This window comes from Balaenoptera borealis (genome assembly GCF_965194805.1).
Source record: "Balaenoptera borealis genome assembly, chromosome: 15".
In the NCBI taxonomy this organism is placed as follows: domain Eukaryota; kingdom Metazoa; phylum Chordata; class Mammalia; order Artiodactyla; family Balaenopteridae; genus Balaenoptera; species Balaenoptera borealis.
The window spans coordinates 70,419,288-70,530,842 of NC_138871.1; the positions used below are offsets into that span (position 1 = coordinate 70,419,288).

Genomic DNA, 111,555 nt, shown 5'->3' on the forward strand with positions numbered 1-111,555 from the left:
CTAAGAACTTTACAAAACTGAGAAAGCCTGAGATTCAAGCCATAAATGCAAGAAGTGTTAGGAAGCAATGTAAAGACAAAGAAAAGCCAAACTGAAGTACATTATACGGTGCTGAAAACCAAAGACACAGAATTTTTAAAAGAGCAAAAAATAAAGGACACATAACATTCAAAGGAGCAATAAGATCAACACTTCATATCTTTTTAGAAATAATGGAATCCAGAAAACAATGGAATGACATCCTTAAAGTGTTAAAAGAAAATAACTACCTGGACCTCTATACTCAGTGAAACTATCCTTCAAAATTTAAGGTGAAATAGAGGCATTTTCAGTCAAACAAAAACTGAAACTAGGGACTTCCCTGGTGGTCCAGTGGTTAAGAATCTGCCTTCCAATGCAGAGGACATAAGTTCGATCCCTGGTCAGGGAACTAAGATACCACATGCCATGGGGCAACTAAGCCCGCGCACCACAACTACTGAGCCCATGTGCCACAACTAGAGAGCCTATGTGCTGCAACTACAGAGCCCACGCGCTCTGGAGCCTGTGCACCACAACTAGAGAGAGAAGCCTGCATGCCTCAACTAAGACCCGATGCAGCCAAAAATAATAAGTAAATAAATAAATAAATATTTAAAAAAGAAAAACAAACTATTCATAGAATTCCCAATTGCTCTAGCTAAACAATGTTGGATAGAAGTGCTGAGAGCAAGATATATCCTGAGAATCCTAAGGTAGTTCAACGTAAGAAAATAAATCAATGTAATATACCACATTAATAATAAGAAAGGGTAAAAACTGACATGAATATCTCAATTGATACAGAAAAAGCATTTGACAAAATCCAACACCCATTCATGATAAAAACACCAACAACAATTTAAACTAGGAATAGAAGGGAACTTCCTCAACATGATAAAAGGCATTTATTTAAAAAAACAAAACAAAAACCCACAACTAATGCTGTACTCAATAGTGAAAGACTGAAAGCTTTCCCTCTAAGATGAGGAACAAGATAAGGATGCCCACTTTCCATATATCTGGACAAAACTATAATTCGAAAAGATACATGCACTCTTACGTTCATAGCAGCAGTATTTACAATAGCCAAGACATGGAAACCACCGAAACGTCCATCAACAGATAAATGGATAAAGAAGATGTGGTATATATATACACAACTGAATATTACTCAGACATAAAAAAGAAATAATGCCATTTGCGGCTACATGGATGGACCTAGAAATTATCATACTAAGCGAAGTAAGTCAGAAAGAGAAAGACAAATACCATATGATATCACTTATATGTGGAATCTAAAATATGATGCAAATGAACTTATCTACAAAACAGAAACAGACTCACAGACATAGAGAATAGACTTGTGGTTGCCAAGGCTGGGGGTGGGGGAGGGATGGATTGGGAGTTTGGGACTAGCAGATGCAAACTATTATATATAGAATAGATAAACAACAAGTTCCTATCGTATAGCATGGGGAACTATATTCAATATCCTGTAATAAAACATAATGAAAAATAATATGAAAAGAATATATATATACATATATATGTATATAACTGAATCACTTTGCTGCACACCAGAAACCAACACACCATTGTAAATCAACTATACTTCAATTAAAAAAAAAAAAAAAAAAGGATGCCCAATTTCACTACTTCTCCATAACATTGTACTGGAAGTTCTAACCAGAGCAATCAGGTAAGAAAAAGAAATAAAAGACATCCAAATTGGAAAGGAAAAAGTAAAATTATCTCTATCCACAGACGACATAATCTTACTTACAGAAAATCCTAAAGAATATATACACACAAAAAATTATTAGAGCTAATAAATAAAATTAACTCTAACAGTTACAGGATACAACATCAACACACAAAAATAAGTTGTATTTCTACACACAGTGAACAATCTGAAAAGAAAATTAAGAAAATAATTCCATTTTTTAGCATCATAAAGAATAAAATAACTGATTCACTTTGTTATAAAGCAGAAATTAACACACCATTGTAAAGCAATTATACTCCAATAAAGATGTTAAAAAAAAAAAGAAGAAAATACTTAGGAATAATTTTTTTACTGGAGTATAGTTGACTTGCAATATTAGTTTCTGGTGTACAGCATATAGTGATTCAGTATTTTTACAGATTATACTCCATTAAAAGTTATTACAAGATAATGACTATAATTCTCTATGCTATACAATATGTCCTTGTTGCTTATCTGTTTTATACATAGTAATTTGTATCTCTTAATCCCATACTCCTAATTTGCTCCTCCCCCCTTCCCTTTCCCCTTTGGTAACCACTAGTTTGTTTTATACATCTGTGAGTCTGTTTCTGTTTTATATATACATTTGTTTGTATTATTTTTTAGATTCCACATATAAGTGATATCATACAGTATTTGTCTACTTAGGAATAAATTTAATCAAGGAGAGGTAAGACTTGTACACTGAAAATTACAAAGCATTGTTGAAGAGATTAAAGAAGACTGAAATAAATGGAAGGACAATCTTAATAATGGATGGGAATATTTAATTTTGTTAAGATGGCAATACTCCTAAAGCAATTTACAGATTCAGTGTAATCCTATCAAAATCCCAATGTCTTCTTTTGCAGAAATGGAAAAAATTATCATAAAATTCATATGGAATTACGAGGGACCCTAAGTAGGCAAAACAAACATGAAAAAGAAAAACAAATTGAAGGACTAACACTTTCTGATTTTAAAACTTTCTACAAAGCTACAATAATCAAAACAGTGTGGTACTGATATAAGGATAGACATAGAGATCAACAGGATAGAACTGAGAGTTTAGAAATAAACTCTCATATTTACAATCAATTGATTTTCTATAAGGGTACCAAGACCATTCAATGGGGAAAAAATAATCTTTCAACAAATGGTGCTGGGACATCTGAATAAACATATGCAAAAGAATGAAGTTGGACCCTTCATATTATTTACAAAAATTAATTCAAAATGTATCAAAGACCCAGATCTAAGAGCTAACACTGTAACATTCTTAGAAAAAAAATATGGTTGTGATGATTAGTTTTATGTTAATTTTATGTCATGATGGTTAATTTTATATGCTAGGCAGTGGTGCCCAGTTGTGACCAAACACTACTCTAGATGTTGCTGTGAAAGTATTTTTAAGATGTGATTAACATCTAAAATCAGTAGACTTTAAGTAGATTGCCTTCCATAATGTAGGTGGGCCTCATCCAATTAGTTGATGACCCTAGAGCAGAGAGTGAGGTATGTTTCCTGAAGAGGAAGTAATTCTGCCTCAACATTGAAACAGAGAAACACCCTGAGTTTTCAGCCTGCCATAAGAATTTCTGATTTGTCTCTCTCATATATATGTGTGTATGTGTGAGTGACTGTGTGTGTTTGTGTGTGTGTGTGTGTGTGTTGTGTGTTATAATAAAGAACATATCTGGTGTTTGTCTCGGGTTCCTGGCACAGAGCTTCAAAAACCCTTGGAATTTCCTGAGTGATATGAATGCTTTTGCCATGTTAATGGAAAGAAAGAGGGATTACTTCTCCCTTTACTTTAGGTGCCTGGAATAACCTCGATTCTAAAATCTGATAAAGTGCTTCCCTGGTGGCGCAGTGGTTAAGAATCCACCTGCCAATGCAGGAGACACAAAGAGTAATTTGAGATGGATCATAGATCCAAACCCAGCTTCTAGAAGAAACATAAAAGAATATCATCATAACCTGGGGGTAGGCAAAGATTTCTCACACTGGAAACAAACCAGAAAAATCACTAACTATAAAAGCAAAAATTGATAAATTAGATTTCATTAAAATTATGAACTTTTGTTCGTTAACACACCATTGTGAGTGAAAAGGTAAGCCACGGTGTGGGAGAATTTATTTTTAATACCTATAACTGACAAAAGACTCATATCCATAATATTCAAAGAATTTCTACAAATAAGTAAAAGGCTGACAAACCAATCCTTATAAATGGGCAAAAGAATTGAGCAGATGTTTCGCAAAAGAGAATTTCCAAATGGCCCATAAACACGAGGAATTTTTCAATATCATTAGTCATCAGGGAAATGTTCATTAAACCACAATGCAATATCAAACACACTCGTTAGAGTGACTAAACTTAAAAGGATACAATGCCAAGTGTTGGCAAGAATGTGGAGAAACTGGAACTCTCATACTCTACTCATGAGAGTGTAAACTGATATAATCACTTTAGAAAACTGTTCAGCATCATCTACTAAAATTAAACATATATACCACATTCCCAAGCAATTCCTCCCCTACTGGAAATAGGGTTCCACATCAACAATGTGTCATTTGCAGTTAACATCCTGAAACCTTATCTTGTCATATAAGTATAAAATTTTTAAGTATAAAAAATAAACTACTGGCTTTTTGAAATGCAGTATGCAAGAATTACAGTCACTGGGTCATGAAAGCAAATTTTTGGTCTATTTTTCATGCCACAACAGGTAGTTAAATTTCATTCTACGTTTCAATATACATTAGGTCCCCAAACTAACAAGCATGACATAATGTCACTTAGAAATTCATTGTCGACCACATACATGAATCTCAAAAACATGCTTGGCAAAAGAAGCCAGATACGAAAGAACATACACTATATGATTCTAGTTTTACAAGTTTCAAGAATAGGCAAAACTAATCCGTGACAACAGAAACCAGACAGGATGTTGCCTTTGAGTGGAAAAAAAACAAACTAGAAAGGTACACTAGGGAACTTTCCAGGATTATAGCAATGCTCTACCTTGATTGAGGTGTTAGTTAATGGGTGTATAAATTTATCAAAACTCAACAAACTGTACACTTGATTTCTGTGCATTTTACTGCATATAATTACAGGTATCCTCTACTTTTTGAAAATTTGCTTTATGCCACTTCCATTTTAAGAAAGACCTACATGAGTACCTGTTTTTGTTAACTGAAAGAAATCCGAGAGGATTTTTGTTTTTATGAAAAAAAAAGGCAAAAAGCATTCAGCATTCATTTGTTTTACAGCAAGCTGTTAAAGAGGCAGCACACACCCCAGCAGTGAGAATGGCACCGCCAAGCTTCTTCCCTGGGAACTACATTCAGCATCGCAGCACCTAGCCGTCACAGCTTTGAGCTGTGTCTGGGAGCATCTGTGCTTTATCTCAATTTACTTTGTGCATCCATTAGCAAGATGTGTCCTAAGGTAATTGCTCCTTCTCTTTGTGTCATTTTGGCTTACAAAAGGTTTCACAGGCTCACTCTACTTTTGGATAGCCGGGGGAACCTGTATACCTGAATAAAAAGTAGAATTGTTGACAAAAAACTTCTTCTTACACAAATATGTAGTGAGAAATATTTTTATTTTATGTAGAAAGTGACATTGTGTAATTTACACTCTACTTTGTTTTTATCGCTGCATCCTTTTGGGAAAGAGACTAACGTTTCCCCTCACCAAAGAAGGTAGCCAGGACTTTGTTCTTATAGTCTTGGTTCTCCTAATCCACAGTAGGGAGTTAGTTTTTTGGTGCCGAAATGATTGCCTGGAACCTCCAATATATGATATGTCTCAATATATGAGACAACCCTCATATAAGACTAGGCCTGTGGAGGATTTTAAGCTGAATTGTGCCAGAGGTTTAGTGTTTGGTGCTTCTAGAATTAAGAAGAGGTCAGCTGACTCCCTGAAACTGGGAAACAGCACTGACACTGCAGGTTTGCTGTGTAGTGGGCCCTGAGCCTGATGAAATTTATTCCTCCTGGTCTTAAGAGCTCAGATATAGTGGACTGGGGGCCTTGGCAAAGGTCTCTGTGACCAAACTTGACACACAGCCACAATTTTTGCCTTCAGATGGCAAAGAGGAAAAGCAACAGCTATTCCGATGGCTAAGGACCTGCCCCCTGCTATTTCGGATAAATTGCCCCCACTCCAGAGTTCTTATACAGTGCAAAGATTGGGGAAGAAAAACAGATACTAGACTTTTTGCCAACCTAGGTGATAGGAAGTTTAAGCTGGATTATACTTGATGTAGACAAAGAAATATATTTGCCATTTCTCATACCTAAGTGTTGGGGAAAATTCATATTTGTTACAAAGTCAATTAAATATCATGCATCACTTGTTACATGGGGAAAAGTGAACATTTGTCTTTTACAGATGATGTTAAAATGAACTTTGAAATTTTAAGAAAACACTGTTGTAAAATGAAATATTATTTACCTAAAATCACTTATCATATATTATGAAAAAGGGACAAAATGATTTTTAAATTCTTAAGGTGGTTGACAAATTTTGGCAATGAAAGTTTGAGAGTCAAAAAGGATTAGAAGGGCTGGCTTCCCTGGTGGCGCAGTGATTAAGAATCCGCCTGCCAATGCAGGGGACACAGGTTCGAGCCCTGGTCTGGAAAGATCCCACGAGCCACAGAGCAGCTAAGCCGGTGTGCACAAAACTACTGAGCCCGTGCTCTGGAGCCCGTGAGCCACAACTGCTGAGCCCACGTGCCACAACTACTGAAGCCCACATGCCTAGAGCCCGAGCTCCATGGCAGGAGAAGCCACCGCAACGAGAAGCCCGTGCAACTGCAACAAAAAGTAGCCCCCGCTCGCCGCAACTAGAGAAAAGCCTGCACGCAGCAACAAAGACCCAAAGCAGCCAAAAATAAAATAAATTTAAAAATAAATAAAAATTAAAAAAAAAAAAAGATGAGAAATGCTGCTGCTGCAGGCAGTGGGATGCTGAGAGATTTTCGTTAGTTTCTTTAGTTACTTTTAGCAGAGTGTCACAATCAGCTTTGGGAGGTTTTGTGTGTACTGTAATTTTTTGTTTGTTTGTTTGTTAAACGTTATTTATTTATTAATTATATTTTTGGCTGCGTTGGGTCTTCATTGCTGCACGTGGGCTTTCTCTAGTTGCGGCAAGCGGGGTCTACTCTTTGTTGCGGTGCGCGGGCTTCCCATTGCGGTGGCTTCTCTTGTTGCGGAGCACAGGCTGTAGGCGTGCAGGCTTCAGTAGTTGTGGCACGTGGGCTCAGTAGTTGTGGCTCCTGGGCTCTAGAGCGCAGGCTCAGTAGTGGTGGCACACGGGCTTACTTGCTCCACGGCATGTGGGATCTTCCCGGACCAGGGCTCGAACCCTTGTCCCCTGCATTGGCAGGCGGATTCTTAACCACTGCACCACCACAGAAGCCCTGTAGTTTTGTTTTGTAGAGCCAGGGTCTATGCTCTAGGCTGGAAAACGTTTGTAGGAGACCACTTAGCGACTGAAAATAGTTCAAGAGGAGTCTTAGTTAAGATAATGACACTGAATCTGGATGGCTACATTTGAGAGATGTTTCTGAGGAAAATTTTTAAAGGATTTTGTTGCCAAATGTATGGATAACCACTATCTATTTCCAAGATCTAGAGTCTAAGTTAGTGCTACCCAATAGAATTTTCTATGATAATGGAAATCATCATATCTGAACACTTGAAATGTAGATAGTGCAATTAAGGAATTTTAAATTTTATTTAGTTCTGATTAATTTAGATGTAAATGGCCACATGTGGCCAGTGGATACTAGATTGGACAGCACATGTCCAGACTATTAATTTGAGCTGCTTGACGAATATGTCCACATACATTTTCCACCTCCTGCTACACTTACAACTTCTGTCAGGTGTTTCTTATGTTGCTTAAAATGCCATCTCTTCAATCATTCAGGGTTAAAACTGAGAAGTCATCCTTTCATTTCACAAACACCTGTGGAGCACTTACTATATGCCAGGCAGTATACCAGACATAGGGGATACAAAGATGAATATAGTCCTCATAGGAAAATGATGATAATGTTTGTAATTAACTCTTTATATTTGAGGCCCAATCAGGAAAAAAAAGACTCAATCCCTTTACTCTCTTTCTGCCTCACTTCCTATAGCCAAACTTTCACCTCAGGACCCTCCTCCTCTCTCACAGCCCCGAGGGCAGAGATTTTTGTCCCTTCCATTTACTGCTGCATCCATAGTGCCCAGAGGAGTGCCTTGTACATGGTGGTGGCAGTGGGTGATAAACACCGGGGGAATGAATCAATGTCCTCTTTTCCATCTTACTGCTCTGATTCTTTCACTTCCTTCCCCCTCCTTCCCACTAAGTCTTTAAAGTAGCCTCCTACGGGATTAGCTACACCAGAGAACCACCATATGCACTCACTGGAGTTATTTAAAGCCTCACATTCAAAGCATGGTGCTTGGGACTTCCCTGGCGGTACAATGGTTAGGACTTGGTGCTTTCACTGCCATGGCCCTAGGTTCAATCCCTGGTTGGGGAACCAAGATCCTGCAACCCACATGATGCAGCCAAAAAAAAAAAAGAAAGTCAAAATAAAGTATGGTGCTCAGTTCAATAGCAATAGGATCACCTGGGAGCTCATTAGAATTGCAGAATCTCAATCCCTTCCTGAATTAGAATCAGAATTCTACTGATTCAGAATCTGCTACTGAATCAGAATCTGCTTTTTAATTAGCCTCCCAAGTGGGATGTTTGAGAAAAAAAAGTTTAGAGTTTAAACTTTTGAAAGTTTAAATTCTGTGCTCTAAAACACAGATCTAAGCACATTTTCCCCTGGCTTTAAAATCTTTGATGCCTTTCAATTGCAGACAGAATAATATTTATACAAAGTATTCAGTCTGGTGTTTGAAGCCCTCTACAATGGGACCCCTAACCACTTTGCGACATTTTCTCTCACTTTACCCCAACCGGTTCCCTACACTTGTACACTCCATTCCTGATAGGTGTCTTCACCTCTCCTTGAACACATCCAGCGCTCTTCTGCTTCCCATGCTTTCCCCCGATCAATTCCTTCTGTCCAGAAAGTCTTCCACTACTCTCCTCCGCCCATCCTATCCAACTTCAAAATCCTACCCTTCCTCTGAAGCACAGCTCAAACCTAAGCTCCCCGCAAAGGCATTTTATAGATCCTAGAATACTCTTTACTTCCCATCTCTTCAGCAATATTTACACCTCTATTAACTCATCCCTTTCTCTTTCCTTGGGATATATATATATATATATATATATATACACACACATATATATATATGTCTTGGGTTTTATATATATATGTATGTATGTGTATATATATATATATATATATATATATATATCTGACTTTCTCCCCCACTATACCTCGAAAAGGTGGAGGTGGTGTTTTATTCTTCTTCAATGTCTAGTATGCTGCCATATATAATAGGTGCTCAAGGTTTGTTGAAATGTATTGAAGGGAAAAGGACCGAGAGTGACTTGCAGGACGACATCCATAGGCACTACCTCAACTCCCCTCTTCCCACCATCAATTCCTCCCACTGCCCAAGATTAGGAGTTTCTATGTCTCCAGGGACAGGGGCAGGGGCAGGGAGCAGTGAGTTTCAAGAGAGTGTTGCATCACTTACCTCTGAGTGCGTCTTGGCTGCCACCTGCTCCCTACTCTGCTTCCCAGAAAACGTCACCCAAAGCCCCCAGACAAGGAAACCAAATAATAGTAGAAGGCTGACATATGGTGGCAGTGGGATGGTTAGCTTCCAAACCAGAGCCATTATTCAACCCCACGCCCCTCTCAGCCAAACAGTTTTATCCCTCATGACTCAATATGACATCACAGTGGGCATTCCAAGGGTCCAGCCAATGTGCTTGCTGCTTAAGTCTCTTCTCTGAGCCATACGCCTGCTGCCCTTTCCTGCAGCTGCCCTTGTGTCCTGCTCTGACAGCCAATGCTCAAGGAAGCTCCTTTACGATTCTTCTAGGATTGAAGAAGAATCACGTGTTATAAACCAGAGAGTATGGAGGCAAGGTTTCAAAGGAGCAGGCTTTCCAAATGGCCTGTTTTGCCCTATAAGCATCCTCTCTGGAGCCAGTCACTCCCTAGAGGTCCAGGCATGGTGTCATATGTTCCAAATCACACATTAGAATGCAGGGTCAAGAACATTTAAGAAAGCTTTAAGTAGGTACTTTAAGTAGGTACTCTCAGAAAATGTATGATATATGGTTTCCTAACTCCAATGCTTGACACATTTCCTAGTTGCTGTTGCATTGAGACAGAGAAGAGATATCACATAGGGAAATTAAATGACCTTAGAGGATCACACTACTCCAAGTCTAGAATATTTTCCAAGTGCAGACGATTTATTTTGTCATCACGCCCAGAATTGACTGGATTTTCTAGAGTTAATTCACTGAAAACTAAATTTATAAGGAATTGATTTATGCTGTAACAAAGATAAATAAAACTGGTCAGGCCATTTTTTTCTTATAGGAAAATTAATTCGGAAAATCCATTCAATTAAATAATTATTGAATAGCAGGCACTGTCTTAGAAGAAGGCAGACATGATCTCTCACCTCATAGAATTTTCAGTTTATTTGGGCAGCCAAAGTAATATACTTGAAAAGTCCATCAACAAGGCCCTGGTTAAATAAATATGATATGTCCATATTATAAAATACTCTGCAGTCACTATAAAGATTATAAAGAATGAGGCCTGTCATTCTGAGCACACATTATGTGGCAGGTACTAGTTATATGCCAGCCTGGAGTTCTAAAAAGAAGATTAGGGCTGGAGGTACAGTTTTGGGCTCTTGAAACACGTATATGCTTCGACAAGAACCTTTTTCTATATGTATATAAAAATGTATTTTTGGGGGGTCTCAAATATTTACTCACCATTTTGTTTGAGAGTCATCATGCTATTTTGTACAGCTGAGATTCATTCACTTTTATTAGTTCATTGCATTATATAACTATTTCATAATAAATTTGTCCATTATGATGTTGGACATTTGTCTTGTTTTCATCTCTGGCTATTATCAACAATGCTATTAAAAACATGCTTGTCCATGTGTCTTGGTGAACATATATTCCTATTTCTCTATGGCAGTGGTTTTCAAGCTTTAACATGTATCAGAATCATCTGGAGGGCTTGTTAAAACACAGATTGCTGGGCACTGATTGCTGATTAAGTTGGACTGGAGGCCAGGAATTTGGCATTTCTAGGGAGTTTCCAGATGATGCTGAGACTGTGGGTCAGGAATCACAATTGGAGAATGTCTGATCGAAGTATCTATCTAAGAGTGGAATTGCTAGGTTGTAGAGTAGGTGTAACTCAAACTTTAGTAGACAGTGCCAAACTGTCTTTCCTAAGTGGTTATGTCAATTAATAGTTCCACCAGTGGTGAATAGCAGTTCTTCTTGCTCTTTTTTCATGCCAACATGGTATTGTCAAGCTGTTTAATTTTAGCCAACCTGGTATATGTGGTAATGATATTTCATTGTGGTTTTAACTTAAATTTCTCTGATTACTAGTAATTACTAACGTGTGAACACATCTTCATAAGTTAATTGGGCATTTTGTCTTTAAATGTATTGCTGTATTCCAGTTGCTAATTTTTTTTAGGATTTTTGTGACCTATTTTTATGGGTGAAGCCAACCTGTAATTTTCCTCTCTTCCTGTCCTTTTCAGGCTTTTGGTATCAAGGTTATACTAGACTTATGAGTTGGGGAATGTTTCCTCTTTTTTTTTTATGCTCCGAAAGAGTTTATAGAAGATGGAACTATTTGATCCTTCAGCATTTGGTACAACTCGTCAGCAAAGCCATGCAAGCCTGGAGATTTCTTTGAGTGAAGATTTTTGACTACAGATTGAATTTATTTGAAGGTTATAATACTATTGACAATTTGTTTTTGTTTCAGGTTTTTTTTTTTTTTTTGAGTCAGCTTAGGAGAGCTATATTTTCTAGCAAGTTTTCTATTTAATCTACATTTTCAAATGTATTGACATAAAGCTATTCAAAGGTAGTACTGTCTCCTTTGTGTTTCTGATATTGGTTATTTGTGCCTTTCCTCCCTCTCTCTCTCTCTCTTCCTTTTCCTTTATCTATCTTGCTAGAGATTTATCAATTGTAATTAATCCCTTCAAAGAACGAACTTTTCTGTATATTTGTACTCTATTTCAATAAGTTATGCTTTTGTCTTTATTATTTCCTTACTTCTACTTGCTTCCCCCTCCCCCAGGCTTATTGAGATATAATTGACATATAACTACTTCTACTTTCTTTGGATTTATTGTGCTGGGTTTTTTTTCTAACTTCTTAAGATGAATGCCTTGATCATTCACTTTTAGTCCTTTTCCCCTAATTGTGCATTTGAAGATATAAATTTCCTCCTAATTACTACTTTAGCTTCATTCCACAAGTTATGATATATAGAATGTTTATCATTCTGTTCCAACTATTTTCTAATTTCCATAATGATTTCTTCTTTGATCCATAGATTATTTAGTAGAAATTTAAAAATTTCTAGACATAAGGAGATTTTCTAGTTGTCTACCAAAGTTGCATTGTGGTCAGAATATATACTTTAATTTCAATCCTTTGAAATAGTTTTAAGACTTTATTCGCAGTTTATGGTCAATTTAAAAAATTCTATCTGTGCTTAAAGATAAGACATATTCTGCAAGTGTTAAAAATAGTGTCTCTTCAGAGCTTCCCCTGCTGCCTGTGGCGGGGTGGAAGGTGGTGACGGTAGTCTAAGTCCATTTGGTCAATTCTGCTAATCTTTTTTTTGGTCATGCAGGATCTTAGTTCCCCAGCCAGGGATGGAACCTGTGCCCCATGCAGTGGAAGTGCACAGTCTTAACCACTGGACCGCCAGCAAAGTCCAATTCTGTTAATCTTGATGTTCAAGTCTATATTATTCCTAAGCTTTTGTCTGCTCTTTTCCACCAACTACTAAGACAAGTGTGTAAAATCTCCCACTATGACTGTGCATTTGTTTATTTCTCCTTTGAGTACTGTAGATTTTTGCTATATATATATATATATATATATATATATATATATATATATATATTTGTGTGTGTGTGTGGCTGTGTTGGGTCTTCGTTGCTGCGTGTGGGCTTTCTCTAGTTGCGGCGAGCGGGAGCTACTCTTCGTTGTGGTGCGTGGGCTTCTCATTGCAGTGGCTTCTCTTGTTGCGGAGCATGGGCTCTAGGCACGTGGGTTTCAGTAGTTGTGGCATGCAGGCTCAGTAGTTGTGGCGCACGGGCTTAGTTGCTCCGTGGCATGTGGGATCTTCCCGGACCAGGGCTCGAACCCGTGTCCTCTGCATTGTCAGGCGGATTCTTACCCACTGCGCCACCAGGGAAGCCCCCCTTGCTTTATATATTTTTAATTGTTATTTAAAATCATAATTTATTACTGGTGAATTAAATCTTTTATCACTATGCCGACCCTCTATCTCTAGTAATGTTTTTTGCCTTAACTTATTGTGTCTGATATTAGTATTGCTATAGCAGTTTTCTTTTGGTTGGTATTCGCATGGTATACCTTTTTCCACTCTTTTACTTTCAACCGTTTTATATCCCTTTGTTGTAATATTGGATACAAAATAAACCAAAATCTAAAATATGTTATTTGTTATATCACTTATATGTGGAATCTAAAATATGACACAAATGAAGTAATCTACAAAACAGAAACAGACTCACAGATATAGAGAACAGACTTGTGGTTGCCAAGGGGATGGGGTGTGGGAGGGATGGATTGGGAGTTTGGGAATAGCAGATACAAACTCTTACATATAGAAGGGATAAATAGCAAAGTCCTACTGTATAGCACAGGGAACTATATTTAATATCCTATAATAAACCATAATGGAAAGGAATATGAAAAAGAATATTTATATAACTGAATCACTTTGCTGTACGGCAGAAATTAACACAACATTGTAAAACAACTATACTTCAATAAAATAAATATATGTTATTTGTAAGTGACACATCCAAAATAAATAGATTTTAACTGGAGCATGTATTCCACTTACATTTAATGTAATTGCTAAAATAATTAGACCAAAATCTACCCTTTTACTTTGTACTTTCTATTTTTTCCTGTTTTATGTTTTTCTCTTTTTTCTTGTCTTTATTTAGACAACTAAGTATTTTAAATTAATCTCTCTATCTTCCCCTTTACTAACTGGAAGTTATACTCTCTGTTTCTGTTCTTTTAGTGCCAGGGTTGGCAAACGGTGGCAGGTGGGTCAAATCTAGCTTGCTGCTTATTTTTGTAAATGAAGAATTTTTGGAACACGGCCACACCCATTTTATACATAGTCTGTCTGCTTTCATGCTACCACAGTAGAGTTGAGTAGTTACAACAAAGACTACAGGGGGCCTGCAAAGACGAAAATATTTCCTGTCCATCCCTTTATAGAAAGAGTTCACCAACCCCATTTTTAGTGGATTCTTTTTAAAATGCAATATGCACATTTAACCTATCAAATTCTTAAATTAATCAAAACTTTTATCTTTTTTATGGATAAATCAAGGGCCTCAGGATATTATAACTCTACTTACCTCTTCCCATATACTTGTTACTGTAGTAATTTTAATTTTATTTTTTTAAAAACTTTATTTGAAAGCTACCATATGATCCAGCAATCCCACTCCCAGGCATATATCCAGAGAAAAACATGGTTTGAAAGGATACATGCACCCCAATGTTCATTGCAGCACTGTTTACAATAGCCAAGACATGGAAGCAACCTAAATATCCATCAACAAAGGAATGGATAAAGAAGTGGGGTACATATATACAATGGAATATTACTCAGCCATTAAAAAGAATGAAATAATGCCATTTGCAGCAACATGGATGGACCTGGAGACTATCATACTAAGTGAAGTAAGTCAGACAGAGAAAGAAAAATGTCATATGATATTACTTATATGTGGAATCTTTAAAAAATGGTTACAAATGTACTTATTTACAAAACAGAAACAGACTCACAGACTTAGAGAATAAACTTATGGTTACCAAGGGGGAAGGGTTGGGGGGAGGGATAGACTGGGAGTTCGGGATTGAAATGCACACACTGCTATATTTAAAATGGATAACCAACAAGGAAAAAAATAATAATGTATTATGAATAATTTTATGACAATAAATTTGACCTTAAAAGAAAAGAACACTTTATCTTGGAAAGTTTTGATTTACAGAAAAGTTGCAAAGATAGCACAGTGAGTGACTGTATGTCCTTCACCCAGTTTCACCTAATGTTTTAACTTTGTTATACTTGAAAAATCTATGTGAACAACATTGGTACATTCACTATTAACTAAACTCCATACTTCATTCGAATTTCACCAGTTTTTCCACTAACGTCCTTTTTTTGTCCAGGACCTGTATTTAGTTGTCATGCCTCCTTCATCTCCTCTGGTCTTGTGATGGTTTCTCAGTCTTTCTTTTTTTTTTTTTTTTTTCCCTGATAGTTTTCTTTCTTGTCTCTTTTTTTAAAAAATTTATTTTATTGAAGTATAGTTGATTTACGATGTTGTATTAATTTCTGCTGTATTGCAAAGTGATTCAATTACACATATATATTCTTTTCATATTCTTTTCCATTATGGTTTATTACAGGATACTGAATATAGTTCCACCAATTACTAAGACAAGTGTATAAAATTTTCACTGTGATTGTGGATTTGTTTATTTCTCCTTTGAGTACTGTAGGTCCTATACAGTAACAACTGTTGCTTGGTTTCTCAATCTTTGTTTTCTATGACCTTTATTGTTTTGAGGAGCACTAGGCAGTTCTTTCGTAAAATGTTCTTAAATTTGGGTTTCTCTAATGTTTTCCTTATGCTTAGACTGAGGTTTGGGGATGAATACTGAGGTGACGTGTCCTTCTCGTTACATCATATCAGGTGGTACATGATATCAATTGGTGACGCTAATTTCCAGTACTTGGTTAAGGTAGTGCTTGCCAGACTTTTCCAATGTGAAGCCTCTATTTTTCTCTTTCAATACTCTGTTCTTTGGAAACAAGCCTCTTACTTTTGCCCATACAGGGGTTGTAGAGAGTGAGGGGTTATTAAGCTCCATTTCCTGGAGTGGGGTATATCTACATGTATTATTTGGAATTCTTGTGTTAGGGAGATTTTGCTCCTCATTTATTTATTCAATTATTTTATTATATCAGTATGAACTCATGTACACCTAATTTCTACTTTGTGTTATAGTCCAATATGACATTATTTATATTGTTGCTCAAATTGTTCCGGCTTTGGCCACTGGGAGCTCTTTCAGGTGGGCTCCTGGGTCCCTTTGACATGACCCCATCCTTTTGTTTTTATGAGGACTTCGTTACTTTCTGGCACTACAAGGTGCTCCAGGCTCTTCTTCCTATCTCTCTCATACCACAGCACCCCAGCCACTAGTTTACAGTTAAGCCCAATTCTTCTCTTTTCCAGGATGAAAGCATTTTGCGACCTAGATGCAGTGCCTGTCCCATCAGCCCTAGGATTTAACCCACCTCTCTAAACCATACCTGAGTTTAGATTGGATCTTAGATATTTTGCTGTGCTTGTAGGGCCCATCCGTAGAGCCATGTTGGGGCCCCTCTACCTCTTACCTGGTCCCCAAATCCTCCTTCAACCTTACTGTCCCATGGGAACTTGCTCCACCCTAATATTCCAGACCACCTGAGTTATAAAAAGAATAGCTGACTTGGGGGAGACCTCATGAGTTCCATCTTTAAATACATTAAATATGAAGTATATGTAATATCCAAATATCTTCTGCCTCTGCACCTCTTACTTTTGATCTAGTAAATAGATATAGCAGGAAATTGTTTCCTTCATCCTCCACAATCCAACCCAGTCTTTTGGGTTAGACCCTTTTAGTCATTTCAGGAGAAATTACTGTCTTGTGTTGATACAGATTACCCTCTAGCTGTTCTTGCCCTCAGATATTTGCTTTCTCTAAATAGTGGTAAAAGTTGTCACCCTACCTTTTGCATCTGGATAGGTCTTTAAAAATCTTTGAATCTCTTTAGCTCTTCCTAGAGCTCAGGTTCCACTGACAATGACCTGACTGTCTGATATTGGATCCACACACCCATGCAAGCCTCCAAACATTCCCAGGTTTTCTTTGAATGTTCCCTCACTCCACCCCAACCTCCTTCTTCCAAAGCTGTCCTTGATTCTTGGCCTACCCTGTAATATCCTCAGAACAATTCTGGCAGTTCTCTGTACCTAGCTTGCTGGTGGAATCCACTTCAATGATCTCTGTCCTGTATTGCAATTGCTCATATCTGCTTGTGAGTTCCCAGGGGGTGGGGATCAGATCTTAGTCATCTTTTTCTCCTCTACAATGCCAGAGTGTAGCCCAGCCTCTAAAGTTTCCCAAGGTGAGCAGTATACCACCTTGTTTATAACACCTGAGTATCACATGCAACTGTATACGAATTGAATTCACTTGATATCTTTGCACCATCCAAGTACTTGGCGAGTAAAAAAAAAAAAAGAAAGAACCTCTGGACTTCTAGTGTCCTTCTGCATCCAGCCTTGGGGAAATCTGACCCTGCAACCTATCCATTCCACATGTAGGAGTAGGGCTACTGCACATGTTGGCTCTGCCTCCTCCAGCCCTGGAAAGCTGGGTATCTTCTCTGACTTGACCCTGCTCATGATGCCAGGATGAGAGACGAATTAATTTTCTTAATGGAAGTGCATGGGGGAGAGTTGTGGGTAAAGAGAAGCTGAGAGCCTTTGCAGGATCTTTTCCTAACTTTACCCCTCTTGAGTTGTAGAGTTAGGAAGAGGTGTCTGTGGAGGATAAAAACCAAATCGATGGCAGTCAGAAGGCACTATGGGAATGGTGTTGAGGAAAGGGGCATTGGTTAAAGACCTAAGGTAGCAAAGTAAATGTAGATGTATCAATAGAACAGGAAAAGAGAGTTCAGACAGAGGCTGGAGGCCCACAGATATAGAGAGGTAACTTGTGGCTGTCTTTAAAAGATTGAATACTCTATCTTCATAAAACTGAAATCTATTTGGCTCCTTAGCAATCACCCTCCTGCAGAAAGGTTCAAGTGAGCTTCAGGGAGGTTTTGTCCCCAGAGAGTTCCTGAATGTCTATTACCTAGGTACTTCTTGACCACAAGGGGGAGCCAGCTCTCTACTACCATGGTCACAGTCATAGGCACTGAAGAGCTGGCATGGGTCTGGGATGAGCGAGGGTGCCTTTGATTTGTCAAAACAGGTGACAGCTGAGGTCTAAAATGTTCAGAGTGGGGTCTCTAGTGTGTGTTGGGTCCCACTCTGGCACCCTCAGAGTTCCTTATGTTCCCTTTACAAACACTGGGTAGGGATGCAACACTCACTTTATGGTCCAGTGTGTGGATGTAGCATTCATTCTAGTGATGAGGATCCTGTCATGCCTAATTGGGATTGTTATTTTCTGGGTGTCCTATGTTGGGGACACAACTTCTTCCCTCTTTCCTTGGAATTATCTAAGTTCCCACCTCTCCTTGCTTGTGTGATTCTTTGTAGGAGTGAAGTATGTGTGTGTGCGTGCACGTGTGCACCTACGTGTTGGAGATGGGGGGATATAAAGAAGCTGGAATAAGGTTTGGGTCAGTGACCACTGAAATGGAGTTGGGAAGCAGGTGGAGACATAAAGAAACAAAACTGCTGTTGGGACCGACCCATGCCACTCATCTTGTTCCACCTCTGATCTATTGACTCTGATCTCAGTAGATTTCGAAACAAGACATTCAGTTTTATTTCTGAAATCAGAATATGCCAGGGAAAGTGGATACCACTGGGTGAACAGCAAGATCTCCCCAGAGGAGAGAGACGCTGTCTCCCCAGCCTGGGCGGCTGGTGCTCCTGGAGACTGGGCCTCTCCTCCCACCTCACGTGCTGCTGACCCAACAAGTCCCCGTGGGGTGGGCTGGCCCCCTCCACGCGCCCAGAAACACCAGTTCACGGCACAGCCCGATCTAGGGTCTCCAAGAGGTCCGCGTTGCGCTTCCGACCTGGCCGGGTGAGGGCGCTCCTGACAGCCTCACGGACAGAGGGAGCTGCAGCCAGGTATGCCTGGGCCTCAGGGATGGAGCACCGGAATAGGAGGCTCAGCAAGGCTATGGGGATCACCTGTGGGGAAGAGGCAGTGAGAACTGAAGCCTGAGAAAGTGAGGCCGTCTGAGGAAGAACCCTGGAGGAGCTAGAGCATTCAGTGTGGGAGTCAGAAGATACCAGGTTGGATGCAAGAATAGAAGGGAGGGGCTTCCCTGGTGGGGCAGTGGTTAAGAATCTGCCTGCCAATGCAGGGGACACCGGCTCAAGCCCTGGTCCCGGAAGCCCACACGCCGCGGAGCAACTAAGCCCGTGCGCCACAACTACCGAGCCTGCGCTCTGGAGCCCGTGAGCCACAACTACTGAAGCCTGCGCGCCTAGAGCCCGTGCTTCACAACAGGAGAAGCCACCACGATGAGAAGCTCGCGCACCGCAACGAAGAGTAGCCCCCGCTCGCCGCAACTAGAGAAAACCTGCGTTCAGCAACGAAAACCCAATGCAGCCAAAAATAAATAAATAAAATTAAAAAAAAAAAAAAAAGAATAGAAGAGAGTTTTCAAAGACCAGAAATTGGAATGAGGTGAGTCAAGAGCAGAGAGAAGCCTTCATCCTGACCCAGAAAACTCCTATTCATCAAGACTGGTTCGTGACCCAGGTCTCCCACTCTTTCCTGACTCCTCTCCTAGGTAAAACTGAAGACTCCTTTTCGACACCCCTGTAGTACCTTTTTCACACTTCTCTGACTACTTGTCACAATCATGTCTCCTCCATGAACAGGGGGAGCTCCTTGCAGAGTGTCACTGAGCTTTGTAAACTCAGTGCTGAGACAAGTTCCTGACACATCGTAAGTACTCAGTCAGTGTTTGCTAGATGACTAGCAGCTCGCGAGTTACCTGTTCCTTCTCATGTGCAACCTGGACGTGGAAGGTGATGGGAGCTGCTCGAATATCATCCAACAGTGGCTGAGGGAAGTGGATCACCTGGAGGAGTCTCTCGATGCATCGAACCTTGGGCTGTCCCTAGAACCGCTGTGGAAGAAATGGTAATGTCCATGCTGGGCTAGAAAGCCATGGGAACTGAGAATGGGGTCAAGAGAGAGTTGGGAGTATGGGATCTCGAAGACCAGCTGTAGAGAATTCGTCCCTGTAGGCAATCCCAAACTCACAATCCCCAGCTGTAAAGGAAAACTGGGGTAAAAGGATTGGTGTTGGGCCTTGATTGGCTGGGTTACACTGGAGAATTAATGGCAAATTGGTCGTATTTTTGGCCATGTCCCTGCAATCCCAAAGGTTAGTCATCTTAAACTGAACTCATTCCCTCTGGTTTCCTCCCTAACCACATCCATCCTTTATACTGCTGTAAGACAGTTCATCTGCAAACACTGCTTCTATTTTTTTCACCACCCTTTTCCTCTCTATCTAGCTCAGCACTGTCCAATAGAAATATAATGAGTCACATATGTAATTTAAAATTTTCTAGCACAGCATTAAAAAAGAAACAGGTGAAATAAATTTTGGTCATGTTTTATTTCATCCAATATATCCAAAACATCATTTCAACATGTCAACAGTATTAAAAATTTGTATTAAAAATACAGTATTAAAAATTATTAGTGACATATTTTACAATATTTTTGTACCATGTCTTTGAAATCCAGATTGTATTTTACAATTACAGCACATTTCAATTCAAGTGCTGAATTTCAATGCAAAATTGAAATGTAGTCCTACCAAAAGAATAAAGTTGCATTTAATGAAAATTTACATGCTTCACTTTTTAAATAAAATTTGGAGCTCAGTTCAGTTCAAGTGCTCAATAGCCACATGTGACTGGTGGCTACCATCTTGGACAGCACAGATCTAGCTATGTTTGGCAAGTCCAAATTCCTGTCTGCCTTTTATTCTTCCACAGTTTCTCCCCTTCCTACTCCCTCACCACTCTGTAAAATGACTCCAGACCTGTGTCCCTCACATATCATGCCTAGCCCCCCTCTGGGCCTTGGCTAATATTCCTTCTAACAAAAGTGCCTTTCTGTCCTTCACCTCTCCAAGCCATAACCAGTAGGCCTAGCTCAAACATCACCTCTTCCATGAAGTCTTCTGCTTTGCTATAGTGCATAGATCCTACCTTCTTTCATGTTCTATTGGACTTCAGTAAGGATCATGCAATTTGACACTTAATTGTTCTCTGTTTCAAGTGTTGGTTTTGTCTCTCCTCCATTAGATGGGCCACTCTGGGATGGCAAGGACTGGATCATAGGTAGCTCTGGCTTCCCCTACCTGCCCCAACTCCAGGAACTAGAAAAGCATAAAGGATTTTTTTTCCCAGTTGGTTGGTTGTTTTTACTCATTCGAGAAGGTTGTTTTTGGGCCCTGGTGGCTGCTCACTAAATGCCCATTCATTGGCTCCTTTCACGTAGAGTTGCCAGATTTAGCAAATAAAAATATTGGATACCCAGTTAAATGGAATTTCAGATGGATAATTTTTAAAAATTAGTATAAGTATGTCTCAAATATTGCATGGGATATACTTATACTAAAAAATTATTCTTTATTTCTCTGAAATTCAAATTTAACCAGTGTCCTATATTTTTCTTTGCTACACCTATAGCAACCCTACTTTCAGGACCATCTCTTGTGCTATGTGCTCAGCATCCATGCCTCCCCCTCCTGGTATCAGCACCTTGATTTTCCTCTGGGGAATTATTGCTTCCCCATTCTCAGGCCACACTGTTTGATTGAGGCTCACTTCATGCCCCTTCCTCCATTGCCATCTTAAAGGGAGAGCATGGGTGACCCAGGCCTGGGCAGAGAGCTGCTTTCCCCTGGAGAACAGTGATTGGCTCAGGGATGGGCATGTGACCCAAGACAAACCAATGAGGACCCTCCCCCAGGTATTTGCAGGAATCGCAGGGACAGATAAACTCTCCTTCCGCCAGAGTTGCTAAATTGGTAGGATGTTAGGCTGCCACTGCTGGTGGCCAGTTTGCCACCTAGTGGAGAAAATCTTCCTGAGAATGAGAGCAACACAGAGGAAAGCAGAGCTAAGGGCTGAAAGTTCTGGAGCATGTCATTTTGCGTTTCTGGATCTAGCTACCCTGGGACTGTTCAGTTACATGAACCAATCATTTGCCTTGCTTAGTTAAAACAGTACAAATTGGACTTCTGTCACACATATGTGTAACTGAAAGAATCTTGCCTAATAGTTATAATTGCACAAACACGCACCCACGTGTGCACATATACTTCTTAGAGGAGAGGCTGGGCCTGACAGAAGGAGGAGGAGAGGCACAAGAGAAAAGTCAGCCCTTACCCCTACACATCTACATACCTCTGAAATACGCCCTCCTATGGCAGCCTGGGCATTGAAGCCAGGCCCCACCCAGCCCCATCCCGTCATGTCCTAGGTGCAGAGTGGCCAGAGCCCGCCAGAAGAGCTTGGAGTTGCAAATGTGGAGGTCCAACATGTGGTTTTGGAGGATCTTCCCAAGAAGCACATGGGCCCCTGTACTCACTGTATTCAGCACCCACTTGGCGCTTAGCTCATGCTGGAACTTCTAAATAGGGCAGACACATGGGGATATTGAAAATTAGGGGACATTAGAGCAGCAGGGTGAACAGGGCCTTATTATCTGACAGGAATCCAGGGATCAAAAAATGCAGACATAAGGACTTCCCCGGCAGTCCAGTGGTTAAGGGTGCATGCTTCCAATGGAGGGGGCATGGGTCTGAGCCCACATGCTGCTCAGCATGGCCCCCCCAAAAAAAAAGTAGACATAATTTGCTCCATCAGCCAGGGCCATTCCAGGCAAACCTGGCAGCTTCACATATTTGTGGGTTTTTCTTTCTTTCTTTCTTTTCTTTTTTTTTTTTTTTTTTTTTCGGTCGTTCTGCACAGCTTGCAGGATCTTAGTTCCCCAACCAAGGCTTGAACCCGGGCTGAGTCCTAACCACTGGACCACCAGGGAATTCCCCACATATTTGTGTTTTTGACCCTTGGTAGACAGATATCTTCCCTGAGTCCTTCCACAGTAGGATTTTGCTCTTTTTTTTTTTTTTTTAAGATTTTTTTGATGTGGACCATTTTTAAATTTATTTATGGCTGTGTTGGGTCTTCATTTCTGTGCGAGGGCTTTCTCTAGTTGCGGCGAGCGGGGGCCACTCTTCATCGCGGTGCGCGGGCCTCTCACTATCGCGGCCTCCCTTGTTGCGGAGCACAGGCTCCAGAAGCGCAGGCTCAGTAATTGTGGCTCACGGGCCCAGCTGCTCTGCGGCATGTGGGATCTTCCCAGACCAGGGCTCGAACCCGTGTCCCCTGCATTGGCAGGCAGATTCTCAACCACTGCGCCACCAGGGAAGCCCAGGATTTTGCTCTTACCAGCACTTTCCTCTTGTTACTCAGGTACCAGACAGGGGAGAAGTGGAAATCCTGGGATTCATTCCACTAAACTAAAGACTCCTTGAGAGCAGAGATGGTGTCTTATTTTGCTCCAGAGCCCCAGTCTTTTTGATAATGGCTGACACATGATTACTGATCAATACATGTTTGTTGAAAAATTAATTCAATTTAATCCTTATAACAACCCTATGAAATAGGTTTTTTCTATCCCTGTTTCTACGTATGTGGAAACTAGAGGTCAGAAGTAAACTTGATAGTGAGACGTAGAATCAGGACCTAAATCCAGGTCTCCTGATTTAGTGATGAGGGCATTTCCTACTTTGCCACGATCATTTCCTGGATGAATGAGATAATGGATGTGAAAGCACCATGAAAACTGAAATGTTGTACAAACACGTGGTACTCTGGAAATAACTACCACCTGTTCTTGACCCTCATATCTTGCACTTATAATATCTATTACCAAACTTTGAGGGCAACAGGAGTCCAGTAAAGGAATTGAGGGGGTTAAGTATTTGGTCCTAGCCAGGCTGAGGAAACAGGCTACTACTTCTGCCTCCTTATTCTGCAACTCTATAAATAGCTGGTCACACAAACCCCTAGCAGGGTGTATACTGAAAATACTTAACAAGTGATCGACAAAGACACTGAGTATAAGAATAGAAATCTGACCGATCAGAATGAAGCTGGCCAGTATGCAGTACTGATGCTATAGGCTGCATGTCAGACTGCCCTGTGGGGGAGAGATCAATCAAATCTGGGTTATATCATTAACCATTTATATCACCAACCATTTATACCATTAACTACCACTAACAAAAAAATACTTTAATTTTTACGTAATTTGAAGCTAGACACGTTCATTTTAAAGTTCATGTGGAAAAAGGGCAGCAATTCTATAGAAGAGTGTTGAAGGGAGGACTAACTCTATCAGACATTAAATTTACCATAAAGCTTCTATAATTAAACAGTATGGTACCAGCACATCAATAGACAGAAAGAAAGTCCAGAAATAAACCAGTACACGTGGGAACTGAGTATCTGATACAGGTAGCATCTCAAATCACTCAGGAAAAGATGAACTTTAAATATATATTGGGATAATTGGATAGTCATTTAGAAAAATATAAAATTGGGTCCATACCTCACCCTATACACAAGAATAAACTCTTAATGATAGTTTGGAATTAACACTTACACATTACTATATATAAAATAAACAACAGGGACCTACTGTATAGCACAGGGAACTATATTCAATATCTTATAATAACCTATAATGGAAAAGAATCTGAAAAGGAATATATATATATAACTTAATCACTTTGCTGTACACCTGAAACTAACAGAACATTGTAAATTAACTATTTAAAAAATGGTTTAAAAAAAAAGAGAGCAAGAGAAAGACCACTTTCACTAGAAGAAAACATGTACTAAAAGAAAACACATATGGAGTTCCTTTACAATCTGGGGGTGGGTGTGGCATGAGGGGAGCTTTCTATTCATCAAGATCCAAATTCAATTAAAGATTGATAAGTTCTACCGCAGAAAAATTAAAGCAAAGACTTTAGCATGGTTAAAACCCAAAGAAAATGTAATATATAGTTGACCCTTGAACAACACGGGTTTGAACTACAAGGGTCCACTTATATGCAGATTTTTTTCAATAGGAAATAGTACAGTACTACAATGATCCTATCCCAGGAATGTGGATAGGGAGGAACCACGGATACAGAGGGTCAACCATAAGTTACACCATTTTCCACTGTGCAGAGGATCAGTGCCCCTAACCCCCCACCTTGTTCAATTGTCAACTGTATAGCAGAAATAAAGGACTAATTTATAAAGAACTCAAAATCAAGGGATCATCAAGACCACAATACCATTAGAAAATGAGTATATTTCATGTATTTACATGAACACACAGTTCAAATGCCCTACGTAAGAGACTGCCCGAATAACCCTCGCAAATGTGTGAGCACACCCGAATGTGAAAAATAATGAGGAAGAGTTCTATAGGCCTGCGCTCTAGAGGCTGCGAGCCGCAACTACTGAAGCCCACATGCCTAGAGCCCATGCTCCGCAACAAGAGAAGCCACTGCAATGAGAAGCCCGCGCACCGCAACAAAGAGTAGCCCCCGCTCACTGCAACTAGAGAAAGCCTGCACAGCAACACAGACACAGTGCAGCCAAAAATAAATAAATAAAATAAATTTATTAAAAAAAAGGATGGGTGAATATGCCCAAAAGATATGAAGAAGCAGTATAATAAAGAAAAAAATTCAGGGCTTCCCTGGTGGCGCAGTGGTTGAGAGTCTGCCTGCTAATGCAGGGAACACGGGTTCGAGCCCTGGTCTGGGAAGATCCCACATGCCGCGGAGCAACTGGGCCCGTGCGCCACAACTACTGAGCCTGCGCGTCTGGAGCCTGTGCTCCGCAACAAGGGAGGCCGCGATAGTGAGCGGCCCGCGCACTGCGATGAAGAGTGGCCCCCACTTGCCGCAACTAGAGAAAGCCCTCGCACAGAAACGAAGACCCAACACAGCCATAAGTAAATAAATAAATAAATAAATAAATAAACCCAAAATTAAAAAAAAAAAAAAAATAGATGTAACACTCAAGATTTCAGCTTTAAAAAAATAAAAATTCAATGGCGAATATATATCTTTAAGGAGCCAATCTCCATAGTAATTAAATATAAATTACCACGGAAATGCCTTTCGTTTTGTTTCACTTTTTTTCCTTTGCTGATTAGCGAAGATTAAAAAGAACAATGTTACCCAGTATTTTAAGGTTGTGGGGAACAACCAATTTTACACTTTGTTTACAAACCTCTTCGGAGGTAACCACATGCATCAAAAACCTTAAAATTTTAAACACCCTTTGACCCAGTGATCCCACTTTTGGATGTTTATCCTAATGAAAGAGTCAAATGTGTGTATAAGAATATTCTGTGCAGCATTTTAATAAAAGCCATAATATTGAAACTACAGTGTTTGACAACTGGGGCTAGAGTAAACAAATTACAGTCCACATACCGTGGAACACATGACATTAAAAATGATGATGTAGATATATTAGTACAGAAAGGTGTTCATAATTTTAAATAAAGAGAAGCAAGTTAAAAACAGCATGTCAAGTATGATCTTGTTTTTATATAACTATATTTACATATGCATAAAAAAGTAGAGGGACAGTCTCAAAATTTGTCTGAGTGGTTTTTGTTTTGTTTTGGGTTTTTTTGGAAGAAGGTAGATTATGGATGATTTTTTTCCTTTTTTTTGATTTCTGTATTTTCTAAAGCTATGACAATAAAAAAATGTATTGCTATTGTAATTACAATTTTCTTTAAAAATACAGTTCTTTAAAATATCACAGATTATCACTCTGCTATAGCCCCTATCCCTGGGATAGTACCTGGCATGTGACAGGTACTCTAAAAATATTTGTTGAATGAATGAATAAATGGATCGGGCTCAACTCATGAATATGGTTGAAATTTATCTTGTATGGTGAAATAAACCGTGGATTTAGAGTCCCAAAACCTGAGTTCAAATCCTGACTCCTGTCTTATCTGTGTGGTCATTATTAAAATCCCTTAATCTCTTAATTTCATCTTCCTCATCCGGGCAATGGGGACACTAAACATACATTCCTTAGGAGATTGTTCAGAGAACTGAGATAATATACATGAAATATTGTGTAAAGTGCAAGGGCCTCTGTGTATTAGGTATTATGACTATACAATGGAACCTATAAATATGATGGGGTATATAACATAAAGGAGGGGTCTAGACGTTGTGGGTTTCATTGGAAGAGACTTCTTAGAAGATGTGAAATCTCAAAGGCGACAATGAATGTGGAAAGCATGCCAAAAGAAGTAGGGATATGACCAATGAACACCATTTGGAAGGAAAGACAAAGATACACATTGAAAGGAGCGTGGATCCCCTGTTCAGGGGGAGAGGAGAGGAGAACTCCATTGAGTTCTGAGGGCAGGTAAGGAGCATGCCAAGCTGTTGTCTGGTTAAGTTGGGGAGCTTCCTGGAGGAAGTAGTTTGAATAATGGATGAGGCCACATCTCTCCAGGGCAACCCTTCAGGGGCCTGGTTCCGCCCCATGGAGGATGGAGGGCTGTCGTGTGAGAAAACTGAGAACCAGAGATGTGTAAATCTGCTTTCTTTCTTCGGCCACGAAGCAGAACTGAACTGGCATCCAGACGTCCTGCTGCCCACTCCAAACTCTAAACTGCAAAGTGCACCCAAAGTGATCATTACTTCTACGGTTATTAGCAATGCTTGTACTGGATCATAATTTCATTAGTAAGCAGGGACTGTATCAGTGTACTATTATCTGCAGTGAACTCAGCATAGGACATCTTGCAAAAAAATATGTCTTAAAGGCTTTTGGACAGTGAGGATGACTATAGTGTCGACAATTAACTTGTGACAAAGGACAAATGAGTATCTGTCAGGTGATTGGCGACCTATCCTGTACTTTTGCATATTTCTCGAGATAACTGAATGCAGTAGCCCATTGACTAGGAAACTCTGACTAGTGACCTGGTAAAACAAAAACTTGCCCAGCTGGTTTGGTGAAAGTCAGACAAAGCTTTCTACCCTCCGGCCCTGGGTTTTCTAATTCCTGGAATCCCTCCTCCTCTGTGCCCCTCACTGCAGATATTACCTCCTCATTCCCCATACCTGGATGAATTCCCCGTCATATTCGAAGAAAAGCAGTGGCCACGTGATGCTGATGATGGAGGGAAAGAGCTTCTTCAGAGGGGTCTGCAGAGAGAGAGGAGCAGGAACGGCATCTCCAGGAAGCCCTGGCTGTAACTGCTGCCCCGGGTCCCCTCCTCAAGGCTGGACCCTCTCCGGCAGGGACTGCCGCACAGTGCTGTGTGCCAAGGCCTGGATGTTGGAGGTCTTCTCTTTCACCTGCTCCACCAGCATCTGCACCTCCTTGAGGTTGTCTAGGAGAGGGGGAGGGCATCAGAGTGGAAAGCCTGGCTCTTCAGCTGTTCTTTCTCCTCCCCTGGGGTCCAGTCAGGACACACACTCCCATCCCTCCCTCTGAGCAGGTGCCCTAAGACCCAGAGAAGTGATAGTTCCTCTGAGTCACTCTGCTGCCTCCATCCCCTCACCCCACCACTCCCATCATCCCTCTCACCATCCAGGGTAAAAATGAAGACCACAGTGTCAATTTCTGCAGGATGGAAGTCAAGAAGTCTTCCTGGGAGAAGGAGAAATGGGCACCCTGGGGCAGAAAAAGAGGAGAGAGTCCTTCCCATGGAAAACTCCAGCATATAGACTTGAAGACCAAAGAGGCCCTTAGAGGACATCTAATGCAGAGCTTTTATCTACAGATGTAAAAACCAAGATTCAAAGAGGTAAAGTGTTTTGCCCAAGATAATGCAGCATGCTGACGGAAGAGTACTGGACCAGAGCCAGGTTTGGGGAGTGAATCCAGAGCTTTCCACACTGTTCCTGTGCTGCCTCAAAGCCTCATGACCTTTAACCCATATTCCCTCTCTAGAAGGGAATCTCATTGTACTCCCTTACCTGTTTCCACCTTCCTCTTTTCTCCCACCCTCTGCACACCAGTTATCTTCCCAACTTCCCCAAGTCCCATCATCTTCCCACCTGGTTGATGAGCTCAGCCTTCTGGTTAAACATGTCACTGTGATCACCAATGAGAAAGCCATGGACATCTTGGAAATCTGGGAAGGTTAAGGACAGGGAGAGAGGAGGGATGGGCTTCAAAGGAGAGGAAGGTTCTAGGCCTGGGGAGGTGTCAGTGGGGCTGAGAGGAAAGTGGCAAGTGGGGTGCAGGGTAAGCAGTAACACACTTGGGAGGCCATAGCTAAGCACGGGGCTGGGAGCTGAGGGATCAAGGACTGAGTGAGGGCTCAAAGGAAGGAGCATTTGACTGAAATGCCTATCTAGATAGGGCAGGATGGACATTGAATGAGGACCCTCCGTGGGTTGGGAGTAGGAAAGAATTTGGAGAGCAGACCAGTTGGTTTGGATCAGGAGGAATCGGGAAGTAAGTCAACACTGGGGTCCCACCAGCACCAAAGGTGTGGATGCACTCTACTCCATCCATGATGGCAATGATGCCCAGGGTCTGCCAGCCAACCAGGTCTACTCAGCCTTTTTTCTCCAGGCTGAGAATGGGTCAGAGGTCAGGCCATGAGAGATCACAGTGAAAAAAATCCAGAGATCAGAGAAAGACACACGCAGAAGAGCACAGGAGTAAACGAACCAAAAGCCTACCCTGACCCTCCAACACGCAGACCCGCTACCCTCCCCATGTTATCATGTCTCGTAGAGTCTCCCCTGCTCTCAGAACATTCCCCATCCAGGCCGCTTCCCCCCTCCAAATACGCATCTACACACCCGGTGCTGACTTGCTTCATCAGGGCGGCGATCTTGGGGCTTTGACTCTAGGTCACCTGATGAGCCCACTCAGATGTCTGCAGGATTTCCAGAAGGCATCTGGGAGAAAGTCCACCAGCTCCCAGGGCAGGCCCAGTGCTCCCTCAGAAAGCCTGAGTCCCTCCCGCCCTGGGGAAGGCACAATTCCCTTGAAACTAAGTTCTGCTGGTCCCTGGTGGGGGAGCGGTAAGTAGAGCCAGACTGCATTCAACAGGGGCAGAGAGGGCTTCAGCGGGAAGAAGATTAAAGAGCAGAGAGGAGAGAACAGGGCATCCAGAGCACTAGGAGGAGGGTGGGATCAGAAAGTTGATGAGGGGGTAAGTGAGTGATGTGGAAGCTAGGCGAGAGACCCTGGTGAGGGAAGCAGGCCCACAGCAGGATGACCTCTACCCTGCATGGCCTGGACCACCCCCACATCAAAGACTCTAGGAAGCTAGGTTAGCTTTGGATGTCCCAGGTGTGCACAGGGATCAGGTCTGGACCTGAGGAACCCAGGGTCCATCGGAAACAAGCCAGACTCTGTGACTGTGTGATGGGAACAGTGGCGTCCCCCTGCCAGTTCCTTTCCCAGGGAAGGAACGGCAGGGCCACAGTCTTGCTGCTACCAGCGCACCCTCCAGATCTGGATCTGCCATTCCCCTACCTGCACCCTCCCACCCACTGCCTGACTCTGATCTCTCTCTGGTCCAGATCCTCCTTACCTCGGAGATGCTGCGATGCTCCAGTCCGCAGTCTTGTGAGCTGCCAGTAACAGGGTTTCCAGCAGGATCTTGGTGGCACTTCCACCTTTTATCCGGGAGGAGCCATTGAGGCCCTCAGGCTGCAGAGTGATGACACCCAGGAGAAACTGGGAGAGGAAGAAAGGTCCTGGAGTTTACTAGTTAGTGACCACTGTGCATGCAATCTGGTTAGTGACTCTTGGACATGCGCTCTGGTTAGTGGCCACTGGGCAGGCATTTGTAGGACTCGTGGCCCCCAGTGTGCTGTGAGGAGGAGTGCTGGTTGAGGGCTTAACTGAGAGGAGAGGAGGGAAGGGAAGGGAAGGGAAGGGAAGGGAAGGGAAGGGAAGGGAAGGGAAGGGAAGGGAAGGGAAGGGAAGGACAGAGAAAAGAAGAGAAGAAGAGAAGAGGGAAAGGGCCACTTCTGGTCATTTCTATGGTACATTCAGGACTCTGGAGAGGAAGCCAGAATAATTGAGTGTCCTGTTAGCTGGGGATAAGGGTTTTTCAGAGAGGTTTTGTTTTCGTTTTTGTTTTTGTTTTCCAAGTACTTTCTCCCTCCTCCATCCCCCACTTTTTAAATAACAGTTTTTAATCCAAACACTACATTTCATGTTCCTTGGACAGACCAGTGAAGCAGCCATTGATTGTAACGTACAGATATGTAGTATGACACACCAAAAAGATAAAGAGATTACAGCAAAAAGAATGATAAAAGCATTGTCTGAGAAAAGGAGATTAAAAGTAAATAATTGCAGAGAAGAGGAGAGATGAGCATCTGGGAGATGAAAGATGCAGAACTTGTGTGTAATGTGGAATTCCTGCCTTCTTATCTTGCAAAAGGAAGATCAAGGAGAATGTCACAGATGTGCCCATCCCTGGCAGAGTGGGGCAGGGCAGGGATTTGGTTAAGGCCCTTGTAAGGTCAAAGGAAGGGCAGATGATGCTAGCGAGATGCAACCACAATCCAGAGAAAGAAGGAACAGGAGCACTGGAGGCTTAGAAGGCCCACACCAGTTTTGGAGAGTCTTAGGCAGAAGAATGAAACTGCATCCCCTTTTTTTTTAAAAGCCCATATTTGAAATTGAAACATATAAAAGAGACATAAAGTAATACTTTCTACACACAGATGCAAAAGAGCTTCTTTAAATAGAAACTGCCCTAGACCATTTAGGTGTTTAATGATTACTGATTTAAGAGACAGGGTCAGAATGGAAATAAAACATCTTAAGGTGAAAAACGAAACGAGAAAACAGGATTTGATTTACAACATTTTAGTAGATACACAACACCAGGAATTTAGACATGATGTAACAAAACCTAAAATCAGAGGCCCTAAGTGGCAAGCCATCCAGAGGTGGGTGTGAGGGGTAGGGGTGGGGGCAGGTCTCACCCCAGTTGCTGGATTGAGCACAGAAGCTTTCTGTTTTCTCTGGCAGTTTCTGCATCTGCTCTGCTATTTCTCGAAATGTTGAACTCCAGTCTTCAATGGGGTCATTCCTGGGGCCCAAAGAGAGACAGAGGGGGGATCATGTGTGAGGATCTAAAGGAAGGGCCTCAGATGAGAGTTGGAACCAAATACCACATTGAGATTGGGGTCAGAGGTCAACAATTTCCTAGAGAGACGTGCTTTGATGCTCATAGGGGCACTGTGTTCCTGAACCCCAAGGATGAGGGTTAATAAAACATTCAGCAATTTAAGCCCAGAGCAAAGCCAACACTCAAGTAAAAAGTTCCAGCCTGAGACCAGAACTTTCTTGTGTCCTGGTTCTTGCACAGGTCCTATTGCCACGTCTCCTCCGCAGAGAGAGGCGACAGTGTTTATTGTGTGGTTGAAAACTGAGATCCCCAGACTTGGCGGGTCATCAAAATCATCTGGGGAGGTTTGCTTTTTTAAAATAACTACCCATTTCTGGTTTCCACACCCACCCTGAGAGTCTGCTTCAGTAGTTCTGGAGTGGAGCCCCCGAATCTGTATTTTTAAAAAGCTTCCCAGATGACTCTGAAGATCAGCCAAGTTTGGGAGCCACTGATTTAAGGAACAGCTGGAAGGTCTCCACGCCTACGTTGTTTGAAATCCTTCATTTCACTTAGTCACAGTCCCTGAAATTAGCATCCACTGCAGCAGATACATTTTTGGTGAGGAAAGCCCTCCATTAAAAGAGATCATTTATACCTTCGTATGAATTACACTACATGCCTGGAATCTGGGAGCTGAAAAAGTCTCTCAGAACTCAGCTGTCCCTCTCCCCAAGACCACCATTAAATACACAAAGCTGCTCTTGGGTAATCAACAAGCCTTCGCTGAAATACCTCCAGTGACAGGAAGCCCTCAGCTTCATTGGGTGGCCCCCTCCAATGGTTTATTTAGCAGAGTTTCCCCAGCTTGGCTGTGCATCAGAATCTCCAAGGATGCTTCCAAAAATTACATATTTCAGGGCCTTACCTCAAACCTACAACATCAGACCTCTCATACAAGAATCTTTCTTATTAACACTCCCAAGGCAGTGCTTCCACAGAATCACACCTGAGCATTGTTGGTTTAATATGCTGGCCTTCATAACACAACATTGTAAATCAACTCTACTCCAATAAAAAATTTTAAAAATATATGCTGGCCCTCTTTGAGATCGAAGTGTCCATTTAGACAGAGAATAAGAGGGAGGTGACTTGGAGGCACAGGGATTTCAGGAAAGGGGAACAGGGGGGGAGATGTGAGTAGCCAGAGGGGACCAAAGGGGCTCCTGGCATGAAGGAGAAAGGGCCTAAATTAAGGGAGCTAGGCAAAGGAGACTAGGAGGCCAGTCAGCACCCACTATTCCTTCTTTGAAAAGATGCTTGGGACCCACCTCAGATGAAAGCAGAGATCTTTGTGGTATGCATTTTCTTGAGCCCACTCTATCCTCTGACCCATGTTTTCCTTGCCTCTTCATTCCCTGTTTTAAATGTATGCTTCCTTATATTTTATGTATCCTTTATAAGCTGCCTTCAATCCTTTCTGAAATGAGAGAATAAGCAAATTAACCAACAAACAAAAAACCTCCTAAGCTTAGGAACACCCTTTATTTATTTTTTTTAACATCTTTATTGGAGTACAATTGCTTTACAATGGTGTGTTAGTTTCTGCTGTATAACAAAGTGAATCAGCTATACATAAACATATATCCCCATATCTCCTCCCTCTTGCGTCTCCCTCCCACCCTCTATCCCACCCCTCTAGGTGGACACAAAGCACCGAGCTGATCTCCCTGTGCTATGCAGCTGCTTCCCACTAGCTATCTATTTTATATTTGGTAGTGTATATATGTCCATGCCACTCTCTCACTTCGTCCCAGATTACCCTTCCCCCTCCCCGTGTCCTCAAGTCCATTCTCTACGTCTGCGTCTTTATTCCTGTCCTGCCCCTAGGTTCTTCAGAACCACTTTTTTTTTTTAGATTCTATATATATGTGTTAGCATACAGTATCTGTTTTTCTCTTTCTGGCTTACTTCACTCTGTATGATAGTCTCTAGGTCCATCCACCTCACTACAAATAACTCAATTTCATTTCTTTTTATGGCTGAGTAATATTCCATTGTATATACGTGCCACATCTTCTTTATCCATTCATCTGCCGATGGACACTTAGGTTGCTTCCATGTCCTGGCTATTGTAAATAGAGCTGCAATGAACATTGTGGTACATGACTCTTTTTGAATTATGGTTTTCTCAGGGTATATGCCCAGTAGTGGGATTGCTGGGTCGTATGGTAGCTCTATTTTTAGTTTTTTAAGGAACCTCCATACTGTTCTCCATAGTGGCTGTATCAATTTACATTCCCACCAACAGTGCAAGACGGTTCCCTTTTCTCCACACCCTCTCCAGCATTTATTGTTTGTAGATGTTTTGATGCTGGCCATTCTGACCGTGTGAGGTGACACCTCATTGTAGTTTTCATTTGCATTTCTCTAATGATTAATGATGCTGAGCATCCTTTCATGTGTTTGTTGGCAATCTGTATACCTTCTTTGGAGAAATGTCTATTTAGATCTTCTGCCCATTTCTGGATTGGGTTGTTTGTCTTTTTGATATTGAGCTGCATGAGCTGACTGTATATTTTGGAGATTAATCCTTTGTCAGTTGCTTCGTTTGCACCTTTATTTACTTTAATATTCTGAGATTTGGTGAACAAGAGGATATTTGCCCTGCCCTCTCCTTTGTGACTGTTCTGTAGATTTTCACAGGTTCCCTCCCAGCCTCCCCCAGGGGTCTGGCCATGACCTTTCATTACAGAAGGTCTGCGTACGACTTTTCATTACAGAAGGCTCACCTGGCCATGCTCACTGGGTTGAAACCCATCAGGACTGGCAAAAAGACGGCTGGGTTATCCGTGCAGTAGTCCATCTGGCCTGCCACAAAGGGAGCCTGGTGGTAGGGTGAGAGAGGAGGGTACGATGAGGGGGGTTACTCTAGTGCTGCCCGAGGCCCACGTACATCAGAATCCACCCCACATGCTTGTTTAAGTGCCGATTCTGGGCCCAGTTAAAATCTACTGGATCTGAATTTGAAGGGGAGAGCCCATGGACCTACATTTTTTTAAATTAATTATTATTATTATTATTATCGACCACACCGTGCAGCTTATGGGATCTTAGTTCCCCAACCAGGGATTGAACCCAGGACCCTGACAGTGGAAGCGCTGAGTCCTAACCACCGGACCACCAGGGAATTCCCTAGATCTACATTTCTAACAGGTTCTCCCAAGGAAATCTTCTGCGTGGTAAAGTCTGAAAATACAGAAGTAAACTGTAAGCTCCATGAGGTCAGTGTCCTGCTCTCCTTGTGTGCCTCATTCCACATCTAGCCCTTGCTGGGGTCCAGGTCCTGCTCAGGGAATTCTGAGAGTCAGAGTCAGAGCTGCGCAGCTGAGAGGAAACTAAGGGTCATCTAGCCCAGTGCTTCTCAAACAAACTACCTGGGAATCTTGCTAAAATGCAGATTCAGACTCAGTAGGTCTGGTGTGGGGAGGCCTGATATTCTGCATTTCTAACAGATCCCAGGTGATACTGATGTTGCTGGTGTAAGGACCACACTTTAAGTAGCAAGGGACTAGTCCAGGGTCAGCTTTTTCTGTAAAGAGCTAGAAAGCAAATATTTTAAGCTTGTGGGCCCTATGATCTCTGTCCAATGACTCAAACTTACCATTGAAGTGTCAAAGGAGCCATGGACAATATGTAAACACAAATGGCTGAGTTCCAGGAAAACTTCATTGACAAAAACAGGGAGCAGCTGGATTGACCTGCCAGCATAGTTTGCTGACCCCTGGACTACTCTGTCTATTTTGGTTGTTGAATGGATGGGTACATAGTTATTGTTGGATAAGATCCCTTCCCCCTTGTCCCACATTCATGCAACTGGATCCTAATTAGTGAGAGTAAAATCAAAATTCCTTACACAAGCCCTTTCTGTTTTCTAGCTAAATCTAGATAAATCTTGTTGATTTATCTTCCATGCTGTTCCACTCCTACTCCCTGCCTTCCTATAAAATTGATCCACCCAACCCATCTTCACACTCACAGAGAGTCCCACTGAAATGCCAATGACAATCACCCTCTTCTTCCCAGCAGCCACCTAGGAGAGGAGGATGGGTGAGGTAGTGCCACCAAGAGGATTCTAGGGTATAAACATATTGTGTGGGGATGTCAGGGCCAGGATGGGGTGGGGGTGGCTGGAAGGGAGTTGGGGGGCAGGGAGGAGGCAGGGGATGGGCTTTGGCTGGATGTTGGGGCTTTGATGTCCCCACAAGAAGGAACAGACAGAGGTCTGTGGTTGAGTGTCAGTGGAAAACACAGACTTCTTCAGTTCCTCGATCCCATCCAGGGCACTATCTTCCGTCCCCTCCCTAGAGGCCATCACAGACCTAAGAGGACAGACTCAAGGTCAGTGGCACTGCTTGGGAAGCAGAAGCCTGTGGTTTATTAGGGCTGCTTTGAGAGAAGGAAATGAAGGGAAAACTATCACTGAATGGGCACCTACTATTTGTTGGGCACCATAATAAACACTCTGTAGGGTTGAAAAACTTAAATACCTATGAGGGTTAGTCAGGCAATGTAAGTATGTGAAGTGGGAAGCAAACCGGACACAATCTCCACCTAAAAGCATTCAAATTCAGTTTCTAAAAGACACTAGTTAAGCCAAACAAAATATTCATAGGCCAACTTGGCTTACCTGTCACCTCCTGCAATGAGGTAGGTGTAAAGAGGTTTCTGTCCTAGACCTATCATCAGCTGGTTAAAGGAGACCTGCAAAGTCGGAGAGAACATGAAGTAGTAATGACAGGGAAGGAACAGTTATCTTGGACTTTCAACACCTTGAGGGTAGAGGCTGTATAATGATTCTCTTAGGTCAGTGCTTAAGCCAGTACTGCTTGGAATCTGACTCTTAAATATGCTGCTTGGAGATGATGGATTAGGGGTGTGTGGGATGTAGAGACATTGGCAATAGACTGGTGGGGCTCAGATGGGCTCAGAAGAAATGGGACTCCATGTTGAGATCTAGCTTTTGGAGAAGAAAGAGAGCTGGAGCTGGAGGCGGTCCACCTAGGAGCTTAGCTATGAAGAGCTTTATGGTCCTGAGGTTCACCCCAAGAAGGCAGAGAGAGCAAAACCAGCGATCAAGGTACTCACCGACATGAGGAATGCCATCCTGCCAGAGGTGCCCCTCCACTCAGCCCCACCAGCGCCTCCCTCAGGCTCCTGAGAAAAGAAAAATGCCTAGGTCTCCAGGACCCAGCTCAGGTTGGGAGAAGCATATTCTCTTTTTGGTTGGTAACAGAACCCCCCTCTTATCCCCAAAGCGAACAGAACATAGAGAATATGGTGTAGAAGAAAGAACTTTGGATTTGAGAAAGAAACTTCAGTCTGACCCCCAACTCTGGTTTAGCTACTTATTCAAACCCTTACTGGACTTCCCTCGTGGCGCAGTGGTTAGGAATCCACCTCCCAGTGCAGGGGACACGGGTTCGATCCCTGGTCCAGGAAGATCCCACATGCCGCGGGGCAACTAAGCCCGCAAGCCACAACTCCTGAACCCGCATGCATAGAGCCCATGCTCCACAACAAGAGAAGCCACCGCAATGAGAAGCCTGCACACCACAACGAAGAGTAACTCCCACTCGCCACAACTAGAGAAAGCTTGTGCTCAGCAACAAAGACCCAACACAGCCAAAAAAAAAAAAAAAAAAAAAACCCTTACTTATTCCAGAAAGGACTGAAAGCAGCTTTGTCATAGACAGATAGAAAGAATCAGCATTATCTGGCAATTATTAGCTGAGTGTATTTGGGCAAGCTACTGTGATTATCTTAAGTATTTGTTTTCCCATCCAAAAAAAAAATGGAGACAACAACACCAACTTTACAGGTTTTTGTGAAGGTAATGGGTGTGAAATACATGGTCAATTATAAAGTATTACGCAGTAATAGTTATTATAATTACTATTGATTAGTAAGAGTGACAATAAGGATGTAAAAGTCTATAAAAGGGAAAAATAGAGACCAAGAAAAGAGAAAAGTAGAGGGAAACACGAATTTAAGCAGGGAGCAGGTGGAGAGTTGGTACCTTCAGCACTTCCTGAACTTTTCCAGCCACTTGTACCATGGTGGTCAGAGTTGACTCACTGTTGAGTCACTGGAGGCAACAGGCAGGCATCAGCAGCCAAGAAAAGGACAGTGGTTTGGGGGGGTGGGGGAGGGGCTCTCAGACCATGGTCTGAGAGGGCAGAGGTTGAGGTGGGGTGGGGCTGGAGTGGGCATCGTTATTTGCAGTGTCCAGGGGATGGGTCTGGGTCACCTGGCATGTGGGCATGACTTGTCCCTCCTCCTGGAAGATCTCAGGATCACATTGCCCCAGCAATCGAACAATCTGCTCGGCATCTGCTTTGTACAGATCCCGGGTCAGTGGGTTTGACTTCTCTGTGATGGGCAGGGCTGCCTCATACCCAGACAACTAGAGGGAAGGGGGGACAAGGTCAATGGCAGGGAGCCTCATTCATGTCTGCTGAACTGGAGGTGGGTGTGGCAGCAGGCACAGTGTTGGGACACACACACACACACACACACACACAAAACATTTAGCCTGCACTTGGTACTCTGGGCCTATCAAGGAAAGAAAATCAGGAAGGAAGTTGGGAAGGAGGACGGGGAAAGCAGAAACCCAGGGTGGAGGGAAGTCCAGATGAGGCACGATTCTAGGAATCAGCGCAGAAGGCCAACAGGGAGAAAGGGTCTCACCTCCCACTTGCCAGGCTCCGGGGTCTCAATCACATGTTGAAACCGTTTTGTGCCTGGCATGGTCCGACACTGTGGACACACTGTTGTGCCTACCTCTTCAGCCACATAGCCCCTTCTGTCACACTGACTCTGCTTCCAGTTGGCAGGGCCTTAGCTGAGCCACGGTGATGATTAACCCAAGTACCCTGGCCTCTCTGCACACCTCTGCCTGTACCCTTTCCTGGACACTAGGTCTCCAGCCCTCTGGTCACCCCATGGGGGCTCCCCAGGTCCCTCTTTACAGGCACCCAGACTCCCCAGCCTCTGGTTGTCCCCGAAGAAGAAGACGCGAGGTCTTCATTACTCTTGCCCTTCGGACAATGCCCTCTTCTCTGGAGAGCCTGGAGGCCGGAAGGACAATACCCAGGCCCAGGGCAAAAAGAATCCCTGGGCACGAGTGCTCTGGAACCAGGATGCATCAGGAGGCCAGAGATCAGGGTTCTCAGGGTCAGCAGAGGTCAGAGGACCTGGGCCATGGCTTGATCACATGCTCAGCACATGCAGTCCTCCCTGTCCCACTTGCACCGTTTCACTTTCCTCTCAGAAGGAAGGCAACAGAAGCTTCAGAGCCCCAGGGGTGCACGCACTGAACTGGATATTACAGGGGAAAGTGCCACAGAAATAGAAATACTGCAATGAGAATTAGAAACCAAAGTATCTGCCCTAAATACAAGTTTGGCTAACATTTATTTACACTGAACAATGTATTTTCACATACAGTATCTCATTAGATACATTAAGAAGCTGATATTAAAATGAATGAAATAATGCCATTTGCATCTGGAATTTATCATACTAAGTGAAGTAAGTCAGACAGAGAAAGACAGATATCATATGATATCACTTATATGTGGAATCTAAAAAAATGATACAAATGAACTTACAAAACAGAAATAGACTCACAGACATAGAAAACAAACTTATGGTTACCAAAGGGGAAAGGTGGGGGGGAGGGATAAATTAGGAGTTTGGGAGTAACAGATACACACTACTATATATAAAATAAACAACAAGGACCTACTGTATAGCACAGGGAACTGTATTCAATACCTTGTAATAACCTACAATGGAAGAGAATCTGGAAAAGAATATATGTATATATGAATCACTTTATTGTACACCTGAAACTAACACTTTGTAAATCAATTACAGTTCAATGTTTTTAAAAAGATGATGATATTGACACCCTCATTTTTCAGATGAAGAAACTGAAGCTCAGAGAAGTTAAGTTAGTTGCTGAAGATCACACAGCTGACAGAATTGGGACTCACACCCAGGTTCTCACTCCAGATCTCATGCTCAACCAAAGCATGAAATAACTTAAGGATTTACATGTTTATTGAATAAATGAAGTAACTAACAAATTGGTGCAATTAATAATAATCTCTCATTCACACAGTGTTATAAGCTTTATAAAGATCGTTCCCCAATATTGTCTCATTTGATCCTCACAACAGCCCTGTTGGATGCTCTGATTTACACGTGGGAAACCTGAGACTTAGATTAACCTCTTTGTCTAAGGCCACACGGTAAGTCCCAGAGCTAAGACAAGAAACAGGTCGTCTCTCTTTAAATTTCCCCTATAAACCCAGCACTCCTAATAATCGCCGTATCTCCAGCTATTAACATGCCAGACACATAGAGAACGCTCAATAAATATTTGCCTAATAAATGAAAGAACGACTGAGAGAATGAAGGGAATCAATATCAGATTATGAATGGGGAAGATACTTAAAAGCTGACGCAGTCTACAAGTAGGAGATTGTCAAAATAATTATTATCTCCATCATTCTGTCCCCTCCCGCACCGGAGGTGGAATTCCACTTCCCAACTCGGCTAATTCCATCTGGGGAGGGAGAAGCCTTCCAGGTGCCTGAGACCCTCGCACCTGCGCCTCTCCCGACATCCCCCCGCCCCCCTCGCCCCTGCCGGGGCTTATCACACAGAGCCGGGATCTGGAGGTTTGGGGGCCCGAGAGGCCGCCAATGAGAGGGTCGTGGGAGGAGTCCCGAAAGAACCGGGTTGGGGGGGCGTTGATGACGGCGGCGAGAACCCCAGCTGGGCGGGGCGGGCCCGCACGTCCCGGCCGGGCTGCGGCGGAGCGACGGGGGCCAGCTCTGCAGAAGGCGGCGGCTGGCTCGCCGGGACGGTCACATCTGCTGCAGGGGCCGGCGGAGGCAGCCGCACCGCCTCCCGCCCCGGAGACCCAGGCCAGCCTCCGGGCCGCGCCGGCACCGCCCCCTGCTCCCGGACAGACTGCGCGGCCGGTCGGAGCTCGGGGGGCTTCGCGGCCCCGCGGCCCGCGCCCGCTACGCGTCCGCCCTCTGCCCGCAGCTCGGTCCAGCGCCGCCCGCCTCGCCGGGCCCGCGCCGGGATGGGGTAGGGACAGCGCCACGGAGTCGGGCGATGGGCCGCCCTCTGGGCACCGAGCAGCCTCCCGAGGCCTGAGCGACCGCGAGGACCGGCGGAGGTGGGTGTGGGCAGAGCAGAGCCGCGCACCAGGGGCGCCGGGATGTGGCGGGGGCCAGGAAGGCATGGGGAAAACGGGGGCTCTGGGGCTGCTGTGGGCCGTGGGGAGCCCGGGAGAGCTGCTGCCCACCCGCTCGTTCTGGCAAGTCCTTGACCCTCTCACAACTCCTGCCACCTCCAGGAGCCCCGCCTGGATGTCAAACGGATGCCCCAGTGCCTCCCAGCGGACTCGGTGGGGACCATGGCTTCGCTAATGCCCCTCTCCCCATATCTAAGCCCCACTGTCCTCCTGCTGGTCAGTTGTGACCTGGGCTTTGTACGAGCAGGTGCGTAAAGGGGGAGAGGGTGGGAGGTAACCAGAGTTAGTCTGTGGGTGGAACCTGTTAACCGGCTAACGCACCGGCACCCACAGACCGGCCTCCCTCTCCTGTGAATGTGACAGTCACTCACCTCAGAGCCAACTCGGCCACTGTGTCTTGGGACGTCCCAGAAGGCAACATCGTCATTGGCTACTCCATTTCCCAGCAAGTACGAATCACCCTTCTGCTACCCTAACCCGTGTCCTTGGATCTCTGAACATTCCTTCTGTCACCTCCCTCCCGACCCCAGCTCCCCTCCCAGCTGTGGGAGAATCTGGGAGCTGGGATTCCCTGGCTCACGCTGCCCTTTTCACCCTTACTCCCTTGGAGTGCTTGGATGTTCAGGAGGTGGCCTGGGACCAGGGTGAGGCTGTCCTCCTCTCTCACCAACTCCCTGCAGCGACAGAATGGACCAGGGCAACGTGTGATCCGGGAGGTGAACACCACCACTCGGGCCTGTGCCCTCTGGGGCCTGGCTGAAGACAGTGACTACACAGTGCAGGTCAGGAGCATCGGCCTTCGGGGAGAAAGCCCCCCAGGGCCGCGGGTGCACTTCCGGACTCTCAAGGGTTCTGACCGGCTACCCTCAAACAGCTCGAGCCCAGGTGAGGGTCTCAGGTATTCCTCGCTCCCTAAAGCTTTGCATTCTCTGGCTCTTTACCTGGTCTTTGGTCTCCTGTTTACTTCCCTAAAGCAAGCAGCCGTCTAGCTTAGATGAATAGAAGGATGATTTAATTCATTGTACTGCCAGGAAAGGAAGGAAAGCAGGTTGGCAGGGGACCGGGTATAGACAGGCTGGTAACGAATTCCTTGGGGGAAGGGCTTTTAAGCTTCCTTTTACCCAGCCTCAGTTCACAGCAGCTGCAGCCTGCATGAGTGAGTACCTGACCTGCAGCCCCCCGGCTTTTTGGTCTCTAACCACCTGTCCAGCAACAGCTTCCCAGAGAGGGGCTACCAGTGGCAACGCTGTGATGGGTCTACCTTGGCTCTAATCCCCAGTATCTCCAACCTTAACTGTCTGCACAGACATAGCTCTCTAGCTGTAACCTGTAGTCTCATAGCTCCCCTGTAACCTGGGGTCCGTCTCCTTCCTTCTCAGGTGACATCACAGTGGAGGGTCTGGATGGAGAGCGACCTCTGCAGACGGGGGAAGTGGTCATCATTGTGGTGGTGTTGCTCATGTGGGCTGGTGAGTTAAGCAGCTGGACAGGGCACCATGGATTGAGTGGGGCTCAGTGAAGGTGGGAGTTGGTGAAGGTTGTTGGGAGAAAAGGGGGTGAGAGCAGTGGCGTGGGGAGATGTTTAGTTGAGAGGGATGAGCAGGAAAAGTTTGAAGAGAGGGAGAGGAGGCTTTAGGGAGCCCAGAGAGGATGATGAAGAAGGTGGCGCTTGTGCGTGGGGACCGGGAATTCAAAGATTTTCTTCTCGGATTTTCTAGAAACTGTGTGGGTATCTCACTGCCTTTCGAAGCTGTGAGTGCGGAGGTCAAGATCAAGGTTCAGATTGTGTTGTTGTGTTTCAGCTGTAATTGGGCTATTCTGCCGTCAGTATGACATCATCAAGGACAATGACTCCAACAATAACCCCAAGGAGAAGGGGAAGGGACCGGAACAGAGTCCTCAGGGAAGGCCAGTGGGGACAAGACAGGTGATGTGCGGCCAGAGAGGGAGGGAAGGGCGATTTTGCCTCTAGCAACAGTGAGGGAAAGGGTGAAGGGCCACAGAGGGGCAAGAGAAGAGGGAGAATGGAAATTTGGGATGGAGGAGGCTATCGCCTTCCTGAAATTAGAGACTCAAGCCATCTTCTTTCACAGAAAAACTCACCATCCATCAACACCATTGACGTATGAGTGAAGAAACAGAACCAGAAGACAGATGCACTAACATCCTGGGGATGGGGATGGGGTCAGGGAGAGCCCAAGATGGTGATTTGCCCAAGACTGAAGGATCCCACCGTCTCCCAGAGGGTAATGACACTCCCACAATCTCAGGCCTGGTATCCATTCTCTTTCCACTGTGAGCAGGGCCAGAAGGTAGGTCTGTTAGGGTCTGAGCCCCTGGACCTGGGGAGTGGATATCAGATGGGATATGTCCTTCCATCCCCCAGGTCCAGGAGAGAGTCACCTGTTCAACCCTATCCCATTAGGTCCCAAAGGGGGCCCCCATTTCACCTGTGTCAGGACCCTTGGCATCCCCAGCTGCCCCCACGTCTTGCCTCTGGGTCTCAGGGAGGAGTGCTTCTGTGGGGACTCCACCTCCCCCAGCAAATAAAAGGCATCGTCTGGGCCTGGAGGCAGACGCTGCACTGCACTACTCCAGGGTCTCCCATGGAGCCTCAGGTGCTCCCCCCCCACCTGGCAGCCCCTTCAGCTGCTGGTGATCTCACCCCGTGGACATTTTTCCAGTAAAGTTTCTTGGACAAACTGGAGCTGACTGTATGGGATACTGTCTAGTATGCTGAAAACCCTTCTCCACTGTCTCTCCCCTGACTACAAGGGCCCTTCACACCACCACCAACTTGACAGGAGCAGACTCTTATTTGAAGGTGTTTGCTTTGATTTTCCAGCCTGGAATTGGGTGGAGCAGAGCCAGAAAGAGGCATAGAAAACGAGGGCCCTAGATCCTTTTCCTTTTTTGGGCGAGAAGGGGGAGCAGGAAAAAAAGAGGATATAAATTCTTCATGTACTAGTGGAAACTAAGGTTATGGCACATGAGAGGGCCAGTAGCCTTTTTATCTTCACTTCCCACATTGGCAGCTCAGCTCCTCACCATTTATTCCTCTGATTTCATCAACCCTGAGCTAATTTTCAGAAAAGGACTGAACAGGGTCTTGGGACAAATGAAAGAACAGCTACACGAATGGATCCCTGGGTGCCAAGTGTTCCTCTCCCGTGCATTTCTGTGCCTATTCTTCCCTGCCCTCGCTTTCCCTTTTGTCTGTATGTCTCTCTGTTCATTCGGTCAAAATCAGTAATAATTGTAAAGAATAAATGAGTTTATATTCACTCTCGGCCATTATATCCAGAGGAGGATTCTGGAAATAAAACTGGGGTTGGAACTCTCTTTTCAAAAGAATTATAATTTGGGGGACTTCCCTAGTGGCGCAGTGGTTAAGAATCCGCCTGTCAATGCAGGGGACACGGGTTCGAGCCCTGGTCCGGGAAGATCCTACGTGCCACGGAGCAGCTAAGCCCGTGCGCCACAACTACTGAAGCCCGCGTGCCTAGAGCCCATGTTCCGCAACAAGAGAAACCACCGCAGTGAGAAACCCGTGCACGAAAAGGAAGAGTAGCCCCCGCTGGCCGCAACTAGAGAAAGCCTGCGCACAGAAACAAAGACCCAAAACACAGCCAAAAATAAATAAAATTTTTTAAAAACACTACTATTAAAAAAAAAAAGAATTATAATTTTTTTAAAAAGTTTTTTTTTTGATGTGGACCATTTTTAAAGTCTTTATTGAATTTGTTACAATATGGCTTCTGTTTTATGTTTTTTTTTTGGTTTTTTGGCCATGAGGCATGTGGGATCTTAGCTCCCCAACCAGGGATTGAACCTGCACCCCCTGCATTAGAAGGCGAAGTCTTAACCACTGGACTGCCAGGGAAGTCCCAAGAATTATAATTTGGGCTCTGGGGCCTACTTGTTTCCTGTGAAAATAGGGACTGTCCTCTACTTTTTCCTAAGTTCCACGGGGAGGTTGGTGCCAGTGAAAGAAACACCTGTTGACATTTGCAAGCACTCTGTGGGAAAGACTTCAGAACCCAGAATCTGTCTGGACAGCATATGCTACACTGTCTGGAAGGTAACAGTCTTCTCCACGTATGATCCTCCGAGAGGTGGCTTATGAATAACTCTCCTTTTTTGCATCTTGATCTCTCTGGTATGTTACAAGAAATTAGACCAATAATTCTGAAAGGGACCCCAATCCAAACAAAGATCAAGAAGTCAGTCAGTATCTTTTAAACCTAACCAAGCTCCAACCCTGGGTTTCACAAGACTACACCTGTCAGGTGAGCCAAGCTCTGGTCTGCCCTCTGCCCTAAACCATAAAAGCATCCTGATCTAAGCAGCGGTCTTAAACTCACCATTTTCCAGTTCAAAAGTAGGGTGTTTACCTCTCCCTGACCACTGCTTCCAAAGCACATATCTCTCAGACTCTGGATACATCATCATTTCTGGGGATAGGAGTGTCACAGGGTATATAGTAGCATGGGATGGAGATAGGGAGGTAGAAGTTAAGAAGGAATACAGGGCTTCCCTGGTGGCGCAGTGGTTAAGAATCCACCTGCCAATGCAGGGGACATGGGTGAGAGCCCTGGTCCGGGAAGATCCCACATGCTGCGGAGCAACTAAGCCTGTGCGCCACAACTACTGAGCCTGTGCTCTAGAGCCCGCGAGCCGCAGCTACTGAGCCCACGTGCCACAACTACTGAAGCCCATGCGCCTAGAGCCTGTGCTCCGCAACAGAAGCCACCTGCTCGCCGCAAATGGAGGAAGCCCGCGCACAGTAACGAAGACCCCAATGCAGCCAAAGATAAAAAAATATATTTTTTAAAAAAGGGGCTTCCCTGGTGGCGCAGCGGTTGAGAATCTGCCTGCCAATGCAGGGGACACAGGTTCGAGCCCTGGTCTGGGAAGATCCCACATGCCGCGGAGCAACTAGGTCCGTGTGCCACAACTACTGAGCCTGCGCGTCTGGAGCCTGTGCTCCGCAACAAGAGAGGCCGCGATAGTGAGAGGCCCGTGCACCGCGATGAAGAGTGGCCCCCGCTTGCCACAACTAGAGAAAGCCCTCGCACAGAAACGAAGACCCAACACAGCCAAAAATATAAATAAATAAATAAATAAATAAATAAATAAATTAAAAAAAAAAAAGAAGGAATACAAAGGGTGTTTAAATGCACCAGCTCTGGGTTGAATCCCAGTTCCGTTCTTAATGCACTGTGTTAGCTTAGGCAAGTGACCCCTCTAATCCTGAGTTTCATGTTATATAAAATGGGACTAATAATGCTATCCCCTTCAAAAGGTGGCTTTGAGATTAAAGGAGACAATGCATGTACAACACTTTGCACGGTACCTGGCAGACACATACTGAGTATTCCCCGTTACCCATCGTTATCAGCCTTGTGATCCCGTGCAAGTTACATAACCTATTTAGGATCAATTCCGTAAAAGGCCTATAATAGCAACTGCCCTGCTTTCCTCCAGTGTTGTGCGGATTAAAAGAAGGCACTCAGCCACGCTTACGTACATCGAACAGCTAGAGAGACTACGATTACGTAGGACCCCGGAGATTGCGGAAGGCTTGTGGGCGTGGCTGGAGTTTGGGTTTGCATGCCACGATGGGATTGGTCGAGGAGAGAATTCATCAAGCCCTCTGGTGGGGGGTGGGTCCCAGAGCCCTCCCTAGACCTCACTGCGGCTGCGCGGGGGGTTCTGTTTTGCTTCGCTGCGAACCTACGCGGTGACCTTGCGACGCGTGTCGCGCTCAGGTCGCTTCTGCGTCAGCAGCTGCCGCTGCGGCTGCGTGGCGGGTTGTCCAGGTAACCACGGGAGTTGTCCGCTATCTGTTGGCATCTGAGAGACAGGTGTTCGTTATGCAGTTGAAGCACCTGAGGACCCTGCTGAGCCCCCAGGTGAGGAGTCGCGTGCCTCTTCCCTCCCTCGCCCGCCTTAATGTTCCAAGAAAAGTGGGGGACTGAAGTTTAAAAACGTTGAGCGCCTACTGTGTGCAGAAGACCGAAGGCTATAGTTGTGATTCGGACTGTGCTACGTCCATAGAGTGTTGAGTAGGTGAGATGGAGTGCTGAGCACCGTAGCTTTCATTTCGTTCCATTTAACGAATCGGTTGTGTGCCAGGTCCCATGGTGGGGCTCCAGGGGATCCAGAACTTGCTCAGTTGTTGCCCTTGCCTTCAAGAGGCTCGTACTAGAGGCAGAGGCGCACGTGTAAACAACGAACATTAATCTCCACCTCTCAAATAAGCGCTTTAGGTGTAAGCCCACCTAAAGGAGTGCAGACGACCACACCGTTCGTTCTGATAGTGAAGATCCCAGATTCAGAAGAGGCTGGACACTGGGGGAGGAACCCTAGAACATGGTGAAGAAAGGCTGGGTTTCGGAGTCAGGAGGCCAGAATTCAAGTCCTAGCACCCCACTACTTTAAATAAATGACCTGATACCCCTGACTTTAGCCTTTATCACACAGGCTCTCTGAGCACTCACCCAAACTTCTACATTTGGAACGGGAGTAATAATAATCGCAGCCTTAGGGGGTTAGGGGGAAGAATTAAAGGAAGTAGTATACACAAGAGAACGTTGTAAACTGAAAAGTAGCGTGAAAACTGATAGACAAGAGAGAAGGACATTCAAAATGCAAAGGACAAAATAATAGAAAGCTAATAAGAATATCTGTCATAACTGAATGTTTAAGGTGTACCAGGGCAGCGTAAGTAAAGAAGCTAGTGTTGCGGATTATGGAGTCAGACACACATGGATTTAAATCTTGGTTCTGCCACTTAAACTGTGTTTGTAAACTTGAGCAAATTACTTAACCTTTCTGTGCCTCAGTTTCCCCATCTGTAAAAGATGCATAATAATAGCTTCTACCTTAGTTATGAGATAAAATGAGATAATGCATATCAAGCACTTAGCAAAGTGCCTAGTCCACGCTTGTTAAAGGTTAGCTATTATTCTGTTCTCTACCTCATGTAATCCTCGCTACAGTCCTGTGAGGTACATATTGTAGAGAAAGGAGAATTGATTGATTATGAGAATCAGGAAGGCTTCACAGAGAGTGTGGCTTTAAGAGAATAGAAGGAAATTAGAACAAAAGAGAGGTGTGCTCATTGCTCAGTAAACTGTTCTCTGAATCTGTATTTCTAAAATTCCTTTACCCTAATGGAATAATTGGAAATGAAATCTTCCTTCAATCTTTCAAAATAAGATGATGTCACGATGCAGGTAAGGGCTGAATGCCCAGGATTGGGCAAAATGATTAAGGAAGATGATTGGCAACAATTGATAAGCCCTCTACCCTCCTAACCTAATTTAGTCAAGAGTTGGAGGGGGCTAAAGGTGGTGGTGTGGCTATTTTCTGACTCCAGTTTGAGGATTTTGATGAAAAATGCCTTTTTTACCTCTGACTTTGGAAGTGGGTAGGTTAGGAGTAAAAAGTAACAATGTTTTAAGCCAGGGCTCTAGAGCCCAAGCAGTTAAACAATTGGAGCAGAAATTAATTTTTTTATTTCAAGGAGGGAAATCCTTAGTGCAGAACCACAGACCACCAGGGCTGGTGGTGGAAGGGACAGACATGACAAGAATAATTCACTGGGAGTTGATCGCTTCTAACTTGGGCTTCTGTGAAGTGGATTGTTAAGGGTAAAAAAAGACAAAAACCAAAGTGGCATTGTTTATCCTGTCTCAACTCTGATTATTTTACTTCCCATTCCAGAACTTTCACTGTCTCTCCCTTTCCTGCCAAATAAGCCCAAACTCAGCCTGGCTTCAAAGACCCTTGTTGAACTGGCCTCTGTCTGTTTTTCCTACCTCACCTCCTCTATTCTGCTATTTACAATATAGTTTCAGCTAAATTAAATTACTATTTATTGACCAGAACTTGCCATTGCTCATGCCATTCCTTCTACCTCAGGTAATTTCCCTACCTAACTGTATCCATTCTTCAAAGCTTAATGTTGATCATTTAAGTGGAAAATTATCTCAGGCTTTTCCAAACTATTACAGTGCTTTATATGTGCCTCTCTTATGGGACTTTTCCCGTTTTTTGTACCATCTTATTAGATCCTTGGGCAGGGACCATGTTTTGCTCCTTGTCTCTCTCTTAGCACTTGGCCAAGTGCCTTTTTTATTAAGGTACTCAAAAAACATTAATTGAATGAATGGCTAAAGACCAAAACTTTGCAGTTATTTCAGTAGCAGACCGGGGGAATGAGGGAATAAGGAGGCCACTGCAGGGACACATTGGTACAGTTGATTTACCATGTCACCTCTTAGTGCATTTGCATTATGGGTTTCTAGAAGCACTTTGTTCTCACCATCCAGGGCTCTATAGCCTTGGAGACCTGGATGGATTATGGGCATCTCTTTGTTTTAAGGACTGTGCTAGAAGGAAAATTGACCAGAGTCACACTAGAAGTAATGGAACTAGAAATGCTTTTGGCATTCTAGACCAGCACCTGGGTTTATTTTTGCCCCTTTGCTTCTGCAGGATGGAGCTGCAAAGGTCACCTGCATGGCATGGTCCCAGAACAATGCCAAATTTGCTGTCTGCGCAGTGGACCGAGTGGTGTTGCTGTATGATGAACATGGGGAGCGAAGAGATAAATTCTCCACCAAACCAGCCGACATGAAGGTGAAGGGAATATTCATGTGTACCTTAATCTGTTGATGGGACCCTATAAATCTAGAAAACTTCCTATCCTGCTTCCTAGACACAGGCATAGGAAATGGCCCGCCCTTCCTTTTCTCAGTATAAAGCCCTCAAGCCCACTACAGTCACACATGCACCTTTTCTTCTTTTTTTTCTTTTTTTAGATTAGAGCATGGTATTCTTTTTTTATATATAAATTTATTTTTTTTTAATTTATTTATTTGTGGCTGCGTTGGGTCTTTGTTGCTCCGTGAGGGCTTTCTCTAGTTGTGGCGAGTGAGGGATACTCTTTGTTGCAGTGTGTGGGCTTCTCACTGTGGTGGCTTCTCTTGTTGTGGAGCACGGGCTCTAGGCGCACAGGCTTCAGTAGTTGTAGCTCGCGGGCTTAGTTGCTCTGCGGCATGTGGGAGCTTCCCGGACCAGGGCTCGAACCCATGTCGCCTGCATTGGCAGGCGGATTCTTAACCACTGTGCCACCAGGGAAGTCCACCTTTTCTTCCCTTTTAAGGATACTCATTACTTCTTTTTCTTTCCTTTTTTCTTTTTGACTCTTAGTATGGCAGGAAGAGCTATATGGTGAAGGGCATGGCTTTTTCTCCTGATTCCACCAAGATTGCCATAGGACAGACTGACAACATCATCTATGTCTACAAGATTGGAGAAGATTGGTGAGGATAGAGATTGGGAGATGGGGTGTCCCAGAGAAGAAGGGAAAGGCAGGAAGAAATGCCTCACTGGGAAGGGGGAATAGAGAGGATGAGGAGCCAAGCTGGGGCTTGGAAGGTAGAGGCCTTCTGGAGTCTGTTGTTGTAGCTTCCCTACCTTTGCGTGCACCACGTGTTCTATGATCCCATCCCTGGAAGAGTCAGTCTTAGATCAACAAGGAAGCCCTGTGAGATCCTGGGGAGCCCGGAGTGATGTTTTGTCTTTGTTATTCTTCCAAAGCTACTCAGGCTCCTCTGAGGGCTTCTGTGGAGAGGTAGGAAACACTAGCGGGCCAGGGAAGGTATCTACAATTCCTCCCCTCCCGCAGCATGATTTGTAGCAGTTTATTCATGGAAGTGGTTTGTAATATGCTTCCCTCCTTTTATTTGACAGGGGTGACAAGAAAGTCATCTGTAACAAGTTCATCCAGACGGTAAAGTTCAAACCAGTCCCTGGGAGATTAGGACAAACAAGCATGTATCAGTATATCCGCTTATAAATACAACCAGAAGTTGCATTTGTTAACATCTGGCTCTGCCTTTTCCTACTGCGTGAATGGTACTGCCTGCCTGCTCATCCCCCTGCGCTTTCCTCCTTAGAGCCCAGTTGTGTCCCCTCCTCTCCTTCCCTACAGGGGGTTGGAGTGGTGGCATGTGGTGGGCTGTCCAGGTTCAGGTTGTTATCAGTGTGCTAACATACATAGACAGCTTTATCCTTTTCATTCTTTCTTTCTTACAGAGTGCTGTTACTTGTCTGCAGTGGCCAGCAGAATACATCATTGTCTTTGGACTGGCTGAAGGGAAGGTAAAGGAGGGAAGAGAAACACAGGAGAGGTTGTGCATGGGGATAATGGTTCTGGAAAGAGGTATATGGTTAATCTTCTCCCTTAGGGTCAAGTTGTGTACTGGGGAGACTACCCAGGGAACAGTTTTTGGTTTTTTCTTTTTCTTTCCTTAGGACCTGGGTGAAATTGAAAGTAGCCTAACCAGACTTTTGTCCATTCTCCCATTTTCAGGTTCGTTTAGCAAACACCAAAACTAATAAATCATCTACCATCTATGGGACAGATTCTTACGTGGTGTCCCTGACAACGAAGTGAGTAAGGGAGAGCGGTATCCCAAAAGCTTGGAAATGGTAGGAAAAGCTATAGGGGACTCTGGACTGGGGGACCATAGTATGAAAGATGGAGAGAGCTGGTAGCAGGAACCGCAGGTAGGGTAGTGTTTGACAGAGAAAGGGGACTTTCTTGGTGAGACAGGATGCTCTAATGTCTTCCTGTATTTCTCTCCTTTCCTCCTTTTCCCCTTTTTTAGTTGCTCTGGGAAAGGAATTCTCTCTGGTCATGCAGATGGCACCATTGTTAGGTATTTCTTTGATGATGAAGGCTCTGGAGAGTCACAGGTATGAATAAAGGATGCTCTGGAATAGGGGAGAAGGAAATCCCAAGAACTCTCCGAGAGGAGGTTGGACATCTAAGGAATTTAGATCATGGTGCTGGGAGAAGAGGCTAGAGGAATGAGACCTCAGGCAGAGAGAGACTTGGATGTGGCCACAGAAAGGATTTGTTTTTCGGAGGCCAGAGCTTAATATTTATGGGAAAGGATGAATCATGTGGAAGGGACCTTGAGGCAAAGAGAAATAAAGACTCCGAGAGTAATGAAAAGTGAAAATTATTCTCATTTATGTAAAATATATATTCATGTATATAAATTCATAGAAAGAAAGGGTTGTTTACTCTTGAGAGGGAAAATATGGGGGATTAAAGGAAGGTTCATGTTTTAATCTATGTAATTCTCTATTGTTTGAATCATTTACGTTAAGAATTACTTGTGTAATAATTAAATGTATCCCTCCTGGAATAAAGGGGCCATATGCTCCCTGTGGGCCTATACGGTATTGGTTAATGTGTAGGACAGCTTCCTTTGGGGGGCCTTATTAGGTGAATATTAAAGATCTGCAGACACAAGTATTCTGAGGTTCCATCTTGAACACAAGATCAATAAGTGTGTATTTGTATATATGCCATAAAAGATGTGTGTGTGAGTGTAAGACAGAAAGATAATTTGTGAAGTCTTCGGATTAAGATGTGTTAGGGTGGGAAAATGTTGGGAGAAAGATTTCTGCAGAGTAGGATGGTCAGAGTGAGTGTGTCAGATGCTAGGAATGAGAAATTTCTGAGGTGGAGTCCTCAGAGTCAGAGTGATTGAAACCCTCTACTTCTGTCTTAGGGGAAGTTGGTGAACCACCCATGCCCACCCTATGCCTTGGCTTGGGCAACCAACAGCATTGTGGCTGCAGGCTGTGATCGGAGGATTGTGGCCTATGGAAAGGAAGGCCACGTGCTACAAACTTTTGACTATAGCCGTGACCCTCAGGAACGGGAGTTCACCACAGCTGCAGCAAGTCCTGGGGGCCAGTCTGTTGTGCTGGGAAGTTATGACAGGTGGGTCTCCTTTCCAGTTGCAGCTTCTGCCTGCTCTCCCTGTGTACACTCTTCTTTAGTCCAGTTTTGCTTCTCAACCAGAGTGGGAGACTGGATCAGAATCAAGTGATTCTTAAGTTTTAATTCATGCACTTTCCTCTTCCTGCTCCCACCATCCGTTGGCATGTCTGCAGTTCCAAAACGCACCATGCTCTTGTTGTGTCACTGCCTCTCCCCGGGATTCCACAGCAGAAGTCATCTCCACTTTCTTTGTGTTCCCTTTGCCCCTTTTCAGACCACTGGCTTAGTGTTTATCACATTATATTATACTTTGGTGTTTGTATCTAACTGGTTAAATTGAAGAGCCCTTGAGAAGAGGGCCTATTATTCATTTTTTTTTTTAAGTCTCCAGGGCCTAGATTAACATCTAGTATATAATACATGCTCAAATGTTTGGTAAATGAATGAATGAATGAATGAATGAATGATGGAACAGTGAATAAATAGCTAGAGTCTGGGTCCCATCTCTTCCTTGGAGCGCTTTTAACCCCAGCTTGTCAGTCCTGTCTTTCTGTCCCCTTCAGTCTTATGTGTGTCTCTTCCTTTCTTTCTTCTCTGACTCCTACCATTTCTCTTTTCTTTTTCCATGTTTCTCTATTGCTAACAGCTCATTTTTCTCACCAGCCACAATCTATTTTTATTTTCTCCACTCCTATCTCTCTTATTCCATTTTACTTTTGACTTGATTTTCCCAATTTACTTCCTTTGAACACTTTTGTCCTCTCCTACTAGACCTCCCAACTTGTCTGTTCTCTTTTATTTCCTCTGTTCTCTGATGTAGCAAGACTAATTTCCTTCCGTTACAGGCCCATTTTCAGTTTTTCTCAGCCTCCAACTCTTCTAAAAGCCACGTACTTAATTTCAGACTACGGGTACTCAACTGGAGCCCTCGAAGAAGCATCTGGGAAGAGGCAAAGCCCAAGGAGATTGCCAACTTATACACCATCACTGCCTTGGCCTGGAAGCGGGATGGCTCACGACTCTGTGCGGTGTGTGACTAGTAACCCCTTCCTGCTTTGGTGACTTTCTTCAAATTAAGAGAAATCCCACCTTATCCTAAAGCACTCTCTTCTGACACTAGAGAATCTCCTCTTCCCTTTTGACCACAACCTAAAACTCTGAAAGAGAAATGCATACCTTATTGGAGGCCAAATGGGACAAGAGTTTTATAGGCAGGGATGATTTCTCCCTTACATCCCATCACTATGTGATTCTCTTGAGTCCTGCAATTGCCACCTCTTTCCTGCTGGTACTTCCAAAAACTACCAGCCCTTTTACTGCCAACTCTTCTGTAGATTCTAGAACCTAGGATTTGAGAGTGTCTCTAAATACCCTCTACATGCCTACATACTGTGTGTGTTACCCTTTATGCTGTCACTTTCCCTTCCAGGGCACACTCTGTGGTGGAGTGGAACAGTTTGACTGCTGCCTCCGAAGGAGCATTTACAAGAATAAGTTTGAGTTGACGTATGTGGGACCTAGCCAGGTAAGCGGCTGATAGCCTGCCACACTGAGATTTTGCCATGGCTCACTCATCCTTGTAGTACTTCCCTGCCGTCTGGCCACAGCACAGAGTCAAATTAACCTCTGGCCAAGCTGTTCTGAGGAATAGAATGTGTCAGGGCAACTCTCTGGCAACTTTCCTGCTATAGTTCTTACAGCTTATTGTAAGAAAAGGATTAACCACCAGGTTTAAGGGGTACAGAGATTGCCATTTACATCTTCCTGGTTTAAAACTTCACTGCCTATAGGATGGCAACTGGGGAAGTTGATAAATAGGATTATAATTCTGAATTCTTTTGTTGTAAGGCCTCTGAACTCACTGTGTATGATGTTGCAAGCTCATTTCTTAGTTTCTGAGCCCACTTTTCTCTTTTCTCTACCTCCACCCTCCTTTCCTTCATTTATTATTCATTGATTCCTTTAGTCTTCCATTTTCTCCAGAAATATTTATCCATTCTTTATGTGTCAGCACCGTTAAGCATTGAGAATTCAAAGATAGTTATCTGTAATCCATTGTCCCTTATTTGAGAAGATCGTTCTAGCAAAGGAGACAGACATATCAGAAAATAATACAGCACACTGTGGTAAAGTTATCATAAAAGTTTGTACAAAGAGCTACAGGAACATAGGGAGAGTGACTGGTTTAACCCAGTGGAACTTTCAGAATCGTATGTATTATAAACATCAAAAGAGATAATATATTAAAGCATTTCATAAATAGTAAAGCATTATGTAAATGTGAGGTGTCCCTTTTACCAAGAATATCCTAGGCCAGGCAAGGAAAAAAGAAGTTGCTTTGTTTAGCCCTGTGAAGGTGGGCGAAGGGCACAGCATGTTCACCCCTCTTTCGGATTGGGGGAAGCCTGGGGAGCTCAGACTCGTCTCCTACCAAGGTGATTGTGAAGAACCTCTCATCGGGGACCCGAGTGGTACTCAAGTCACACTATGGCTATGAGGTGGAAGAGGTGAAAATCCTGGGGAAGGAACGCTACCTGGTGGCCCACACGTCAGACACACTGTTGCTGGGGGACCTGAACACTAATCGCCTTAGTGAGGTAGGAACCAAAAATGGAGAGGTGGGGAATGGGGCGTCCTGAGGTGCTACTCAGGCAAGCCAGGGTCGCTGGGGGAAGATCTCCATGGGAAACTCTGACATTCTGGTGTTGGGGAGCTGGCTTCAGGGAATGAGACCCAGGAGGCTTAGAATCCCGGAGTATGAATCACCGTTGTTGGACTGTTTTTACACCATCTCCCAGAAGCATAGGGACTAGGGCAAAATCTGACATAGCCTCTCTTTTGTGCAATGTCAAAGCGTCCCCCAATTCGATCTCTCTGCATCCCACCCTGTTGTTCTTTCAGCGTCATCTTGGATAGTTATCCACATTGTTCCCTATGTCTTTTCCCCCCTTAACAGGTAGCTTGGCAGGGATCTGGTGGCAATGAGAAGTATTTCTTTGAAAATGAAAATGTGAGTAGAGTTTGATTCACCATCACTGTCCTGATAAGCCTCCTTCTAGCTTCCGTGTAGCAGGATGGCAAGTGGCAAGGGGTTGAGAAAACAGCAGATAAAGAGGGAGGGTGAAATAGGCAGAGGAACAGAATAAACAGAAGGGTGGGTGTCGCTTTGAACTCATGGTACACCTCCCTCGACTGATTTTCTCTTTCTTCATGTAATCTTTCCACTGTATAACAATTCCATTCATCCCCAGGTATGCATGATCTTCAATGCTGGAGAGCTAACGCTGGTGGAATATGGGAGTAATGATACCCTGGGTTCTGTACGTACTGAATTCATGAACCCCCATCTCATCAGGTAACCCCACAAGGTTCTCTAAATTTTTGAAACCCAAAAGAATTCCTTTTGACTTCTAACTCCTATATCCTCAGGTTAATCTAAAATCTTCATCCCATATGGTATTTCAGAGCTCTTATTAAACATCCCAGCTACCTAAACCCATTTTGCCTCACCTGACCCTTCATGTTTCAGTGTCCGTATTAATGAGAGGCGCCAGCGAGGAATGGAGGATAATAAGAAATTGGCTTATCTTGTTGATATTAAGACTATTGCTGTAGGTGAGTAAGACTCTCTCATAATTGTAATAACAAAATAGATGTTTGTAAAGCACTTCCATGTCACAGGATTGTGTGCAGAGGAGAATCCAGGAATCGGAGAGGCATCAGGTAAATGTGTGACCTCATTCTTACAGTGGATGTGTGAAATGTTTAAATCCATATGTGTATGTCTATATCTAGAAGTCTAGATACAGATGCATTGGTATGTATAGGCCTGCCCATATAATTATTCATGTTCTCTAGGCATATATCTCAGGGCTGGAAAATTGTGAATTGTAGAAAAGAACCATTAGCAAATTTAAGAATTTTCCTGTTTAGACTTCATAGGATCACAGATTCTTAGAACTGGAAGGGGCCTTACTTTCTGTTTAGTTTGTCATTAATAAGTAGTGATGACAAACTTTATGTGCATTTCACAAATGTTCACATTTATAAATCGTATTGTATATATTAATAGTTAATTTTTTATCATGAAATGTTTTAAGCATAGGAAAAAAGTATAAAGAATAGCATGGTATTCTCTAAAAAGTTTAGAGAATAACTTATCCAGGTAGTGTAGGTATTAAGAACAGGGCTCTGGAGTCAAACCTCCCCACTTCTCTACTTACTACCTGTGTAATCATAGGTAAATTACTTCACCTTTCTGTATCTCAATTTCCTCATCTACAAAATGGGGATAAAAATAGGACCTACTTCATATGAAAAGCACTTAGACTAGTGCCTAGTATATAATAAGTGCTTAATAAATGTTAGCTATTCATAATAATAATATTATTATTACTTGTGTACCCATACCCAGTTCTGTCAAATCCTTACATTTCATTATTTTTACCTTGGATCTTTTCTCTCTTCTCTATTGATGGACATTTGTTGGTTTTTCACTGTTACGGTATTTCAGTTCTCTAAGGTTTATACCCAGCATGGAATTGCTGAATCGTAAAAGAGGTACATCTTCAGTTTCACTGAATATTTCCAAATTGCTCTCTGAAGAGGTTGTACCAATTTACACTCCCACCCCAGTTACAGTTCCACTTCCTCTCCAATGCTTGAAGTTGCCGGACTTCATTATTTGGCTCAATCTGTTGTATATGGAAATATATTTCATTGTTTTAATTTTTTTGTTCATTTGTTTATTGGCCATTTGGATTTCTTCTGTGAATTGCCAGTTCATATCCGTTGCCTATTTTTAAAGTTAGGTTGTCTTTTCTTTATTTACGTGAAGGAGTTCTGTGTGTGTGTGTACAGGCTTTGATGGTTATTTGCATTGCAGCTATTGTCTCAGCCTGTGGCTTGTCTTTTCTCTCCTTTTCAGCACTTCTTAGTATTTAGACATTTTTAAGTTTAATGTAGTCCATTTTATCACTTTTTTTTTTACTGAAGTATAGTTCAATTTACAGTGTTGTATATCACTTTTTAATAAATAGTTTGTGGTTTTTGAGGTCTTATTTAAGAAATCCCTCCCTACTCCCTCCTGTATTTTGGCATTTAAAATTTTGCTTTTTACCTGGAATTTATTTTTGTGCATAATGTGGGTAGGAATCTAATTTTATTTTTTTTCCATATGTTTAACCATTGTTCGAAAGTCCATTCTTCACTCACTAGTATGTAATGTCATCTCTCATAAATCAAGTTTCCATATACATATGGGTCTGTTCTTAAGATATTTTTATATTTCATGAATTTTCTATTTCACCTGAAGTTGCTGAGCTCAGAAATGTAAGTATCTGTAATAGAAATAATAATACAGTCCAGTGGCCTAAGTTCTAAGTTCCAGTGGCCTAAGTTCTCTCAGCAGTAATGAGCTGTGAGATTTTGGACAAGTCACCTCACTCTGTAGGTCTTATCTTCAATGTACATTGACAGAGTTCTTCTCTTAACCATTTTGGGTCGTCAACCCCTTTGAGTATCTAATTAAAAGCATAGATCCTTTCCCAGAAAAATATCTACATGCATAATTTTGTATGTAATTTCAGGGTGCTCACAGAAATAGGGTCCCCACAGCTCTAGCATTCTATGGTTGTACTTATAATCGGGGCATTAAAACATGTATTTATCATTTTGCTTTTTAATTAAAGGAAAATTCATTTTTAAGTTGGTCTTCCCAGTAGTGGACATCCGCTGGCATTTGGTCTTTAGCTTAAGCATAGGTAACAAAAGCAGGCACATTGCTTGTTGATAATGTATATCAATAAGACCTGTGAATGGGCTTTGTTCAAGAGACTCCCTGAAAGCACCCTAGCCAACCCTGAGTGGTCTGTTCTAAACATGACTGTTTCTTATATTGCCTACGAAATTCAGACCAAACTAATATTCATCCTCTGCACTGACCAGCCTAACTTTAGTTAGAGGTTCCTCCTATTTTGTCTGTGTGCCTTCACCACTCTTTGTCCCTAAGTGTTCTTATATCACTGCCACTCAAATATGCAGGTACCTCCTTGGAGCACGTATGATCACCAGGGTCATTTTGTTCATCAGCTTTCTCTCAGTGATGTGTTTGCTCTAATTGTGGTTCATCATGAGAACAGAAGCCAGTTGCTCCATAGTTCTGACCTGCTCTGAGACAACTCTGAGAGTCCCAGAGAGGAATCACATTTCTTGATGAGTCTGGATCTTTTGAGTTAATAACTGCAGGGTTAAACAAAACCTCTATAATTTTAGAAGAAATACAGCATCTTAAGGATCTTAGCAAAATTATGTTGTACCGCCCATTTACATTCCTGAGTGACATTCTCTAGACTAATGCAACATTCTTAAAGCCAGACTTTCACAGGCCACCTCATGCCTTGTATGTGATTAACCCTGTTTCCTTTACTCTCTAGTGGACCTGATTGGTGGCTACAACATTGGCACCATCAGCCATGAGAGCCGTGTGGATTGGCTGGAACTTAATGAGACTGGGCACAAACTTCTCTTCAGGGACCGGAAAGTTCGTGTGAGGAGGGTTACTAAGGCCTTAGCCATAGACTGGTCCATAAAGGATGTGGTACTAGCTGCCAGCAGGGACTGTGGGAGGCAAGATAGGACATCATTTCTTGGGGCTATGCCATTAGCATAGCAAAAGGCACAGAAGAATCAACATTCTTTGTATCTGCTATCACCACCCATCCCATTTTACCCTTCAGGAGATTGTGTCATGATGGCACCAAAGTCAAGAGAGGAATTTGGGAGTTGATGTCTCTCTTACTATTCACAAATCTGTGCCCTCATGAAACATCCTTACCCCTGCATTCCTCTTCCTCACGCCTACCTGACCTTAGCCCACACCTACTGCTCCAGTGCTCTTCAACGACACTTATCTGACGGCACTGAAGCTGGCTTGAGTCTCCCCCTAGCCCCTTATTGATTCTGATCTCAATATGGTATCACCAAAGAGTTCAACCTCAGGGGCAAAAGGGACTCTCTGGTGATTTTTTGTTTCATTTTCACTGTGATGTGAAAGCCATCACAAATTTCCAGACCATTTAATTCATCTGGTGCCCTTACTTTTGTAATCCAGGCTGGTAACTCTGGCCCAGAGTTGTTCTAAGAATGAAAGTCTGGGACTTCCCTGGTGGTCCACTGGTTAAGACTCCGCACTTCCACTGCAGGGGGTGCAGGTTCGATCCCTGGTCAGGAACTAAGATCCCACATGCCTTGCAGCGCAGCCAAAAAAAGTCTGACGTTCACCTAACTTAAATTCCTAGGGTGTAGATCTTTGCTCTTTTGATCATCTCTTATTTGGCCAGAGTCAGAATATGCCAACTCAGCATAAACTTGAAGGGTTTATGGTTGAAGATCAGTAAGCTTTGAAATTCAGCATGTACCTGACTGGTGGGTTAGCTCACCACATTTCACCATTAGGAAAATTGTCAAGATGAGAAGACACCCTTATCTCCTTTTACTTGTGCTATCTGCTTCTTCCTCCTTCAGTTGCACCTGTACGACATTGAGAGCTGCTCTAAGACAATGATCCTCAGCTTCTGCTCCTACGTGCAGTGGGTCCCAGGAAGTGATGTGCTGGTAGCTCAGAACCGAAACAACTTGTGTGTGTGGTACAACATCGAGGCACCTGAGAGAGTCACCATGTCCTCTATCAGGGTATGTTGACACAGGGCACCTCAGACATAGTGTTGAGCTGATTAATTAGAACCCTGAGTAGGCTCTGAAGTGTGCTTGGTTTCTCTGCCCACCACCCATAATCTCTTTAATAGAGTTGGCAGGTGACGCTTAGACTCCTTCCCACAGTGGACCAGGCCCCAGAGCCATCCTTGTTCAGATTCCTGACATTATATTAGACCCTTGGAGTATGGGTCTCTATTATAGTGGGAATTCACCAAGTCATAACATGGAGTCCCCTTAGGCTGGAAGATCCCCAATAGGAGGAGTAGTTCCGTATCACCTCCTTGTGTGCTGATTCTCTGTTACAAGCCATTCAGAGTTCCATTTTTTTAAGACTGCTGATCAGACCCTCTCTCCTATCCCACGACAACATCACACACACAAGTAATATTCCAAAATCTGGGAGGAGCCTATGCAAACAGAGAAAAGAGACCCCTATGGTAGGCTAGGATGACTGGTGTGGGTGTGGGTAGAGAGCACTTGATACTTCCTTTTTGTTCTTTCTATATCTCTTTTTTTCTCCTTTTTTGCCTCATTTTAGACTGATTAAGGTTGAGTTTTTGTGAGGGGTCGGGGGGTTGTCCTTTTCTAAATACTCTTTTTTTCACTTTTTTGGTTTGAAGGTTACACATCCTATTTCTATAGCAGTTACCCTTAGAAGTTCACCATGTATTTAAATTAACAAGGTCTAAAGTTAATCAGCATCTAACCCCCCCTGCACTGCAAACAATACAAGGACCATAAAAGACTTTAAATGTGATTACCTCCCCTTTGCCATTGTTGTCTAGTATTTTGGTTCCCTTCTGTTATCCCCAAAGTTAGACATTATTATTTTATACAGACAGAATTTGTATAGATTTACCGTCATAGTGCCAGTTTCTCTGTTCACCTTTTCCTTCTGCATTGCTGATCTTCCCTCTGGAGTTATTTTTCTTCCTCTTCTTGAAGAATATCATTTAGAAGTTTCTGGGGGTTTTTTTTGAATTTTTGAATTTTATTTTATTTTTTATACAGCAGGTTCTTATTAGTTATCTATTTTATACATCTTATTGTATACATGTCAATCCCAATCTCCCAATTCATCCCACCACCAACCCACCCCCCCCCCGCCACTTTCCCCCCTTGGTGTCCATACATTTGTTCTCTACATCTGTGTCTCTATTTCTGCCCTGCAAACCAGTTCATCTGTGCCATTTTTCTAGGTTCCACATATATGCGTTAATATACGATATTTGTTTTTCTCTTTCTGACTTACTTCACGCTGTATGACAGTCTCTAGATCCATCCACGTCTCTACAAATGACCCAGTTTCGTTCCTTTTTATGGCTGAGTAATATTCCATTCTTTATATATACCACATCTTCTTTATCCATTCGTCTGTCGATGGGCGTTTAGGTTGCTTCCGTGACCTGGCTATTGTAAATAGTGCTGCAGTGAACACTGGGGTGCATGTGTCTTTTTGAATTATGGTTTTCTCTGGGTGTATGCCCAGTAGTGGGATTGCTGGGTCATATGGTAATTCTGTTTTTAGTTTTTTAAGGAACCTCCATAGTGTTCTCCATAGTGGCTGTATCAATTTACATTCCCACCAACAGTGCAAGAGGGTTCCCTTTTCTCCACACCCTCTCCAGCATTTGTTGTTTGTAGATTTTCTGATGATGGCCATTCTAACCAGTGTGAGGTGATACCTCATTGTAGTTTTGATTTGCGTTTCTCTAATAATTAGTGATGTTGAGCAGCTTTTCATGTGCTTTTTGGCCATCTGTATGTCTTCTTTGGAGAAATGTCTATTTAGGTCTTCTGCCCATTTTTTGATTGGGTTGTTTATCTTTTTAATATTGAGCTGCATGAGCTGTTTATATAATTTGGAGATTAATCCTTTCTCTGTTGATTCTTTGCAAATATTTTCTCCCATTCTGAGGGTTGTCTTTTCATCTTGTTTGTAGTTTCCTTTGCTGTGCAAAAGCTTTTAAGTTTCATTAGGTCCCATTTGCTTATTTTTTTGTTTTTATTTCCATTACTCTAGGAGATGTATCAGAAAAGATCTTGCTGTGATTTATGTCAAAGAGTGTTCTTCCTATGTTTCATCTAAGAGTTTTATAGTGTCCAGTCTTACATTTAGGTCTCTAACCCATTTTGAGTTTATTTTTGTGTATGGTGTTAGGGAGTGTTTTAATTTCATTCTTTTACATGTAGCTGTCCAGTTTTCCCAGCACCACTTATTGAAGAGACTATCCTTTCTCCATTGTATATCCTTGCCTCCTTTGTCATAGATTAGTTGACCATAGGTGCATGGGTTTATCTCTGGGCTTTCTATCCTGTTCCATTGATCTATATTTCTATTTTTGTGCCAGTACCATACTGTCTTGATTACTGTAACTTTGTAGTATAGTCTGAAGTCAGGGCATCTGATTCCTCCAGCTCTGTTTTTTTCCCTCAAGACTTCTTTGGCTATTCAGGGTATTTTGTGTCTCCATACAAATTTTAAGATTTTTTTGTTCTAGTTCTGTAAAAAATGCCACTGGTAATTTGATAGGGATTGCACTGAATCTGTAGATTGCTTTGGGTAGTATAGTCATTTTCACAATATTGATTCTTCCAATCCAAGAACATGATATATCTCTCCATCTGTTTGTGTCATCTTTGATTTCTTTCATCAGTGTCTTATAGTTTTCTGAGTACAGGTTTTTTACCTCCTTAGGTAGGTTTATTCCTAGGTATTTTATTCTTTTTGTTGCAGTGGTGAATGGGATTGTTTCCTTAATTTCTCTTTCTGATCTTTCGTTGTTAGTGTATAGGAATGCAAGAGATTTATGTGCGTTAATTTTGTATCCTGCAGCTTTACCAAATTCATTGATTAGCTCTAGTAGTTTTCTGATGGCATCTTTAGGATTCTCTATGTACTGTATCATGTCATCTGCAAACAGTGACAGTTTTACTTCTTCTTTTCCAGTCTGTATTCCTTTTATTTCTTTTTCTTCTCTGATTGCCGTGGCTAGGACTTCCAAAACTATGTTGAATAATAATGGTGAGGTGGACATCCTTGTCTTGTTCCTGATCTTAGAGGAAATACTTTCAGTTTTTCACCATTGAGAATGATGTTTGCTGTGGGTTTGTCATATATGGCCTTTATTATGTTGAGGTAGGTTCCCTCTATGCCCACTTTCTGGAGAGTTTTTATCATAAATGGGTGTTGAATGTTGTCAAAAGTTTGCGAGTGTTCCTTCCTCTGCAAGTTTTTGGGAGAGTTTGAGAAGGATAGGTATTAGCTCTTCTCTAAATGTTTGATTGAATTCACCTGTGAAGCCATCTGGTCCTAGACTTTTGTTTGTTGGAAGATTTTTAATCACAGTTTCAATTTCATTACTTGTGATTGGTCTGTTCATATCTTCTATTTCTTCCTGGTTCAGTCTTGGAAGGTTATACCTTTCTAAGAATTTGTCCATTTCTTCCAGGTTGTCCATTTTATTGGCATAGAGTTGCTTGTAGTAGTCTCTTAAGATGCTTTGTATTTCTGTGGTGTCTGTTGTAACTTCTCCTTTCTCATTTCTAATTTTATTGATTTGAGTCCTCTCCCTCTTTTTCTTGATGAGTCTGGCTAAAGGTTTATCAATTTTGTTCATCTTCTCAAAGAACCAGCTTTTAGTTTTATTGATCTTTGCTATTGTTTTCTTTGTTTCTATTTCATTTATTTCTGCTCTGATCTTTATGATTTCTTTCCTCCTACTAACTTTGGTTTTGTTTGTTCTTTCTCTAGTTCCTTTAGGTGTAAGATCAGATTGTTTATTTGAGATTTTTCTTGTTTCTTGAGGTAGGCTTGTATTGCTATAAACTTCTCCTCTTAGAACTCCTTTTGCTGCATCCCATAGGTTTTGGATCATCGTGTTTTCTTTGTAATTTGTCTCTAGGTATTTTTTTATTTCCTCTGATTTCTTCAGTGATCTCTTGATTATTTAGTAACGTATTGTTTAGCCTCCACGTGTTTGTGTTTTTTACGTTTTTTTCCCTGTAATTGATTTCTAATCTCATAGCGTTGTGGTTAGAAAAGATGCTTGATATGATTTGAATTTTCTTAAATTTACTGAAGCTTGATTTGTGACCCAAGATGTGATCTATCCTGGAGAATGTTCCATGTGCACTTGAGAAGAAAGTGTAATCTGCTGTTTTTGGATGGAATGTCCTATAAATATCAATTAAATCTGTCTGGTCTATTGTGTCATTTAAAGCTTGTATTTCCTTATTAATTTTCTATCTGGATGATCTATCCATTGGTGTAAGTGAGCTGTTAAAGTCCCGCACTATTACTGTGTTACTGTTGATTTCCTCTTTTATAGCTGTTAGCAGTTGCCTTATGTATTGAGGTGCTCCTATGTTGGGTGCATGTATATTTATAATTGTTATATCTTCTTCTTGGATTGATCCCTTGATCATTATGTAGTGTCCTTCCTTGTCTCTTGTAACATTCTTTATTTTAAAGTCTATTTTATCTGATATAAGTATTGTTACTCCAGCTTTCTTTTGATTTCCATTTGCATGGAATATCTTTTTCCATCCCCTCACTTTCAGTCTGTATGTGTCCCTAGGCCTGAAATGTGGGTCTCTTGTAGACAGCATATATAAGGGTCTTGTTTTTGTATCCATTCAGCAGCCTGTGTCTTTTGGTTGGAGCATTTAATCCATTCACGTTTAAGGTAATTATCGATATGTATGTTCCTATTACCATTTTCTTAATTGTTACGGGTTTGTTTTTGTAGGTCCTTTTCTTCTCTTGTGTTTCCCACTTAGAGAAGTTCCTTTAGCATTTGTTACAGAGCTGGTTTGGTGGTGCTGAATTCTCTTAGCTTTTGCTTGTCTGTAAAGCTTTCGACTTCTCCATCGAATCTGAATGAGTTCCTTGCTGGGTAGAGTAATCTTGGTTGTAGGTTCTTCCCTTTCATCACTTTAAATATATCGTGCCACTCCCTTCTGGCTTGTAGAGTTTCTGCTGAGAAATCCGCCGTTAACCTTATGGGAGTTCCCTTGTATGTTATGTGTCGTTTTTCCCTTGCTGCTTTCAATAATTTTTCTTTGTCTTTAATTTTTGTCAGTTTGATTACTATGTGTCTCGGCGTGTTCCTCCTTGGGTTTAATCTGCCTGGGCCTCTCTGCGCTTCCTGGACTTGGGTGGCTATTTCCTTTCCCAAGTTTTTGACTATAATCTCTTCAAATATTTTCTTGGGTCCTTTCTCTCTCTCTTATCTTTCTGGGACCCCTATAATGCGAATGTTGTTGCATTTCATGTTGTCCCAGAAGTCTCTTAGGCTGTCTTCATTTCTTTTCATTCTTTTTTCTTTATTCTGTTCTGTGGCAGTGAATTCCACCATTCTGTCTTCCAGGTCACTTATCCATTCTTCTGCCTCAGTTATTCTGCTATTGATTCCTTCTAGTGTATTTTTCATTTCAGTTATTGTATTGTTCATCTCTGTTTGTTTGTTCTTTAATTCTTCTAGGAGTTTGTTCTTTAATTCTTCTAGGTCTTTGTTACATTTCTTTCATCTTCTCGATATTTGCCTCCATTCTTTTTCCGAGGTCCTGGATCATCTTCACTATCATTATTCTGAATTCTTTTTCTGGAAGGTTGCCTATCTCCACTTCATTTAGTTGTTTTTCTGGGGTTTTATCTTGTTCCTTCATCTGGTGCAAAGTCCTCTGCCTTTTCATTTTGTCTATATTTCTGTGAATGTGGTTTTCCTCCCATAGGCTGCAGAATTGTAGTTCTTCTTGCTTCTACTGTCTGCCCTCTGGTGGATGAGGCTATCCTAGAAGTTTCTTTAGTGAAAGTCTTTTGATGATAAACGTTCAGGTTTTGATTATCTGAAAATGTTTTTATTTAGAGCTTTGCTCTTGAAAGATACTTGGACTCAGCACCCAATTCTAGATTTTTTTTTGGCTGTGTTAGATCTTTGTTGCTGCGCCTGGGCTTTCTCTAGTTGCAGCGAGCGGAGGCTACTCTTCGTTGCGGTGCGCGGGCCTCTCAGCGCAGTGGCTTCTCTTTGTTGCAGAGCATGGGCTCTAGGCATGTGGGCTTCAGAAGTTGTGGCACGCGGGCTTCAGTAGTTGTGGCACGTGGGCTTCAGTAGTTGTGGCACACGGGCTCAGTAGCTGTGGCTCACGGGCTCTAGAGCGCAGGCTTAGTAGTTGTGGCACACGGGATCAGTAGTTGTGGCGCACGGGCTTAGTTGCTCCGCGGCATGTGAAATCTTCCCAGACCAGGGCTTGAACCCGTGTCGCCTGCATTGGCAGGCGGATTCTTAACCCCTGCGCCACCGGGAAGTCCCCCCAGTTCTAGATTGACTGTTAATTTTTCTTAGCCTTTTGCACATATTGTCCCATTGATTGACTTCTTTTGTTCTGACAAGTTTATTAATAGCCCTTTCTGTATAGGTGATCTGTCTTTTCTCTCTGGTTGCTTTTAAAATCTTCTTTTAGGCATGTTGAAATTTTACTACAGTGTGTCTAGCTATAAATTTCTTTTTATTTATCCTGCTTGGTATATATTGTGCTACCTGTAATTGTGAGTACACATATTTCTACCTGTCTTGCAAATATCCCAACCATAATCTCTTTAAACATCGCTTCTTCTATCGTATTCTCCAGTCTCTCCATCAAAACTCTAATTAGGTATATGTTATATTTTTTGTTCTGTCTTTTGTACCTTTTTAACCTGTCTTTCATATTTCCTTTCTCCTTCTCACTTCATGCTACATTCTGGATAATTTCTTGAGATACATCTTTTAGTTCATTAATTCATTTTCATCATTGTCTAATCTGCTATTTAAACCATCTATTGAGTTTTTTAATTCAAAAATTAAATTTTTCATAAGGTTTTATTTGGTTCTTTCTCCAACGTGACTGACCGTTTTTGATAGTCTCTTGTTCCTTGCTTAATTTTTCATTTCATCTTTTAGGTCTTTAAACATCTCACACATAATTATTTTATATTTCGTAACTGTCTTTTTTCTTAACTATTATTTTTGATATCTGAGACCCATGGAGGTCTAAAACTGTTGTTTATAGGTATTGTTTACTCATTTAACTTTTTGGTTAACTGTTTGTTAACTTATATTTTGGTAATTTTTTATTGTGAGCTCATGTTACATTGAATGTAATCTTTTGGAATCCTGAGGGCCTCATATAGGCATGTTTTCCTCCAGAGATGATTTGTGTTTGCCTCTGCAGGAATTAGGCATATTAATGACCTGTACCCCTTTGGTTCCCTTTACTGAAGAGAGGATCCCCAGTTTAATGAAGGAACCTTAGATTTGGCCTCCCCATCCTGCTGGAGGACCCACAGTTTATTCTCCTAATACTATGTTTGCCTTCAGGGCAACTGTATTCTTCCTACTTGCTCACCTTCCATTTTTTCCTGCTCATGTTTTTTCGGTTTTAGCTTACTGACCTCTTTCTCTCTTGCTTTCTTTTTGTGGGGGCGGGAGGAGGGAGTAGGAAGCATTCCTAGTGGTTTCTTCAGTTGAACTTAGCAATACATTGGGAAGTATGTTCAAGTTGAATTTTAACAGGAGGGCCTTTAAGAATACCGAGTCATAGTACTGCTGGCAGTACTGCTGGCAGTAGCAGAAGTGGATGTCACACTTTGTCAACTTATCCCTAGCCATTAGTGCCATCATAGCTATGAGTGTACTTTAACCCAAGGATATTACCATAGATAGGGAATTTTTATCTGCCTGAGAGAAACTAAATGTTAGAAAAACAGGGGCCACTGTAATTCCCTCAGTGTATGAGCAGTAGGGTTGAATGAGGGTGGGTCTTTTCTGCAGTTGAGTCAGTGGAAATGCTCACTTGGAATTCTGGTGGGATGGGGGTGTTGAATTTTTACAGGGTGATGTTGTAGGTCTGGAGCGGGGCGAGGGAAAGACCGAGGTGATGGTGACTGAAGGTGTGACTACAGTTGCCTACACACTGGATGAGGGCCTTATTGAGTTTGGAACAGCCATTGATGACGGCAACTACACCAGGTGAGGGGCTAGACTGGTAACCAGCAAGGTGGTGGGAAATTCTGGTTCTGAGGACCTGGGATGGGTAGTAAAACTGGCCATGTCTGAAAAGAACGTGGTGTCCTGGGAGGAGATTAGACAAAGAGGACAAATAATTGCCTGCCCCCCTCCTCCCCTGCCCCATCACTAGTATTCCTCGGTGTCTTCCTGACCCTGGACTCATTCCTTGTGCTTTGCTTCCTTCCCTCTCCAGGGCAGCAGCCTTCTTGGAGACTCTGGAAATGACCCCAGAAACAGAGGCAATGTGGAAAACCTTGAGTAAGCTGTCACTGGAAGCAAGGCAGCTACACATTGCTGAGAGGTGAGTTGGGCTGTAGAACCGAGGTGCCAGGCAGCTAGGAGGGAGGGATGGCCATGCGGGTATCTTCCCCGTGGGCTGCTCCTCCCCAGTGTTAAGGCAGCACTTCCCTTCCCATGCCAACAGATGTCATAGAACCCTTCCATGGTACAGTTATTCCAAACATCCTCCCATCCTATGTTATGAGTATGTCTTTTATTTATTTATTTTTTAATTTTTATTGGAGTATAGTTGATTTACAATGTTGTGTTAGTTTCTTGCTGTACAGCAAAGTGAATCAGTCATATGTATGTATGTATGTATGTATGTATATATATATATATATATATATATATGTGTATATATATATATATATATATATATATATATATATATATATATATATACACACACATACACTCTTTCCCATTTAGGTCACCACAGAACATTGAGTAGAGTACCCTGTGCTATGCAGTAAGTTCTCATTAGTTATCTATTTTATACATAGTAGTGTATATATGTCAGTCCCAATCTCCCAGTTCATCCCACCCTTCCTTCCCCGCTTGGTAACCGTAAGTTTGTTCTCTACATCTGTGACTCTATTTCTGCTTTGCAAGTAATTTCATCTCTACCATTTTTCTAGATTCCACATATAAGCGATATTGTACGATATTTGTTTTTCTCTTTCTGACTTACTTCACATGAGTGTGTCTTTTATTGTTGTCACTCCCCAATCTTGTAACTAGGTGCCCCTTCAAAGTTTTTAACACTCATACCCTACAATCCACGTGTTGATGTGTATATTCCAGGTGTTGTATAGGAGTGTAATTTATAGGACAAACATGGGACTCCAGACTCTCTGATTTCAAATATTGGCTCCATTTACCAACTGTGTAACTTGAGAGAGGTTAACTTAACCTTCCCAGGCCTTGGTTTCTTCATTTGCTCTATGAAATGGGGATGATAACAGAATTTACCTGCAGGATGGTAAAGAAAAATGGCAGTGGTAGTGGAGAGCAAATGAGAGGACCTGTGCTAAGAGCACAGGTTGGAAGTGCTCTTTAAAGGTCAGCTGCTGCTATTTTGCCGAGGAGTCATCCTTGGTCCCTTTTTTCCTATCCTCCCACAGCTAGACTCTCAGCAAGTCCTAGGGACACTGATCCAGGGTCTTCAAAACATATCCTGAAAATTAATTCACAGAAATCTCTTGCATTCCTATACACTAACAGTGAAAAATCAGAAAGAGAAATTAAGGAAACACTCCCATTTACCACTGCAACAAAAAGAATAAAATACCTAGGAATAAACCTACCTATGGAGGCGAAAGACTTGTATGCAGAAAACTGTAAGACACTGATGAAAGAAATCAAAGAGGATACAAACAGATGGAGAGATATACCATGTTCTTGAATTGGAAGAATCAACATTGTGAAAATGACTATACTACCCAAAGCAATCTACAGATTGAATATAATCCCTATCAAACTACCAATGGCATTTTTCACAGAACTAGAACAAAAAATTTTACAGTTTGTATGGAAACACAAAAGACCCCAAATAGCCAAAGCAATCTTGAGAAAGAAAAACGGAGCTGGAACAATCAGGCTCCCTGACTTCAGACTATACTACAAAGTTACAGTAATCAAGACAGTATGGTACTGGCACAAAAACAGAAATATAGACCAATGGAACAGGATAGAAAGCCCAGAGATAAACCCACGTACATATGCTCACCTTATCTTTGACAAAGGAGGCAAGAATATACGGTGGAGAAAAGACAGTCTCTTCAATAAGTGGTGCTGGGAAAACTGGACAGCTCCATGTAAAAGAATGAAATTAGAACACTTCCTAACACCATACACAAAAATAAACTCAAGATAGATTAAAGACCTAAATGTAAGGCCAGACACTATAAAACTCTTAGGGGAAAACTTAGGCAGAACACTCTTTGACATAAATCACAGCAAGATCCTTTTCAACCCACCTCCTAGAGAAATGGAAATAAAAACAAAAATAAACAAATGGGACCTAATGAAACTTAAAAGCTTTTGCACAGCAGAGGAAACCATAAACAAGACGAAAAGACAACCCTCAGAATGGGAGAAAATATTTGTGAACAAAGCAACTGACAAAGGATTAATCTCCAAGATATACAGGCAGCTCATGCAGCTCAATATCAAAAAAACAAACAACCCAATCCAAAAACGGTGGAAGACCTAAGTAGACATTTCTCCAAAGAAGACATACAGATTGCCAACAAACATATGAAAAGATGCTCAACATCACTAATCATTAGAGAAATGCAAATCAAAACCACAATGAGGTATCACCTCACACGGGTCAGAATGGCTATCATCAAAAATTCTAGAAACAATAATTGCTGGAGAAGGTGTAGAGAAAAGGGAACCCTCCTGCACTGTTGGTAGGAATCTAAATTGATACAGTCACTATGGAGAACAGTATAGAGGTTCCTTAAATAACTAAAAATAGAACTACCATATGACCCAGCAATCCCACTACTGGGCATATACCCTGAGAAAACCATAATTCAAAAAGATGCATGTACCACAATGTTCATTGAAGCACTATTTACAGTAGCCAGGACATGGAAGCAACCTAAATGTCCATTGACAGATGAATGGATAAAGAAGATGTGGCACATATATACAATGGAATATTACTCAGCCATAAAGAGGAATGAAACTTGAGTTACCTGTAATGAGGTGGGTGGACATAGAGTCTGTCATACAGAGTGAAGTAAGTCAGAAAGAGAAAAACAAATACCATATGCTAACGCACATATTTGGAATCTAAAAAAAATGGTACTGATGAACCTAGTGGCAGGGCAGGAATAAAGACGCAGAGAATGGACTTGAGGACCCAGGGGTGGGGGAAGGGGAAGCTGGGACAAAGTGAGAGAGTAGCATGGACGTAGATACACTACTAAATGTAAAATGGATGGCTAGTGGGAAGCTGCTGCATAGCACAGGGTGATCAGCTGGATGCTCTGTGACGACCTAGAGGGATGGGATAGTGAGGGTGGGAGGGAGGCTCAAAAGGGAGGGGATATGGGGATATATGTATACATATAGCTGATTCACTTTGCTGTACAGAAAAAACTAACACAGCATTGTAAAGCAATTATACGCCAATAAAGATTAAAAAATGCTAACAGGTAGATACAAGTATTTTGTACATGTGTACATGCATATATATATATATATATATATATATATATATATATATATGAACACAAAGTCAAATTCTATATGTTAAAAATAAAAAGTGATCCATGTGATTGTAAAAAAAAAAAGAAAAGGTATCCTGAATCGCTTATTTGTTCAAGTCTACTGTGTCCACCCTGGAATAGACCACCACTATCTACATGCTATGTTGCAAAGCCTCTTAATTAGTCTCACTGATATGGTTCTTATACCCCTACGATCCATTCACCCCATAGCAGCTGAGGTAATTTTTTAAAAACATAAATTAGATTATATCATTTTCTTGCTCAGAACCTTCCAGTAACTTACTATTGTACTTTGTATAAAACCCAAACTCTTTGCATGTCCTAAGGCCCCACAAGATTTGGCCTCTGCTTTCTTCTCATATCAGGTACTTGCCCATTAGTCTCCAGCCACACTGGCATCCTTTTGTCCCTTTGAGTGTGCCAAGCTCACGCCTGCCTTAGGGCCTTTACACTAGCTTTTCTCTCTGCCTGGAATAATTTTTCTCCATCTTGTCATGATTGGCTTTTTCTTGTATTAAGGTCTCAGCTCAGATGTCAGCTCCTCAAACAGGTCTTCTCTGACTACCAACTTAAGGAGTCCCCTTAGTTTTATTTTCCATTCTTTCAAATAATCTTTGTTTATTTGTTTACTAATTATTTGTTTCCACTAGAAAGTAAGTTCCCTAAGAGCTGGTCCCTCATCTGTCTTATCCCTTTTGTGTCCCCAGTGGCAAGAACAGTTTCTGGCATATAATAGATGCTCAGTATATCTACTGAACCAATGAATTAATGATGATTCTATAATAATATTACTGTTATTGCTTCCATGCTATAGGTGCTTTTCTGCTTTGGGCCATGTAGCAAAAGCTCGATTCCTACATGAGACCAACGAGATTGCAGATCAAGTGTCTCGGGAATATGCAAGTATTCTCCTCCTGATTCGTTCAGTCTTTCAAGCTGAGATTTCTCCTGGTACTCAACCCCACGACTCTTAGCTTTCCAGCCACGGCTAATTTCCTCTACCCTGCCCCCTCCACCTCTACCTTCAAGTCAGACAATTTTGGAATTGCTTGCCAAACCTCGAGCCTCTAAGCCCCATGGAGGTTTTCAGCTTCCTAAGCCTTTTAGCCTCCATGTCTCTCTGGCCACACGGACAGAATGGCTCCTGTGGCACCAACAGAATAACCAGAACCTCCTTTTTCCCCACAGGGTGGAGAAGGAACAGACTTTTATCAGGTCCGAGCACGTCTAGCCATGCTGGAGAAGAACTACAAGCTGGCCGAAATGATCTTCTTAGAACAGGTAATAGGAACAGAAGAACTGGACGGAAGAGGGGATCAGAGGGGGAAAAATAGAGAGGCGAACTCGAGAGGAATGAGCACTGGTCAGCTGGGCTACCAAAGGTCTGGGGAGAACTTTCAGAAAGGTCTGTACAGTGCATTTCACTCCTCCATAATTGCCTCCTCTGTGTTAGTTCTTACAATTACTTCCATCTTTCATAAAAAGTCTGCTGTCTTCCCCGTATACTCCAGAGCCTGTCTTTGCAATTCTTGTGCGTGGAGGTAGATCCAGATTTTTGTGAGGCCCAAAGCTTATACAATTTGAGGAGCCCTCTTTAAGAAAAGTTGCTTTGGAAGGAACCTGTGCAAATAAGGTGCCCTGAAGCTTAAGTTTCTTTTAGTTTCATACTAAATTCACCTCTGCTTGTGTATACGTAAAGGGTGAGGCTTTCAGTCCACACAGGCCGGCATCTTAGCTGGGCTGAGGAGAGCTTGCTGATTTCTGATTCTCGTATCTTCCTGGTGTCCCTCTTTCCTCTGCCCGGGTTCCCCTAGAACGCTGTTGAGGAGGCCATGGACATGTACCAGGAGCTACACCGTTGGGACGAATGTATCGCTGTGGCTGAGGCCAAGGTACCAGTTCTGTCTTCCCCACAGTTGTTCAGAACTCACGCCCACCAATATCAGAAACCTCCTCTTGTCAAGGAGACTGTAGGAACTGCAGCAGGGCGGGGGCCGGGACCTGATATGGTGAGGAGTTGGGACATTGGTGACTGGGAGGGTTTCTGTTGTTACAGTGGGATTGGAGAAGCCTGGGAAGCAGCAGGGCAGGAGGGATGTGACTCCTAGTCTTCTCTGTTGCGTGTCCAGGGGCACCCAGCCCTAGAGAAGCTGCGCCGGGGTTACTACCAGTGGCTGATGGACACACAGCAAGAGGAGCGAGCAGGCGAACTTCAGGAGAGCCAAGGGGATGGGCTAGCAGCCATAAGCCTCTACCTCAAAGCTGGGCTCCCTGCCAAAGCTGCTCGGCTGGTGCTGACCCGAGAGGAGCTGCTGGCCACCACAGAGCTGGTAGAGCACATCACTGCAGCCCTTATCAAGAGCGAACTGTATGAAAGGGTATGGCTGGCTTCCTATTCCTGTCCCTTACCCCCAGGGCTCAGTGCCCCTTTCCTACCCAGAGGAGTCTTGGAGCGCATAGCCCTCCCTGACTGGTGGCTGACTCGCCTCCTTTGGGGACTGATACTTGATTTTTGTGGAGTAAGGGTATCTTTGTAGTAATATGGGATGTGTTAACAGGCAGGTGATCTCTTTGAGAAGATTCGAAATCCACAGCGGGCCCTGGAGTGCTACTGTAAAGGCAACGCGTTCATGAAAGGTACTAGCCACCCACAGCCCATCCCTCAGTGTTGTGGACTGCGGTACTAGCCACCCACAGCCCATCCCTCAGTGTTGTGGACTGCGGCCCAAACAGTCCCCCACACCTGTTGTGTGCCTCTGCTCAGGCTGACTGGCTTCAGTGCTCCTCTGTCCCTCCACTTCTCACCTGTATTCCACGCCTCATTTCTCTATCTCACTTTTCCTGAAGTCTGAGCTGAGTGCCCTCTCTGTCTCTGGCAGCGGTGGAGCTGGCTCGATTGGCATTCCCAGTGGAGGTGGTGAGACTAGAGGAGGCGTGGGGGGACCACTTGGTGCAGCAGAAGCAGCTTGATGCGGCCATTAATCACTACATTGAAGCCAGGTGTGGTGGTCCGGGGGTGCAAAGGACATTTGGGCATGAGATGAGAGGTGATGGGGAAAGTAAGGGTGCCAGGGCCTTACTAAAATAAGAGAGATCTCAAAATGTAGGTTGGAGTATGCTTGAGGTTTTCCTTTACCTCCATCTGTTTTCCTCTTTCCTCATACATATTTACACCTTTCCCAACTATGCCAGGTGCTCCATTAAGGCAATTGAGGCTGCCCTGGGTGCCCGCCAGTGGAAGAAGGCAATTTATATATTAGATCTACAGGACCAGAACACTGCGTCCAAATACTATCCTCGTGTGGCCCAACACTATGCGTCTCTGCAGGAGTATGAGGTGAGGGAGAGCCCCTTTCTGCAGCCGGAAGCAATGCAGTACAGGATGATGATGAGGGAACCCAGAACAAGAAGTGTTCCAAATCCTTCTTTCTGGGACCCAACAGTGTCACCACCCTGAATGGGAAGAAAGAGGTTTACTTCCCCCATTTCATTCTAACATAACATAGACCCCTCTCCCAGACGTATAAAGCAAGTCTCTAGCTCTCTTCCTGTGCAAGCATGAGTGATGCTTCATGGATAACTCCAACATTAGCAGGTGCAAACTAGTATATACAGGATGGATAAACATCAAGGTCCTACTGTATAGCACAGGGAACTATATTCAATATCCTGTGATAAACCATAATGGAAAAGAATATGAAAAAGAATATATATATACACGTATAACTGAATCACTTTGCTGTACAGCAGAAATTAACACAACATTGTAAATCAACCATACTTCAATAAAATTTTTATTTATTTATTTATTTATTTATTTATTTATGGCTGTGTTGGGTCTTCGTTTCTGTGCGAGGGCTTTCTCTAGTTGTGGCAAGCGGGGGCCACTCTTCATCGCGGTGCGCTGGCCTCTCACTATCGCGGCCTCTCTTGTTGCCGAGCACAGGCTCCAGACGCGCAGGCTCAGTAGTTGTGGCTCACGGGCCTAGTTGCTCCGCGGCATGTGGGATCCTCCCAGACCAGGGCTCGAACCCGTGTCCCCTGCATTAGCAGGCAGATTCTAAACCACTGCGCCACCAGGGAAGCCCTAAAATTTTTTTTAAAAATTAAAATTAAAAAAAAAAGAATAGGGACTTCCCTGGTGGTGCAGTGGTTAAGAATCCACCTGCCAATGCAGGGGACACAGGTTCGATCCCTGGTCTGGGAAGATCCCACATGTCGCGGAGCAGCTAAGCCCGTGCGCCACAACTACTGAGCCTGCACTCTAGAGCCCACGAGCCACAACTACTGAAGCCCCCGCACCTAGAGCCCGTGCTCTGCAACAAAAGAAGCCACCGCAGTGAGAAGCCCGCGTGCAGCAATGAAGACCTAACGCAGCCAAAAATAAATTAATTAATTAAAAAACAAAGAATAACTCCAACATAGTTACAGTATAGAATTGCCTTGCATTGCAGAAACGTGAGGCCCTCTTAAACTCCCACTGTACTGTCCTCATACTGTTTCAGGCTGGTCTTTTTTCAAAACAGTAGAAAGTCTGAAACACCTGTAGTCATCTTGTCTTCTCTGTGACTATAGGATAATGGTATCCCAGGCTCTGCTCCATCCCAAATGAGGTTTGTTCTTTCCTCCTACAGGCTGCTTTCACTCTGATGCTCTGACCTTTTGCCTCTGCCTATCTCAACCACAGATTGCTGAGGAGCTCTACACTAAGGGAGACCGGACGAAAGATGCCATAGACATGTACACCCAGGCTGGCCGCTGGGAGCAAGCCCACAAGGTAGGGAATGGGCGGAGTTCATGAGAAGAGAATTCCACCTTTGTGGTTATGTTGCCACTTTCCTTAGTCTCTGATCTCCCCACTTCGCCAGGTTCCCTGAAAGCTGAGGAAGAGTACCAAAATACAGTCTGGGTAACTTTGATCCCTAGCCATAGGGAAAGGCAAGGATGAAGAGAGGCCCTTGTTCCCAAACCTGCGATTCTGAAGACAGCAGATGGGCTTGGGGGCTAGGGAATCTGAAATACCTCTGCTGAAGCTCTAACCACACTGGTAACCATTCTCGCTCCTGCTCCCAGAGCCCAGTGGGTACAGTAGGAGTAAGGTAGTGGGAACAGGTGCCCCCCGCACAGGGTGTCTCTGGCCCTCCTGCCTTAGCAGAATGTAGTTCTTACTCTGCTCATTATGGACTTGGGATTCCCTGAACTGACTAGGAGAGTGACGCTAACCAAACACCTGTGGTTGTTGGGAAGGTTCAGAGTTCCTGAGAAAACAGGCTCCCTTGAAGCCCCACTTCCTTGTCCGCTCTACATTTCCCTCTGCTTCCCTTGGGAATTGGTGCCTGAGGCTACCCTGGCTCTGTGTGTCCGCACAGCTGGCGATGAAGTGCATGAGACCAGAAGATGTGTCGGTGCTGTACATCACCCAGGCTCAGGAGATGGAGAAGCAGGGCAAGTACCGAGAGGCTGAAAGGTGAGCCGTGGCCCCAGGGGAGGTGTAGCAGGGGATGGGGCTTCAGGGCTAGAGGGAGGGATGGGGTCTGCAGATACGTGCCCTCTGCCCAGAAGGCAGTGACAGAATCCCTTAGGAACGACTCTAGCAGCAGGAATCTGGGTCTAGGAGGCCGCAGGTGTATCTCCTATCCCCAGGCTATATGTGACAGTGGAAGAGCCTGATCTTGCCATCACCATGTTCAAAAAGCACAAGTTGTATGATGATATGGTCCGCCTAGTAGGGAAGCACCACCCAGATCTCCTCAGCGACACACACCTACATCTGGGCAAGGTGAGCCCTTCTCCTGCCCCTGCCCATCTCTCCCCCAAACAGGCTCCATCTCCCCCTCTCTCCATCCTGATCCACGTCTCCCCAGGAGCTGGAGGCTGAAGGCCGACTACAGGAGGCTGAATATCACTACCTCGAGGCCCGGGAGTGGAAGGCAACAGTGAATATGTACCGGTCCAGTGGGCTTTGGGAAGAGGCCTACCGGGTAAGGAGTTCTCACCCTTCCTGGGTAAGGATGTACAGGGTTCGTCCGTCCCTCTGTCCCAGTCTCAAGTAACTGTCTAATTCTAAACTGGTCATGGGTGTCTTTGAAAAAAGTCCACACCTACGCACAAAATTTTACATACAATTTTAATGGTTTGTGAACGACCTGAAATCCATCCTGGGACCCTAATCAGGTTAATAGACCCTGAAACTGAGCCCTCTTCCTACTGTTCTAGGCGAGGCATCTGATCCTTTTCCAAGCTGAGGTCAGGTCAGAGAGGAGAAGGGAGCAGCCATGTACCCCTGTATTGGAGGATTGCCAAGTGGCTTTGCTTTTCAGGTGGCCAAGGCTCACGGAGGAGCTAATGCCCACAAACACGTGGCCTATCTGTGGGCAAAGAGCCTGGGAGGTGAGGCTGCAGTTAGACTGCTCAATAAGCTGGGACTCCTGGAAGCTGCTATTGACCATGCTGCTGACAACTGGTGAGGCCCCAAGCCTTCTCTCTGCTGGCCCCATTCCAGACAGAGCCGCTATATAGAGAAAGGAAATTGATGTATAACTGAAAAGCATTTCTGGAGGCTGAAGCAAGAGTGAAGCAGTGTGGTAAGGAGAGATCCTTGGAAGAACCTGATAGAGAGGCAAGAATGAATTAGTAACTCTGCTCCTGTTCCCCAGGAGGCTCAGAATGGTGTTTAATCTTCGGTTGTTCTAAGGAGAAAGGTGGAAAGAGAACAGCTTTTAAAGCTGAAATGCACTAAGCCAGTAACTTACTTCTGAGTAACGGAAGTGTGATTCTATTAAATGCAAAATGAGCTTTTCTTTCTTTTTTTAAATTAAGTTAAATTAAATTATTAATGTTTTGAAGTGTAGTTGATTTATAATATTAGTTTCAGGTGTCCAACATGATGATTCAATATTTTTATAAATTATACTCCATTTAAAGTTATTATAAAATATTGGCTATATTCCCTGTGCTGTATAGTGTATTCTTGTAGCTTATTTACTTTATACATAGTAGTCTGTACCTCTTAATCTCCTAGCCCTGTCTTGACCTTCCCCCCTTTCCTCTCCCCACTGGTAACCACTAGTTTGTTCTCTATATCTGTGAGTCTGTTTCTGGTTTGTTATATTCATTTGTTTTGTTTTTTTAGATTTCACATATAAGTGACAACATACAGTATTTGTCTTTCTCTGTCTGACTTATTTCACTAAGCATAATACCCTCCAGGTCCATCCGTGTTGTTGGAAATGGCAAAATTTCATTTTTTTTATGGCTGAGTAGTATTCCATTGTATATATGTACCACATCTTCCTTATTCATTTATCTGTTGATGGACACTTAGGTTGCTTCCACATCTTGGCTGTTGTAAATAGTGCTGCTATGAACACTGGGGTGCATGTATCTTTTCTAGTTAGTGTTTTTGTTTTCTTCAGATATATACCCAGGAGTGGAATTGTTGGATCATATGGTAGTTCTGTTTTTTAGTTTTTTGAGGAACCTCCATACTCTTTTCCCTATTGGCTGCACCAAATTACATTCCCACCAGCAGTGCACAAGGGTTCCATTTTCTCCACATCCTCACCCACATTTGCTATTTGTAGACCTTTTTTGATGATAGCCATTCTTACAGGTGCGAGTTGTTATCTCATTGTGGTTTTGACTTGCATTTCTCTGGTGATTAGATGATTAGAGCATCTTTTCATGTTGACCATCTGTGTATCCTCTTTTGAAAAACGTCTATTCAGGTCTTCTGCCCAAAGTGAGCTTTTCTTAAGTAAATGTTAAGAACACCAGTAGTAATCCTGCATCGAGTCAGATTGCTGCGGGTAGTTTTACTTGTTTTGGGAAGATTATTTTTCTGCTAGTGTAGATGTGGCTCAGGAGGAGGTGGTCAGAGCACCAGGAGTCCTTCCTCCCTGTCAGTGCTGTGCTCTCTGTGCTTCTCTATCATGTCATATTGTCTTTCTTAATCTGTGCCTTTTCCTCCCCTCAATCCTTGCCCTCTGTTTTTCTTTTCCTCTTATAAAAGGAAGTATAGAGTAGGCTAACCTTATCTGCGCCTTCCATTTCAGCTCCTTTGAATTTGCTTTTGAACTCTCTCGGCTGGCCCTCAAGCACAAAACTCCTGAGATTCATCTCAGATACGCTATGTACCTGGAGGATGAGGTATGGATGCGATTCTTCTCCATTGCTTTTGACTCTGACCGCAGAGCCCTCCTTCCCATCCCCTAGCCCACTGCTGCCAGGCATTCAAACCTCTTGTCTCACGGCTGCCTGTGATGCCAATCTCTGTCTCATCATGTATGGCTGCCTTTCTCTCCCTCTAGGGAAAATTTGAAGAGGCTGAAGCTGAATTCATCAGGGCTGGTAAACCCAAGGAAGCAGTCCTCATGTGAGTTACCCCGTAAATTCCTTAGTCCTGTCCTCCCAGACTCAGCCCCAGGATCTTTCATTGTCATCTTCACCTTCATCTAAACCTAGTACCAATAAATCTTATACCCCCTCAGTGACATGGCTTGTTGCCTCTCATCGTGGAGGCCTCATTCCTATACTCAGCCTCCTCTCTGTCCTCATCTGGGAGCAGGTTTGTCCATAACCAGGATTGGGAGGCAGCTCAGCGTGTGGCCGAGGCCCACGACCCTGACAGCGTCACTGAGGTGTTCATGGGGCAGGCCCGGGGCGCCTTGGAGGAGAAGGACTTCCAGAAAGCAGAAGGGCTGCTGCTTCGGGCCCAGAGACCGGGCCTGGCCCTCAATTACTATAAGGTGGGCCAGCGGATTCAGGGCCATGAGGGGAGGGTGAGAGGATGTGAGAGCCCACAGAGCACTACACTGAGCCCTGGTACTGAGAATGATACAGGAGGTTAACACTGGGGAGGGGGAAGGAGACAAAGAGGAAGGGGAAGAGAAGTCCAAGGACCTAGGGATCAGTGGGCCATAGCACCTGAGTGGCACTGGAAAGCTGTCACGCCTGCCGCTAACCGTCCTGCTACCTGGCAATCTGAGCAGGAGGCTGGACTGTGGAGCGACGCCCTGCGGATCTGCAAGGACTACATGCCTGGCCAGCTGGAGGCTCTGCAGGAAGAGTATGAGCGGGAAGCTACCAAGAAGGGGGCCAGGTATGAAGCCAGGGGACCCGGAAGTGTCGGCAGGGCTGGGGATGGGTGGTCAGAAGGTGTGCACAGAATCGGCCACGCCGCCCCTCCCCATTCCTGGTCACAAGCGCGCTCGTCCGCACAGGGGCATGGAAGGACTGGTGGAACAGGCTCGACAGTGGGAGCAGGCTGGAGAATACAGCCGTGCAGTCGACTGTTACCTCAAAGCGCGGGATGCAGGGAGCAGCAGGCTGGAGGAGAAGTGCTGGATGAAGGTGAGGCTGCCACACCTGCCTGGCCCTGCGCTTCCCGGCCTCCATTCACGTCCAGCGTTCCTTCTCAGACAGTCACCTGTTTCCTCCTGTGTCTTTTTGTTTTCAATCAGGTAGCAGGTATCTACTGAGTGCTTGCTAGATGCTAGATCCACAACCTATGAAGGATATAAAAAGGGATATAACACAGAACCCGGAGAGCCAGAAATTGGGGGAAGGTAGACTAACATGTGGCTCAATTAGTTAATATTGCAACTTAGTGAAGATTGAAGTGTGTGATTCAAGTAGAGTTGAGAGAAGGGTGAGATCTCTGTGGGCTGGGGTAGGGGAACCCTTGTGAGGGAGGAGGTAGGCCTGGGGTCAGAGCTGGAAGGGCAAATCCAGACCCTGGAGCTGGGCCAGATGGAGGCCATGAAAAAAGTAGAGGCCCCTCCTCTACCCAGCAGCTCCTGAAAAGAAGCCTCTAGCAGATTAAGCCAAGCTAATTTGTTTCATCAATTCTAAGATAGATTCTTGGTGTCTTTGAGATGGGGATACATGTATATTTTAATGATGTGCCTTAGATGCAGGGAAATACGGTATTAGGAGTTATGAAGGGGTGAGATTGCTCAGCCCCTGAATAAAATGTTGGTGTGCTGATGCCCCTGCAGAACTTCCCTTAGGTTTGTGAGGCCTTGTAATTGAATAGCCCCTAGAGGTTGGAGGGGAAGGAAGTAGAAAGGACTGAGGATTGGTTAAGAGTTTAGCAGGTTTTAATCAAGTATGAAGCATCTTCTGTATCTTACTCTGGGGCATTGTTTACTCGGGTCTGTTCACGACTATACCTTCTTCAGATTAGTCAGAGGGTGGCTTCCTGGATGGGAGCACTTTAAGCCTTGATGGGTTTGGCAGGTAAAGAAAGAGAGGCAAGGGACTTCCCCGGCGGTCCAATGGTTAAGACTTTGCCTTCCAATGCAGGAGGTGTGGGTTCGATCCCTGGTCGGGGAACTAAGATCCCACATGCCGTGGGGTGTGGCCAAAAACTTTAAAAAAAAAAGAAAGAAAGAAAGAGAGGCAAGAATAGGTGGGGGAAGACCAGGAGGATTAGCATAGACTATAGCTAAACTGGACCATGTGGAAATTAAAATCTGGTGAGGATGTCAGCATCACAGCGCAAACAGAGTGAACTCATGGAACACTTGGGTTTGTAGAATTACTGAGTTTTAGGGTTAGAAGAGGTCTCCGAGGTCATCTAGACCAACACTGTCCAGTAGAAATATAATGCAGGTCACAAAGGTTTAAGTCATACATGTAATTTTAAACTTTCTAGTAGCCCCACATTCAAATAAGTATAAAGAAACAGGTGGAAATAATTATATTCTATTTAACCCAATATATCAAAACTATTATTTCAACATGCAATCAATATAAAAATTTATCAAAAATTTGCCATGCTGCCCCTCATTCTATTCATGTAGAATGAATATTCTACATTCCTTTTTTCACACTAAAATCTTTGAAACATTTAAGGTTACAGCACATCGCAGTTGGGACTGGCCACATGTGACTAGTGGCTGCTGTTCTGGACAGTACAAATCTAGACTGACCGTCACTCTTTTTTTTTTTTTAAAGATTCTATACTTTATTTTTTATTTATTTATTTTTGGCTGCATTGAGTCTTCATTGCTGTGCGCGGGCTTTCTCTAGTTGCGGCGAGTGGGGGCTACTCTTTGTTGCGGTGCGTGGGCTTCTCACTGCAGTGGCTTCTCTTGTTGGAGCATGGCCTCTAGGCACGCAGGCTTCAGTAGTTGTGGCTCGCGGGCTCAGTAGTTGTGGCTCGCAGGCTCTAGAGTACAGGCTCAGTAGTTGTGGTGCACGGGCTTAGTTGCTCCGTGGCATGTGGGATCTTCCCGGACCAGGGCTCGAACCCTTGTCCCCTGCATTGGCAGGCGGATTCTTAACCACTGTGCCACCAGGGAAGCCCTGACCATCACTCTTATGGGTGAAGAAACTGAAGCTCAGAAAAGCCTAAAACAAATAGTTGCAGAATGCCCTGGGCTCCGATTTTAGGGGTTCTTTCTCTATACCATGCTACCAAGATTCTGTTTGTGACAAAGAACTTGAGAAACCAGTTTGTCAAAGGTGACAGGACCAAATGCAGTGATCTCAGACAGCGATGAGTGTCTGAAAGAGGATGAGTTGAGAGGAACAGATAGGTCCTCTATTTAAAGGCTCTGATGGACCATGAGGCAGGATTTGCCCAAGAGGGCGGAAAGTGAGGGAGAGTGCAAGAAAGTTGACAACTGGAGGGAAAAAAACAGAGCAGGTCGAGGACCCCCCCAGCAATATTTGTCTCTCCTACCCATTTCTATCTTCTGTTCAACCACTCAGGCAGCTGAACTCTCCATCAAGTTTCTACCTCCCCAACGCAGTCTGGAAGTAGTTCGGGCTGTGGGACCCCAGCTGATTGGAATTGGAAAGCACAGTGCAGTAAGTAGCGTGCTGGGACTGAATAGAAATAGATTGCACAGAGATGGGTGGAAAGGTGACACCTGCACTCAGGAAGCTGTATGAGGTGGGTCTCCTGGCAGGCATGGCGTGCATTTCTGTTTCCCCAGAGTTCCCAGAGAGTTCCCGGAGGGGAGACTGGGGAGGGAGGGGAAAGATGATCTCCAGTCTCTGACTTTCCACTGTGCAGGCTGCAGAGCTCTATCTGAACCTGGACCTAGTCAAGGAAGCGATCGATGCTTTCCTTGAGGGTGAGGAATGGAACAAGGCCAAGCGTGTGGCTAAGGAGTTAGATCCCCGGTAAGCTCATGACCCCTTCTCACTAGAAATTCTCTTTTACTTCCTTTTGTAAAGATTGGGAGAAAGTTCTTATGGGAGGGGTGTGCATCCCAGGACCATGAAGTGCAAGATCTCTGCACATCTTCACAGGTATGAAGACTATGTGGACCAGCATTATAAAGAGTTCCTCAAGAACCAGGGCAAAGTGGACTCGGTGAGATTGGCAGAGTCAGCAGGAGGCAAGCTCAAGAGATTCTCTCTCTCCTTCTCCTCGTGTAACTCTGTCTTTTCCACTGACCCGTAGCTGGTGGGTGTGGATGTGGCGGCTGCTTTGGACCTGTATGTGGAGCAGGGCCAGTGGGACAAGTGTGTTGAAACAGCTACCAAGCAGGTACTGCTCTCTTCATCCCACTCCCAGCTCTTCTGTGCATTTTTCTGACTCCCCACCTGTCCCAGAGCTGTCTCTCTTACTTCCTCCAAAGCCCAAACCCCAAAGATCCCTGATCAGCATCAGAGAGCTCAGTCTTCACACTCTGACAGTGGGGTCAGAGGCCTAGCTGGGCCTGGCTTGCATATGGCCTTGGCCGCCTAAACAAATCCACGGCCTCAAGTCACCACCCCACCCTCACTGCCTGGTCTTACTGACCCCAACCTCCCCTTGCTTTTCCTGCACCCCTGGAACAGAACTACAAGATTCTGCACAAGTACGTGGCTTTGTATGCGACTCACCTGATCCGAGAGGGCGGCTATGCCCAGGCGCTGGCCCTGTATGTGCAGCACGGAGCCCCTGCTAACCCACAGGTATCAGCCTGCTCCTTGGGGTGAACGTTTCCGCAAGGAAATTCTTACCTTCTCCTCAAGGACCACTCACGCTCTCAGGGTCTGTCTTCTCAAAGGATTCTTTCATTAGAGAGCATCGTCCCCAGAGACCCCACCCAGCCTCTTCAGAAACATACAGCCTCTCTAGAGGATTAACCCTTTGAAGGAACACCAAACAACCTCCCCATGCTCTTAGCTAGCACGCAGGGAACAGTCTTGCAGAGATGAACCGCACACACCTCTAGGGCCTTACTGACTTCCTCCGGAGAGCGAGCCCCGCTCTCCTACCTGAGCATCGCAGCTCTGCGGACACCGTCACCCCGGTAACAGTGTGGCTGCACTTTCACTGCGGACACTGTCACCCCGGTAACAGTGTGACTGCACTTTCACTGCGGACACTGTCACCCGGTAAGAGTGTGACTGCACTTTCACAGCCACACATTTGCCCACACCCACAGGGCGCCAGATAGGAAGAAATCGCTTTTTCTTGCCCTTCTTCTTCCTCTTCTCTTAAAATAACGCTTTCTCCAGCAGCGTCCCATAGCTCCCCCGCGCGCGCGCACGTTTACAGCCCGTTTTCCTCTTTGGCTCCACTTCCCCTGACCTTCTCTTCTAGTTGTGCTCTTCTCACTCAGCTCTCCTTCCCCCTCCCCCTCCCCCTCCCCCTCCAGAACTTCAACATCTACAGAAGGATCTTCACTGACATGGTGAGCTCCCCTGGGACCAACAGTGCCGAGGCCTATCACAACTGGGCTGACCTTCGGGACGTCCTCTTCAACCTGGTGAGGAAGTCGGGTGGACAGCAGAGCACAAAGGCTATTCCGCCTGTCCATGTCCGCGTCTTTTCTTTCACGCACATAAACCTTCACCCTCGGACTCTACCTTCCTCTGTCCAGGTGGCCGTCAGTTGACCACTCTGGCCCTGGCACTCCTCTGACCCCTGACCCAGGCTGTGCACTCTCCCTGCTCTAGTGTGAAAACTTGGTGAAGTCCAGTGAGGCAAACTCTCCAGCCCATGAGGAGTTCGAGACCATGCTGCTGATTGCCCATTACTATGCCACTCGCTCTGCGGCCCAGAGCATCAAACAGCTGGTGAGACAGACGGGGGAGGAGCCCTCAGTCTTACAGACGTATCATCAAATGTATGAAGTTGAATGAATTCAAGATCTGGACAGTCTCAAGCTTGGCTCACTGCTCTCCTAGTTTCTCTTTACCCTTGCTGAGATGGTTTTCTTTGTATTCCTCTGACCTTCTTAGGGCTCTGTGCCCACAAAGCTCCAGCCTCATTACGCTCAAACATTCAAATTCCATGATTTCTGCATTGACCTCTTATAATATATACATACCTTTGGCTTATTCATGGTAGTATATTGTATATTTATTTCCTGGAGTTGGACAATAGAATTCTAGAGGTGGGAGGAAATTTAGAAATAACCTAGGTCCAGTTCTCGTGTGCAGATGAAAAAAAAACTAAGACCCAGAACTGCATGACCCAGAGCAATTTAATATTGATTGTTGGTCTTCTGGTTCTATGGCTGCCTTAGTTATAAGATCATTGGTCTGGCAGCTCAGTCACATAGTGCCAGGATCATAATGCTTTGACTTTAATCCATAGGAAACTGTGGCTGCCAGGCTTTCTGTTTCACTCTTACGTCACACCCAGCTACTACCTGCAGACAAGGCCTTCTATGAAGCAGGCATTGCTGCCAAGGTGAGCAATGGGGCCAAGCAAGGGCGGGGCCCAGGAGAGAAGGAAATCAAAAGTTGGAAAGTAGGAAATCCCAGCTGCTCAGGTGGAGTAGAGCTGAGTGTGGGGCTGACGTTATGGAGGAGATCATTTTCCTGTATCTTCCTGGGTTCTCCCCCCTGCATCCTGGAGAAACACAGCCACGCCCAGCTGCTCACTCCCACTTGCACCTTTTCTCTGGTGCAGGCAGTTGGCTGGGAGAACATGGCCTTCATCTTCCTCAACCGCTTTTTGGATCTGACAGATGTGAGTAGGGCAGTTGTGCCCAGAGGTTGGGAGGTTTTGCCTGTCACAAGCTGTGCCTATTTCATGGCTGCCCACTCTGCCGCAGGCAATCGAAGAAGGGACTCTGGATGCCCTTGACCACTCTGACTTTCAGGATACAGACATTCCCTTTGAGGTGCCACTCCCAGCCAAGCAGCACGTCCCGGTAAGGGCACAGGATTGGAGAGCAGGAGGCCTCACGAGTGTGAGTGCACCGGAAAGGGAGGACACTTTAGGATGGTCCTCCCAACACTTTGTAATGGCATCAGTCAGCAACGTCTGTGGAAGGGCCTCAGCCCTCACTGTTCATTCAGTGAAAGTAGAAGCAGAGGAAAAAGCTAAGGCTGTGACTGTGACCACCAATCCGAGGAGGATCATTTGTGGGTGAAAGGTGGTACACAGGATGACGGCTCAGCAAACCCTCTACCCATCACCTTCTACTTGCCCTGCCCTGCGTGAAGCTGCTCTGTCCTTCCCAGGAGGCTCAGAGAGAAGAAGTTCGAGACTGGGTGCTCACAATCTCAATGGACCAGCGGTTGGAGCAGGTTCTGCCTCGGGATGAGCGTGGTGCCTACGAGGCTTCCCTGGTGGCGGCCAGCACTGGAGTTCGGGCACTGCCCTGCCTCATTACAGGTACAGAACCCTACAGCACCCCATATTCTGTGGTGGGTGGAAAGGAGGGAAAAACAGCAGGATCAAGAAACTGTTTTACTGTGATTCAGTAAAGGATGCAGAAGACAAGAACATCCTACTTTCTACCCCTAAATTGCTCTTCATTCTTCCCCCTCAATCCATCGCAATCTCCAGTTCATCTTTTTTTCTCCCCCCACCCCTCCAGGATACCCCATTCTGAGGAACAAAATTGAATTTAAGCGGCCAGGGAAGGCAGCTAACAAGGACAACTGGAATAAGTTCCTTATGGCCATCAAGGTTAGAGAGGAAGGCTTGAGAGATGGGGGTAGGGAGAACAGCGCTGAAGAACCCACCAGCAACTGTGCCGGGTGGGGGAGGTGCTGTCAAGAGGGCAGGTGCAGGCCTGAACCCTGCTCCCCACACTGAGATGGAGCAAGTTTTTTTTGTATCAGGGATGTTTTTCCCAGCGCTGCTGAGTTCCTCTCGTGCCCTCTGTTTCCTCACAGACCTCCCACAGCCCTGTGTGCCAAGACGTGCTGAAGTTCATCAGTCAGTGGTGCGGGGGACTGCCCAGCACCAGCTTCTCCTTTCAGTAACTGGTAGGGTTAGTAGGTTCCATCCCTCATTAAAGTCTTGTAAGTAACTGAGACCACTGTATTCTTTGATCAAGTTCACCCCCAACACTAGCCCAGCGCCCCTTTCCCCCAAAAGGAATCATAATCAAGTAGAAGTTCTTTTATTACAACTGTTATTATATAAACATATCCTAGGTGTCAGTGGAAGATCCTTGTGGACTGAGCCTCCAGATCAGCACCTGCTTGACAGAAGGAAGAGCCTGCGTCAGAGGGCAAGCAGCATAGCAAAGGCCCAACCCAGTTCTAAGAGTGGTCCCTGCCACCGCCCTTCCCCAGGCCACAATCCTCCTGGCCCATTACCTGTCCCTAAACCCAACTTTTCTGTGATATCCGGATTTCTCGAGTTTGATCCAGTAGCTGCTCATTTTCCTGCCTCTTACATTTAGGAAGTTCAAGCTCTGTCAGTTCCTCCAGCTACAGAAGAGGGTGGGGTTAGTACTCCAGCCCTGTATATAATTCAGCATCTTTTCAACACAATTTGTGTTGAATGAACCCTTCCTGTGCATCTTCCTTACCTGCTCCTGTAGCCCTTCCTTCCTACAGGGCCCAACCCCACGTAGGGTGAGCGCAGCCACACAGCAGTAACCAGATAGAGCAGCCTCAGCTGCAGACATGAGCAAAGAAGGGATCCAGAGAGCCAAGGCTGTATCCTAAAAGGTGAAGGAAGGGCGGGAGGCCAGAGGAAGCAGGGCAGGAGTGGCAAGTAGGGGCGATTAAAGGGCAGGACCAAGGCTTTGTGGACCGCCAAAAGGCTGGGAAGAGAATGGACTCACATAGATTCTTGTGGGGTCAAAGGGGCAGTCGGTGTGTCCAGACCCCTGGTCCAGTGGTAACAAAGGATCCAGCAGTCCTGGATGGCAGTCAGCAATAAGACGGCGGCCGCCGTTGGCCACAGTGAATGACACAGCAAGGAGGAGGCCCAGGGAGCAGGCAGCAGACAAGAGAAGGTTCACCAGAGCTAGTGCCAGCAGGGCCCAGTGCTGACAGGGGCAGAAGGTCAGGGTGAGCAGCCTGGGGGTGGCTGCCTCTCCCACTGACACCTCGGCGACTCCATCTGAGGCTCCTCCTCCCACTAGAGATGAAGCTGAGTCAGCCCCCATTTCCCTGACGCCGGGCCTCCTCATTAAAGCTCCAGAAATCCCCTCACCAGTCGTGGGCGAAGAAGGTTCCTGGATGCCAAAAGGGCCACAAGTCCCACGGAAACGCTCTGGAAGAAACAAAACCTGAGGCCCGCGCCGCTCTCCGGCGCCAACCGCCCGCCCCACGGCCCGGCCCCGCTCACCAGCAGCCCGGAGCCCACGGAGATGACATTGGCGGTGGTGTACTCCGAGGTGACGGCGCCGCGGGGATTGGCCACGTGCCGCAGGACGGTGCCGTGCAGCACGGCCCCCAGCAGCAGGTTCACGTGGCCCACCAGGATCAGCGCCAGGCCCACGTGCATGAGCCGCCGGGGCCCCCGGGCCGCGTCTGCAAAGCACGGGGGGAGGGGCAGGCCTGAGCGGGAGAGGAGGCGGCGGAGGCGGCGGAGGCCCCTAGCTGCCGCCCCGAGTCGGCCACGGGGCGTAGGGCGGGTCCAGGGTGGGCGCTCAGGGGAGAACGCGACCGGAGGGGCCAGAAATTACCGAAAACGCAGAGGCGGCAGCGGCACCTCATCTGTTCCTCAGCGCTCGCCGCGGGGCAGCTCTACCTGCCCTGGCCCCGCCCTCGCTCCCCGGCCAGTTCCGCTCTCCCTGCGCACCTGCAGCCCAACCTCCGCGCCCCCTGGCGGGGGAGGCAGGCGCGCGCGCCCACACACGCCCACACACGCCCACACACGCCCACACACACACACACACACAGACACACACCCACCCACACCCACACACCCACATGACGCGCGTAGCAAAAAGTAGACTTTTATTACAGCAGCAACTGAGGCGAATCGAATGGCCCCCCGGGGCCACCCCTGCAGCACCACCCTTCTCTCCCGCCCCGTCCGCCCCAGCGGGATTGTAGAATTCAGCTCCCAGCGCCCGTGGGCTTCCTTTCCACACAGGCTGGGCGGGAGCCAGCAGATCAGCTACTAGCCCCCAACTAGAAGGCGGCTGCTGAGAAGGCCCAGGCCCACGTCTGTGCAAAACAAGTAAACAAAGTGCAGAGGGATGGAAGAGAAGGGGAGGGGTGGGTAGGGTGATGCTCAGAACCAGGGAGCCCCAAAGCCCTCCTGAATAATAAAGGAGAGCGGGGCTTCACAGGGTAATACTGTCTGGGGGGAAGGGGCAGGAAGGCTGTAGCACATGTTGCGACAGCCACAGCTCAGATTAGGGGTTGGGCCCGAGTGAGCTCTAAGAGGAGACGGTGACAGCGGCTGAGTTGAGGGTGCTGTTCCTGGCAAAATTGAACTTGTTCAGGGTCTCCTCCAGCAGAGAAGTCAGTCGGCTCTGGTCCGCCTAGAGGGGAGGAGCTCAGTGAGACCCGGTGGAGGAGAGCGGAGGCAGCGGGGGCGGGCGGCTGGAGGCAGAAAGCTCACCTCGCTAATGAAGCCCAGCTGCACCAGCTCGGCCGCCAACTCGGGGATGTTCTCATCTGACAGAGAAACGGGAGAGGGTGAGTACAGTGCAGCAGTGAGGGGCACAGAGCCCTTGGAACAGCCCCAGTCAGGCGACCCTGGCTGGGAAAGAATGACACAAGCAAAACTGTCAGATCCACCCTCCAATTTTAGGGGCGAAGATATTCATTCTACGTGAGTCGATGTGTTACTGCCCTGTCACCTTCCCCACCCCTGAATGTGTCCCTCACAGATAAGGCTCATAGACTCTCCATCCTCTGAGGGAAAGGAGAGACTCACTTGGCATCAGGTCACAGCTCAGGTGCCGGTTCAGTTTGTCCTCCAGCTTCAGCAGAAGCGTCAGCTGGAGAGTAGGACAGTCAGAAAATGAGGCTCCCCTTCCCCACCCTCTGGCCACCCAGCCCTATGCAGCCCTGGCCCTGAGCCTTACATGGTGTTTGACGCCCTCCTCCACCGACTCGATGTTGCACTGCATCAGGACCACCTAGGGAGAGGGGACAGAGGGGGTCACTAGAGTAGGGACCAGTGAGCAAAAAACCCCCAAGAGCTGGAAGCCTTTCCAGCCCACGGGACATGAACGCCAGGGAGCAGAAACACATTCTTCTCTCTAAGGGACAAAGCCTTATCTGAGATGTCCTCTCTCCCTTCCACCACGACCACAGAGACAGCCACACCCACACAGCCCCACCTTGCGGGTCTCCACCTCAGCTGGTTCAGGTGTTGGAGTCTTGACAGACGGCGGCACCACAGGTGATGTCACCTCCTCCTGCTGTGGCTGCTGGGGCCGAGGCAGCCCAAAGGCCGTCAGGGGGTAGATCCCGTTCCTAAGTGGAGATCAGACAGGTCGGATGGGCTCCGTGGATGCCTTAGGACACCCACCCCTGCCTCCTCAAGGAAGCTTTGTTTCTCATTCTTCTCTCACCTGACATCTTCAAGGAATTTATCCAGTTCCAGAGCTGGTGACTGAGAGTACCTGGAGAAGAAAAGAGAAGGAAGATGGAAGGAAGGAAACAAGCAAAATAGCAGATTCCACCACTCCCAGGGAATGGACAGTTGACAGAAACCTCAGGGTGGGAGTGACCAATCTGTCCCTTTCAGAACCTCTCAGTTAGTTACTCACAAAGTCTGAACTGGTTCTCTTCCTGGTCCTGCAGGGATTTCAGCCAGTACAGCACTGGTATCCATGTTTTTGGTGATCTCCTCCAGAGCATTCTCTGGGATCATGTCTGGAGGGCATGATGGAATGGGAAGTTATGGAAGGATAGTTCAGCTTAATATCACAGAAGGCACAAGGGGTCCTGGGGGAGGGTGGGGGAGGAACGGAAAGAATCCCTTTGGAAGTAGAAGAGGAAAGGAATCATTCCAGTGAGAGTTACAAGGCTCCAGACTGGAAAAAAAACTCCCAGGAGGGTTAAGAGGACTCACGCTGGTGTCCCACAATGCAGTGGGCAGCAAGGAGTTTGAGCGAGGGCACTTCAAACAGTGCTGGGTGGAACAGAAGTTCTCTGGCTGTTGGTCTGCGAGCGGGTTCAGACTGCAGGCACTTTTGAATGAACTCCTAGAAAAGGGGACAAGGGAGTGGAGCAGGCATCTGGCAAGCACTCCACTGTGTTCGTCTCTCTCTCTCACATTATATCTAGCACAAGGCTGTGTGCATACCAGGTGCTCAGCACTGGCTGAGGGAACAAATTGCTAATGTATTTGAAAGGACTTTGAAAACTGTAAGGTATTATATGAAAGGTATCATTCACTGTCCTTCTGGTTTTATTTTTCTGCTCCCCAACCGCAAGCTTTTTTTCTTTACTGTTCAAATTTATGATTTCTTTTTCCTTATTTTCTATCTCTCTGCTTTATTAGCCCACTCACTGCCTACCTTCTCCAACCCTCACCAAATTTACCTCTCTCTTTCCAAACTCACCCACTGTGGTCAATAATAGTTACCATCTTTTTATTTCCCAAGCCTACCACTACAATTTCTTTTGTCCGCTACATCATTTATTAAATTCACTGGATTTCCCCATGCTCCCTCTAACCCCACAGGTCCCATGACAGTTAACCTGCTCTCCTCCTTTCAATCTGGAAGGCCAAGAAGGCCATATACGTAATCTCTTACTTGAACAGCCCACCCTGACACTGAACTAGAAACTTATTCCACACTAGCCTCAAGACTTCCCACTAATCTTCCTTCTTTTCTCTCCTCCCCCCACTTTTTTTTGAATTTTTGAATTTTATTTATTTTTTTATACAGCAGGTTCTTATTAGTTATCCACTTTATACATATTATCCTCCTCCCTTTTATAAGCATCTAATGAGTTACAAACTAACCTTGTTTGGACCTTCCTGTCCAGACCCTACTTACTATAGTCTACTTCCTGATTCATAACCCCTATAACCTTTTTATTTTTTAATTTTTTCTTCCATTTTTTGATTTGTGTTTTAATTTTATTTGGTTGTGCCAGGTCTTAGTTGCGGCATGCGAACTCTTAGTTGCAGCATGCATGTGGGATCTAGTTCCCTGACCAGGGATCGAACCCGGGCCCCCTGCATTGGGAGCATGGAATCTTAACCACTGTGCCACCAGGGAAGTCCCCCCATATCCTTTAAATCTTAGCTCATTTATTTCAGGGCACTTTCCCTAACTAAAACTATATAAATATAAAACCCCAAATGACTGGTTTGAGTAATTCAAACTGATTGATTTGTTCAAAAATATCAAGATGGTTGGGACTTCCCTGGTGGTCCAGTGGCTAAGGCTCCGCGCTCCCAATGCAGGGAGCCCGGGTTTGATCCCTGGTCAGGGAACTAGATCCCACAGGCCACAACTAAGAGTTCGTGTGCCAGAACTAAAGATCCCGCATGCGGCAACGAAGATTCCCATGTGGCGAAACTAAGACCTGGCACAGCCAAATAAATAAATAAATAAATAAATAAATAAATAAAAGGGTATGTGCCAATAATGGTCATGCCTATATGAAAGAAAAATACATACCAAGATGGTTGTCTGAAAGTGTATACCAATTACCTGAGGTAACCAACAAATTAGTTTGTTTTCACGTAGACAAACCTAAGTTAACACACAAATTTTAGTCCCAATATTACCCATCTTAAACCCCTAACCTGTGAGAGAGAGAGAGAGAAAGAAAGAGAGAGAGAATGTGTGTGTGTGTGTATGTGTGTGTGTGTCTGTGTGTACCAAAAACACCTAGGGAAATGTTCACTACTTTGAGTGCCCTTTCTGCTTTATGTTTTCTTACTCTTAGAAGAGAGCATATTCCCAGCAGGTAAAAGGAAGAAAAATCTGAAGACATTTCAAAGTCTGTTAAGGAGGAGTGATCCTGAAGATTCTTACCCTCTGTAATGGGTCTTCTAGAAGCTGAATGGCACTGCTGATGGCTTCCTGTGGCACATATGAGGACTCTCCATTGCCCTGAATCTCTAGCACTGCCATCTGCAGTGAGGGGTAATAAAAAGGAAAAATAGAGACCTAAGAACCTCAGTGCTCCCACAGTCACTCCCTCAAGACCAGTACCTTACTTGTCAACCCTCCATTTCTCTTCTATCTTCTAATTTGACCCCTTTCCACTACCCACCCTTCTGGTCTCCTCACCTCCAGTGCACACATGCCAAAAGAGTAGATGTCTACTGCCGTTGTCACATTAGTGACTTCTAGGGAAAACAGAGAAGCTTTGGTGAATCAGAGGATCCGGGCAGGACATGGCAGAGGTGTCTTAAAACTTTTTGCATGCCAGTAGAGAAGGACAAAAGTTCCAGTTATGTTACCTCCGACCCTCAGGTTGTAAAGTGGAAAACCTGGGGGATGGGCACAGGGCAGAGAAACTGGGATGCCTCACCTCCATATTCTGGTGCAAAGAAGTGGAGATTCTTCTGCTCTTCCCGACAAGTCTTCACATGATTGTTGATAGTGTCAGGAGCCACTGGGAGTAGGGGAGATACCCACAATCTGACCACCATCAACAAAGCACACCTCACTCCAGAGAAAGGCCCCCAAAAGACAAATTCTCTCCTGAAGTCTCTAACCCTCAACAGGCGCAAACCTATCCCTTTCCCATCATGAACTCCAGACTAAACATGAACACCACCTATCTCCCCTTTCTCAGGTCTACCGCTTCTCATCTAAGGTCCCCAACTCAGTAGCAGCAAAGGCTCCACACTAAACTAACAGGTACACGGGGGCTTTGGGCTGGCAAGGAACAACACAGTCTAAGGAGAAACTCACTTGTGACCTGCTTACCTTCCCCAAAGCCCAGGTACATCTAACCCCAGATCACATGAAAACGTTTGGTCTAGTTCTTTCATCCACCCTGCAAACAGTGTAAAAACACAGGCAGCCCTTCCTAATCTGGAACAATTAAGAGACCTCAGAAACTTGGATGAAGATGGATAAGAAGGATTAACATACAACCAAGTAGACAGCCTCCTTCTTACCCACCTTTACTGACTGAAACTCAAAAACAGCTCAAAACTGAACCAATACCCTTAAATCAGTTTCACTTGTAATCCACCAAAATTTTTAGACCCCTGCTCTACTCTCTTATTCCTCAACATTGCCTGCCACAGAGCTGAACGAGGAACCAGGGCCAGGCCCAATTTGGACTCATTCGGATCATAAACAATGACTACAAGTCACAGAGAGTCTGGGAGCACAGTATGACTTAGGGAACCAGCCTGATGATGAGGGCGAGTAAGAATCCAGGACCTAAGTGGCCAGCCAGGCAGAATCCACAGGAAACAAGCAGGTTATGGCAAGGCAAGCAGGCGGAGGGCTGGTAGCGCAGAAGCCAAGCAGGCATAATTAGGCAGGGGAACGGTGTTTGCTCCCACGACTGCATGCACTGGGCAGCCGCAAAGGGGAGCAGAGGAAGCACAAACAGCGCCCCAAGTAGGGCAGAGGGAGCTCTCACCATTAGCAAAAATCCTATGAAAGACTGTTGGGAACAGAGCAGCCCGTAAGCGGGAGGGAGGAAAACAGAGAAAAGTTGTGAGCGATGGAGCAGCCAAGCCCCAGACAAATGGACACACAAACAACACACAGACACGGCACACAGAAATGGTAAACACTGCACACATATACACAGCAAATGAAAGCACTCACAGCAGGCACAGCCTGGAACGTCCTTTGGTTTGGTAGCGTCTGGCCCCAGGGGCTCAAAACATACCTTACACCTAACCCTTGCCCTTTCCCAACCTCCTATCAAGATCTCTGTATTAACCCCAGTTTCCCTCCAAAAAGGTACAAGATTAGACCCTACGCCTTCTCCACTGATTGACTGGCCTCTCTATAAATTACCCCTAGTAAGGTCCTTTCTCTTATCACCAGCCCACACCTCAGAACTTTGCTCTGTCTTCCCCCATTCCTTTCATCTTACCCCCATGGTTCCCAAATTCCCGAGGCTCCCCTGCCCAGAACCTCTCCCTCCCCTCACCAGAGCCAATCTTGATGAGTCCGTTGTGCTGGATGAAGATGGTGTCACAGGTCAGGTTCCCATGGATGATGGGGGGGTCACAGGAGTGCAGGTAGCTGTGGGGGCACTGGGCTGTTAGAGGGGCCACTGGGAAATTAGGGCAGGGGGATCCTAAGGGCTAAGAGGAGCAAGGGCCTGGTCTCCTGCTGCTCACCACAAAGATAATACCCACACTCTGAATCTCCATTATGCCTGATGAGTTAAATAGCTGGATAAGCGCTAGGAGAAAGAGGTAGGAGACAGCATCATGGTCAAGGCATTAGGATGAACCCTTTAAAAGACCGATAGGGGCCTAATCTTGAAGTATATGACTCAAAGAAAGTGGGGAGAGGCAGAAAAGAACGGCAGAGTAGTGCCCTGAAATCTGTCTGGAGGAACTAAATCAGGAATAAATATGGGAAAGACACTAACCAGATCCTACTTACCTTAGGGCAGAGAGGATTTGTGTGCACCAACGCTTCCAAGCCTGGAACAGAGTTTGATCCAAGGGTCAGCAGTAATCCCCTCTCTTAACCCTCCAACCAGTTCCCTCCATCCCATCCTGATCAGCTTCATGATTGACATAATCTTTTTTAAACCTCCAAACCAGCCTACAGCTTTGTCTGCTCTCCCTCCATACCTTTTCATTCATAGTCTTGTGGTTCTTTTTGGTCTTCTTCAGAAATTGCTTAAGACTCCCAGATGACATGTATTCTGTGATAAAAATGACCTGGAGAGGCAAAGCACACAAATAAAGCCTTATAGTAGAAATGATCCCTTATCTAGGTAACACATATACAACATATACATAAAATTTGGAAGCCTGGTGTTTTTCTTGATAAAGTTTCTCTCTTTTGTTCTTAGCATCACTTCCTTAGATTTAATAGGGCAATGAAAACTACTGAGCAATATGATCTACGGGAAGGAAGAAACAAAAATTCACTCATTTCTATCCCGACTATAACCAGACAAAAGGCACAGGTGGTGGTCATAGCCCTACTCTCATCTCAACAGCAGCTGATTCCAGCTCTGTTTCAAAACTATCTTTTTCTGAATATAAAATGAACAATAAGTGTAACTAGTCTCTTTGCAGTAAGCTCAGGAAAAAGTTCTTACCCTGGCCTTGTTCTCTTTAATGTCAGCCCAATACTTGTGAAACTTGACAATGTTGAGATGTTCCAACTGAATCAGATTATCAAACACAGCACGGACCTTTTCCTGGAAGCAGGGGAGACATTGGGATAATAGGGTTCAGAAAGCATTATCATCCTAAAAAGCCATTCCCTATCCCCCCTAGAAATGATCTAACCCCAACGTACTCTTCTCATAGTAGCTTCCCAATCCCAATTCCTCTTTAACACCAGCATTCTAACATCCCACAGGCTGCGTTCTTTCACCATTACTTACCTCCTGCAGCTTGTAGTTCTTTCGCTCAGAGAACTGTACCTCATTCCACACAACCTCTACACCCTCCTCTGTATCCATGGCCAGGTATGCACTGTCAATACCTGGTACATTCCGCTGATTCACCTGAGAAGAAATTCAAATGAAAGGGAATTAAAGTTACCACACGAACTCTCTATTTTAATATTCCATACGATCATCTCCTCCCAGGCTCTGACCTGTTAAAGCTTGGTCTGCCCCATTGAGACTCTGCCCCTCCACTTTTTACCTCTTAGAATTCACTCTCAAGAGTAACATGACCACTACCTCACCTCTTCTCGCCTCTTCTGCCAGCGCCCACAGGGTGACTCTTCCAAGATCTCAGACTCATCTTCACTTTCTTCTTCTTCCTCAGGGGAAGCTGCTGAGGTCGTGGAGGTCACAGGAGGTGACACTGACGTCAGGCCAGGAGCTGAGGATGAGGATTCTACCTTTGGGTCTGAGCCACTGCTGAGTACTGTCTGGGACTCCCCCTCCGACATGCTGGAACAAACACTCAGGCCTGCATTGGTTGGAGCAAGGGTGATGGGAGAAGGCAGAGAGGGTTAGGATAGATTCTATAAAGATTCCATCCTAATAACCTAATCTGGGGTTAACAAGGAAACAAAACATATACCTCCCTTGTTTCCTTTAAATCCAAAATCAGAATTAGTCCTGTATGAACCCTAAACATTAACTACTCTCCTAGTCTAGAGAAGGGGAGCTTTCTTGGTTGAAGATGACTCACCCAGGTCAGTGAGCAACTGAAGTATATTTTAAGCTTAAAGAATATGCTGCTATGCTTAATTCTGTTAATAAACATATTTTATCACTTAAAAAAAAATGACTCACCCAGGAGTGGCAAGCACAAGATTTACGGTAGTACAACCCGTGTTTAGTAAGGTCCAAATGAACAGCAAAATCAGGGGCCTCATTCCTTCTCAGCAAACACTTACCCGATAGCCTTCTCTGTGAATCCTCACCTACCTCTTGCACTGTGCTCAAGAACCAAGGTACACGGGCCCTATTTGGAACAGATGACTCGAGACCCCCAAATGTTCCACTGAGCCAGCTCTAGATCTAGAGCTGTAGCACTCTCAACCAATTTATTCAGCTGAAACCCTCAGCTGATTTATTCCACTTGAACTAACCTTGGCATTCACTGTCCATCTCTCCTATGCACAGAACAAGCCTGCCAGTCCATGATGAGGCTACCCTTGGGCCAGGTGACTGGCAGTGGCTAGTGACTTCATCCCTGATGACCTCACCCTCCCTGTGATGTGAGTGTGGCAAATGGGTGGGTATTGGTTAGCAACATTTTTTTTTCATTCACTCATTCAACAAATGTTTATTAAGCACTTACTGCAGGCCAAGCACTGAGCTAGGTGCTTGAGATACAACAGTGAACAAAATAAATAAGATGCCCACACTCATAAAGCCGCAAATTTAAGGCAGAGCTAAGACTTTAAGCTTCCAGTTTTCATTTCATTCACATGGCTCAAAGCCTCCATCCTCTGACACAGGTATTCCTTTCAAGTACAAATAACTCAAGACACAGCCATTATAGGATAAAGCACTATACAGTATAACATTTTATACTAACTAGTGTATAGTATTATACATTGACATGGCTACTTAAAGAAAAAGAATCCTCAAAAGCTAAATGTCACTAACTTCAAAATCACAGGACAATCCCTGAATGTTATCCCATATCTCTAAGAACGAAGGCCGTGCTTCCCTGGTGGTGCAGTGGTTGAGAATCTGCCTGCCAATGCAAGGGACACGGGTTCGAGCCCTGGTTTTGGAAGATCCCACATGCCGCGGAGCAACTAGGCCCGTGAGCCACAACTACTGAGCCTGCGCGTCTGGAGCCTGTGCTCCGCAACACGAGAGGCCGCGACAGTGAGAGGCCCGCGCACCGCGATGAAGAGTGGCCCCCGCTTGCCACAACTGGAGAAAGCCCTCGCACAGAAACGAAGACCCAACACAGCCAAAAATAAATAAATAAAATAAAGAATTATTTAAAAAAAAAAAAAAGAAGTATATCTAAGTATTTAAAAAAAAAAAAAAAAAGAACGAAGGCCGTGAAGGAGTTGGAACCTGATGTGTGCTGGGCTCAAGGGAGTGCTCGCCAGGATGAAAATGATATCCCGTAAAGTACATTTGCTCCTGTAAGTCAGTTCAAAATACAAAAGCTTCTGATCAACACCAACCTTCTGAAAAGCCCTCATTTCTTTTTAGAACTCTCAGATGCCCCCTTCTGCCCATCTCTGCCCCCAACCTACACTGTGTTTAACCCAAGCCAGGAGATATTATTAGATGACATTCCAGTAAATATCAGAGGGCAAACAAAGCACTACAGAGAAAATTTGGCAAGATGTTATTTCGCCTATGTTTTTTTCTCAGTCCTTGCCTACCATAGATTTCAATCAACCAGTCTTAGTAATCTACCTGAAAAGTAGCTTAAAAAAATGGTAAGAAAGTTCATATGGGTTACTTTATTTATAGAATGCATCCTGAATCTGAACAGCTAAGTAAAGTTTCCAGCTACATTATAAGAAATACCAGTGGAATTCTAATACAGGAAGCCTGTAGCCAATGGGCTCTAAAGAAACTTCTGGACCCAGGGCACAATTAATCCACAGCAGGGCACCGCAAGAGATGCCAAACCTTCACCAGTCATAGATGCTCTTCGAATGTGCTTGTCTTCTCCCTCCCCAATCTCTCCCCCGTAGGCAAAATGAAGGCAATGCCCAAGATCCCCCAGCACTCCCCCTGCTGATGGCAACACTGGAGTTTTTGCCTCAGGGTCGGTCGTTCAGAGGTTTAAATGAGATCCCATATGGAAAAGGCCACTGACGCCCCTCAAGGGAATCTCCTCGCCACCCCGAGATGCCTAGCGTTCACTTCCGAGCAGTGTAGGTAAATCGTTGCAAAGTTTTTTCCTGCAAAGTTTTTCATTTTTTGGACTGCAGCTTCTCAGCATTTCAACTCCTCGGCAACAGCTCACAGGCCTCTCGCCCGCCCTCACCCTGAGCGGACCAAAGAAGGCCTGAGACCTGCAGAACAAGCAAGCTCGGGGAGGAATTTCACACTGCAACAGGTCGCCTAGCCCGCTGTTGGCGAGGGACCGTCGGGCCCGGGGGCCGGCCCTGCAGCGAGCTGCAGCCACCTCACCAAAGGCCAACCCCGCGGCGCCGTCAGGGGCGCAGGCCACGCCCCCGCGCAGTCGGCGCGCCGACCCCGCGAGCAGGCGCGGCCCCGACGCTGCGCTTCCGCAGGCCGCCGGGCCCGCGACCGCCGCCCCCGCCCCCGCCGCCGGCCCCGCCTCTCGTCAGCCCGAGTTCGACACGAACGCCGGGGCCTCGCGCCCCGCGCCCGCAGAATTCCGGGCGCTGCCGCCGCCGCTCGGGGACGGTCGGGGAGGGCCGGGCAGGGACTGTGGGGCCGAGGTGTACTCTCGGCTCCGGCGGGCCGGGCCTTGGCTGCCGAGTGAGCAGGGCCGCCTCCAGACACCCGCCTGCCGGGGTCCCACCGTCCTGGCCGCGGAGGCCGAGCCTCTCGTCCTTTAGCCGAAACCTTCCCTCCCTCTCAGTCCCCTCGGCGCTCACCACCCGACTCCGCTCCCCGCAGCCTGCGCTTCAGCTCCAGCTCGGGTTCCGGGGCCCCGGATCAGAAAGACTCGCTCACAGCTGCGCTCCGCGGCGCAACCGAACTGCGGGCCCCGCCCTCGCGGCGTCCGGACCAACAGATGGGCGGTGCCGCAGTGCCGTTGGGTTTCCATTGGACAGGGCGGCCAGGGTGGGCGGTGCCCCGGGTAGACGGTCGCTCGCAGGGGTAGTCTTCAACCCGGTTTCCTCCCCTAGAGCCTGTCCGGCTGAGACCTCTTGGAGGGTTCGGTGTTTTCGGTCTCAACTGGGGCCTGTCTCTCCGTCCACCCCTCTGTCCGGTCGTGGTGCCCCCGATGATTCTGCTGGGCGAAGGGAAGGCCTTCCCCCTCTTCTTGAAGGCGCCATGACAGTTCTAGTCCGACTCAAAGACAAAAGGAGTGAAAGACGTAGCCTCAATCTGAGAGGAGCGCCCACCCACTTTCAGTATTTGGGGGTGAGACTGCGCAGAACACCAATTCTTCAGAAAACTTTTAAAAAATTACTGGACACATTAACACTGAAAATGAATAGTTAACGCTTCGTAATTGGATAGTACTGATGTTAGCCAAAACTTTGCAAGAGGTTTTCACAGATATCTTTTGATCCTCGTCAGAAATTGCAATTTTCATTCAGTAATAGTTGCCAAATGGAAAAATACTGAATCAGAGGCATTAAGCTATTCACCGAAAATTGGTAAGAACTATATCTAGAATCCGAAACAGTTAAGATTTATCAAAGAAGACTTCCGTGAAAAGATGTTTGGAAAGAATTTAGGTTAACTGCGAGGAGGTGAAAAGAAAAAATGATAGATTGTGGGTGAGCCCATTGATCTTCGAAAACCAAACCCGGAGCCCAAAATAAGTTAACTCTGCTCCTAGACGCGTATTGTGGAGGGAGGAGGATGAATCAATCATCAGTACTTGGAAATGTCATAATCACCAATCTCACTGTCCTTAAAGGGAATCTCTAATCCTATTTAACTGATAGAAGGCTATCTGGTAAAAGTTCCCTCATTTTCCATCTCTTCACCTTAAAATTTTTTAAATCAAACTTTTATCGTTCCTTGATTCTTTCACCTTTGAAAGAGAGGGCTCAAACACTCTTTTAGAAATCTGGACCTTGTTTTGGATATTTTTTAAAGGCATTTGCCCACCAAATTTAGCATATAATTTCAAGGAGTTGAGGTTAAGAATCTTTGTTCTAATCTCAAGGAAAGGATGCTCCTCCTCCTGTCCAGATTAATCTCTTCACCAGGTAGACTCCAAAGCAACTGAACACCTGGCGAATGGTAAACATTCATTAAGTATCAGTTGATACGACTATTACAGTTTCCCATTCTCTTCTGTCTGGTTCTTAGTATTATCAACCTTTACCTTTCAACTAGCTCCTTTCAAATCTGCACAGAGGACCCATTGGCATCTTCAAGTTCTCGTTTTGTTTTTAACCTTTCATTCATGTTTTTTGGGGGTTTTTTTTGTTTGGTTGGTTGGGTTTTTTTGTTAGTTTTTTCTTTGTTTTTTTGGCTGCACCGCGTTCCGCCCCACCCCATGCCCCCTTCCCTGGAAGCGTGGAGTCTTAACCACTGGATCTCCAGGGAAGTCCCTTTACATTCATGTTGAAAATGCTCAAGGGGGCTTCCCTGGCAGTCTAGTGGTTAAGACTCTGCCCTTCCAATGCAGGGGGCGTGTATTCGAGTCCTGCTGGGGGAACTAAGATCCCACATGCTGCAGCGGTGCAGCCAAAAAATAAAATAATAAAATGCTCAAATACTGCCTACACTTTGACCACATCATTTTTTTTTTCTGCTTTAAAAATAATACATACTTATTGTAACAAATCAAACCATTTCAAAAATAACATAGTATAATGTAACTTTGTATAGTAGCTTGTATGTGCTATATTCCACTGTTTTAATTGCCTTATGACATATTAATTCATTTAATCCTCACAACAATCCTATGAATATTGTGAATTAACAATTGCTATAGAAAGTGAAAATCTCTTACCTTAGTTCACCAAAATAATTAAGACTTTGATATATATTTCTCCATATTTATTTTTTCTATGTATATATTAATATATGTGTATATAATTTAAAATAAAGGCAAGCGTATACCACATAATCTTTTTCAATTTACTCTTTTCACTTTTTTCCACAGCAGCACATACAGCACTATAATTTTTTTAACTACTGTAGAGTATTCCATTATCCAAATGTGCCAATGTTTAATAACTACCAGGGAACTTTGAGGTTATTTCCAACATTATTTATTACAGATAAAGCTGTAATGAACATTCTGCTACATACACCTTTGCCTACTTGTGAAAATGATTTTACTCACTCTTAAAAGTGGAATTGCTAAGTCAAAGACTAAGAACATTTTGAGCAGATATTGCCAAGTTTCTCTTCAAAAAGATGCCAAATAACCATACCACCAAGAGTATGTTAGGGTTCCTGCTTCCCAACATCCTTACCAACATTGGATATTACCAATCTTTTCACCTTCGGTGATATATTAAGGAAAAAAAAAAAGATATCCTACTGTTTTAATTTACATATATTTAATTAGTGAAGTTAAACATCCTTTTTTTTTTAAACATCCTTTTTTTAAAAGAATTTTTTAGAACAGTTTTACATTTACAACAAAATTGAGAGGAAAGTACAGAGATTTCCCACATACCCCTGCCCCCACATTTGCACAGCCTCCCCCATTACCAAATCACCGGAATGGTATAGGTTTTACCAAGGGTGAACTTACATTGACCCATCATAATCACACAAGTCCATAGTTTACCTTAAGGTTCTTGGTGTTGTACATTCTATGGGTTTGGACAAATGTATAATGGCATATATCCATCATTATAATATCATACAGAGTGTTTTTACTGCCCTAAAACCCTCTGTGCTCTGCCTACCCATTCCTGGCAACCCCAATCTTGTTATTGTCTCCATAGTTTTGCCTTTTACAGAATGTCAGAATCATACAGTATGTAGCCTTTTCAGATTTGCTTCTTTCACTTAGTAATATGCCTTTAAGTTTCCCCCATGTCTTTTTATGGCTTGATAGAGCACTTCTTTTTAGTGCTGAATAATATTCCATTGTCTGGATGTACCACAGTTTATCCATTTACCTATTGAAAGACATCTTGGTTGCTTCCAAGTTCTGGCAATTATGAATAAAGCTCCTATATACATCCACGTGCAGGTTTTTGTGTGGACATAAGTTTTCATCTACCTTGGGTAAATACTAAGGAGTGCAATTTCTGGACCATACATTATGAGTATGTTTAGTTTTATAAGAAACCACCACACAGTCTTCCAAAGTGGTTGTACCATTTTGCACTTCCACCAGCAATGGATGAGTGTTCCTATTGCTCCACATTCTCACCAGCATTTGTCTTTTTTTCTGTTTTTGGCCATTCTACTAGGTGTATAGTGGTATCCCATTGTTTTAATTTTCATTACCCTGGGACATATGATGTGGAGTATCTTTTCATATGCTTATTTGCCATCTGTATATCTTCTTTACTAAGGTGTCTGTTAAGGTCTTTGGCCCATTTTTTAGTTGGGTTGTTTTCTTATTGTTGAGTTTCAAGGGTTTTTTAATGTATTTTGGGTAACAGTCCTTTATCATATGTGTGTTTACCAAGTATTTTCTCCCAGTTTGTGCTGTCTTCTTATTCTCTTGACATTGTCTTTCACAGAGCAGAAGTTTTAAATTTTACTGAAGTTCAGCTTATCAATTATTTCTTTTATGGATCATGTCTTTGGTGTTTCATCTAAAAAGGCATCACCATACCCAAGGTCATCTAGATTTTCTCCTATGTTATCTTCTAGTTTTATAGTTCTGCATTTCATATTTAGGTCTGTGATCCACTGTGAGTTAATTTTTGTGAAGTGTATACAGCCTGTGTCTAGATTCTTTTTTTTTTTTGTATGTGGATGTCCAGTTGCTCCAATACCATTGTTTTCATATGTTTACTGCCCAATTGCATTTCCTCTTCAGTTTCTTGCCTGTACATGTTCTTTGCATATTTTTAACTGGGTTGATCATCTTTTTCTTATTGGCTTGTAAGAGCTCTTTGTATATTAGGAAAATCCCATTGTCTCCCCAGTCTCCTACACTGTGAATCCCATCCTATCTCTATCTCTATTGAAACTTTACACTCAGTTTATTATAAACCTCTATTCCAAAAGCCCTTTCTCGTTTCCCATTCTCCATGACCTCTTTAGCATTTGGGACCACTGAACAGCACGTTCTTAAAGCTCCTCTCTTACTTTTCATAATACAAATTTATTTCATTTCTCTCTCAATTTCTGATTTTTTCTCCTTTATGTTCTGTTCTTCCCTCCTTTTTTTTTTTTGGCCGCACCACACTGCTTGTGAGATCTTAGTTCCCTGACCAGTAATCAAACCCGAGGCCCCGGCAGTGAGAGCGCCGAGTCCTAACCACTGGACAGCCAGGAAACTTCCCCCTCCTAACTATTAATGTGCCTGTCAATGTGTCCAAAGTTATATTCTTTGTTCTCTCTACACCATCCTTTAGAAAATATGTCCATTGATGAGCTTCCAATACATCACCAGGATGATGGTTATATTTATCTCTAGCACTTCTTGCCCAAGCTCCAAGATAATATTGGATGCTCCACTCTCACTTCAAACTTAATTTGCCTAAAGATTTTCATTTCAGGTTAGTAATCCACCTTGAGAACTAATTTATTGGGAATAGAAGCCAGGTGGCTGGGTGACAGAGTGGGAGGGAAACTATTTGTATGCCCATTTATGCCTTTTGTACTTTGTGCCACATGTACATATTTTTTATTCAAAAAAGAAACAATATTTAACAAAGAAACAATTTATTAAATAATTGTAGAATAAAGAAAGGCAATGCTTTTAGAATACCCATATATATATGACTAATTTCTAAGCTTCCCAAGTGACCTGCTGACCTCATCTCCCAAGTGGACTGTAGCTTGGATTGTGACATGCTGGTTGCACAACTCTATACATTTACTAAAAATCATTGAATTAACAGTGAGTGAATCTTATGATGTGAAAATCATACCTCAGTAAAACTGTCCAAAATCTTTCAGATCTTGGTTTCCATAAATCAGGGCAATTAGAAATTCAGTTGGGTTTTTGCTCAAAGCTTTTCTTCCTCAGTGTGCGACTCACTAGTCACACCTCCAATCTGATCATTCTTCTAGGGATGTGATGTGGATTCTTTCTTCCAAAAGAGCCTCTTTTCAGAATGAAGACATAATCAAAGGAACAAAAATGTTCCTTTGCCTCAAGCTTGGCACTTACATTTCTATAGGACCTCAAACTAAGAGAAACCTAGATTTCGTGATAACTGTGAATCATCTGAGAGATGCTTTAAAACATACACCTTCCCAGGACCCTACCTGAATCAACTGAATCTGAATCTGGGGGCCGGGGAGGACTTGAGTATCTGTATGCCTAAGATTCTGCCCAGGTGATGCTGATGCAGGTAGCGTGGCTTGTCATTAGGTTGAAGGGTGGTAACCATCATCATAGCTGATGCTTATTCCTGTCCAGACATTGCCTCATAACTTAGGCCTCTGAGCTTCATTGTTTAAGTTATGAAATGGGAACATGATTTGCCCTACACCTCTACGTCATGTCATAAGAAATTGAGTCAACTTCTAAAATAAACATGATAGATAAATAGGGGCACTGGGAAATTAAGAAAAAAAGCAGCTCATCTAAATTAAGAATTAGATTTATTAATTTTTAGATTATTAGATTTCCACAGCTGTATTCAATTATGTTCAAATCAAATTTATTTATTATTTATTTTGCTCTGTGTTTTACTGGCATAGAGTTAATACCTATTTTATTTCACAGGGATGTTGTGAGTTTAAAATAATTATCAGGTCATTCCACAGCTTTTTCTGGGCTAAAACCCCTTATTGTAAACCTTTTGTTTCTCTTCATTTACTTAATTTACCTTTGTTGTAGTAATAGAGAGAACTTTCCTAAATCTAAAATTATTTCCTGAAAAAACATAGATTCAGACTTTAAGAAAAGGCCTTTGGAGATCCCTTGTAGCATTAGTAGTCTAAGATTTCATTATTTCACAGCTCACAGCCAGGCTGGAATCAGAGAACAAAATTCAATTTAACTAAACAAATATTTATTGGCTTGTAAGAGTACGTGCTAGGTGCCATGCTAGGCAGACAAATCAATAAGACAAAGTTCCTGTCCTTAAAGAGCTCATATTTATTTAGGAAGATATCTGTGTAAACAAAAAAGTGACAGTGCTTAACAAGTACAACAGAAGTATGTATAAAGTTCTGTAGGCTTCATAGAGAAGGACCTGATTGACTTCATAGAAGAAAGATACAGGGGAAGCTGTCGCAGGCTGAATAATGGTCCCAAAGATACCCATGTCTAATCCCTGGAATTTGTGAATATCACCTCATATGGCAAAAGGTACTTTACAGATGAGATTAAATTAAACATTTTGAGATGGAGATATTATCCTGGATTATTAGGATAGGCCCTAAATGTAATCACAAGTGCACATAAAAGAGGGAGGCAGAGGGAAATTTGACTACAGAAGAGAAAGAAATGTAACCACTGAAGCAAGAGATTGTCTTTATGCCGAGGAATGCAAGCAGCCTCCAGTAGCTAGACAAGGAAAGGAAATGGATTCTTCCCTAGAGCCCCTAGAAGGAACCAGGACTGCTGACACCTTAACTTTAAACCAGTGAAACCAGTTTCAGACATCTGGCCTCCAGAACTGTAAGAAAATAAATTTGTGGGGTTTTAAGCCACCAAGTTTGTGGTAACTTGTTACAGCAGCCATAGGAAACGAGTACATAAAGTTTCCCAGAGGACAAGAGTGATGTCTGCCTGACCTGGGTTTTAAAGGATGAATAGGGGGCTTCCCTGGTGGCACAGTGGTTAAGAATCCGCCTGCCAACGCAGGGGACATGGGTTCAAGCCCTGGTCCAGGAAGATCCCACATGCCGCGGAGCAACTAAGCCCGTGCGCCGCAACTACTGACCCTGCGCTCTAGAGCCTGCGAGCCACAACTACTGAGCCCGTGTGCTGCAACTACTGAAGCCAGTGCGCCTAGAGCCCATGCTCTGCAGCAAGAGAAGCCACTGCAATGAGCAGCCCGCGCACCTCAACGAAGAGTAACCCCCGCCCGTCGCAACCAGAGAAAGCCTGTGCGCAGCAACAAAGACCCAACGCAGCCAAAATAAATAAATAAATACATTTATAAAAATCAATAAGTAAATAAAGGATGAATAGGAACGTTAAGGGAGGCAAGAACAATCCAGAGAAGACTGAACCCTCCTTTTCTCTGACTCTCCAGTCTCAGAAGATAGGAAGTTGGACCTAAAACATGATTTTGCACCCCAAGTTTTGTGACATATGCCTCATTTTTTAGCAGTTAAGAGTCGAAGATTTCCAACATAGGTGTTATTTTTCTTCCCTTCCCTTCACCTCTGGCTTTTCAGTTTGAATTTATTTTATTTTTTAAAATTTATTTGTTTGTTTGTTTATTTATTTACTTGGCTGCATCAAGTCTTAGTTGGCACACGGGATCTTTGTTGCGGGGAGTGGGCTCTGTAGCTGTGGAGAGTGGGCTTAGTTGCCCCACGGCATGTGGGATCTTAGTTCTCCAACCAGGGATTGAACCTGCGCCCCCTACATTCCAAGGCAGATTCTTAACCACTGGACCACCAGGGAACTCCCTGAATTGAAATCTTTGTTTTTACAAAGTTTTTTACATCTGGGAGAGAAGAGACTCTCTAGGAAAAACATTCTTAAGAGAGCAAGTGAAAAAAACTAGAGAGTCTGATAAGGATACTTGTTTATTACTGGAGAAAGCTTGGGAAGAAAGTGACAAAACACTCTCCAAAAACAAGCAAAGGAACTCCTTGCCTGTTTTGTTTGGGACTAAGAGAAACAAGACAGTGAAAATAAGATGTTAGTAAGAGCTCTAAACTGGGTATAACTGAAGAGAGAATAAATTACTCAGAATGCAGCACAGAAACACAAGGATATATATAGTTAAGAGAGAGGGAGGATAGATGGAGAGCTCCAACATGTATAATGAGAGTTCTAGAAGAAAATAAACAGAATGATGGTGAAACAGTGTTTGAAAATGTAAGAGATAAAATTTTTAAATATTGATGAAAGACATTAGACACCAAATTTTAAAAATAAGCCTTTAGTACTAATAAAATAAACACATGCTGAGGCACATTATAGGAATATTTACACAACATTAAGGATAAAGAGAAAATTGTAAAAAGCTACCAGAGATGAGAGAAAAAAAACAGATTACCTATGAAACAACAGTGAAGACTGATAAAAGGCTTCCCTATAAACCTAGAATTTTATCCCCAGCCAAAATATCATTAAAGAGTGAGGGCAAAGTACATTTTGATATACCAGAAACAATTAAGGAATTTTTTTTAAAAACCACCCATACAATCTCACTGAAAAACATAGTTATAAATAACAATTTATAAAACTGCTTGGGAAAACTTCCATTTCTGGCCATGATGGTATAACAGGGACCACGTTTACCCTCCTGCCTTAATCATCTAGAAAACTGGACAAAATATATGAAGCAACAATTTTCAGACATTGGACAACAGGCAGCACAGGATAGTGATCCCTGAGAGAAGGTAAACAAATGAAGTGAATCCTATGAGTACCCCAGCTTACAGCCTAGAAAGAGTTTTCAGGCCACCTTGTAGACAGAGGAAACCTAAACAGAGCCTGACAATCTCACAGCATTGGGAAGACAGAGTTTGGAGTTCAGGGAGGCCAAGGTGGCTAACATTTTCAGGGAAGAGTGCCAGAAAGGATGGAGATACACACAGAGAGAACTATGGAGCTCTGCAGAAGGATCCTCTCAAGATCTCGGCTAAACATACTCATGATGAAACTATCAAGGTTGAGGAAAGAACCGTTTGAGAGGAGGAATTGGCACAATCTTCCAGTGGTAAGAAAGCCATTTTGGTGGACAGGGTAGCAGGATTCCAGCTGGCAGGTTTCTTATTACTACTGTTTGCTCTTTATTCCTTAGCAAATCAAAGAGCCAAGAGATTACAAATGTGAGGTCATTTGTTACTCTGAATGTGAGCCTCAGTTAAGAACTTTTGCCCTCCTGGTGACTACAAGAACCAGCAGGGTTTTTCTAAGTAATACTCTGGTTCTCTTGGGCCAATCTGTCAGACTCAACTTGTGTGTCCTCAGTTCTCAGCAGCCAACAGAGCAAAGGAGTTCTCTTACTAAAGGATTCTGAGAAATCTCTAAGGAATGGTTAAGTGTGCCACAGATCCTCGCAGGAAATTACTATCACTTTTGCCAGCTGTCCCTGCTCCAAACCACTGCGGCCCTTGAACTTTGTCACCACCTCCTTCAGGCTCCCCACATGGCCCCATCCCAATGGATATAGATCTCCTCACTCGATTCCCCAAAGCTCAGTTCAGTCCAGGCTATTTAACAAGACACAGAGGCACAGACATGAAAAACAAAGAGTAGCCCACAACTGCCACTAGAAGTGGCTATTCTTCACATTCCTGATAAGGCAGAGCCAGCTCAGCCTACCCATTTTCCCCAACAGGAATCTCCAGACTGTGCCACGTCTTGGAGTCTTGATGCCAGCAACAGGCATGAGTCCAAAGAGAATCTTTCTTTTCCAGTTCAAGGCCTGCTTATTTTCACTCTAGAACATCTATCCTTTTCCTTAGGGGGAAAAACTCACCTCCACCTTGACCTGGTTGATGCAATCCCAGGAATTGTGGACACTTTCCAGGCTTCAGATAATCTGGCTCTAAC

At 44.3% G+C, this 111,555-nt stretch overlaps 5 protein-coding genes across 13 annotated transcripts; 2 read left to right on the forward strand and 3 right to left on the reverse strand.

Annotated features, from left to right (window-relative positions):
• Positions 1-15,285: 15,285 nt before the first annotated feature.
• Positions 15,286-40,726, reverse strand: GCKR (glucokinase regulator). The gene is given in 23 exon segments (XM_082357643.1): positions 15,286-18,985; positions 19,801-19,926; positions 22,305-22,463; positions 28,009-28,092; positions 28,177-28,280; positions 28,478-28,516; positions 28,519-28,564; positions 28,951-29,027; positions 29,377-29,455; positions 29,459-29,474; positions 29,707-29,753; positions 29,757-29,805; positions 30,447-30,565; positions 31,858-31,899; positions 31,901-31,964; positions 34,775-34,869; positions 36,022-36,075; positions 36,298-36,364; positions 36,673-36,746; positions 37,131-37,199; positions 38,062-38,127; positions 38,293-38,448; positions 38,733-40,726. Coding segments are annotated over 23 exon segments (1,863 nt in total). The 5' UTR covers positions 38,793-40,726; the 3' UTR covers positions 15,286-18,814.
• Positions 40,727-40,906: 180 nt separating this feature from the next.
• Positions 40,907-44,026, forward strand: FNDC4 (fibronectin type III domain containing 4). Of its 2 annotated transcripts, XM_082357640.1 has the most exons (7): positions 40,918-41,241; positions 41,422-41,566; positions 41,653-41,768; positions 42,000-42,204; positions 42,699-42,788; positions 43,122-43,246; positions 43,413-44,026. In XM_082357640.1, exons 2-7 carry the CDS (start codon positions 41,446-41,448, stop codon positions 43,446-43,448), a joined length of 693 nt encoding a protein of 230 aa, XP_082213766.1. In that variant the 5' UTR covers positions 40,918-41,241; positions 41,422-41,445; the 3' UTR covers positions 43,449-44,026. The 2 variants fall into 2 exon arrangements, with proteins under 2 accessions (XP_082213767.1, XP_082213766.1); XM_082357641.1 differs by lacking the exon at positions 43,122-43,246 and having other exon boundaries at positions 40,907-41,241.
• A 3,007-nt stretch (positions 44,027-47,033) lies between these two features.
• Positions 47,034-88,648, forward strand: IFT172 (intraflagellar transport 172). Its single transcript, XM_082357714.1, has 48 exons — positions 47,034-47,234; positions 49,825-49,968; positions 50,542-50,654; positions 51,085-51,124; positions 51,430-51,495; positions 51,707-51,786; positions 52,005-52,092; positions 52,920-53,134; positions 54,039-54,162; positions 54,564-54,659; positions 55,570-55,731; positions 56,091-56,144; positions 56,386-56,489; positions 56,664-56,749; positions 59,569-59,681; positions 60,659-60,826; positions 68,726-68,862; positions 69,095-69,202; positions 73,243-73,327; positions 73,617-73,709; positions 74,243-74,320; positions 74,558-74,806; positions 74,987-75,065; positions 75,308-75,428; positions 75,621-75,765; positions 77,116-77,205; positions 77,798-77,895; positions 78,072-78,207; positions 78,293-78,409; positions 78,749-78,891; positions 80,483-80,576; positions 80,738-80,802; positions 80,995-81,175; positions 81,419-81,528; positions 81,650-81,779; positions 84,147-84,245; positions 84,454-84,563; positions 84,693-84,756; positions 84,847-84,933; positions 85,227-85,343; positions 86,033-86,143; positions 86,334-86,453; positions 86,977-87,072; positions 87,295-87,354; positions 87,440-87,538; positions 87,852-88,005; positions 88,211-88,302; positions 88,512-88,648. The coding sequence occupies exons 1-48, from the start codon at positions 47,196-47,198 to the stop codon at positions 88,599-88,601; spliced, it is 5,250 nt and encodes a 1,749-aa protein (XP_082213840.1). The 5' UTR covers positions 47,034-47,195; the 3' UTR covers positions 88,602-88,648.
• A 77-nt stretch (positions 88,649-88,725) lies between these two features.
• Positions 88,726-90,447, reverse strand: KRTCAP3 (keratinocyte associated protein 3). Of its 7 annotated transcripts, none has more exons than XM_082357766.1 (7): positions 90,263-90,440; positions 89,923-90,107; positions 89,788-89,847; positions 89,414-89,620; positions 89,156-89,290; positions 88,958-89,054; positions 88,726-88,822 (listed from the first exon to the last, which is right to left on the reverse strand). In XM_082357766.1, exons 1-7 carry the CDS (start codon positions 90,291-90,293, stop codon positions 88,779-88,781), a joined length of 759 nt encoding a protein of 252 aa, XP_082213892.1. In that variant the 5' UTR covers positions 90,294-90,440; the 3' UTR covers positions 88,726-88,778. The 7 variants fall into 7 exon arrangements, with proteins under 7 accessions (XP_082213892.1, XP_082213893.1, XP_082213889.1 ...); XM_082357767.1 differs by having other exon boundaries at positions 88,726-88,819; positions 88,941-89,054; positions 90,263-90,434; XM_082357763.1 differs by having other exon boundaries at positions 88,726-88,819; positions 89,788-90,107; positions 90,263-90,447.
• Positions 90,448-90,519: 72 nt separating this feature from the next.
• On the reverse strand, positions 90,520-101,817 carry NRBP1 (nuclear receptor binding protein 1). 2 transcript variants are annotated; one of them, XM_082357736.1, is made up of 18 exons: positions 101,684-101,817; positions 98,366-98,595; positions 98,058-98,180; positions 97,767-97,868; positions 97,291-97,380; positions 97,097-97,137; positions 96,633-96,727; positions 95,040-95,123; positions 94,796-94,854; positions 94,538-94,636; positions 92,614-92,746; positions 92,309-92,414; positions 92,111-92,161; positions 91,877-92,012; positions 91,619-91,672; positions 91,468-91,531; positions 91,150-91,205; positions 90,520-91,069 (listed from the first exon to the last, which is right to left on the reverse strand). In XM_082357736.1, the coding sequence occupies exons 2-18, from the start codon at positions 98,573-98,575 to the stop codon at positions 90,965-90,967; spliced, it is 1,608 nt and encodes a 535-aa protein (XP_082213862.1). In that variant the 5' UTR covers positions 98,576-98,595; positions 101,684-101,817; the 3' UTR covers positions 90,520-90,964. The 2 variants fall into 2 exon arrangements, with proteins under 2 accessions (XP_082213862.1, XP_082213861.1); XM_082357735.1 differs by lacking the exons at positions 91,468-91,531; positions 101,684-101,817.
• Between the last annotated feature and the right edge of the window lie 9,738 nt (positions 101,818-111,555).

Bases quoted from the DNA above. Each gene is read 5' to 3' on its own strand.
- FNDC4 (XM_082357640.1), top strand. From the start codon at position 41,446: ATGCCCCAGTGCCTCCCAGCGGACTCGGTGGGGACCATGGCTTCGCTA. The intron at 41,567-41,652 runs GTGCGTAAAGGG...CGGCACCCACAG, and splicing joins CCTGGGCTTTGTACGAGCAG to ACCGGCCTCCCTCTCCTGTG. The intron at 42,205-42,698 runs GTGAGGGTCTCA...CTTCCTTCTCAG, and splicing joins CTCAAACAGCTCGAGCCCAG to GTGACATCACAGTGGAGGGT.
- IFT172 (XM_082357714.1), top strand. From the start codon at position 47,196: ATGCAGTTGAAGCACCTGAGGACCCTGCTGAGCCCCCAG. The intron at 47,235-49,824 runs GTGAGGAGTCGC...TTGCTTCTGCAG, and splicing joins GGACCCTGCTGAGCCCCCAG to GATGGAGCTGCAAAGGTCAC. The intron at 78,208-78,292 runs GTGAGCCCTTCT...ACGTCTCCCCAG, and splicing joins CACACCTACATCTGGGCAAG to GAGCTGGAGGCTGAAGGCCG.
- KRTCAP3 (XM_082357762.1), bottom strand. From the start codon at position 90,293: ATGAGGTGCCGCTGCCGCCTCTGCGTTTTCG. The intron at 90,108-90,262 runs GTAATTTCTGGC...CGTGCTTTGCAG, and splicing joins CTGCCGCCTCTGCGTTTTCG to ACGCGGCCCGGGGGCCCCGG. The intron at 89,055-89,155 runs GTAAGGAAGATG...CCTCTTCTGTAG, and splicing joins AGGAAGGGCTACAGGAGCAG to CTGGAGGAACTGACAGAGCT.
- NRBP1 (XM_082357736.1), bottom strand. From the start codon at position 98,575: ATGTCGGAGGGGGAGTCCCAGACAGTACTCAGCAGTGGCTCAGACCCA. The intron at 94,637-94,795 runs GTGAGGAGACCA...CCCTCACTGCAG, and splicing joins TTGGCATGTGTGCACTGGAG to ATGGCAGTGCTAGAGATTCA. The intron at 91,532-91,618 runs GTAAGGCTCAGG...CCTACTCTCCAG, and splicing joins AGGAGGGCGTCAAACACCAT to CTGACGCTTCTGCTGAAGCT.